At 41.7% G+C, this 144,179-nt stretch overlaps 1 protein-coding gene across 4 annotated transcripts; it reads left to right on the forward strand.

Annotated features, from left to right (window-relative positions):
* The first annotated feature begins 36,306 nt into the window (after positions 1-36,306).
* Positions 36,307-114,863, forward strand: sncb (synuclein, beta). 4 transcript variants are annotated; one of them, XM_060911338.1, is made up of 6 exons: positions 36,307-36,456; positions 64,607-64,741; positions 83,780-83,809; positions 87,029-87,147; positions 102,580-102,669; positions 114,355-114,863. In XM_060911338.1, the coding sequence occupies exons 2-6, from the start codon at positions 64,621-64,623 to the stop codon at positions 114,385-114,387; spliced, it is 393 nt and encodes a 130-aa protein (XP_060767321.1). In that variant the 5' UTR covers positions 36,307-36,456; positions 64,607-64,620; the 3' UTR covers positions 114,388-114,863. The 4 variants fall into 4 exon arrangements, with proteins under 4 accessions (XP_060767321.1, XP_060767311.1, XP_060767303.1 ...); XM_060911328.1 differs by lacking the exon at positions 36,307-36,456 and adding an exon at positions 62,867-62,942; XM_060911320.1 differs by lacking the exon at positions 36,307-36,456 and adding an exon at positions 63,200-63,241 and having other exon boundaries at positions 114,361-114,863.
* The last annotated feature ends 29,316 nt before the right edge of the window (positions 114,864-144,179 follow it).

Below are 144,179 nucleotides of genomic sequence, written 5' to 3' on the forward strand. Positions count from 1 at the left end.
GTTTGGTAAATAATTTATTAAAACCTCAGCAGGCAATGTAAATGAACAACTGAATCTTTTCATATCAAGTCAATAGAATTTTTATTCAAAGCTGAACATTGTGAACATTGAGTTAATACAGAGGTAGGTAGGGAACCAATAAGCTAAAACAAGCAACAGTAAATTGTAAATCAGCCTTACATGTTGTGACCAGCTCTCTAATGAGGCAATGAAGCCTTCAAAACTGCTAGTGTCATTTATTTTAGCCTTCCTGTCTTGAATAACACTTTTTGTTACCTGAAGAATAACAAACAAATGTCCAGGCTGATTAAATTAATGGCCTTATATAAGAAATCAAAGCTAACATGAACCTGAGTAAGCTATCGATTGCTCCAAACTAACATTCATTATGATAGCTGTGTTGTTATCCGCCGCCCACAAATTAGGCTACATATTGGTAACTTTACAGCATGATAGTGGGCTCACAGAAAGTGTGACTGATATTCGTAACTCTTGACTTACCTCCTGAAATGTTTTTTCTTGCGATCTTAAATTAGGTGACCAGATTTCTCGAGTCTAAAACTGGGACACTTTGCACGTGACCATGATACTCATGCACGCACACGCGTTTTGATGTAAACATGCGCCGGCTCAAACCATGGCTCAGACAGGTGCTTTTATCATTTTGTAGAAGCTCACTTTTATCAACATTTCAGAGAATAATCAAGTATTTTCTTGTTATCTACATGTACTTCTATCACAATTCAGTTAAAGTAAGAAAATCAGACAACAGATGTGATGATAGGGAATAGGCCAATAGCCTAAATTTCAACTGATTTATTTCACCTTTGTGAAAACGCCAAGAAAATGCATTGCTTGCATATTAACATCATTTCATGCGACGAACTTTTTTTTTTAAACAATAGGCTATGCATTGTAGAAGGTCCGGGTTCGAGCCCCATGCCCGGCGAGGGCCTTTCTGTGTGGAGTTTGCATGTTCTCCCCGTGTCCACGTGGGTTTCCTCCGGGTGCTCCGGTTTCCCCCACAGTCCAAAGATGTGCAGGTTAGGTTAACTGGTGACTCTAAATTGACCGTAGGTGTGAATGTGAGTGTGAATGGTTGTCTGTGTCTATGTGTCGGCCCTGTGATGACCTGGCGACTTGTCCAGGGTGTACCCTGCCTTTCGCCCGTAGTCAGCTGGGATAGGCTCCAGCTTGCCTGCGACCCTGTAGAAGGATAAAGCGGCCAGAGATAATGAGATGAGATGAGACTAACCATGGTTTTACCATGGTTTATAGTTATTCATGGTTTTCATGGTTTTTTGGGTAACCATGAAAACCACTGTTCATGACTATGGTTTAACCATGACTTAACCATGGTTTCACTATGGTATAATCTTTGCACCCAATCGTTTCAACCCAATTGTTTGGGCTAAGATAACCTAGTGTTGAGTTCATGCAATATTAGCCCAGTGGTTGGGTTAAAGTTGAGTTATTTTTGACCCAGTATTTTTAGAATGTATTATTATTGTTGTTGTTGTTGTTTAGGATGTACTATATGCATTTTACCTCAATGTTCACTTAAATTTTTAGGTTCTAAGTAAATGTTAATGTATCTGGGCTGTTAATCGAGATCCTTCTCTACAGCATTGATTGTTCGACGAAATACTACAGTTAGTGCATCCTTTTAAAAACCATACTATCCCTTTTTAAACTAATTTCATAGTTACTATGACCTATTACACTTACGGTAAACTATGATGCTACCACAGCTACTGCAGTACTATGGATAAACCACAGTAATGCTATGGTTGGTTCATAGTACTTAGAATCACCATGAAATACCATAATAGATCCATGGTTACTACCATGGATAAACCATAGTAATACTATGGCTGGTTCATAGTACTTAGAATAACCATGAGACACCATGGTAGAATCATGGTTACTACATAAAAACCATAGTATAACCATGGTTACTACATAAAAACCATGGTAAAACCATAGTAAACCATGGTAGATTTTCGTAAGGGGATGAGTGAATTTGCTCCAGTAGCGCTTTATTGCCCGAGAGCCTGCTGTGAAACTGCGAGTAAGTATCGTCGAAATTGGCACGGGTAATGAGCAAGGCTTTGAGAGTAGGCACGGTCATGCGATTCCTCTCATCAGTCAGGTGTTACTCATGAGTGAAAACATTCGCTCAACTGGAGCATTGGTGCCAGGTAGGCACATGGCAAACTGGCAAAGCTGGCTGACATTGCTGTAAGGAATCTCCCTACTTTTGAAGTGCGTGAACATCTCCGCCCAGTGCTCATCCGTTCGGCATTGCCACTAGCAAAAAAAAACATTATAACGCGGCCCCTATATTGCAAGATTGTACAAATAGATAGAGTAGAGTGGGGGAAAAAGCCCCCCTTAAGGAAAATTCAGTTTTTCTCCAAGTTGAAATGAACCATGTGTTCAGTTTTAATCATAGTTTTTGACAACAGTGACATGAACAATAATGCCACCTAAAGTTTGCCTAAAGTTAATACTTAATTTTTTTTTTAACAAAAACAAACATTGTGCCAAGGGGGCCTTTTACCCCCCCAGTGGGGTAAAAGGCCCCCTGAGGTGGGGCAATAGGCCCCCTCACTCAAAAAAAGCTGTTTGGATAGCAAAAGTGTTTACTTAAGCCTATAATGTGAAAGAAACAAGAAAATATCCCTGAATTAATGAATAGATGCATTATTTTATTATATTTCGCATTTTAATTTCAATATAATTTTGTGTGGATTGAACATGAATTAACAAAGAACAAGTGCATCAATAAATAATGCTAATTGAATCAATGAATTCATTACATTAACATATTATAAATACAGTAATTATGATAAAAGGAAACGATGCCCCCTGGGGGCCATTTACCCCGCCATTAAGGGTGGCGTTTTACCCCACAGACTACACTTTTACAAAAAAGGGTCTTACTTTCAAAATGTGATTCAACTTTTTATACCTAATGTATTTTTTTTAACATACTGACTTGTCTACTCATACCACATACACAGCTGTGATATCTGACGAAATAGCAGCTATCGAAATACAGTTTTACTGATATCTGAAAATTATATCACTTACCATGAAATTTGATTTCTCTCTGCTGCGTTGCTGATATGCGATCCACAGTGGATATTTGTATATCCCCGTTGTCAAGCCAGTCCATAGCAACAATAGAAATGTAACTTTGCACCATCTGGTGGTTATTTTGGGTAAAACAGGCCGGGGGCGTATTACCCCACGGGGGCGTATTACCCCATTCTACTCTACATTGTAAGGTTGACTGCGCACACACGCACATTGATGCTGAATTGCTAGAAGCTTTATTGACATCTCGTTGGCTATGTATGATTGCTGTAACCGGGACAGTTTGTTAGTGTTTGGTATAAACCAGGACATTTCAGCATCCCGACGGACCTTTGTCGGGACTGGGGACACGCAACTCAAAATCGGGACTGTCCTGGTCAAACCAGGACATCTGGTCACGTTATCTTAAAGCCGAAATTGCTTAGGTCTTGCTGTCCACTCCGCTTGGCTATGATGCTGCAATCCGCTGTTGTCACTGATGCCGAATGAAATAAAAAATAACGGAACCCCAACTGAATGTCACCTCCTCAAACGCTTCGCTTGCGCGTGCCCCCTCTCACGGTAGCTTATTGTATGCTCAGTTTCAGCAAAGCTACGTGGAATGGCATTTCTAATTCCAATGTTAAATAGAAGTAATGTCCACATTTATTGATAAAATTGCTCAAGGGAAGGGAGGGGGGATGCCCGTTTTAGAGGGGGGATGATTTTGACCATTTTTTATTCCGGGGGGATGGCATCCCCCCCCCCATCCCCCCTCAATTCGAGTACAGGATAGGGGCCTTTCTGTGTGGTATTTGTATGTTCTCCCCATGCCTGCATTGGTTTCCTCTGGGTGTTCCAGTTTCCCACACAGTCCAAAGACATGCAGGATAGGTTAATTAGTGGCTCTAAACTGACTGTGAGTGTGAATGGTTGTTTATCTCTATGTGTCAGCCCTGCTATGATCTGGCGACTTGTCCAGGGTGTACCCTGCCTCTCGCCCATAGTCAGCTGGGATAGACTCCAGCTTGCCTGTGACCCTGCACAGGATAAGCAGTTATGGATAATGGGTGGATGGATTATTTAATTCCTGGGCTCCCATCTGTAACAGGGAGTGATGTTGCATCCCATTAATACACTTTATAATAGATTATTAGATTCTAATAGGATAGATGAGCCAAAATAATTGGGGATCTGTTTTTAATGGGTCTTGACTCCTTACAAGTATGAATAGGTGGGCCTTAAAGTAGAAAAGGTTGAGAACCCCTGCAGTAGATGATGAATGCCTTGAACATACTTGGTAATTTATGGCATATATCAGCATGCACACATGAATATAAAGAACATTACCAAAAATATCTGGCAGGTACAGTTTGTCCAATGAAAATGCTTCAAAAGAAGTTTAATACAGAACAGATAATTGAGGTCTAACATTGAGGATTGCTTCTACTTGACAACAGACTGAGTCATCATGGGATTTTTTTAGTAGAAAATGGTGTTTTGAGTTTCTTTGACCTTTATTATCATCTTATCAGACATCACTTCTCCTCCAGGCTTTGGGATTCCTGCCTGGAGTTTTAAATCTAATTACCATCCAATCACAGTGAACTGACACGGTGTGCAAATTGTGTGCAAATAACAGGCTAATTATTGTGGATAGACGAAGCTGCTCACTGACACAGGCAGTTCTTTGCTGAAAGAAAAGTGTTTTCTAAAGCCACTGTCAAAATTAGTGACAAAAAGGCAGGAGAGAAAGAGCAATATGCTTGTTTTCATCCCTGAATGCTTTCTGATCATTGCTCATCCCTTGTCTGTATTCACAAATTACATCCCAGTCCATCCCACTGCTGCCTTTTGCCTTTTGCAATAGGATTTTTAGAATGGATTTTCTCTGCTTTTTTTGTCCTAAAGCAATAACCATAATTCCGTCAAAATGTCCGACACTTCATTGTTCATTGTATTCCAATGCAAATTCTGAGTCCTTCTCACAGCTGGATTTGGAAAGTTCCTGAAGAAAAGAGCAGATATTTATAATAGAAATGTCATTCTAGTACTCTGACACTGAGGACCCTAAAGACCTCAGAAAAAAAGGAATCAAACCAAAGAAGATTGAAGTGCAAACTCATTAAACTCTTGATTTCAGCACATTTGATGAAGAATGTGATGAAGTTCTTCACATTATAGCTCATAGTTGTACTGCTTTATGTTGCTGCTGCTTTGACAAATGAGCCAGAGCTCAAAAATTCCTTCATGAGCAGACACCAAGAAAAGAACTGTCGCTTTTATGCCAAATGCTCATCGCATTGTGTCTCAGGAACTCTCAGTGAATCAAGTGAAGTCCTTGCATCTGCAGGAATAGTAAAAGCTAACCATGACTTGCTCTGGTGACTTTGTTGTGGCTAGTTTTGTTCTGAGAGCTGTATATCTGCATGGATGAAAGGCAAACACTGTATGGTTACTCATCATCATGATTATAAAAGTTCTTAAAAATCATTCATACTGCATGAAATACACACACACCAGTCAGCCATAACATGTAGATCCTCCTTGTGCCACCAAAACAGCTGTGACCCATCAAGGCATGGACTCCATAAGACCTCTGAAGGTGTCCTATAGTACTGTATCTGGCACCAAGATGTTAGTCTTGTGTAAGTTGTAAAGTGGAGCCTCCATGGATCGGACTTGTTTCTTCAGCACATCCCACAGATGCTTGATCAGATTGAGATCTGAGGAACTTGAAGCCCAATCAACACCTTGAACTGTTTATCATATTCCTGAGCAATTTTTCTGGTGTTGCAGGGTGCATTATCCTTCTGAAAGAGGCCACTGACTCCACAATACCTCTGAAGGTGTGCTGTGGTACTGTATCTAGCACCAAGATGTTTGTCGTGTAAGTTCATAGAGAAGAAGCTCTATCGATTGGAAATGTTGATTGAGCCAATCCTGCTTTATGGATCTGAGATGTGGACACTAACTATGCTACAACAGCAGTGGCTAGATGGGACATACACTAATCTACTTCAACATGTCCAAAACATTCATTGGTCAAAGCATACCATACGTGAGCGGATATATGGCAAACTTCCCCTGATCTCCCAGAAGCTGACAAAGCACCGTCTCCAATTTGTTGGTCACTTCCAATGAGCAAAGGGCAAGATCATCTAATTCCTCCTTTTATGGAAACCAAGCGGCCCTCTTCATTCAAGGAAAATGGCATTCCCAGATGTGATTGCAAGAGATTCAGGAATTGACAGGGCGGATCTCACTAATGTGATGATAAACCGGAGAGTGTGGCGTGAGGTCCTTCGGGGCATCTCAACCAGAATGGCCAAATGATAACAATGATAATGATGATGTGTAAGTTGCGAAATGGAGCCTCCATGGATTGAACTTGTTTCTCCAGCCCATCCCACAGATGTCCAACTGGATTGAGATCTGGGGAATCTGGAGACCAATCTACACCTTGGACTCTGTCATATTCCTGAACAATTTTTGCAGTGTTGCAGGGCGCATTATCTTTCTGAAGGAGGCCACTGACATTAGGGAATACTGTTGCCATGAAGGGCTGTATTTGTCACCTGTCAAGGCATGGACTCCGCAAGACCTCTGAAGGTGTGCTGAGGTATCTGGCACCAAGATGTTTGTCTTGTGTAAGTTGTGAGGTGGAGCCTCCATGGATTGGACTTGTTTCTCCAGCACATCCCACAGATGCTCGATCGGATTGAGATCTGGGGAATTTGGAAACCAATCAACACCTTGAACTCTTTGTCATGTTCCTAAACCATTTTTTGTGGTGTTGCAGGGTGCATTATCCTCCTGAAAGAGGCCACTGACATTACGGAATACTGTTGCCATGAAGTGTTGTACTTGGTCTTCAATAAAAGGGGTGTCTTTGGCCTGTACATGTCAAAGTAACATCCTCATGAGCTCCAGCACCCAAGGTTTCCCAGTAGAACATTGTCCAGAGCATCACACTGCCTCCAATGGCTTGTCTTCTTTCCATAGTGCATCCTGGTGCCATCTCTTCCCCAGGTAAATGGTGGACACACACCTGACCATTCACATGACATAAAAGAAAATGTGATCCATCAGACCAGTTCACCTTCTTCCATTGCTCCATGGTTCAGTTCTGATGCTCACATAGTCATTGTAGGTGCTTTTAATGGTGGACAGGGGTTAGCATGGTCAATCTGACCGGTCAGCTCCATACACAACAAGTTGCAATGCATTGTGTGTTTTGACACCTCAGCACTGATATGCCCAGACCCAATCATCTAGCCATCACAATTTGACCCTTGTCAAAGTCGCTCAAATCCTTATGCTTGCCCATTTTTCCTGCTTTCAATACATCAACTTCAAGAACTGGCTGTTCATTTGCTTACCTAATTATATCCCACCCTTTGACAGGTTCCATTGTCATTAGATAATCAATATTCACCTCATTGTTCAGTGATTTTAATGGTTTTTATCACTGATTGGTGACTGATCCCTTTTTTCCATTTTATCAGACAATCACACATGGGGTATGTCTGCACAAATGGAAGAAGGGTTTGCACAATAGAAAGAGGTTTTGCTTAGCAAGAAATACAAATTGAATGAAAATTGAATGAATATTGATCATTTTTTCATTAAATTAATACTAGATAGCTGTCTAGAATTTAGTAGGATCTAATTTGACAAGATTTCTTACAGGATGTAGATGACAATCACAAATGTTCAAAAATATTCAATGCTAGACAGCTAGCTAATCTAACAGGAATTCTGATTGCATATTAGCTACCTAGTTAGCTGTCAAAAATGATCTAACATGACAGGATTTATATGCCTATCACAAATGTATAAAACTTTTTACTGCTAACCTGTATGAATGTAACGATTCACTCAATTTACAATTCAATTTGATTCATGATATTGGGTTCACAACTCAATTTTCCCATGATATTTTTGATAAAAATTTAGGACAAAAAAAATGCTACATTTATTAATTTGCGCTAGCAGTGCTGGCGCAAATTCTTACTCACACTCCAAATCTTTCTACTTTATTATTATTATTATTATTATTATTATTATTATTATCATCTGAATGTTGTTTAGGACACTATTTCTCCCTCAGTTTTCAGCCAATCATCACCAAATTTGACATGAAGAATAACTCTGGGCTGAATTGCTTTGCTATGACTTCTGGTGCTGATCTGGATCATTGAACCAGAATGATTCATGAAAAATTTACTTTTTTTTCAATCACTTATAACTCTGTCAATTTTAATGATTTTTTTCAATCTTTTTTTTTATTATTTTATTCAGGGCAGCAGGATGCAACTTTTCCTTGACCTTCAATTGACACAGGTCAGCTCATGCAAATTACTGTGACTTTAGTAATTTATACTATAAAATAGTGTGCTTCTCTTTTCTTTTATCTTTCAACAGTCTGTAAAAAGAGAGCTCTGATTTCACCTTAAATCTATTTGTACACAATCACACAACAGCTCTTTCACATTTTATATCTGTTGTGTGTGTGTGTGTGTGTGTGTGTGTGTGTGTTTTCACTGCATTAGAGCTGCTTTACTTCCACCTACAGTGAAGTCATGTCTATTTCTACACAATTGCAGCTAGGAACATCTAAGAGATTACACTGACTGACTATGGGCATTTCCGGTTGAGAGTACGTCGTGCGCATTCTGGCTGCCGCTTCTCACCGGAGCTTTTTTATTTTATTTTCTCTTTTTTTTATTCAATTTTTTTCTTTTTTCTGTGTTTGATGTTTGTTTGAGTGTTTTAGTCCGCCGGTTGTGGTGTAGCTCCAGACCCAGTTTTGGGCGTTGGTTCCCTCCAGGCCTTGGTTCACTGTGGGTGATGCCTGTGCTCCCAGCTATGGACTGCAGCGAGCTCGTTGCTCATTTTAACATCGTGGTTATCCAGTGCTCTGTGCTTTAATGCTTGGCGTGATGTTCTGAGCGATGTTGCTCGGTGGCATTATGGCGGCTGTGCAGGCGGTTTGGGACATACCAGCGCTCTGCATGGTGGTGCTTCTGTGCTCAGTTTGTGGATCCATGGCATGGTGTTAGATCAATGTTGCTGGCGGCGTCACGGCGGCTGTGCTGGAGATGTGGGACTTGTTTTCGTGCACCTTTTGGTGGGACTGTGGCTGCTACACCACTGGAATGATATCCTGACCTCTATTTGGTGGACTTTTTTTTTCTTCTGTCAATTATTGTAAAGCAACCTTGGGTTTTGAGAAAGGCACTATATAAATTTAATATATTATTATTATTATTACACATCCTCATAATAACTGAGATTAATTTTTTGTTTCATTGATTTGAATCGTCATAAATTTGTATCGCGATTTATCATTGCACGACATATCGTTACGTACATGTCTACTAACCAGCTAGCTATAACAGGAATTAATCTAACAATATTTCTGACAAAATTTTAGGTAATATTCATGAATGATGATTATTTCACAAATAGATTTCTCATCTCATCTTCTCTAGCCACTTTATCCTGTTCTACAGGGTCGCAGGCAAGCTGGAGCCTATCCCAGCTGACTACGGGCAAAAGGCAGGGTACACCCTGGACAAGTCACCAGGTCATCACAGGCACTTAGACAACCATTCACACCTATGGTCAATTTAGAGTCACCAGTTAACCTAACCTGCATGTCTTTGGAGGAAACCAGAGCAAACCCACGCAGAGAATGTGCAAACTCCACACAGAAAGGCCCTCACCAGCCACTGGGCTCGAACCCGGACCTTCTTGCTGTGAGGTGACAGCACTAACCACTACGCCACCCTACAAATAGATTTTAAAAAAAAACTTTTGGATGCTATCCAGCTAGTTTACAGGTGCAAATATGAATTTCACTCATAATACTAGCTAGCTGTTTAATTAATATGAACTACATTGACAAGATTTCTAACAAAACGTCTTCCAGCTACAAAATTTCCAGCTAACTAACAGGAGCTAATCCTCTCAGCATTTCTGAGAGGATTTTTACATAATCTTTGTAAACATTCATCTTAAACTGCTATCTTTTTTTTTTGCTAACACGAGACCACAAATTGTATCATGAATCCTCTCCAGCTGTATCCTAAATAACCTCTTCTTTATTAAGACTTTGCTCCAAAGAAGATCGTTTAGTTATTTTAAACTTCCTGTTTTGCTGTTGTTGTTGTTGTTGTTGTTGTTGTTTTTGATAAAATGTTTCTATTAATGATTGTTGTATCGGCATTTTGAAGAAACTCATGTCGAGAACCGATCTTTCACTCGAATATCTGAATCAGTAGTAGTAGTAGTGCAAATTATTCTGTTAAACACAAACACCTATTTGACTTATCACATTTGAACACATTGTCCCTTTCCTTCATCCTGCCCGCTCTACATTTCCCAGCCTGAGATTACAACACCATTGTGATCACAGCATGGTGCAAAATGTTTAACATATTTGTGGAAGATATTTAAATAGCAACTTTATATATTCACCTCATTTTCAACCACAGAAATCTCAAATCCCTGCAAAAAGCAACAGAAAGTTTCAGAGCCAATTTAAAATGTTATAATGGTGGCAATATGTCTGTGTGAGAGATTCATCCTTTTCCCACAAATGACCACAAGATTAAACATCACCATTGAGAGCAGCGCAGTGTCTTGCAGGTGTGGAGTCATACTGCCCCCTAATGGCTCAACCAGAGGAATTCAACTGTAAAAAAAAAAAATCCATATAGTAACGGAAGGTTGTTTTTGAATTGTAGTACCATTTTGTTTTTTCCTCCTGAAAAAGAGATTGAGTATGTTATAAGTACACTAATCCCTTTCCAACAAACCAGACGTTTGCAGATCTGTGTCCGTCTACCATCTCAACAGAATAAAATACCCCATTAATATCTTATATCTTTTCACTGAGATCTGACTTGTACTCATTGGAAAACTCAAGATTCAGTCCTTTGATATATTTACACCATAGTGCTGTTGAATTCTCGATTCTGATTGGTCAGAAGGTGTTGATTAATTTTCTGTAACAGCAGCTTTGACAATAAAGGTCAGAGAAGCAGCCTTGGGCCCAAAGGGTTGCTGGTTTGATTCCCGGGACCGGCAGGAAAAATGTGAGGGGAGTTGAGTGAATGAACAGCACTTCCTGTCCCTCTGTATCATGGCTGAAGTCCCCATGAGCAAGGCACCGAATCTCCAACTGCTCCCTGGGTGCTGTAGCATTGCTGCCCACTGTTCTGGGTATGTGTGTGTGCTCATTGCTCACTTACGTGTGCATGTGTTTTTTCATTGCCTCAGATGGGTTAAATGCAGAGGAGGAATTTCACTGTGCTTGAGTGCATGTGTGACAAATAAAGACTTATTCTTCTTCTAATGCAGCTGCACATCACAGTAGAGGGGGAAACCATGGCCTCATGGTAAAAGAAGCAGCTTTGGGAACGTAAGGACCAACATATATGTAAATATAAATCACAAAAGAAAAGTTGTTAAAAACTCTGATGTCCATAATTATAAAGAGGAAAGAACAATATTCATATAGTGAAAATAAATTCAAAATCAGGACACAGGACTTTTGCTTTTCCAGCTGCTATGGTATATAATTCTCTGCCTGATCATGTTAAAAACTCTGAGACAATGAAGAAATTTGTATGTGTGTGATTAATAGTTTTATTGCAAATATGGCACACATCAAACCATGTACATTAAAAAACTGAAGTGTAACGCCCCCCCCCCCCCCCCCCCCCACCCCTCAAAAAAAAAAAAAAAAAACCTAAGTCACCACCTCAAACAAGTTAGCCTTGGCTGGGCTGTACATACATGTAGTCCTCATATCAAATATATAAGTGCATGTCTTGTGCTTACAAGATCTCATCTCATTATCTCTAGCTGCTTTATCCTGTTCTGCAGGGTCACAGGCAAGCTGGAGCCTATCCCAGCTGACTACGGGCGAAAGGCGGGGTACACCCTGGACAAGTCGCCAGGTCATCACAGGGCCGACACATAGACACAGACAACCATTCACACTCACATTCACACCTACGGTCAATTTAGAGTCACCAGTTAACCTAACCTGCATGTCTTTGGACTGTGGGGGAAACCAGAGCACCCGGAGGAAACCCACGCGGACAACATGCAAACTCCGGACAGAAAGGCCCTCGCCGGCCATGGGGCTCGAACCCAGACCTTCTTGCTGTGAGACGACAGCACTAACCACTACACCACCATGCCGTCCTTTGCTTACAAGATCTCATCTCATTATCTCTAGCCACTTTATCCTGTTCTACAGGGTCGCAGGCAAGCTGGAGCCTATCCCAGCTGACTACGGGTGAAAGGCGGGGTATACCCTGGACAAGTCGCCAGGTCATCACAGGGCCGACACATAGACACAGACAACCATTCACACTCACATTCACACCTACGGTCAATTTAGAGTCACCAGTTAACCTAACCTGCATGTCTTTGGACTGTGGGGGAAACCAGAGCACCCGGAGGAAACCCACGCGGACACGGGGAGAACATGCAAACTCCACATAGAAAGGCCCTCGCCGGCCACGGGGCTCGAACCCGGACCTTCTTGCTGTGAGACGACAGCACTAACCACTACACCACCGCGCCGTCCCCTGCTTACAAGATATGAGCAGTAAATATATAAACAATAAGACACAATTAATGTCCATGAATGTGTATTATCTATAGATAAAATAAAAGAAAAAAGAATGTACCAAATACACGTCACAGTAATATTAAAAAAACAGAGCAAACTAGAGCAAGTACAGAATACACTGTTATTGGTCCTGTCTTGCGCTTTAATGTTTGTCTTGTTAATGTCAGTCCTATGTTTGTCTATGTCTTTACATGGGATAGAGAGAAACGTAATTTCAATTTCCTTGTATGACCTGCGCATATGAAGAAACTGACAATAAAGCTGACTTGAAGTTGAACTTGAATAAAGAATGCATCTCTCTACTTATTGATCTGATGTTTTGTCCTCTTCCAAAAACGATAGGTATTTCCCCCATTTTTTATAATAGACCTCTAGTCTACCAAATGACTTCCATGACATCCTTTCCAAAGCTGCCACTCTAGTCAATTCTGCAGTCCACTCCTGCATTGAGGGCACCCCCTCAGTCTTCCATTCCCTGAGAAGTATCTGCCTTCCTATCATGATGCTAGTTTGGATCCAACTTTTAATGTGTTTACTCTCCCCAGTTAAAATGGAATCATCCCCTAAAACAAAGAGTCTGGGGCAGAACTCTATTGGGCTCTCTGCAATCTCACTAAGAAAACTATGAATCCATGACCAGAATTCTTGTACTTTGTCACAGGACCATAATGTATGTAAAAGGTAACCCTCTGTAGATTTGTACCACCAGCAGTTTGGGTTCTCAATCAGACCTAGTCTGAACAGCCTAGAGGGTGTCCAGTAAAAGCAGTGTAGGATTTTGAACTGCATTAGACGCACTCTTGCATCCCTTGTCATGGTTTTTATGTTTTTACAGATCTTTAACCACTCCCCTTCCTCTAGTGTCAAACTAAGGTCCCTCTCCCATGTGTTTTTAAGCGCTAGCAGGGCCCCATCTCCAGTTGTCTGAATCAACATAGAATAATATATAGAGGCCTTAAATCCTTGACTATAGTACCTCAGTATGTCCTCAAGAAGTTCAGCTGTCTTTGGAGCTGGGGTATCCTGTCCAAAAACCCTCATTAACATGTGACGTAGCTGTAAGTATCTATAGAAATGTGACTTGGGGATTCCATATTGATGACCTAACTCATCAAATGATTTCAAAGTATTGTTGAAATACAAATCACCCAGAGTGACAACACCCTTCTCCATCCAATCCTTCCACCATATAGGGGATTTGTTAATACATAATTTGGGATTTAACCAGATACTGGAGGACACATTTAGAAAAGGATCCAGTTCAAATAATCTGGTAACTTTAATCCACATCCCTTTCATGTTAGAGAATATTGGATGAGTTTTGACTTTTCTTGAGAGATTAACTGAGAGATACTGGAGTAGTGGCACAGGGGCAATAGACTGTTCAATACAGAACCAGGGTGACACCCTCTCTGGAGGGAGCGACCAGTGGGCTAGATGTCTCAAATTAAAAGCATAGTAATAAAATAACATATTAGGTAATCCTAAACCACCTCTATCAACTGGTCTTTGAAGTTTTTTAATATGTAAGCAGGGCTTCTTACCATTCCAAATAAACGCTTTTACTATCCTATCAAACCATTTAAAATAAGTCATGGGGATCTCCAGAGGAATAGAATGAATTAAGTAGTTAAGTTTGGGGACACAGTTCATTTTCACCACATTAACCTTTCCAACCATTGATAAATTTAGTGTTGCCCATCTATTGGCATCACAAGCAATCTTATGTAATAATGGATCAAAATTGACCTTAACCAAATCTTTCAACTGTGGTGGGAAGAGTATACCCAAGTATCTTATACCCTGTCTGGGCCACTGAAATGTGCCTGGTTGGAAGGCTGAAGATGGGCAGTAAGCTGTTAAAGGGAGTGCCTCTGATTTTGACCAATTCACCCTATATCCTGAAAATTTTGAAAATGAGCTAATTATTCTTAAAAGAGAAGGCACTGATTGACCTGGTTCAGAGACAAATAATAATATGTCATCTGCAAAAAGCATAAGTTTATGTACTTTACCCCCTGCCATTACGCCTGGGAAATCAGTAGCCTTTCTTATAGCAGCTGCCAATGGCTCTAAGGCCAAGCAAAATAACAAGGGTGATAAGGGTGAGCTTTGTCTGGTTCCCCTCCCCAGGGCAAAATAGTCTGATATGAGTCCATTGGTTTGTACTGCAGCTTCTGGTTGATTGTAAAGTAACTTAATCCATTTAATAAACATACTACCAAACCCATACATATCCAGTATTTTTAACAAATAGCCCCATTCAACCATATCAAAGGCCTTTTCCACATCTAAAGAAATGGCTGCCACCGGGGATTGAACATCTGCCACAGACCACATTATATTAATAAAGTGCCTTATATTATCTGTAGAGCTGCAGCCATTAATAAATCCAGCTTGGTCAGGGTGAATCAGAGATGTTATGACTTTATTCAACCAGTTTGCTAAAAGCTTTGAGAGAATTTTCACATCCAATTGAATTAAAGAAATTGGACGATAATTGTTACATTCTATGGGGTCTCTCCCCTGTTTAGGAACCAAGGTGATCAGTGCCTGTCTCAGGGTTTGAGGTAATATCCCCTTATCCAGTTACTCGACGTATAGATCTAGCAGCAGTGGAGCTAGCTCTGTTGTAAAGCTCTTAAAGAACTCTGCAGTAAAGCCATCGGGGCCTGGCAATTTTCCCACAGGAAGTGCATTTATTACTTCCATCAGCTCTTCCACAGTAATATCTTCATCTAGAATTTGTTTTTGTCTCTCAGACAATTTAGGAAGCTCTAATGGCTCCAGGAAAGCAAGCATTTCTTCCTCTGTTGAGGTAGACGTAGAAGTGTAAAGGCCAATATAAAATTCTCTAAAACATTTATTAATATCTCCAGTTGCTGTTAGTGTACCTCCAGTTAATGTCCTAATCACTGGGATAGTGGAAACCTGTTCTCGCTCTTTGATAAACCTGGCAAGTAGCTTCCCTGTTTTGTCACCCGACTCAAAAAAGGTTTGTCTGGCCTTAAATAAAAGAAGTTCCATTTTTTAGACAAGATGACATTGGACTGATATTTTAATTGTGTTAATTCCTTAAGGATGTTGTTTGACGTGTCTTTTTAGCTCTGCTTCTAAACTTTGAAGTTTTGCTTCCAATTCCAAAAGTTCCTTTGCTTTTGTCTTTTTGATATATGAAGTGATTGAAATAATACGGCCTCTGATGACAGCCTTAAGAGCCTCCCAGGCCACACCCATAGATGTACCTGTGGACCAATTAGTCGCAACATATACAGTGGTGCTTGAAAGTTTGTGAACCTTTTAGAATTTTCTATATTTCTGCATAAATAGGACCTAAAACATCATCAGATTTTCACACAAGTTCTAAAAGTAGATAAAGAGAACCCAGTTAAACAAATGAGACAAAAATATTATACTTGGTCATTTATTTCTTGAGGAAAATGATCCAATATTACATATCTGTGAGTGGCAAAAGTATGTGAACCTTTGCTTTCAGTATCTGGTGTGACCCCCTTGTGCAGCAATAACTGCAACTAAACATTTGCTGTAACTGTTGATCAGTCCTGCACACCGGCTTGGAGGAATTTTAGCCCATTCCTCTGTACAGAACAGCTTCAACTCTGGGATGTTGGTGGGTTTCTTCACATGAACTGCTTGCTTCAGGTCCTTCCACAACATTTCGATTGGATTAAGGTCAGGACATTGACTTGGCCATTCCAAAACATTAACTTTATTCTTCTTTAATCATTCTTTGGTAGAATGACTTGTGTGCTTAGGGTTGTTGTCTTGCTGCATGACCCACCTTCTCTTGAGATTCAGTTCATGGACAGATGTCCTGACATTTTCCTTTAGAATTCGCTGGTATAATTCAGAATTCATTGTTCCATCAATGATGGAAAGCCGTCCTGGCCCAGATGCAGCAAAACAGGCCCAAACCATGATACTACCACCACCATGTTTCACAGATGGGATAAGGTTCTTATGCTGGAATGCAGTGTTTTCTTTTCTCCAAACATAATGCTTCTCATTTAAACCAAAAAGTTCTATTTTGGTCTCATCTGTCCACAAAACATTTTTCCAATAGCCTTCTGGCTTGTCCACATGATCTTTAGTAAACTGCAGATGAGCAGCAATGTTCTTTTTGGAGCAGTGGTTTTCTTCTTGCAACCCTGCCATGCACACCATTGTTGTTCAGTGTTCTCCTAATGGTGGACTCATGAACATTAACATTAGCCAATGTGAGAGAGGCCTTCAGTTGCTTAGAAGTTACCCTGGGGTCCTTTGTGACATCACTGACTATTATACGCCTTGCTCTTGGAGTGATCTTTTTTGGTCGACCACTCCTGGGGAGGGTAACAATGGTCTTGAATTTCCTCCATTCGTACCCAGTCTGTCTGACTGTGGACTGGTGGAGTCCAAACTCTTTAGAGATGGTTTTGTAACCTTTTCCAGCCTGATGAGCATCAACAACGCTTTTTCTGAGGTCCTCAGAAATCTCCTTTGTTCATGCCATGACACACTTCCACAAACATGTGTTGTGAAGATCAGACTTTGATAGATCCCTGTTCTTTAAATAAAACAGGGTGCCCACTCACACCTGATTGTCATCCCATTGATTGAAAACACCTGACTCTAATTTCACCTTCAAATTAACTGCTAATCCTAGAGGTTCACATACTTTTGCCACTCACAGATATGTAATATTGGATCATTTTCCTCAATAAATAAATGACCAAGTATAATATTCTTGTCTCATTTGTTTAACTGGGTTCTCTTTATCTACTTTTAGGACTTGTGTGAAAATCTGATGATGTTTTAGGTCATATTTATGCAGAAATATAGAAAATTCTAAAGGGTTCACAAACTTTCAAGCACCACTGTAAATCTAGCTCCACCTTCATCCATACAATATTGTTAGGATCTTGTAAGATAGAGGAGTTAAGCCGCCATCTAGTAGACCACAGTCTTTCACAATGGGGCTGGAGTTCTAAACATACACAGGCATGATCAGAAATGATTATATTTCCTATTGAGCAGCCAAGCACTGATGGTATAAGAGACTTAGATAATAAAAAGAAATCTATCCTTGAGTATATCTTATGTACTGGAGAAATAAAAAGTGTAGTCCCTTCCTCTGGGATTTAAGGTCCTCCAAATATCCACCAACCCCAAGGCTTTAGACATGCGCTGCAGAATAAGGAGTGCACATGGAGACCTGCCCACCGCACCCCCGCTATGGTCTAAAACTGGATCCATCAATAAGTTGAAGTCCCCACCCAGTACAATGTTATGATTGCCCATAGCATTAAGCTTCCCTTCCAGGTCTACAAAAAATGAAAGATCATCCCCATTAGGTGCATATATATTGGCCAGAATAACTGTCTGACCCTGAATATCTGCCAATACAATTATGATTCTTCCTGAATTATATTTTGTTTGTTGGATACATTTAAATTGTACATTTTTATTAATAAGTATTGCAACTCCCTTACTATTGCTAGCATCTTCACTATAAAAAATATGACCAACCCAACCACTACAGCGTTTAATGGACTCTGTTGGAGAAAGATGTGTTTCCTGCAGGAATACCACATCATATTTATCTTTTTTAATACTGGACATGACTTTTTTCCTCTTAACTGGATTCCCTAGTCCTTTAACATTCCATGTAGAGAGACGCATATAATTACTTTTCTTAGACATATTTGGGACCATCAGAGCATAAGAGTACAGAAGGCTTACAACCAAATCCCTGAAACAAAACACTGCATTGGTGACTTAACACAAAATAACCCCAAAGAACCCTCACACAAAGAGTATGCATTGAAACCAGAACTATGCACATTCTGTTACCCCCCAGTATGACGTTTACAAAAAAAAAAAACAGTGGTCCATGACTCCTCTACGAGTCTCCCTCCCAAGTGCCTGCAGGCTCCACTGCTGTACATTAGCTTAACCAGAACCATAACCCTGACGTCGCTTCATTTTAGGTAGCATTAACTGAAAATCGTCAAAACTCAACACACAAGCATAATGGTAGTCTAAATGAAGAATCTATTTTTCTCGCCTTCAGCCCGGTCAATACTCACATTCATTACATGGTATTAATAAAAGCCATGGCTTTCTTTGGGCAAATAAAAGTCTTCTCACCCTCCTCGCACGTAACTTTCAATGTGGCAGGATACAACAGTCGAAAGCTCACCCCCCAGTGATGCAGCTTTTTCTTGCAGTCTCTAAACTTATCACGTTTCACCATTATAGTCCGGGAAGAGCATGATGTTGTTGTTGTCCCAGCTCAACTTAGCCTTGTTCCTAGCCGCTCGTAGCACCAAATCCCTGTCGGATGATCGTAGAAACTTCGCCAGTATTGGACGGGGCCTGTCTCCTGCCAGTGGGCATTGAGTGGGGACTCTATGTGCTCGTTCGAGCTCCACCTTCCCATCGATGCTAAGCAGCTCCTCCACAAACTTAGTCAGTTCTCTCCCTTCCACCCCTTCAGGAAATCCAATAAACCGAACATTATTACGCCTTGCACAATTTTCCATATCTTCCAACTTCTCCCAAATAGAATCTACATCCTTCGTACTAGCGGGAGGGGTAGCCTGCCAGTCTTTATCCACTGATTCAAGGTATTCCACCCGCCTCTCCATCTCGTTGATTTGTGAGATTAAAGTGGAGACTTTGGCTTCGATTGATGCAGTGGTCCGACGAATTTCTGCCAGTCCCTCTATTTCGCTAGAGATCTTTGTCATAGCCGCATTAATATTGCTAATATCCTGGCTTATCTCCTGAGAGAAGTGGCTTCTGGATGTTTTGGCCCTAGCGTTAGCACCGCCATCTTTATCTCCCACGTCTTGTGCACGTAGATGCTTTTTAATGTCCCCACCGGCCAGTGTCTTCGAGCTTTTTGCCATTTTTTAGATACCCTACCGCTATTCTCGCAAACCAACTATAGATCTCTGGTTTAAAATGAAGTTTAAATGATAATTACAGCAGAGCCTCGTGGAGCACAATTCTAGGCAGCTGTTCCTTGCATTGCACCACGTGACCTCTACACAATGAAGAAATTTAGAATTAACAATTGGAAACAATTTTCTGGTGTTTAGATACATTTTTAGAAAAGGAATATAAAATTTATTTATTCTCATCTCATTATCTCTAGCCGCTTTATCCTTCTACAGGGTCGCAGGCAAGCTGGAGCCTATCCCAGCTGACTACGGGCGAAAGGCAGGGTACACCCTGGACAAGTTGCCAGGTCATCACAGGGCTGACACATAGACACAGACAACCATTCACACTCACACCTACGGTCAATTTAGAGTCACCAGTTAACCTAACCTGCATGTCTTTGGACTGTGGGGGAAACCGGAGCACCCGGAGGAAACCCACGCGGACACGGGGAGAACATGCAAACTCCACACAGAAAGGCCCTCGCCGGCCCCGGGGCTCGAACCCAGGACCTTCTTGCTGTGAGGCGACAGCGCTAACCACTACACCACCGTGCCGCCCAAATTTATTTATTATTAAGCATAATAATATGTTTGTCTCACTATCTTGTATATTACTTATTTTATTAGTTATATATATTTTATGAATTTAATAATGTAGATATAAATTATTATTAGGGGCGGCACAGTGGTGTAGTGGTTAGCGCTGTCGCCTCACAGCAAGAAGGTCCTGGGTTCGAGCCCCGGGGCCGGCGAGGGCCTTTCTGTGTGGAGTTTGCATGTTCTCCCCGTGTCCGCGTGGGTTTCCTCCGGGTGCTCCGGTTTCCCCCACAGTCCAAAGACATGCAGGTTAGGTTAACTGGTGACTCTAAATTGACCGTAGGTGAGAGTGTGAATGGTTGTCTGTGTCTATGTGTCAGCCCTGTGATGACCTGGCAACTTGTCCAGGGTGTACCCCGCCTTTTGCCCATAGTCAGCTGGGATAGGCTCCAGCTTGCCTGCGACCCTGTAGAAGGATAAAGCGGCTAGAGATAATGAGATGAGATGAGATAAATTATTAGCATAAGTTTATAAACGTCTCCAATGGAAACCAGCGACAGCTTAGTGGATCTTATGTTTAATCTATCTATCTATCTATCTACAGTGGTGCTTAAAATTTTGTGAACCCTTTAGAATTTTCGATATTTCTGCAGAAATATGGCCTAAATCATCATCAGATTTTCACACAAGTCCTAAAAGTAGATAAAGAGAACCCAGTTAAACAAATGAGACAAAAATATTATACTTGGTCATTTATTTATTGAAAAAAAAATGATCCAATATTACATATCTGTGAGTGGCAAAAGTATGTGAACCTCTAGGATTAGCAGGTAATTTGAAGGTGAAATTAGAGTCAAGTGTTTTCAATCAATGGGATGACAATCAGGTGTGAGTTTGTGATTTCCAATACAGAAGCATTCCTGTATGTGATGCAGTGTCGTCTAAGGGCCCGAAGATCACGGGCACCCAGTATGGTTTTTCGGCCTTGACCCTTACGCACAGAGATTCTTCCAGATTCTCTGAATCTTTTGATGATATTATGCACTGTAGATGATGATATGTTCAAACTCTTTGCAATTTTACACTGTCGAACTCCTTTCTGATATTGCTCCACTATTTGTCGGCGCAGAATTAGGGGGATTGGTGATCCTCTTCCCATCTTTACTTCTGAGAGCTGCTGCCACTCCAAGATGCTCTTTTTATACCCAGTCTTGTTAATGACCTATTGCCAATTGACCTAATGAGTTGCAATTTGGTCCTCCAGCTGTTCCTTTTTTGTACCTTTAACTTTTCCAGCCTCTTATTGTCCCTGTCCCAACTTTTTTGAGATGTGTTGTTGTCATGAAATTTCAAATGAGCCAATAATTGGCATGAAATTTCAAAATGTCTCACTTTCGACATTTGATATGTTGTCTATGTTCTATTGTGAATACAATATCAGTTTTTGAGATTTGTAGATTATTGCATTCCGTTTTTATTTACAATTTGTACTTTGTCCCAACTTTTTTGGAATCGGGGTTCTATCTGTCTGTCTGTCTGTCTATCTACAGTTGTGCTTGAAAGTTTGTGAACCCTTTAGGATTTTCTATATTTCTGCATAAATATGACCTAAAACATCACACAATTTTCAATGACCTAAAACAATCACACAGATTTTCACACAAGTCCTAAAAGTAGATAAAGAGAACCCAGTTAAACAAATGAGACAAAAATATTATACTTGATCATTTATTTATTGAGGAAAATGATCCAATGTTACATGTCTGTGAGTGGCAAAAGTATGTGAACCTCTAGGATTAGCAGGTAATTTGAAGGTGAAATTAGAGTCAGGTGTTTTCAATCAATGGGATGACAGTCAGGTGTGAGTGGGCACCATGTTTTATTTAAAGAACAGGGAACAGGAGCCTGATCTTCACAACACATGTTTGTGGAGGTGTATCATGGCATGAACAAAGAAGATTTCTGAGGACCTCAGAAAAAGCGTTGTTGATGCTCATCAGGCTGGAAAAGGTTACAAAACCATCTCTAAAGAGTTTGGATTCCACCAATCCACAGTCAGACAGATTGTGTACAAATGGAGGAAATTCAAGACCATTATTACCCTCCCCAGGAGTGGTCGACCAACAAAGATCACTCCAAGAGCAAGGCGTGTGATAGTCGGCAAGGTCACAAAGGATCCCAGGGTAACTTCTCAGCAACTGAAGGCCTCTCTCACATTGGCTAATGTTAATGTTCATGAGTCCACCATCAGGAGAACACTGAACAACAATGGTTTGCATGGCAGGGTTACAAGGAGAAAGCCATTGCTCTACAAAAAGAACATTGTTGCATGTCTGCAGTTTGCTAAAGATCACGTGGACAAGCCAGAAGGCCTCGTCTCGTCTCGTCTTCTTCCGCTTATCCGGGACCGGGTCGCAGAGGCAGCAGTCTAAGCATGGAAGCCCAAACTTCCCTTTCCCCAGACACCTCGGCCAGCTCCTCGGGAAGAACACTGAGGCGTTCCCAGGCCAGCCGAGAGACATAGTCCCTCCAGCATGTCCTGGGTCTTCCCCGGGGCCTCCTCCCAGGGGGACATGCCTGGAACACCTCCCCAGGGAGGCGTCCAGGAGGCATCCGAAAAAGATGCCCGAGCCACCTCAGCTGGTTCCTCTCGATGTGGAGGAGCAGCGGCTCTACTCCAAGCTCCTCCCGAGTGACTGTGCTTCTCACCCTATCTCTAAGGGAGCGCCCAGCCACCCTGCGAAGGAAACTCATTTCAGCCGCTTGTATCCGCGATCTTGTTCTTTCTGTCATTACCCAAAGCTCATGACCATAGGTGAGAGTCGGAACGTAGATCGACCGGTAAATTGAGAGCTTCGCCTTTTGGCTCAGCTCCTTCTTCACCACGACGGACCGGTAAAGCGACCGCATCACTGCGGAGGCTGCACCGATCCGCCACAGCGTGAGATCGACAAGCCAGAAGGCTACTGGAAAAATGTTTTGTGGACAGATGAGAGCAAAATAGAATGTTTTGGTTTAAATGAGAAGCGTTATGTTTGGAGAAAGGAAAACACTGCATTCCAGCATAAAACCTTATCCCATCTCTGAAACATGGTGGGGTAGTATCATGGTTTAAGCCTGTTTTGCTGCATCTGGGCCAGGACGGCTTGCCATCATTGATGGAAGAATGAATTCTGAATTATACCAGCGAATTCTAAAGGAAAATGTCAGGACATCTGTCCATGAACTGAATCTCAAGAGAAGGTGGGTCATGCAGCAAGACAACAACCCTAAGCACACAAGTCGTTCTACCAAAGAATGGTTAAAGAAGAATAAAGTTAATGTTTTGGAATGGCCAAGTCAAAGTCCTGACCTTAATCCAATGGAAATGTTGTGGAAGGACCTGAAGCGAGCAGTTCATGTGAGGAAACCCACCAACATCCCAGAGTTGAAGCTGTTCTGTACGGAGGAATGGGCTAAAATTCCTCCAAGCCAGTGTGCAGGACTGATCAACAGTTACCGCGAACGTCTAGTTGCAGTTATTGCTGCACAAGAGCGTCATGCCAGATACTGAAAACAAAGGTTCACATACCTTTGCCACTCACAGATATGTAATATTTGATCATTTTTTTCAATAAATAAATGACCAAGTATAATATTTTTGTCTCATTTGTTTAACTGGGTTCTCTTTATCTACTTTTAGGACTTGTGTGAAAATCTGATGATGTTGTAGGCCATATTTATGCAGAAACATAGAAAATTCTAAAGGGCTCACAAAATTTCAAGCACCACTGTACCTGTCTATCTATCTATCTATCTATCTATCTATCTATCTATCTATCTATCTATCTATCTATCTATTACCTACACTTTGGCAGTACAGTTTATCTGGACAGGTCAAAGTTAAAAAGAATAAATTATAAACTATTAAATTGCTAAATGCAAATTACACCAGTGAAACATGAAGTAAAAAGTGGTGAATGTGTATTTTAAACTGAGAAAGTACAAGCTATATTACACACTTGCTTTTGTTGTAAATGTTTGTCCATCATGTACTATTTGTAGCTATAAAGGACACAAGAGTCTCCACTCTGCATCATGCTTCTACTTTTTTTTATTTTGGGGGGAAAATGTGAGATATTTTTACTCTGTTGGAAACTGCGATATCCCAATGCACAAAAAAAGTGGAATCTTCAATTTGGGCATTTTTATTTAAAATAAATTGTTTAAAATTTTTTTTTTTATGATTATAGAAGTAGACCTGGCGACTTGTCCAGGGTGTACCCCGCCTTTCGCCCGTAGTCAGCTGGGATGGGCTCCAGCTTGCCTGCGACCATGTGGAACAGGATAAAGCAGCTAGAGATAATGAGATGAGATGAGATTATAAAAGTAGACCTGGCGACTTGTCCAGGGTGTACCCCGCCTTTTGCCCGTAGTCAGCTGGGATGGGCTCCAGCTTGCCTGTGACCATGTGGAACAGGATAAAGCGGCTAGAGATAATGAGATGAGATTCATCTCATCTCATCTCATTATCTCTAGCCGCTTTATCCTTCAACAGGGTCGCAGGCAAGCTGGAGCCTATCCCAGCTGACTACGGGCGAAAGGCGGGGTACACCCTGGACAAGTCGCCAGGTCATCACAGGGCTGACACATAGACACAGACAACCATTCACACTCACGGTCAATTTAGAGTCACCAGTTGACCTAACCTGCATGTCTTTGGACTGTGGGGGAAACCGGAGCACCCGGAGGAAACCCACGCGGACACGGGGAGAACATGCAAACTCCACACAGAAAGGCCCTCGCCAGCCCCGGGGCTCAAACCCAGGACCTTCTTGCTGTGGGGCGACAGCGCTAACCACTACACCACCGTGCCGCCCTGAGATGAGATTATAAAAGTAATTTTACTATAAATTATTTAATTTTATTTTCATCCCTCCACTCATTTTCTTCTGCTTATCTGAAGTTGGGTCGTGGCAGCAGAAGGCTAAGTAGGGTATTCCAGGTGTCCCTCTCCCCAGCAACACTTTCCAGTTCCTTCTGGGGGATCCCAAGGCGCTCCCAGGCCAGATGAGTTATGTAATCTCTCCAGTGTGTTCTGGGTCTACCCCGAGGTCTCCTCCCAATTGGACGTGCCCAGAAAACCTCCAAAGGAAGGCACCCAGGAGGCATCCTAATCAAATGCCCTAACCACCTCAGCTGACTCCTTTCGACATGAAGGAGCAGCAGCTCTACTCCGAGATCCCTCTGGATGTCTGAGCCTTTCACCCTATCTCTAAGGATGAGCCCAGCCACCCTATGGACAAAGCTCATTTTAGCCACCTGTATCTGTGATCTCATCCTTTCGGTCACTACCCAAAGCTCATGACCATAGGTGAGGGTTGGAACGTAGATTGACTGACTAGTAAATCAAAAGCTTTGCCTTCTGGCTCAGCTCCCTCTTCACCACAATGGACCGGTACAACATCCGCATTACTGCTGATACTACCCCAATCTGCCTGTCCATCTCATGCTCCATTTTATCATCACTCATGAACAAGACCCCAAGATATTTTAACTCCTTTTTATTTTATTTTAATAGCAGATAATAGATGGATGGATGGATTTTAATAGCAGACAGAGAAGGCCTGATATCTTTTGGCTAATATCTAGACCTTTAATAGATGCGTTTTCTTGTGATATCATCTAAAAAGTTGGCAGCAAATGAGAGAGAGAGAGAGAGAGAGAGAGAGCAGTTCACCTTCCCTTTATATAAACACATTCATTTTGCCCACAGCAGCTGATGGCATCAGTTCAGTAACAGAGCCTCCAGTCACATCAGAGCTGTACTTATGAGTCATGTGGTTTGCCCAAACAGCTGGATGGAACAAACATGTCCTCACCCCTGTCTGACAGTTAAAAACCTTTTACGTAATACTCCTCAGGAGAAACAGATCTGAGCAGTTTTATTTTTACACTGATTATTTTTCTAGAGCAGCAGCTTTGATAAGAGCCCTTACAAAAAAGTTTATTCAAGTGTGCTTCTAGTATACATCTTTTAAACTAAAAATAACAGTGTATGCTTTTAGTTTACTTTTTATTTACTTATCAGAGATATACTTAATAAAGTTATACATAAGTATACTTGGCTTATACTGAAAAGTATATAGAAAAGTCTAAGAATATTAAAGGAGATACACAGAACCTTTATTTTTAAATACATTTCTGAGTGGATCGTGTCTGCATCCTTGACTCTTGTATGCTGCATAAATGGGAATAAAAAATAGATATTTTTAAGAGTTAAAATTGACCGCAAAGTTGGCATTCGAGCTGCCCTGCTGAGCCAGCCCCGAGTGCGTGATGTCACAGTGGGAACCGGTGCTATAGGCCAAAGCCAGACTCGGCAGGCGAGAGTGGTTGCAATGGCCTCTTTGTTCGGATTTATTGGAGATTCTTCGGATTTCTCAGATAGTAATATATCTGACTGTGATAGTCCTGAAATTGGAGTGTGTGTGTACATGCTACTGCTATACATGTAGAACCATATCAGTTCGAACCATCAGAAAGTGCATCCAATAGTAACATGTCGGCCACAGAGGCCCCCACCTTACAAAATAAAGCCAGAGAACAAAGCCGTCTAGAGAACTGGATGGAATTGAACTGACAGTCTCATGTGACTCTCATTAAAACAGGATAGGTGTTATAACTTATGCAACATACATGTACATGCATGCATTTTCACTGATAAAATGTAAAAGGCTAATTAAATAATCAGATGAACTGAGACAATCACATTCTGAAGCAAATTAAATAATCTTATACCAGTAACTTAAATACACAATACAAGTCACATGCATTAATCTAAATGCAGGTAAACAATGAGTGTTGTTGTTGTTATCGTTTGAGTAGGGTGCGCACATCCAAAAACTCTTTGCAGGTGCCAGACAAAAATGTCAGACAATAAAAGAAAATAGGTCTGCACACTGCTGGATACGTTCATTCATTTCTTCCATATAAGGGCGAGATGTTGCTGCTGAGGCAAGCATATCCAGTGGGGGGGGGGCATATCCAGCAGAGAAATCTGATGACTGGTTCACTCATTCTCCATTTTCTCCATACTGAGTACTCCGCCATTACTGCTCGGCTCACACTGTAGGAGAACTGGTGCAACTGAACTTTCTTTCCTTTTCTTGGAATTTTCTTTTCCTTTAATTGTTGGTACTGCACCCTCTTTCAATATGGGCTTATAGCCAACGCTCCTCAACAGATCAGAGGTTTCATACAAGTCATCAGTAAAATGTGCCCGTGAATTTCTTGCAAAATGCGTCCAAATCTTTGCAGTTTGAACATTCTTGGGCCATGAATGGAACATAAATCCACCTTCTGTCATGTTGCTGCACCCACCAGCAACACATCTACGTGGCATGGTGATAAATTAGTTCAAAATGGAGGATCAGAGTTGCAGTTAGCTCTGTGTTTTAGTATAGTGGAAATGGTGATGAGACCAAGAGCCTTCCCGCTGTGATGTCACAGATGTCAAGGTCATTCACTCAGACCACTACCTATATGAATCATTTTAATCATAAAAATTACTATATTAGATGTATTGTTAATGCTTAAAGCTATTCCCATGCCATTCTTGAGGTCTCAAGGCATTTATAAACAAAAAGCGAGGCCATGGTTTTGCGTATCCCCTTTAAGCTTATACTTAAACTTTTGATCAAGAAATACTTAACAAAAGTGTAAGAAAGTATTAAAATATCTGTGCCTTATGTTTAAGTGGACTTGCCCTGTAGTTGTGCTTCAGCATTGTTGACTCTTATGTATGTCTATGGTTCCATATAAGGTTTTTTTTTCTTTTTTTTCCCTCCTGAGTGGGATAATTATTATTATATATATATATATATATATATATATATATATATATATATATATATTTCTTTTTCTTTAGAGCTTGGATGTCAATTTCAGTTGTCATTGCTATGTTTTTATACTTTGGCATTTAATACAATGTTGCTTTAAATTTTGATTTTTAAAGAAAATGAATATGTTCTTAATCCTAAGTATCTGTTGTTATTTTGTGAATTCTTGCCTTTATAACTTCATTGTAACTTAAAGTACAAAACACTTAAGTTGTCTACTGGTAGTGTGCATGAGGTAAGGGTTAGGGCTAGAAAACTAATAGTACTAGTGCATCTCAACAAATTAGAATATTGTGAAAAAGTTCAATATTTTCCATCAGTTATTTAAGAAAGTGAAAATGTTATTGTGGCAGCGGGGGCGTGGTCAAGCGCCGGTCTGTGACAGGAGGGCGGAGTCAGGGAAGGTAAGTGGCAGAATCACGACACCTGAGAACAATTAACCTGTGTTTGTGTGTGTCTTCCCAGTGACCGCGCCCTATTTAAGGAGGGAGAGTGAGAGCAGAGGAGCTGTTCTCCGGACTAGACGCTGGCTGTGTGTGTGTGTCTGTGTCTAGCCAATAACATTGTTCACTGAAAAGTGTGGCAATAAAGCCGTTTTGCAAACCTGATCTCTGTCCTGCCGTCCTCAGTGCTCCACCCACACGTAGGGAGTTTTACAGTGGTGCCGAAACCCGGGACGTGGAGCACCAAATCAGCAGCCCCATGGAATCCTCCCCGTTCGCCGATCTGGTCCACGCCCTCGCCACGGCTCAGCAAAGCCAGCACCAGGCACTCGTCACGCTCCGAAAGGAGCAGGAGCAGCGCTTCGAAGCCCTGGTGCTGGCCCAGCAGGAAGATCGCGAGGCGTTCCGGCATCTCCTCGCGTCGGCGGGGTCCACCAGCGCTCCGGCCGCGGGCCCGTCTCCCCTCATCGTCACCAAGATGGGCCCGCAGGACGACCCCGAGGCGTTCATCACGTTGTTCGAACAGGTCGCCGAAGCCTCGGGGTGGCCGATGGAGCAGCGCGCGGTGCGCCTCCTCCCCCTGCTCATGGGAGAGGCACAGCTGGCCGCGCTACAGCTCCCCGCCGACCGCCGGCTGGCCTACGCGGACCTCCGCCGGGCCGTCCTCCAGCGCATGGGGCGCACCCCAGAGCAACAGCGCCAGCGCTTCCGCGCGCTGCGACTGGAGGAAGTTGGCCGGCCGTTCGCGTTCGGCCAGCAGCTCCGGGACGCCTGCTGGCGGTGGCTGAGGGCCAACAATCGCGACGCCGAGGGAATCGTCGACCAGGTGGTACTGGAACAGTTCGTCGCCCGCTTACCAGACGGAACCGCGGAGTGGGTCCAGTGCCACCGCCCGGCATCGCTGGATCAGGCAGTCGAGCTGGCGGAGGATCATCTGGCGGCTGTCCCGGCGGCAGGACAGCAGATGGCATCGTCTCTTCTCTCCTCTTCTCTCTCTCTCTCTCCTCCTGTGTCCCGTCCTCGCCCCATTCCCCCACCGCAGAGGCGGGGGCCGGCTCCACCCCAGCCGGCCCGCCGCACCCGCGGTGCCCTCCCGTTTCTCCCTTCTGTGTCTGTCTCTCCCCCACCTCAGGTGAGTGAGCCCCAGATCACCGGTGCAGAGGGAAAGCCCGGGCCGGTTTGCTGGCGCTGCGGGGAGCCAGGCCACCTTCATCAGCAGTGCACAGCAATGGAAGTGGGCGCGGTGGTTCGGATCCCCGACGCGCCAGAGGCCGCCCTCGGTCGGGCCGGAGCGTATCGCATACCGGTGAGTATCCAAGGGGCTACATATCAGGCGTTGGTGGATTCTGGTTGTAATCAGACCTCAATTCGCCAAAGCCTGGTTCAAAATGAGGCATTGGGGGGAGCACAAGGGGTGAAGGTGTTATGTGTGCACGGGGATGTTCACAGCTACCCTTTGATGTCGGTCCACATTATTTTCAGAGGGGAAAAATTTATAGTGAAGGCGGCGGTTAATCCTCGCCTTACCCACTCGTTAATTTTGGGGACTGATTGGCCGGGATTTCGGGGTTTAATGACACGCCTAGTAGAGAGTGGGTCCTGCCATTTGACAGGGGGAGGTCCCGGTGTCGCTTTGGCGGGAGCAGCTGTCACAGAGCCGTCTACGTCATCTCCGCGTCAGAGTGAGGAGCCGCCGGCTCCTCCTCTCTCTATTGGGGAATCCCTCGCGGATTTCCCATTAGAGCAGTCGCGAGACGAGACTCTGCGGCATGCGTTTGACCAAGTGAGAGTAATCGATGGTCAAACGCTCCCGCCGAACGCCACCCCGTCCTTCCCCTACTTCGCGATTATGAAGGATAGATTATACCGAGTGACGCAGGACACTCAAACTAAAGAGCGAGTCACGCAGCTTTTAATTCCGAAAAGCCGCCGGGAATTGGTATTCCAGGCGGCTCACTTTAATCCCATGGCTGGACACTTGGGGCAGGATAAAACACTAGCCCGAATAATGGCCCGATTCTATTGGCCGGGGATTCGCGGCGATGTCCGTAGGTGGTGTACGGCATGCTGCGAATGCCAGTTAGTAAACCCAGCAGCCATTCCAAAAGCGCCTTTGCGCCCTCTACCGTTAATCGAGACCCCGTTTGAGAGAATTGGGATGGATCTCGTCGGGCCATTAGATCGGTCAGCACGAGGGTACCGCTTTATATTAGTTCTGGTGGACTATGCAACGCGATACCCGGAAGCCGTGCCTCTGCGCAATATCTCAGCACGCAGTATTGCAGAGGCACTCTTCCGCGTCATCTCCCGCGTTGGAATCCCGAAAGAGATTCTGACTGATCAAGGCACTACGTTTATGTCACGAACACTGCGCGAACTGTATGGGTTATTGGGGATTAAGCCGATCTGCACCAGCGTGTATCACCCACAAACGGACGGTTTGGTAGAACGATTCAACCGCACCCTCAAAAATATTATTAAAAAATTCGTAAGTGAGGACGCACGTAATTGGGATAAGTGGCTCGAACCCTTGCTGTTCTCAGTGCGAGAGGTCCCCCAAGCCTCCACGGGGTTCTCCCTGTTGGAATTATTATATGGGCGTAAGCCGCGCGGCATCCTGGACGTGCTGCGGGAAAATTGGGAGGAGGGACCTTCACAAAGTAAGAATGAAATTCAGTACGTTATGGACCTGCACGCAAAACTCCACACGCTCACCCACCTAACTCAGGAGAATTTGCGGCAGGCCCAGGAACGGCAAGCCCACCTGTACAACAAGGGTACGCACCTTAGAGAGTTCACTCCGGGAGATAAGGTACTCGTACTGTTGCCCACGTCGAGCTCCAAATTGATCGCCAAGTGGCAAGGACCCTTTGAGGTCACATGGCGAGTCGGGGATGTCGACTATGAGGTGAGGCGAACGGACAGGGGTGGGGCGCTACAGATTTACCACCTCAATCTGCTTAAACTCTGGAACGAGGAGGTCCCTGTGGCGTTGGTGTCGGTAGTTCCGGAGAAGGCGGAGCTGGGGCCGGAGGTTCAAAAAGGAACATTGGCATCACGTACCTCTCCGGTCCCCTGTGGAGACCACCTCTCCCCGACCCAACTCACGGAGGTCGCCCAGTTGCAGACCGAGTTTTCGGATGTGTTCTCGCCCCTGCCCGGTCGCACTAACCTCATAGAGCACCACATAGAGACACCCCCGGGGGTGGTACTGCGTAGCCGCCCTTACAGGCTACCCGAACACAAAAAAAAAGGTGGTTCGGGAAGAACTTCAGACCATGCTCGAAATGGGCATCGTCGAGGAGTCCCACAGTGACTGGAGCAGCCCGGTGGTCTTGGTACCCAAGGCCGACGGGTCGGTCCGGTTCTGTGTGGACTATAGAAAAGTCAACACGGTGTCTAAATTCGACGCGTACCCAATGCCTCGTATTGATGAGCTGCTCGATCGACTCGGCACTGCTCGATTTTATTCGACACTGGATTTGACGAAGGGATATTGGCAGATCCCCTTGACTCCACTATCCTGAGAAAAAACGGCCTTTTCCACACCGTTTGGTTTACACCAATTCGTCACCCTTCCGTTTGGGCTGTTTGGGGCGCCCGCGACGTTTCAGCGGCTGATGGACAGAGTCCTCCGCCCTCACGCCACGTATGCGGCAGCATATTTAGATGACATCATCATCTATAGCAATGACTGGCAGCGGCACCTCGAACATCTGAGGGCCGTCCTTAGGTCGCTGAGGCGAGTGGGGCTCACAGCCAACCCAAAGAAGTGTGCGATTGGGCGGGTGGAAGTACGGTACCTGGGCTTCCACTTGGGCAATGGGCAGGTGCGTCCCCAAATTAATAAGACGGCAGCAATTGCGGCCTGCCCGAGGCCCAAGACCAAAAAGGGGGTGAGACAGTTCCTGGGGCTGGCTGGCTATTATCGTAGGTTTATACCTAATTATTCGGACGTCACCAGCCCGCTGACTGATCTCACTAAAAAGGGGGCACCAGATCCGGTCCAGTGGACGGAGCAGTGCCAGCGGGCTTTCTCAGAGGTAAAGGCTGCACTGTGTGGGGGGCCACTTCTACACTCCCCTGACTTTTCTCTCCCCTTTGTGTTGCAGACCGATGCGTCGGACAGAGGGCTGGGGGCGGTTTTGTCCCAGGAGGTGGAGGGGGAGGACCGCCCTGTCCTGTATATCAGCAGGAAGCTGTCGGTGCATGAGGGGCGCTACAGCACCATCGAGAAAGAGTGTCTGGCCATCAAGTGGGCGGTTCTCGCCCTCCGGTACTACCTACTGGGGCGCCCTTTCACCTTCTGTTCGGACCACGTGCCCCTCCAGTGGCTCCACCGCATGAAAGATGCCAACGCGCGGATCACCCGTTGGTATCTGGCGCTCCAACCCTTTAATTTCAAGGTGGTCCACAGGCCGGGGGCGCAGATGGTCGTGGCGGACTTCCTCTCCCGTCAAGGGGGGGGGGGGGGGAGTCGGCTGCAGGCCGGACGGCCGCCCGGCCTGAGTCGGGTGGTGGGGGTATGTGGCAGCAGGGGCGTGGTCAAGCGCCGGTCTGTGACAGGAGGGCGGAGTCAGGGAAGGTAAGTGGCAGAATCACGACACCTGAGAACAATTAACCTGTGTTTGTGTGTGTCTTCCCAGTGACCGCGCCCTATTTAAGGAGGGAGAGTGAGAGCAGAGGAGCTGTTCTCCGGACTAGACGCTGGCTGTGTGTGTGTGTCTGTGTCTAGCCAATAACATTGTTCACTGAAAAGTGTGGCAATAAAGCTGTTTTGCAAACCTGATCTCTGTCCTGCCGTCCTCAGTGCTCCACCCACACGTAGGGAGTTTTACAGTTATATATTATAGACTCATTACACATAAACTAAAATGTTTCAAGCATTTTTCTATTTTAATTTTGATCAGTATGGTATACAGTACAAAAACATAAAAAAACCCATCTCAAAATATTAGAATATTTCATTTTGAGTTTGAGTAAAACAGTATGAACACAGTGTATCTCTCGGTCTAGTTCAGTACACACAACCACAATCATGGGGAAGACTGCTGACTTGACTGTTGTCCAGAAGATGATCACTGATGCCCTCAACAAGGAGGGTAAGCCACAAAAGGTCATTGCTGAAAAGGGTGGCTGGAAAAGGTGCACAAGCAACAGGGATGGCCGCAGTCTTGAGAGGATTGTCAAGAAAAGTTGATTCAAGAACTTGGGAGAGCTTCACGAGGAGTGGACTGAGGCTGGTGTCAGTGTATCAAGACCCATCATGAACAGACATCTTCAAGAAAGGGGATACAACTTTCACATTCCTAATATCAAGCTACTCCTGAGCCAGAGACAATGTCAGAAGTGTCTTATCTGGGCTAAGGAGAGAAAGAAATGGACTGTTGCTCAGTGGTCCAAAGTCCTCTTTTCAGATGAAAGTACATTTTCCATTTAATTTGGAAATCACGGTTCTAGAGTCTGGAAGAAGAGTGGAGAGGCACAGAATCCAAGGTGTTTGAAGCCCAGTGTGAAGTTTCCACAGTCTGTGATGATTTGAGGTGCCATGTCATCTGCTGGTGTTGGTCCACTGTATTTTTATCAAGTCCAAAGTCAACACAGCCATCTACCAGGAGATTTTAGAGCACTTCATGCTTCCGTCTGCTGACGAGCTTTTTGGAGATACTGATTTCCTTTTCCAGCAGGACTTAGCACCTACCCACAGTGCCAAAATTACTACCAAATGGTTTGCTGACCATGATATTACTGTGTTTGATTGGCCAGCCAATTTGCCTGACCTGAACCCTATAGAGAATCTATGGGGTATTGTCAAGAGGAAGATGAGAAACACCCGACCCAAAAATACAGATACGCTGAAGGCCACTCTCAAAGCAACCTGGGCTTCAATAACACCTCAGCAGTGCCACAGACTGATCACCTCCATGCCACACCGCATTGATACAGTAATTCATGGTAAAGGAGCCCCAACCAAGTATTGAGTGTATAAATGAATATACTTTTCAGAAGTTGGACATTTCTGTATTGTAAATCCTTTTTTTGATTGATCTTAGGGAATATTCTAATCATTTGAGATACTGGATTTCTGATTTTCATGAGCTATAAGCCATAATCATCAAAATTAAAACAAAAAAGGCTTTAAATATTTCACTTTACATGTAATGAATATAGAATATATGAAAGTTTACCTTTTTGAATTAAATTATGAAAAAAAGGAACATTTTAATGGTATTCTAATTTTTTGAGATGCACTAGTATACCTAGAAGGGTAATTGCAGTATACTTCAAAACTAAAAAGTGGACTAGATGTATATAAGATGTATATCAGCAGTTGACTTGCTGACTTTAGGGCTGCAGTTGACTTGCTGACTTTGGGACTACAGTTGTCATGAACGGTTTTGTGCTTGGGTTTCCGTTGGTGGGGGGGTTATAGCATCAACGAAACTGACTTCATGTTAAAACTGTTAATGTTATAATCATGTTGTCTGTTGTTGCCCAAATGAGGATGGGTTCCCTTTTGAGTCTGGTTCCTCTCAAGGTTTATTCCTCATGCCATCTGAGGGAGTTTTTCCTCAACACTGTCGCCACAGGCGTGCTCATTGGGGATAGATTACGGATAAAATTAGCTCATGTTTTAAGTCGTTCAAATTCTGTAAATCTGCTTTGAAACAATGTTTATTGTTAAAAGCACTATACAAATAAACTTGACTTGACTATAACCAGTAACTAATAGTATAATTCCAATATGCTATAAAGTGTACTTTTATAAACTAAAAAGTGGACTAGAAGTGTGTAACGAGTAAACCAATAGTATATTTCCAGTATACTACAAAGTATATTTTAGTAAACTAAAAAGTGGACTAAAAGTATAAAACAAGTAAACTCATAGTATATTTCCAGTATACTATGAAGTATGCTTTTGTAAACTAAAGAGTGGGCTACAAGTGTAGAACTAGTAAACTATTAGTATATAAGTTTACTTGTGGTATACTTGCAGTACAAAATAAAAAAAAATACTAGTTGTATATTCAGAGTTTAATTCTCTTAGACTTAAAGTATACTTTTCATAAACTAAAACTGGGCCAATTTAGTCCCAAGAAGTATTAGATTAGTTTACTTACAAGTATATTGTAAGTACATTGATATCAGTATACTTGGTACGCAAAAGTATAATTAAGGAAATATACTTTAACTTAAGTATACTGAATAAAATGAACTTGAAGTATACTTATTTTTGATAAGGGAGTGCAGCTCTACATCACAGGTTTATATAAATCTGCTCATTCTAAATAGATAGACTTGTGGAATCATTGATATGTTAAACTATTTTCTGTTTATTTAACATTCATGGAAGGAGTCAAAAAGGTAAAGCTTCAAGTTTTCTGACACGTCTTCAAGACAAAGGAGTTTATGATAGATGGAAAAAAGCATGATCCTCCATTCTTAAAAGGTTCTGACTGCAAAGTTGAATTCTGGGCAAAATGTTCTATTTCTATTGCTGTTGGAGTTTCAAGATGTTTCACTGCTCCACACACACACACCGTGTATCCTGTGTGTAAATGTTTTGCCGAGATAAAAAGCGTCCCGCATTTTATGATTCCAGAGATTGCCGAAGCAAGTGAGCAACAATATCACGTGACCACCGTGGGGCGTGTTTGACCTACTTTTAACCAAAACAGGTTGGCGTGGGCAAACATGGCAGACTCGGCTCTCCCTCCAGCTAAAAGCCGGCAGAAAAGAAAAGGCAAATACAAAAGCGAATCAGCTAGAAAGTGCACCAGAAAAGCGATAGAAACCAAAAGGTTGTCTGCAAGAATTTTCGTGAAGGGACGGATCGACCACTGGAATCGACTGAAGGATGAAACGGGTGTGAAATCTGACGAAGAATTTGCATCGCTTGTCTTGGATTGGTGAGTCTGAGTGTGGAGTTATACACCTGATGTTTTGATCTTACAGAGAAAGAAACAATAACACAAAAACAGGAACAGAGTAAAGATATATTCGTCTTTTCTTTCATGGATCTATTCACGAATGTCAACCACAAAATACATCCCTGAGACTCAAAACTCTCAGAGGTCGATACAAAGTCACAATGTTTTCCATGCATCGTCCTCTTGGTGTGACGCAGTTCCATAGTTATGCTACACTGCAAAAAATAGCCTTTCAAAAATAAGAAATAAAAGATTAAAACAAAGCATATTTGCTTGAATCAGGTGAAAAAAATCTGCCAATGGAACTAGTCAAATTTGACTTGGTAAGATTTCTTAAAGTAAGATGAAAAATCTAACCTGTTTTTAGATGAAATAATTCCAAAATAAGATTGGGGAACTTATTATGTGAGATCTGATTAACTCAAAATAATCAAAATAGTTCTTAGAACAAGATCGTACTTCTTACATTTAGCCATTCAAGTCATTTTTATTTATTTCATTTTAAGGGTATTTCACTTAAATTCATGACAAAGTCTTCGCAGTAAAAACTGAATTTAAGATAAATACTAATATTAGGATTGTTAAATTCTACAATTAAGCATTGCTAGCTTAAAAGATTCTCCTTTTGTGACCTGTAATTAGTAAAATACTCTAGATATGAGACCAGAGACTATCATGAATCAAGTTGACGACACGTGTAGCATTGCAACAAGTTTATTTTTTTTCACCATTTCAACATTCAAACATTAAAACATCTCTTAAGATTCCACTTCCCCAGGACCTCAGGCACCAAAAATAATAATAATAATAATAATAATAATAATAATATTATTATTATTATTATTATTATTATTATTGTTATTATTATTAAAAAGTCTACACATTTTGACTTACAGTGCTTACACAACGCCAAAGCAACAGTGCATTTTGGGGGCACTCACTATTCATGTGTACGAGGGGTTTACAAGATCAGGCACAAACAAAAAACCACTGAACTTAACTCACAGCATTCCAAAAAGACCTCACTAAAATGCCCTCCACTCACTCATAGCCTTTTTGAAGGCACTTGTCTGGTCTAGAGTATGTACAGCATCTAGAAGGAGCTCACTCTGAATGACTGAGAAAACAGTCGCAGTAAACTTAGGATCTGTAAGGTGGAGTTGAATTGTAATGAAAGATCCAAAGATTTCAGTAAAGTTCATTTATTCCCAAAACAAGCATACTTTGTTGTTTTTTTTCTTGAAACAAGATGAACCGCATTTGACAAATGTCCAAAATGTACTTACTTGTTTTTTTTTAAAAAAAGTTTTATTTTTAAAGGTGCTCCAAATAAGACTTTTTCAAGACATTTTGTCTATACAAGATGTTCAAGATGGACTGTCTAAAAACTAGCCTTTGTAGCTAAATGAGGTTTTGCTTGTTGGGCAATTATGTCTTATAATAAGGGTGGCTAGATGTTTTGACTTGAAAATAGACAAATACACTTCCTAAGATTTTTATTTTTTGCAGTGTAATTAGTTAAGCTCTTTGCTGTTTCCGTAGGGCCGTACTGTTTTACCTCAAAAGAGATGAAAACGGTCCCAAAATGGAGAAAAGCGACCCTCAGGACATCGAAATGATCACATCTCATCTGCATGATATTGTTCTTGTGAGACAGAGGAAAATGCCATGCGCGATAAAAAATTTCAGATGACGTTGCAGTCAGTACCTTTAAGTAAATAAATGTTCAGTAGTAAAAATAAGAATAAATCATTTCAGGATGTGCTGTGATAGAAAAACAATCCACTTTGGTGTGCTGACATGAACGCCGGTTCATCATGCCACCCTGTCATTGATTAATTTCCTATAACAGTACAAAATGCAGTGTTTTATTCCTTACACAGTGTACATAATCATAACAGTTCTCATGGAAGGGAGGTTTTTTTTTTAGAACATCCTGGACCACACCACCAGGTGGCACTCTCGCCCACATTTTCGTTAGTCCTTGTCATTTCCTTTCTCGAAAAAGCACATTGAGCATACCAAATACATCATACATCAGATAAGATTTAGCAAAATTGCTCTTAAGTTTAACCTCAATCTCATCAATAACACAAAAATAACAGATTATTGAAATATCATGGGCGGCATGGTGGTGTAGTGGTTAGCGCTGTCGCCTCACGGCAAGAAGGTCCGGGTTTGAGCCCCGTGGCCGGCGAGGGCCTTTCTGTGCGGAGTTTGCATGTTCTCCCCGTGTCCACGTGGGTTTCCTCCGGGTGCTCCGGTTTCCCCCACAGTCCAAAGACATGCAGGTTAGGTTAACTGGTGGCTCTAAATTGACCGTAGGTGTGAATGTGAGTGTGAATGGTTGTCTGTGTCTATGTGTCAGCCCTGTGATGACCTGGCGACTTGTCCAGGGTGTACCCCGCCTTTCGCCCGTAGTCAGCTGGGATAGGCTCCAGCTTGCCTGCGACCCTGCAGAACAGGATAAAGCGGCTAGAGATAATGAGATGAGATGAGATGAGATGAGATGAAATATCATTACTGTTGTGTAGCTAACCACCGAATTGTAGTTCCATCCATCCAGCCATTATCTGTAGCCACTTACCCTGTCCTCAGGGTCGCAAGCTGGAGCCTCATCTCATCTCATCTCATTATCTCTAGCCGCTTTATCCTGTTCTACAGGGTCGCAGGCAAGCTGGAGCCTATCCCAGCTAACTATGGGCGAGAGGCGGGGTACACCCTGGACAAGTCGCCAGGTTATCGCAGAGCTGACACACAGACACAGACAACCATTCACACTCACGGTCAATTTAGAGCCACCAATTAGCCTAACCTGCATGCCTTTGGGGGAAACCGGAGCACCTGGCGGAAACCCACACGGACACAGGGAGAACATGCAAACTCCACATCAGAAAGGCCCTCATCAGCTGCTGGGCTCGAACCCAGGACTTTCTTGCTGTGAGGCGGCAGTGCTAACCACTACTACACCACCATACCACCCTGAATTGTAGTTCATTTGTTTAATTTATTTATTTATTTTAATTTAAAAAGCACATGAGGACTAGCTTACAAAGCCTTACAGTTTGTCCTGTCACTCATGTTAGTTCTGAGTATTATATTCTGGAGAGTTTGCCTGTGAATGACTCTGCCTCGCCGACCTCACCACATCGTTGCTTTTGCCTCGCCCTTTGGATTGGTGTTATGTTTGGAGAATATTTCCCCTACCTGCCTTTTTCACCCCATTTGGACCTTCTTTTTTGGAACTATTTTTCATAAAGATGGTTTGAGTATCATGCTGAGGACATTTTTATTATTATTACTGTTATTTTAATTTAATAATGACAAAGAATATGATAGTACTATCGTATAATTTTAACATTGCATATAACATTATTGTTATCAACACTGATCATGTCAAAGGATTCTACTGTACGCCAGCAACACAACCATCACACAAATTACACACTCACTGGCCAGTTTATTAGGAACACCCATCCACCTGCTGTTTTCTGCAGTTCTCTAATCAGCCAATCCCTTGACAGCAGCATGATGCATCAATTCATGCAGATACAAATCAAGAGCTTCAGTTCATGTTCACTTCATTCAAACATCAGAACGGGAAAAAAAAAGTGATCTCAAGTATGACTTTCTTTCACTGTGGCATGGGTGTTGGTTTGAGCCAGATGGACTGGTTTAAGTATTTTAGAAAACTGCTGATCTCCTGAGGTTTTCACATATCGGTACAAGAGTCTCTAGAGTTTACACAAAATGGTGCAAAAAACACTGAGTGAGAGAGTGGGAGACAGTTCTGTTGGTGGAAACAAACGCCTTGTTGATGAGAGGTCAGAGGAAAATGGCCAGAGTGAGCAGTTCAAGATGCCAGGAAGAAAATAGTAACTCATATAATCACTCTTTACAACCATGGTGAGCAGAAAAGCATATCAGCATGCAACAGCAGAAGAACACATTGGGTTCCACTTCTGCAGCCAAGAACAGGAATCTTAGAATCAACAACAAGTTCCTATTGAGTATAGACTCAAGAGTTATAATTTGAGACACAAGATTACTGAAAATTTCAGGGAAATGGCTTGTGACATTGTTTGAACACCAGATGGTGACATTTAACAAGAACTTCAATTGTCTCAGTCGAGCACTTGGATGCTCTGAAAAGGCAACAAATGTGTGTTTGGTATGTACTGTATATTTATGTTCATCCTTTCTACTGTAATAGTTATAATTTATGTTATAATGTAGTAGCAATGGTAATATAGCCCAAGACTAATTGTACAAAAGTAATGGTTGTTCAACCAGAAGCCGATTCATAGCCATACATTTCGATGGAGCAGGATGGCATTAATAATGCTGTTGTTTCAAACAAACTAAAGTTGCGAGGATATCCTGTTTGACTCATGCTATGTGCTACTACTGTATCTCATAGAGTAACCCCAGTAATAATGTGAGCGTCAACAAGGCTTGAATAATTTGAACAATCTAACCGTGTACACCAATTTTCAACAAAAGAAGGATGTGTTCAGTTTGGTATAAACGTCAGAGCCGCCCAGCACAGATGAATGGATAAAGAAAAATGAACATCTCTGACACAACACTGCCACCTCACTAAGAATTTTAATAATTTTCAGTAAGTGTGTTTCCTGGAGCTGCTGTCATAGAAGAGGTAATATCATATCATTAACTGTCGTGTACACTTCCTTTTGCTGACTCATAAACAAAACAAAGACATTTGTAGATACTGAGTATGGAGCAGCGTGATTCTTGTCCCAATGGACCTCTATTAGTGCTTGTTTAGTTCTCAATGTTGACCAAATTGATGGAGCATCTACTCCTATCTGTCAAATCGCTGATCACTCAAAACAGATCCTAAGCATTTCAGTGTAATTTAAAATGTATATGTTGACTTTACAAAGATTAACATTTCTTGAAAAGCTGGTAGATGGTTGGGCTCTGCTCCATCTGTATCTATTTACAAGTTTAGTTGCGGATTTAGGTATGGACTACATGGGCAGCATTGGGGGCAGGGGCGGCACGGGGTGCCGGCACAAAAACAACTCATTCCCACATCACGTCAATGATATCATGTCACCATGTGGGTCGGAGTGGTGCCCTAATTCTAGTTTGTGAGCCAGGCAGCCAGGCTACTTCCTGGTCTCCCACTCCAAAGTACAAGATGGGACGGGGCTAGGTTGAACTATGACCTTCCTCCAGGAAGCCTGAGGTAAGGGGAGTAGGGGAATCTATTAAACAGCACACCAAGTTCTAAGCACACTATGAAATGCTCTCAAAGAAACTGCGATTCATTCATAATACTGTAGTTTCAGAGACATAGTGTTACATTTTTCTGCTTTGTGCGAAATCATTAAGAATAATATAAAAGCAGTCTGCACACTACAGAGGTGAACTGGTTTAGTCTTGACTCTCTGTGGACGGTGTTAGGTGAGGTAATGTAGTGATGCTCAAGTGCCAAATCAACACAAATGGATTAGAAAAGGTCTGGGGTCAGCCATCAAGCACCCAGTTTAAGAAAAAGAGTAAAGAAGAAAAGCACAAGAGACAAAGATATGCAGCAATATATATATATATATATATATATATATATCAGGGCTTTGAACCGGAATTTTTTTCCTATTGGTTCGTTCCGCACAGAAACGGAATTTTAACGTTTCCGGTTTTGGGTTCCACCATTAAATAGACGTTCCTGAACCGGTTAGAACAAAAAAAATTTCGTTCCCGGAACGGTTAATTACGTTCCCTGTCAGCTGTTTAACAAATGGCTATAAAATTATGTCTCTGTCTCATCCAGCTTAAGCCAAATGTAGGCTAATTCTATTACAACCTTCATTAAATAAGACAAGAAATAATTCAAAACAATTATTATTTCAAATGTTGGCGATTTGGATTCTCAGTATGTCTTCCCATCTACACAAACAGAAAAAGTGCCAAAAATGAAAGATAATTCGTTTAGTGTGTTACCAAAGGCTAGTCAGGCCCTATCGAGGGCTACCGCATGACGTCACCGCGCCGCGAGATTTTGTTAGGCGCCATATTGGAAGACCAAGTACACATCTATGCAAGTACATGCATACATAAAACAAACTACACCTGAAATGTAGCAAGAGCCGGTTCTGCCCTTATCTGGACCCGGGTGCAACATCGCGCAACCCCCCAAAAAAAACCCACCAGTCTAAATCAGGACAACCATCACATAACTATAACTATAAACATTTTATATCAACTATTTTAACTAAATGGGCTATAATAAATAAGGCTGCAGGCAGCCACGGCGGGCTGCCTCAGAAAAGTAACCATTCAATGACAACTGAAAGCCTGCAGCCACGGCGGGCTGCCTTAAAAAGTAACCATTTGTCCTACCTTAAAACTCGTTTTGCATTTTCTGCCTCCTTTTTTGTATTTTCGACCCTCCGTTTATTTTCTTTCCTTTTCTGAAAACCCGATTTGTGTCCAGACATTTTGTTCTGCTACCAACGAACTAACTCGTCAGGTCTCGTCTCTCGAGCCCGCGATGATTCCCGTGGGAAGGGCAACAACTGATACATTTTTACAAACAGCCAATAGGGAGGTTGCATCGTTCAGGCTCTTCTTTGCTCAGAGACACTCAGTAATGCACTTACTCACTAGTAGTCCACCTTCCCGCTCTCTCCATTCAATCAGCGAACGTCACACAGGAAGTGAACCCCAGCGGGTCATAGAAACTTGCGCAGGAGAAGAATGATTATTTGTAGGCTACAGAAACTTTGAGGAACGAAATAAAAACCGGTATTAACCGGTTACCATTATTTTTAATAAGCGTTTCTGTTCCAGAACATAAAAAAATAATAAAGTTTCTGGTTTCGTTTCTGTTCCATGTGAAATAGAAAAAGTTCCTGGTTTTCGTTTTCGTTCCTTGAACCGGTTCAAAGCCCTGATATATATATATATATATATATATATATATATATATATATATATATATATATATATATATATATATATATATAACACTTGTTTGTTAGCCTATGTTTCTATGTGGCTAATAATGTGTGTAGCCTGCAGCAAAAACCAAAGTACAGTATTATTCTAATAATTCGATTTGCTCTTTTGTATTTATATACAACAATTTGTTTCTATTTGTCATTATGTCTTATTCTTGATATTTATGAGTCTTATTTTTGTACATACTTTTATATTTATATAGTTTTTGTAAATAAATTTTGATCATTTGTTCATTACAAATGTCTGAATGAAAATTATACCTAGTGCAGAAAGGTGCTTTTTTGGCTCTGGGTGGATGAGGGGGAGGTTGGGGGAAGGAGGGCAAGAGGTTGGGGAAGGAGGGCAAGAGGTTGAGAAAAGGAGGGCAAGAGACTGGGGAAGGAGGGCAAGAGGTTGCGGGAAGGAGGGCAAGAGATTGGGGAAGGAGGGCGAGAGGTTGCGGGAAGGAGAGCGAGTGGTTGGGGAAGGGGGGCGAGAGGTTGTGGGAAGGAGGGCAAGAGGTTGGGGAAGGAGGGCAAGTGGTTGGGGGAAGGAGGGTGAGAGGTTGAGGGAAGGAGGGCAAGAGGTTTAGGAAGGAGGGCAAGTGGTTAGGGGAAGGAGGGCAAGTGGTTGGGGGACCAGGGCAAGAGGTTGGGGAAGGAGGGCAAGAGTTTGGAGGAGGAGGGCAAGAGGTTGGGGGAAGGAGGGAAAGAGGTTGAGAAAAGGAGGGCAAGAGACTGGGGAAGGAGGGCAAGAGGTTGCAGGAAGGAGGGCAAGAGATTGGGGAAGGAGGGCAAGAGGTTGCGGGAAGGAGGGCAAGAGATTGGGGAAGGAGGGCGAGAGGTTGTGGGAAGGAGAGCGAGTGGTTGGGGAAGGGGGGCGAGAGGTTGTGGGAAGGAGGGCAAGAGGTTGGGGGAAGGAGGGCAAGAGGTTGGGGGAAGGAAGGCAAGTGGTTGGGGGAAGGAGGGCGAGAGGTTGAGGGAAGGAGGGCAAGAGGTTTAGGAAGGAGGGCAAGTGGTTAGGGGAAGGAGGGCAAGTGGTTGGGGGACCAGGGCAAGAGGTTGGGGAAGGAGGGCAAGAGTTTGGAGGAGGAGGGCAAGAGGTTGGGGGAAGGAGGGAAAGAGGTTGGGGGACCAGGGCAAGTGGTTGGGGGAGGAGCCAAGTGGTTTGGGGGAGGTTGGGCAAGAACCACCACTGGAAAATCTCCAACTGTGTTCACCTCTTTAATCCATCTAATTTGTCTCTTCTGTTCATTTTTTGCCTGAGTTCTCTGTTAATGTATGTCAGTCCTGCATGCCTTGGTGCTTGCACCTAAAGGCATGCCTCAGGCTGCGTGTGCACTGAGTGGGCTACAGCGTGCGCGCCATGAACAAGGCGCACCTGTTTTCTATCAGTGAACTATGTTGGGCTATTTAAGGACTGTGCCGAGGGTGATGCTATGCGAAGTATTACGCTGCATCTAGTGTGCATGCCGAGCCTTGTTTCCCATTCCAGTTGATTTCCTGGTTTCTCGACTCCTGTTCTCGTCCCTAATTCTTGTCTAGCACTTAATGTTTAAATCACACTGTATGATATTGAACACTTCTGCACTTACATCTGCCTCTCTCACGTACTCTGACAGAATACTTTGCCATACTATGGATGTAGCAGATTTGTTTCAATAGGCGATTCCACGCCACTTCTGGGTTTCCCTGTCCCTGCTGCTAACTGCATATTTCTGCCGACATACCGATGCTCACACTCCTATGCCTTACGAGGGAGATTATCACCTGGTTGGATTCCGAATCCAGTGTGGGGTTCCCTATGATGACTTAGAGCCCAAGCCACCCGAACCCATCTAGATAAGCTTTGTATTGACATTCATTTTTGGAAGAGCACGCAGATGGGTAGACCATCTAATTCGGGTGGAACACCCATGCCTTGGTAACTCTCAGACTTTCTTTGCCATGCTCAAGTTTATATACGAAACTTTAGTAAAGGAGGAACCTCTTGAAAATTTTTGGGGAGGGGCAATCAGGCCAGTGGTTGACGCAGCGGAAGAGGCCGTTGCTCTAGAGCGCCTCCTAAAGACAACCACTCCTGAGGCCGACTCAGCTGAGGAGACTGTTGCCCCAGAGCTCCCCCTAGTGGCTGATATAGAGACAGCAGAAGAGGCTGTCTCATTTGAGCTGGCTCCTCAGCCAGAGCCAGCAGCTGTTCCTGTTCCCGCAGCTGTTCTTGTTCCCGCAGCTGTTCCTGTTTCCGTGCCAGCACCTGTTCCTGTTTCCATGTCAGCACTTGTTCCAGCACCAGCGCCTGCTCCCAAGCCAGAGGCAGAGCCAGAGTCAGCACCAGTGCCTGCTCCTGAGCCAGAGGCAAAGCCTGAGCCCAGTCCAGAGTCCTCTACAAAGCCTGAGCCCAGCCAAGAGCCCTCTACAACACCTGAGCCCAGTCCAGGGCCCTCTACGAAGCCTGTGCCCAGCCAAGAGCCCTCTACGAAGTCTGAACCCAGTCCAGAGCCCTCTATGATGCCTGAGCCCAGCCAAGAGCCCTCTATGAGGCCTGAACCCAGTCCAGAGCCCTCTATGACACCTGAGCCCAGTCCAGAGCCCTCTATGATGCCTGAGCCCAGCCAAGAGCCAGAGCCAGAGCCTGAGCCATCTCCAGAGCCCGAGCCAGAGCTCGAGTCCTCGTTGTCCACAGAGCCCGAGTCCTCATTGTCCACAGAGCCCGAGTCCAGCCCAGAGTCCGCATTGTCTTCGTTGTCCCGAGGTCAAGCCTACTCCCAGCCAAGAACCCAAATTGTGTCCAGAGCCTGAGCCCAAACCCCCACCGGGGCCAAGTATTATGGATTTTCATTCCGGGAGGGAGCTCTTAGAGAGGGGGTTCTGTCAGTCCTGCATGCCTTGATGCATGCACCTGAAGGCATGCCTCAGGATGCGTGCATGCCTAGTGGGCTACAGAGTGCCCACTGTGAATAAGGCACATCTGTTTTCTATCAGTGAACTATGTTGGGCTATTTAAGGACTGCGCCGAGGGTAATGCTACGCGAAGTATTACGCCACATCTACTGTGCATACCGAGCCTTGTTTTCCATTCCAGTTGATTTCCTGGTTTCTCGACTCCTGTTCTCGTTCCTAGTTCTCGTCCTCATTTTGCCTCCGATATCCTGTTCACGCCTCGATCGAACGCTTGCCTGTTATCCTGTTTATGGCCTTGCCTGCTGATTCAGACTGTTTGCTATTGTGTGTGTTTCATGCACTTTATGTTTAAATCGCACTGTATGATATTGAACACTTCTGCACTTACATCCGCCTCTTTCATGCACTCTGACAATATATACATTTCCTTCTCAATCAATTTACATTTACACCAATTTATATCCATTCAATTTATTCTATTTCTACCTTTGTTATTGTTTTTAAAATCTTTTTGACTGGCATATTTTGTTGTCTTTGATTTTCTTTTGTTTTAGATGACCTTTCACCCTGGACACAATCTGCAGTGTGTTGTTTCTATTACAATCTTACAACGCTCACTTTTAGTGAAACGACAACTGACCTTTGTTAAAGCAATAATCTATTAGGACTGAGTCCGTTACGAGTCAGCTGTGCGGCTGTAATTACCCATAATTTAGAATAATTAGCCTTGCGGCGCTCAAAGAACATCTGCAGCAGAACAGCTGTGTGGCTTAATGCGACCTATTGAATTTTTTTCTCTTGAAAAACTGACCCTTTTAACATATTGTCGTGTAGTCATGTCAGCTTAAAGGTTGTTTCAATTATTAATGTTCAGAAAACGTTATCTGCTGATTAAAGTTGAATAACATTCATTTTGTGTTATTTCTTCAGTGAGAACTGCGGGAATGAATAACGTTTACGACACTAAGAGAAAAGGTCGGCGTTAGGAGATATATTTTTATAGTGCCAATGTTTTGTAATAAAAATTAAACTCACATTGAGGCCACCTCAGGTGAATTGGATACGGATTAGTTAACATTTAATCACCTTTTATTCCCCATATTAACACGTTCTGGCTGTGGTAAATTGTTAATTACATTTTGCCCTGTTATTCCGGTGTCATTAATTCAAATCCAATTAACAATGCAGCATTCATTAGCATGTAGCAGGTAAGCAGGATTAGAGGGAGATTAATATCAGTCTCTATACTGTTCATCCAAGCAAAATCGATTAATAACTGATGTGAGAAAATTTGCTCTTGCAGGATTTCACTGTTACCCCTTTTCCACCAAATCAGTTCCAGGGCTGGTTCGGGGCCAGTGTGTGATGCAGAACGATGTGACACTCCTTTATAATATGACAGATTTATTCAGGAACTAAACAATAAACCTACAACTTCTGCTAAATACAAAGAAAAACAAATACAATCAGATCATGAAGTCTTAAATTTAAGATCACAATACACTCACCGGCCACTTTAATAGGAACTTGTTCTTGATTCTCAGATCCCTGTTCTTGGCTGCAGGAGTGGAACCCAATGTGGTCTTCTGTTGTTGCATGCTGAAATGCTTTTCTGCTCACCACGGTTGTAAAGAGTGATTATATGGTGTCAACAAGGCGTTTGTTTCCACCCACAGAACTGTCACTCACTCACTCGATGTTTTTTTTTTTTTTCGCACCATTCTGTGTAAACTCTAGAGACTGTTGTATGTGAAAACCCCAGAAGATCAGCAGTTTCTGAAATATTCAAACCTTCAGGCTCCATCTGGCTCAAACCAACACCCATGCCACAGTGAAAGAAAGTCATATTTTGAGACCACAATTTTCCCCATTCTGATGTTTGAACATTGTGAAAGTTAACTGAAGCTCTTGATTGGTATCTGCATGATTTGATGCATCGTGCTGCTCTTAAGGGATTGGCTTATTAAAGAACTGCATCAAACAACAGATGGATGGGTGTTCCTAATAAAGTGGCTGGTCCATTGAAATTATGAAATAGTCTTTATTTGCATTCATAATCGCTGGCTGTGGTACCAGGAGTATATCTAATGTAATATCAGTGCAGGACAGTCCTGCTCCCCACCAGCCAGGTCAATGGCCCCAGAATTCTGCTCAGTTGCACATGTTCTGTTTCCTGTCTACTTCCTGGCTTGCTCACTACCTCACTACCTGGTTTGCCTGATTTGCACATGGTTACTTGACAAAGTCTTGCCATTCTGTGTATTCCCTGATTGCGATTTTTGTGACTTTTTTATTTTAGGTATTTTTCTACCTACCCTGTGTCCTGATCGTTGTTTTGATGATTGATACCAATGCTGTGTCAACTATGATTTTGGGATTGTTATCCAAGAAACACTGCACATGGATCCAAACTCATCAGCAGAGTCTGGTTTGCTTTGTCCATGTTTTCAAATGTCTCTCTATTTGACTTGTCTTTTTTATTGCACTGTATGTAATAGTAGTTGGCCGATGACTGAAAATAAGAAAAAATCAAGAGACAGTGACAGACAAAGAGAGGATTAATAGTCAGAGAAACAACTATGTAGATGATACTACCACCACCATGTTTCACAGCCAGGATGGGGTTTTCAAGGTGATGCGCAGTACTTCATTTAGTTTCTGCCAAACATAGTGATTTGTGCCAAAGTCCATTTCAGTTCAAGTGGTAATAAAATGCAAAAAGGTAGTAAACGCTGCACTTTTTAGCTCATCTGTCCATAAGGCTGATGAGCTGTTGCCATGGCGTGGCATCCATCATCCACAATTCACTTAAATCGTATCTCCTCCGTCAATTCTGCACGGATATCTGTTCTGATTGTTTTGTTTGAAAGAACTCATCACTCCACACAAAACTTAGTTGTTGTTTTGTCAAATTTTTTGCTAATGAGTTACGAATAAGGCCAAAGAAACAAATTTTCCAGGCCTCTCACTAGAATTGTATCTCCACTCTCATTTCTCACCCAATTTCAGTTCTGATTGATGTTTTGGGTAGATCTTCCGTTGAGGAACAAAACTTGGTCGTTTGTTTGTTGATTTTCTTATTGTAAAAAAAATTGTTTACAACTTTGTTTATTTTCAGTTAAATAATGTCTCCTCCCTCAGTTCTCAATGGATTTCAGTTCTGATTGTTTTATTTGAAAGAACTCGACCTTCTGCACAAAACTTGGTCATTGTATTGTCAATTTCTTGCTAACAAATTAGTCATTAGGTCAACTGAACACATTTCCTCCTGACTAGAACTGTATCTCTTCTCTCACTTATCATGTGAATTCAGTTCTGATTTATGTTTTGGGTCAATCTTTCCTCGGGGAACAAAATTTAGTCCTTTGTTGATTTTCTTGTTGTAAACAGTTTGTCGTGGAGGTTGGTCCTCTCTTACATCGTCACATTTCAGTTCTGTTTGATGTTTTGGTAGTCATGGTTGTTTTGATGGCAGGCCAGATGAGCTACTCTGTCCTTGATGTTCTGGTATAACCCCCCGGTTACACAGGCCCCCTGTAAGGCCCCTAAGGGCCCTGTCATTGAGGATTATTTTTCATGGAGTTACTGAAGAATAAGCTGTGAAATTTGGCTGTGAAAATATAAAGAAAGACAAGAAGTCAAAATAATAAATAGATAAAATGTGATTAAAATAAATACTTTGTCACTATACTAATTGGCTGATGTGTGATGAGTAAATCTGATTTCAACAATTACTGTTTCATCCATTATCATGCAGTCAGATGACCACATTGTAGAACATTGAGAAGGGATTCGACTCAAACAAAGAAAATATCCCTGAGAAACACAATTCACAGTTTTTTTTGATACAGTATGATAATATTGAAGGTACGGAAAGTAGAGAGTGTCTCGCTCATTAATCCACATGTCCACAACAACACATTTCACCATGTGATTGAATTCAGATTCATTTAAAATACTGGCATCGGAGTCAGAATGATCCATGGGTTTGTTTTTATGCATGCAAAATGGTGTACAATAAGTGTTTTATTGATTACACAACAGTCAGTGTGTGCTGGGTAAATCAATGAACTGCTGACATGCTGTCAGGTTGTGGATGAGTGATTGAGTAAATATTATGCCTGGTTTCTTCACTGGTATTATTTCACCCCATAGACTGAGTGATGAAACTAATGAAAGATACTGAGATATAGATGATGTTTCTGTCCTGCAAAACACAGAGCTGAACATTTTCTCTGTAGCAGCCTAACCCTCGTTCAGGTTTTAAATATACTGCTTTGTTGTTATTTTTTAAAGTGGCATGTAATAGCAGAGTTCCATACAGTACTTAACAGAATATGGTAACACAACGACCTGATTTTTGATTGTTTTTTGTGATCAAAAACACTTGAACACAGGGAGGTGTGATCAAGCAGAGTTACCAGTAAGTTGGAAGCTGATTATATTCCTATAAGAGAGTGTCACAATGTGTGATATAATCTTTATACCACAGCAATTTGCTAACAAATATATATATATATTTTTTTTATTAGCTCATCCGGCCGACAGGTGATGAGTTTGTCATCATGTGTTGTCCGTCGTCTGTCCAGCGACGTCCACATTTCACGAAAATCACTTCTCTCTCAATACTTCACGGATTTTTATTCTTTTTGGCAGGAAGATAGGGGTACCTAGGGTGCATATAACTTCTACCCGGATTTGCTTAATTACAATTATTAATGAAGTTATGGACTAATTAAGCTTTAATGTGCAGTTCAACAAAAATCGCTTCTTCTCTGTCAATTCCTTGCCATTTTGTAATCTTTCTGGCAAATAGGTCAGCATTCCTAGGGTGTACAGTGGTGCTTGAAAGTTTGTGAACCCTTTAGAATTTTCTATATTTCTGCATAAATATGACCTAAAACATCATCAGATTTTCACACAAGTCCTAAAAGTAATTAAAGAGAACCCAGTTAAACAAATGAGACAAAAAATATTATACTTGGTCATTTATTTATTGAGGAAAATGATCCAATATTACATATCTGTGAGTAGCAAAAGTATGTGAACCTTTGCTTTCAGTATCTGGTGTGACCCCCTTGTGCACCAATAATTGCAACTAAACATTTCCAGTAACTGTTGATCAGTCCTGCACACTGGCTTGGAGGAATTTTAGCCCATTCCTCCATACAGAACAGCTTCAATTCTGGGATGTTGGTGGGTTTCCTCACATGAACTGCTCGCTTCAGGTCCTTCCACAACATTTCGATTAGATTAAGGTCAGGACTTTGAATTGGCCATTCCAAAACATTGACTTTATTCTTCTTTAACCATTCTTGGGTAAAACAAATTGTGTGCTTAGGGCCATTGTCTTGCTGCATGACCCACCCTCTCTTGAGATTCAGTTCATGGACAGATGTCCTGACATTTTCCTTTAGAATTTGCTGGTATAATTCAGAATTCATTGTTCCATCAATGAAGGCAAGCCGTCCTGGCCAAGATGCAGCAAAACAGGCCCAAACCATGATACTGCCACCACCATGTTTCACAGATGGGAGAAGGTTCTTATGCTGGAATGCAGTGTTTTCCTTTCTCCAAACATAATGCTTCTCATTTAAACCAAAGATTTCTATTTTGGTCTCATCCATCCACAAAACATTTTTTCAATAGCCTTCTGGTTTGTTCACGTGATCTTTAGCAAACTATGGTCAAGCAGCAATGTTCTTTTTGGAGAGCAGTGGCTTTCTCCTTGCAACCATGCCATGAACACAATTGTTGTTCAGTGTTCTCCTGATGGTGGACTCATGAACATGAACATTAGCCAATGTGAGAGAGTCCTTCAGTTGCTTAGAAGTTACCCTGGGGTCCTTTGTGACCTCGCCGACTATTACACGCCTTGCTCTTGGAGTGATCTTTGTTGGTCGACCACTCCTGGGGAGGGTAATAATGGTCTTGAATTTCCTCCATTTGTATACAATCTGTCTGACTGTGGATTGGTGGAGTCCAAACTCTTTAGAGATGGTTTTGCCACCTTTTCCAGCCTGATGAGCATCAACAACGCTTTTTCTGAGGTCCTCAGAAATCTCCTTTGTTCGTGCCTTGATGCACTTCCACAAACATGTTGTGAAGATCAGACTTTGATAGAGCCCTGTTCTTTAAATAAACCAGGGTGCCCACTCACACCTGATTGTCATCCCATTGATTGAAAACACCTAACTCTAATTTCACCTTCAAATTACCTGCTAATCCTAGAGGTTCACATACTTTTGCCACTCACAGATATGTAATATTGGATCAAGCTTGTATATAAATATAAATGCAATATAATGTGCAATACCTCTCCTGCTGGACTTCTTTTTTTTTTCTTCTTTTCCCATATCTTATTCTTTTTTTACATTTGATTATGTAAATACTTAATTTAATTTAATTTATCTAGAAGTTTTCTCTATTTTCTATTCTCTGTTTATCCTGTAATGATGCTGCTGGAATTTTAATTTCCCTGAGGGAACCCTCCCAAAGGGATCAATAAAATTCTATCTAATCTAATCTAATCTAATCTAATCTAATCTAATCTAATCTAATCTAATCTATATAGCTTGCAATATTTGTTGCACAAGGTGTACCACTTTAAATCATTTGTTCTGGACTAGACAAGGCTGGAGTGAGCTACACCATCATTACTGGTCTCATTTAAAGAATGTCATACTTTATATCCCTTTATAATTACATTAATCTTGTATAGCAGTTATAAAATTGATTAGATAAACACCGTACAAGGAGACTCAGTAGAGTTTATATTTCCACCAAGCCACATATTATCAACATCAAAATCAAATTACTTGACCCTAGGATAATGCTAAAGCTGTCCACCAAATTTCATCAAAATCCATTCACTACTTTTTGAGTTATGTTGGGAAAAGATAAACAAACAAAAGAAGGAAGCAAAAACATGACTTCCTCCACCAAAATTGGCAGAGATAAAGAGAAAGAAAAACACATCACAGCAAGGAAGTGAATGGGTTTTGTAAATTTCATAAAAAACAAACCATCTATTATCCAATAAAGCATTAAAGAACCACCTTTAAGAAGAGCGTACATATCTACTGGGTACCGTAGGTCTGTGGTATGAATTATGCATTCCTAAAACCGAAAACTGGATCTGGATTTGCATCAAAAGTGAATCAGTTGTTACTTAGCCCATGAGCCACCTTTTCTCCCAATTTCATCCAAATCTGTTCACTACTTTTTGAGTTACATTGAGAACAATCAAACAAATAAACAGACAAAGGTGAAAACGGTAATAAGAGCTAAGTCAATGGCTGGCTATGTTCCAGGCATTTAACTGATACTCTTATCCAGAGCGACATACAATAGACCCAGAGCAACCTGGGGAGCAGTTGGGAGTTCAGTACCTTGCTCAAGGGCACTTCAGCCATTCCTGCTGATCCAGAGAATTGAACCAACAATCTTTTGGCCCCAAAGCTGCTTCTTTAACTATTAGGCCATGGCTTCCCTCATGGCTAAATCAATCACATCTCACGAAAAGGGCTTGTGATGATCTTTACCCTCCTATAGATGACTTGCAACCACGTGATCAAAATGTGCTACATCATGAGCGTCTGCCATGATGGTGGATATACAAAGCAAGTAGGATGGCAGCCGCTGAAAGTGCGTCTGTAAACAATGCTGAATTTTCTCAGTATTACCACGACTTGAACGATCGAGCGAAGATAGACGTGTGTGTGGTTTTGACCCATACTATTTAAAAACATCAGACTTTTCTGAAGATAAGACGCTTCTACCGACCATTGAGTATGAATACAGGTCATTTCATCCAATGCCTTTTCATCCAGTAGTTAAGATATTTTGTCCAAAGCCTTTTTTATACGCACTATCAATTATTTTATATTTCAGGTATTTGTTTGTCCGATAAAAGGAGGAATTCTCAGTGGAATTTGACCGAAGCAAAACACATTTTTGTAAAGCAAATGAGTGCCATAGTACGTGTGCTTCGACACTAAAGAGCAGACTAAGGGGGGTAACCACATCAGCTCGTGCCACTTGCTGACCCTGGGATGAGTTCACTCCCTTGTCATTGCAGGCTGCTCGCTTGCATGTCTATGTTTCCGGCTGGATCATATTAAATCTTTAGGCGCCAAGCAGCGCTCTCGCGGGAGCTTCATTCGTGAACACCAGGCCGAGGCGCGGTCCTATCGACCCGAGACCATGCTCTTTCGAAGGGGGAGGCTTAGAGGGAGGTGCTTGTAAAATTTGGCTTCGCTGTGAGCTCCATTGGCTGAGTTATTTATTTTTAAAGCCGGCTGGATCATGTTAAGTTTATAGGTGCAGTGCAGCGCTCTCGTGGGGGCTTCATTCGTGAACACCGGAATACCTGAAATATAAAACAATTGATATTGCATATGGAAAAGGCTTTGGATGAAATGCCTTAACTATTGGACAAAATGGTCATTGGACAAAGTGTCCTGATCCCCTTGTTTCCTCTCCGTACTAAGCCTCAGAGTTTCCTCGCCCTCTTTCCAAATCATGGATGGAATTCTAAAAAATCGAAACATGCCACAGTCACAAGTATTGTTGTGACCGTAACCATATACAGCACAAAGATGTGGCATAGCTTAAAGAATGCTTAAAGCAGTGGAAAAACAAAGAGCTTCGCACATGTGTGACTATGTTTTGTATAGAATGTCGCTTGATCCTGCATTCATATAACCACCAACATGACTGACATGCGGGTTTCTATTATGCTTTGACTTCACTTGCAAGTCAAGGATGATAGGGGAGAAGTGACTGGTGAGTGGAGATTGGCCGAGATTAAAGGAGAACTGAAGGTAAATGATTTATTCTCAAAATTCTATTTATCTCATTTTATTAAATATAGGAATGCATTTTTGATAGCTATTTTGTCACTGCTATAGCAAGTTATGAGTGTTTGAAATATGCTATGTAATATATCAGTCCATATGTCAAAAGCAATGGCCGTAAACAAGATTCGTTGAAACCTGTGTGAGACATCATAGGACAGAAGTAAAACGTACAGCGGAAATCAAAGTGACCAACATCTGCCAACGTTGTCAAAAGACGCGCGCGCCCTCTTTCGAATGCTGATGTAATCAAGCCGGAAGTTTTGTTTGTTTTGATAGCAATCAGGAAAGTTTGAAAAAAGTAGGCAGTAATCATCATTTAAAATCGTCATTGTGCAATATTTCGTTTGGAAAACAGTTTTCAAAATGGCGGCACTGACACCCGGCTGACACTTCACGTTTCGAAGTTTCGCACAAGTCTCTTGAAGATCGCGCGGATAAGCGACACCTGCCGTGGACCAAACAAACTAAATTCAACATGGCGAAAAACCGAACAGGCCGATAAGTATAATATTTAATTGCAATTAGTTGCCAATACAAGTCACAATATAAGGTTACTAAAACCGAAAAGGTAATTGAATAGCACATTAAGAAATAAAGCAAGTTTAAAAATGACTTCAGTTCTCCTTTAAATTAGGAAGAAAATCATGGAAAAGAAAAAAGAAAGAAAGATAGGAGAAATGTTGTGTGTGTGTGTGTGTGTGTGAAAATCTGAGGTGATCATTTCTGAAGTAGTCATTTCTCAGACCATCCTCCTGTTTGGCGCCAACAAGTCACTGAGATCACATTTTCCCCATTTTGATCTGAACATTCACGCTTAACAAAGCTCCTGATCTCTATCTGTGTGATTGTGTGTCTATTCATAATGAGATCTCATCTCATTATCTCTAGCCGCTTTATCCTGTTCTACAGGGTCGCAGGCAAGCTGGAGCCTATCCCAGCTGACTACAGGCGAAAGGCGGGGTACACCCTGGACAAGTCGCCAGGTCATCACAGGGCTGACACATAGACACAGACAACCATTCACACTCACATTCACACCTACGGTCAATTTAGAGTCACCAGTTAACCTAACCTGCATGTCTTTGGACTGTGGGGGAAACCGGAGCACCCGGAGGAAACCCACGCGGACACGGGGAGAACATGCAAACTCCACACAGAAAGGCCCTCGCCGGCCCCGGGGCTCGAACCCAGGACCTTCTTGCTGTGAGGCGACAGCGCTAACCACTACACCACCGTGCCGCCTTGGTTCAAGTCATATTTATTAAATCGTAAACAACTTGTCGATCTTTCAGGCGTTAAATCTAATATTGAAAATATCACATGTGGAGTGCCGCAAGGATCAATCCTTGGGCCCTTATTGTTCTTAATGTATGTTAACGATGTGGAAATGGCTGTGAAATGTAAGTTATTGTTGTATGCTGATGATTCTGCGTTGTTAATACCTGGTCACAATCTAGTCACTTTACAAAATCAACTTGGTGAAGAATTATCATCTCTTAGTGATTGGCTAGTGGATAGTAGGTTATCTTTACATCTTGGAAAAACTGAATCTGTATTGTTTGGCTCTAAAAGTAACTTGAAGAAAAATTTGAATTTGGACATTGTGTGCAAAGGTATTGAAATCAAATAATACTCGAAAGTTAAATATTTAGGTGCAGATTTGGACCAATCCTTAGATGGAGAGGCAATGGCCAAAAAGGTACTGAGTAAGGCATATGCCAGATTAACATTTTTATGTTGAAAATCAAAATTTTTAGATTTAAGAACCAAGAAACTGTTAGCATCAACACTGGTAGAAAGTCATTATCATTATGCCTGCTCTACTCTAGTTTGACTAAGAAAACAAAAACAAAACTGCAGATTTCTCAGAATAAATTGGTTCGTTTTACTCTAAATTTACAGCCAAGAACATCAATATTTACTGAACACTTCAAAATCTTAGGGTGACTCCCTATCTGATATAGAGTAGAGCATCCATCCATCCATTATCTGTAGCCACTTATCCTGTTCTACAGGGTCGCAGGCAAGCTGGAGCCTATCCCAGCTGACTATGGGCGAAAGGCGGGGTACACCCTGGACAAGTCGCCAGGTTATCGCAGGGCTGACACAGAGACACAGACAACCATTCACACTCACATTCACACCTACGGTCAATTTAGAGTCACCAGTTAACCTAACCTGCTTGTCTTTGGGGGAAAACCAGAGCACACCCACGCAAACATGGGGAGAACATGCAAACTCCACACAGAAAGGCCCTCGCTGGCCACTGGGCTCAAACCCAAGACCTTCTTGCTGTGAGGCAACAGTGCTAACCACTACACCACCCTGCCACCTAAGAGTAGAGCAATTAAAACTAAATCATATGTACAAAGTGCTTGATGGGACATCTCCTAAGTACCTTTCTGACCAAATCCTTTCCATCTCAAGAAGACATCCTCATAATACTTGTTCTAGTCAACATTCGCTTGTCATTCCTCATTTTGGTGCTTTTGGTAAGTTTTCATTTTGTATCACTGGTGCTCAGTGATGGAATAGTCTTCCTTCTACTTTAATCAATTCTAGTCAATCTTTGTTAAATTTTAAGAAAAAAGGTAAGTCTTATATGTAGAATGTTATGACTTCTATTGAGAACAATGATTTTATTTTTTTATTAATTTTCATATATTTTTTATTAGTATTAGGTTTATACAGTGGTGCTTGAAAGTTTGTGAACCCTTTAGAATTTTCTACAGTGGTGCTTGAAAGTTTGTGAACCCTTTAGAATTTTCTATATTTGTGCATAAATATGACTTAAAACATTGTCAGATTTCCACACAAGTCCTAAAGGTAGATCAAGAGAACCCAATTAAACAAATGCGACAAAAATATTATACTTGGTCATTTATTTATTGAGAAAAATGATCCAATATTACATATCTGTGAGTGTATGTGAACCTCTAGGATTAGCAGTTAATTTGAAGGTGAAATTAGAGTCAGGTGTTTTCAATCAATGGGATGACAATCAGGTGTGAGTGGGCATCCTGTTTTATTTAAAGAACAGGGATCTATCAAAGTCTGATCTTCACAACACATGTTTGTGGAAGTGTATCATGGCATGAACAAAGGAGATTTCTGAGGACCTCAGAAAAAGCGTTGTTGATGCTCATCAGGCTGGAAAAGGTTACAAAACCATCTCTAAAGAGTTTGGACTCCACCAATCCACAGTCAGACAGATTGTGTACAAACGGAGGAAATTCAAGACCATTGTTTACCTCCCCAGGAGTGCTCGACCAACAAAGATCACTCCAAGAGCAAGGCGTGTAATAGTCGGTGAGGTCACAAAGGACCCCAGGGTAACTTCTAAACAACTGAAGGCCTCTCTCACATTGGCTAATGTTAATGTTCATGAGTCCACCATCAGGAGAACACTGAACAACAATGGTGTGCATAGCAGGGTTGCAAAGGGAAAGCCACTGCTCTCCAAAAAGAACATTGTTGCTCATCTGCAGTTTGCTAAAGCTCACATGGAAAAGCCAGAAGGCTATTGAAAAAATATTTTGTGGACGGATGAGACTAAAATAGAAATCTTTGGTTTAAATGAGAAGCATTATGTTTGGAGAAAGGAAAACACTGCATTCCAGCATAAGAACCTTATCCCATCTGTGAAACACGGTGGTGGTAGTATCATGGTTTGGGCCTTTTTTGCTGAATCTGGGCCAGAACGGCTTGCCATCATTGATGGAACAATGAATTCTGAATTATACCAGCAAATTCTAAAGGAAAATGTCAGGACATCTGTCCATGAACTGAATCTCAAGAGAAGGTGGGTCATGCAGCAAGACAATGACCCTAAGCACACAAGTCGTTCTACCAAAGAATGGTTAAAGAAGAATAAAGTTAATGTTTTGGAATGGCCAAGTCAAAGTCTTGACCTTAATCCAATCAAAATGTTGTGGAAGGACCTGAAGCGAGCAGTTCATGTGAGGAAACCCACCAACATCCCAGAGTTGAAGCTGTTCTGTATGGAGGAATGGGCTAAAATTCCTCCAAGCCGGTGTGCGGGACTGATCAACAGTTACAGGAAACATTTAGTTGCAGTTATTGCTGCACAAGGGGGTCACACCAGATACTGAAAGCAAAGGTTCACATACTTTTGCCACTCACAGATATGTAATATTTGGATCATTTTCCTCAATAAATAAATGACCAAGTATAATATTTTTGTCTCATTTGTTTAACTGGGTTCTCTTTATCTACTTTTAGGACTTGTGTGAAAATCTGATGATGTTTTAGGTCATATTTATGCAGAAATATAGAAAATTCTAAAGGGTTCACAAACTTTCAAGCACCACTGTATATTTCTGCATAAATATGACCTAAAGCACCATCAGATTTTCACACAAGTCCTAAAAGTAGATAAAGAGAACCCAGTTAAACAAATGATACAAAAATATTATACTTGGTCATTTATTTATTGAGAAAAATGATCTAATATTACATATTTGTAAGTGGCAAAAGTATGTGAACCTCTAGGATTAGCAGTTAATTTGAAGGTGAAATTAGAGTCAGGTGTTTGCAATCAATGGGATGACAATCAGGTGTGAGTGGGCACCCTGTTTTATTTAAAGAACAGGGATCTATCAAAGTCTGATCTTCACAACACATGTTTGTGAAAGTGTATCATGGCATGAACAAAGGAGGTTTCTGAGGACCTCAGAAAAAGCGTTGTTGATGCTCATCAGGCTGGAAAAGGTTACAAAACCATCTCTAAAGAGTTTGGACTCCACCAATCCACAGTCAGACAGATTGTGTACAAATGAAGGAAATTCAAGACCATTGTTACCCTCCCCAGGAGTGGTCGACCAACAAAGATCACTCCAAGAGCAAGCCGTGTTATAGTCAGTGAGGTCACAAAGGACCCCATGGTAACTTCTAAGCAACTGAAGGCCTCTCTCACATTGGCTAATGTTAATCTTCATGAGTCCACCATCAGGAGAACACTGAACAACAATGGTGTGCATGGCCAGGTTGCAAGGAGAAAGCCACTGCTCTACAAAAAGAACATTGCTGCTCATCTGCAGTTTGCTAAAGATCACGTAGACAAGCTAGAAGTCTATTGGAAAGATGTTTTGTGGATGGATGAGACCAAAATAGAACTTTTTGGTTTAAATGAGAAGCGTTATGTTTGGAGAAAGGAAAACACTGCATTCCAGCAGAAGAATCTTATCAAATCTGTGAAACATGGTGGTGGTAGTATCATGGTTTGGGCCTGTTTTGCTGCATCTGGGCCAGGACGGCTTGCCATCATTGATGGAACAATGAATTCTGAATTATACCAGCAAATTCTAAAGGAAAATGTCGGGACATCTGTCCATGAACTGAATCTCAATTGAAGGTGGGTCAGGCAGCAAGACAACGTCCCTAAGCACACAAGTCGTTCCACCAAAGAATGGTTAAAGAAGAATAAAGTTAATGTTTTGGAATGGTCAAGTCAAAGTCCTGACCTTAATCCAATGGAAACATTGTGGAAGGACCTGAAGCGAGCAGTTCATGTGAGGAAACCCACCAACATCCCAGATTTGAAGCTGCAGGACTGATCAACAGTTACCGGAAATGTTTAGTTGCAGTTATTGCTGCACAAGGGGGTCACACCAGATACTGAAAGCAAAGTTTCACATACTTTTGCCACTCACAGATATGTAATATCGGATCATTTTCCTCAATAAATAAATGACCGAGTATAATATTTTTGTCTGATTTGTTTAACTGGGTTCTCTTTATCTACTTTTAGGACTTGTGTGAAAATCTGATAATGTTTTCGGTCCTATTTATGCAGAAATATAGAAAATTCTAAAGGGCTCACAAACTTTCAAGCACCACTGTATCTCTCTTTCATGTCACATCTTGTATTATTTGTCTCATCTCATCATCTCTCGCCACTTTATCCTGTTCTACAGGGTCGCAGGCAAGCTGGAGCCTATCCCAGCTGACTACGGGTGAAAGGCGGGGTACACCCTGGACAAGTCGCCAGGTCATCACAGGGCTGACACATAAACACAGACAACCATTCACACCTACGGTCAATTTAGAGTCACCAGTTAACCTAACCTGCATGTCTTTGGACTGTGGGGGAAACCAGAGCAAACCCACGCGGACAACATGCAAACTCCGCATAGAAAGGCCCTCACCGGCCACAGGGCTCGAACCCGGACCTTCTTGCTGTGAGGCAACAGCGCTAACCACTACACCACCGTGCCGCCTGTATTATTTGTTTTGGGTTTTTTGTGTTCTCCCTGGCAGTATTTTGTATTTTATATATTTGTTTTATACTCATGTTTTATTTCAGATAATTTTGTTATGTTTATCATTTTTATGTAGAGTAGAGTGGGGGAAAAAGCCCCCGTAGGGTAATACGCCCCCGGCCTGTTTTACCCAAAATAACCACCAGATGGCGCAAAGTTACATTTCTATTGTTGCTATGGACTGGCTTGACAACGGGGATATATAAATATCCACTGTGGATCGCATATCAGCAACGCAGCGGAGAGAAATCAAATTTCATGGTAAGTGATATAATTTTCAGATATCAGTAAAACTGTATTTAGATAGCTGCTATTTCGTCAGATATCACAGCTGTGTATGTGGTATGAGTAGACAAGTCAGTACATTAAGAAAAAATACATTAGGTATAAAAAGTTGAATCACATTTTGAAAGTAAGACCCTTTTTTGTAAAAGTGTAGTCTGTGGGGTAAAACGCCCCCTTAATGGCGGGGTAAATGGCCCCCAGGGGGCATCGTTTCCTTTTATCATAATTACTGTATTTCATACATTTCTGAATAGCAGATACATAGTTTTTAATAACATCCCGCTTACCTAGTTGAGTAAAGCAAGTAATTTGAACTTAATATTAAAAATAATCGAAATAAAAAAAAACTGAAATTAAAATGCGAAATATAATAAAATAATGCATCTATTCATTAATTCAGGGATATTTTCTTGTTTCTTTCACATTATAGGCTTAAGTAAACACTTTTGCTATCCAAACAGCTTTTTTTGAGTGAGGGGGTTTATTGCCCCACCTCAGGGGGCCTTTTACCCCACTGGGGGGGGGGGGCCCTTGGCACAATGTTTGTTTTTGTTAAAAAAAAAATTAAGTATTAACTTTAGGCAAACTTTAGGTGGCATTATTGCTCATGTCACTGTTGTCAAAACTATGATTAAAACTAAACACATGGTTCATTTCAACTTGGAGAAAAACTGAATTTTCCTTAAGGGGGGCTTTTTCCCCCACTCTACTCTACTGTATTATTGCCAAATAAATCAAATCAAATCAAATCAAACTGTATGCCTTGCTCTGCTGACACATGTTTGAAACTGACTGGATAACTGAATGAATGAATTAATGAACAGGTGTGCGGGTGTTTCTAATAAATTGGCCAGTGTGTGTCAGAATAAAGAATCTTGAACGCCTCATCGATCAGCGTTTGATCAAACCGACCAATCACAGGCGCGCTGATGACGTCAGGGCGTCACGGTGGAGAGGAGAGGGGAGGGGAGGGGGAGAAGAAGAGAGGAATTGTTGGCGTGCTGGGTGGGTGTGGGTGTGGGCGTGGCCAGGAAGCCAGCGGGCGGGCGCTATTGGCTGAGCGCAGAGATCTTGAGGCCCACGCGTCCGTCCCACCGGAGCGGAGCGGCTCTTTCCTCGGTGTCAGTGATTCTGCAGGAGCGGTGAGGACACAGGAGGCGCTTGGAAAGGTGAGACAGGCTTTTCTTTAGGATTTAATAATAATAATAATAACAATAATAATAATAATAATAATAATAAATGGTTGTATATTGTATAGGGCATAGAAATAAAGAAAGGCATGCAGGATGCATAGTGACAGTTTATTTATTTGGTATATTTGTATAAATTGCCTGTATAATTAAGAAATCAGTCAGCTGAGGTTGTGTTTGTGTTTTTATTTATGTATTTATTTCAGTCGTGACCTACAGACTGGCTATAGATTCAAGATGGGGGAAAAAAATGATGGAAGATACCATTTTTGCTGCCTGTATGAACAGCATCCAATCCCAATCCCAGTCTCTTTCATCATTAAATGCACTAGTACACTCAGTTAAACAGCTTTCTATTACAGGCTTTTATAACCTACAGGATCATGGAGTATAATGTATTATATGTATTATCTAGTTGCCATTTCCACACCTGACAGGGATCTCAGGTATCCTCAGGTTGTTATAATGCAACCATGAGAAGTTTCCTGAATGCATTTATTCTTTGTAGATGTGTTAGACAGAGTGCCTGAGAGAGAGAGAAATCTTTATATATATATATATATAGGTCTGTCCATTTCTCTAAGGTCCTTTTGTCCTCCATCAGCGAGGATATCATGATCACGTCGAGTAATAATTAATGAGCAGGTGTTAGTTAACCGTTTAAAGGACACCATGTTCCCTTTCGACCTGTGCTTGCTGAGTTTAAAAAGAGAGAGAGAAGGCAAATAATAATAATATCCTGCAGTTTTTAAGAAAACCAGAAATGAAGGTGGTCCTGAAGTGGTCCACAGAAGCTGTGCAGCCATGACACCCGTTGCAGTGAATGCAAAGCCCTGTAATGTATGCTAGTATCGTATTTTACTTTTAAATGCATCCTTTTTGCAATGCAATACCATGTAGCACATTAGAGAGATATCACACACTTCCTTTGCCATTCAGTGTGATTCGCTGATTATGTAATGTAATGTAAAATGTTCAGATGTTAATGTAATGTGAGTCTTGTCATTCTCAAGTGTAATTAAATGCAGTACATATTTAATGCACTGTTGCCTTGTAATCAGCAGGCAGTGTTTTACTGGGCGTTCTGTGCTTAGCACTTCTTCATTCACACTGTCACATTCTGCTATTTCATGCTGTAATCTCAGCTGATCAAGTGTGAGTGAGTGAGAGAGAGAGAGAGAGAGAGAGAGAGAGAGTCCTGAGAGTCCACATACATATATGCTGCTATGCAACTGGCTATAATATGGCACTTTAGATATTCATGCATTACATGCGACTGTTTTATTTTATTTATTTATTTATTTTTATTTTTTTATTTTTTTTTGGGGGGGGGTTAATATGCACCTGTATGCAATAAGCTATAATATTTATGATATCCATGTTTTGCATGCTACAGCTTAATGCAGAGTGATGCATTAGAGGATAGAAAGACTATCTATATCCTATAATATTAATAATAATAATGCATTAGTCATGGCTTAATTCTGACTTAATTCTTCACACATAACACTCCATCATTATTCTGTATGATGCAATGCAATTCAGTGCACGAATACACGTCAGGTATTCTGCCATTCTCTCTCTCTCTCTCTCTCTCTCTCTCTCTCTCTTTCTCTAACCATGCTCTCGTGCTCATTCCACAGACAGAGGGGCCAAAATGGACGTTTTCATGAAGGGGCTTTCTAAAGCTAAAGAAGGCATGGCGGTGGCCGCGGAAAAAACCAAGGAAGGCGTGGCGGTGGCAGCGGAGAAGACCAAGGAAGGCGTCATGTTCGTGGGTAAGAGACGACAACGACGCACGCACACACGCACGCGCACGCTCTCTTTCGTCTCATCTCCACTCACGAGGGTGCGTAGGAGGAGATCTTTGAAAGCTATAGGCTGGGAGAGAGCGCATGCGAGGGTGTGTGTGTGAGGGGGCCTGTGTGTGTGTGTTTGTGTTAGGGGGTGTTTGTGCGTCTGGAGAAGCGTCAGGGCCACAAAGACCAAATTGCAGACTGATTTATTTTGCATAATGGAAATATTCATTCTGTTCACGCACTGTCTCGTGCACACTGCTTTAGGGCGGGGTTTAGTGTGAGTAATGTGTGTGTGTGTGTGTTTAGTATTACAATATACTCTATTAAATAGTACATAATTCCAGCCATTTTGTATTTGTCATGATAGGTTACTACTAGTAATAATATTATACACAGGCTTACAGGGTGACTGTAAGTCCAACATCTTAGGAGGAAACCTCATGATGGTTTGAGGGACTTGGGACGAGTTTTCATCTTCTGTAGATTGTGTGAAATTCTTTACAGGTCACATCACATTCATAATACATTAGAGAGTATTTACTATACCCTCTGACCACAACATTAGTTTCTCAGCTTGGAGCATATTCTGGCCTTCAGACTTCACTTTTTCTGTCATAGGAGATATGAGGCACTGAGGGGAGACATGGGACATTATGTTGGGAGACTTGGGATACAGTGAGGAGACATGGAACAAAAATAAAATACCTAGCTTAATCCTCCATGCTTAATTATTATTATCTTGTAAACTTCTACCATATGAACTGTATGAACACACAGTGCTGGTATAGCAATAGAAAAATGCCAGTTTACCCAAAACCTGACTCAACAAAATGGATCCATTCTCAAGCAGGAATGAAATAAGCTTCATCCTCACACAGGGACATACTTACAGTATCAATCCATCCATTATCTGTAGCTGCTTATCCTGTTCTACAGGGTCGCAGGAGCCTATCCCAACTGACGATGGGTGAGAGGCGGGGTACACCCTGGACAAGTCACCAGATCATCGCAGGGCTGACACAGAGACAAGCAACCATTCACACACCTACGGTTAATTTAGAGCCACCAGTTATCCTAACCTGCATGTCTTTGGACTGTAGGGGAAACTGGAGCACCCAGAGGAAACCCATGCAGACACGGGGAGAACATGCAAACTCCACACAGAAAGGCCTTCGTTGGCCGCTGGGCTCGAACCCAGGACCTTCTTGCTGTGAGGCAACAGTGCTAACCATTACACCACCATGCCGCCCAGGACATACTCATATTTTTAACAATAAAACAAAGCAAAACAATTTTATATTTGTAAACCACAAGAAAAAACAAACTGTAACACGATGAACTGTCCCAACTCTCCCCATCTGGACATTTTTGAAAAAAAAAATTCCTTGAGTCCCCCCCCCGAATTTAAGTTTAATAAATAATACTATATCCGGTCACTCTAGGCGACATACTTTAATTCATAACAAGTCCCCAGTTAACCAGCATACATTACACCACAGAATGGAGGCAGAGGCGAAGTAGAAGATACATACTTTGAAGTTTTAGTTGATAAAATATCTCACTGCACAAACCTTACTGCAGTGTCCAGCTTCATCTCCAAATGAAATAGGTTGCTCTCAGGAGTAACATTGAACTTCTGATGTCATCTAAAACCTGATTGGTTGGAATTAATTTACAGGAATACAAACTGTCCCAAGTCTCCCTGCTCTCCCCTACAAGCCTGGATGTGTTTTCAGAAAAGAGAAGTTAGGCTTATTTCATGACCCCAGTATGTCTAATATACAGTATAACATTTAATATGTTGAGAAAAGCACAAACTAATTTCAAAATGTTTAAAATGTTTATTATTATGTATTGATCTTATTGAAACAGTATAGTGGTGGAGCATAGTGGGTGTGTGGTTAAATCATGTTGGTACAGAGCGTGGCACACAGAGCATTCGAGTGATGCATTGTATGATTGTGACACAATGTTGATTCTGTATTCATCGTACAGAAGGTGCATGTGAACGATGATGGATATAACTCACCACCAGCTACGCTACAATTATAGAGCCAACACAGCTGGCGTTCAGATTTGTTCTATATCCATGCTGAAATGTTTGAGAGTATGATGCCTCCTGGGGACTGGTAGGCTAATAGTTGAATCAATTCATAACAGTTAAACTGAGTATTTTCTGTCATTGTAGCCTACACTTTGAGAATTGTAATGTGTGTGTTTGATTTGAATAATAAGTCATTAACATTCTGATGTAGAAATTTCAATCAAAATGTCTGTCTGGTTTAAACAAATCGCACTCTGGTTACATTTAATATTCTGGAACATCCATGAAACACATTACCTCCAGGTATCTCTTACTATAGTAACAATAATGTGTTTGAATGAGTTATCGTTAGAGCAAGTTAATTTAAAAAGTGTAACCAGTTGGATTCAAGTGTTATGGCATAAAGCATCTTGAACTATTTGTTCTTGAACACAAATTTGCATTTATGCTTACTTTAAAAGTATTTTCGATACAAAGTGTCTCACCTGGATGTAAAAGTTTTAAATTGTCATTATCTAGACTGGTAAAGTGTAACATTAGCAACATTACTGTTCCATATTGCCTTACGACTGTTCACTACGGCATATACTCACACATCGAGTACAGTTATAAGAGAAATCATGTTATATTAGAATATAGTGTGTATTGTGTCTGTTGTGATGTAGTGAGAGCAGGAAAGACACACACACAGAAAGAGAGAGAGAGAGAATGCTCTTTATTTTATCTATAATAATAATAATAATAATAATAATAATAATAATAATAATAATATCATCTTTAAGACAGTATTGTGAAAAATATATTATTATTATTATTATTATTATTATTAGTAGTAGTAGTAGTAGTAGTAGTAGCAGTAGTAGAATATTTTAATTCATTTATCTATTTATTTGTTTATATATTATTATTATTATTATTATTATCAGCTAATCTTTCATTTATTACAGCTTACAATTTGGTTAATAGTAAACTCTTAATTTTAATTGAATATTAAAATTAAAAACCGAGAGAGATAATGCTCTTTATTTTATTTATTTATAATAATAATAATAATAATAATATATTTTATTAAGACAGTATTGTCAAATATTTATGATTATTATTTTTTTTTATTCAGTTATCTATTTGTTTATTATTTTTATTTTATATATATATATATATATATATATATATATATATATATATATATATATATATATATAAGCATTATTATTATTATTATTACAGCTTACAATTTCATTAATAATACACTCTTACTTTTAAATGAATAATACGATTAAAAACTGAGAGAGAGAGAGAGAGAGAGGTGTAGTTTCTTGGACATGCTCCAGCTTCTCTCTGATCTCCTGCCCGAGGGTTGGACAGAAGCCACGCCGGCCACATGTCACACTATTCCATGATCTCACAGCATAGCATTCTTTTTCAGCACACACACAAACACACACACACACTGCGTGTGATGGTCTGATGCAACACAATGCACAGCAACGTGTGTGTGTGTGTGTGTGTGTGTGTGTGTGTGTGTGTGTGTGTGTGTGTGTGTGTGTGTGTACTACCTGAGAATCAACACTGTGCTCTTTAGGACAATAGGAAGCTATTGTATGACTGAATACTGTATGATGACCAGTTATTGACATGTGGTCTGAATCTGCCCCGGTGTGCATGTGTGCATGTGCGTGTGTATAAGACCATGTGTTTACTTGCCCCAATGACACATGGCTCAGCATGCGAAGCAGAGTGTAAATTAGTATAAGCTGACCCACTTCCTGCTTTCTCACAGTTGAGCTGTGTTTGGATGTACAGCTCTGAAAATGCAGACATACAAGGGCAAGAGAACAAAGCTGTACAGAGAAGAAAGAAGCAGGAAAATCAGCCATACTTCAGTGGGTGAAGTCAGAGAGCAAGTGCAGGTGCCCTGAATCCTACACAGCTCAAGAGAAGATACAGTATATTACATGAGACCCTAAATGCCTTGCAAGATGGGATGTAAAGTAATGGATGAAGTCCAACCTTTAAAACTCAACAAATTATTGGTACATGGTACACTCTGAGCAAAAGGGCTTCATCAAGGGTGAATTGGATAATTAAGGATTCTTAGCCTCCTGAATGGGTTCTACTTGGAATGGTCCATCCAGAAAGACAACCAAAGAACCCTGAAAGGAAAACTCCAGGATTTTTAACCTGGGCCCTATTTCTCCATCTCTTTGGGTCCAGATGTTTACTAGAGACAATAACGATTAAACTCGGTCCAGCATTGAGATACAACCCCATAACCAGCAACTGCAAAATGGCTATACAGTGTAATCCTATGGGGCAAAGATCTGCATCAAAAGAGACTACTTGTTTTCATCAATAACAGGCTGATAATGTTATTGTCCAAAAACAGCCCTATGCGATAATCGACTACAGGCACTGAATGGATCATTACATCAGAGACCAGAAGAAGAGAAAGGTAAAACAATGGTTACAACAACCATTGCCATTATTTGGACCCAAAGAGATGGAGAAATAGGGCCCAGGTTAAAAAATCCTGGAGTTTTCCTTTGGTTGTCTTTCCAGGTGGACCATTCCAAGTAGAACCCTTTGACGAAGCTAAGAATCCTTAGATATTCAGTTCACCTGTGAGGAAGCCCTTTTGCCCAAAGTGTACCAAGTACCAATAATTTGTTGAGTTCATACCACACATTCACCCATTAAGTCCAAAGTTTCTGTCAATATTCACATACACTTTCAGAAAATAAAGTACATTGTTGTACCTTTAGTGGTACAATGGCTTGTCACTGGATCAGTACCCTCTAAGGTACTTATTTGTACCCTTTATATACTGCTGGGGAACATACAGTGGCATGCAAAAGTTTGGGCACCCTTACTGAAAATGTCTCTTACTGTGAATAGTTAAGTGAGCAGAAGATGAACTGATCACCAAAAGGCATAAGGGTAAAGACGACACATTTCTTTTCAGCGTTTTCTGCAAGATTTGTGTATTAGTTTTGTTTTGTACAATTGGAGAGTGAAAAAAGAAAAGGAACACCATGCGAAAGTTTGGGCACCCCAATACATTTGAGTTCTCAAGTAACTTTTACCAAGGTTCCAGACCTTAATGAGCTTATTGAGCTGTGGCTTGTTCAAATTCTTCATTAGGAAAGGTCAAATGATGCAGATTTCAAAGCTGTATAAATTCTCTGACTCCTCAAACTTGTCCCTAAAATCAACAGCCATGGGCTCCTCTAAGCAACTCCCTCGCATTCTGAATAATAAAATAATTGATGCTCACGAAGCAGGAGAAGGCTACAAGAACGTAGCAAAGTGTTTTCAGGTAGCTGTTTCCTCAGATCGTAATGTTATTAAGAAATGGCAGTTAACAGAAACAGTAGAGATCAAGGTGAGGTCTGGAAGATGAAGAAAACTTTCTGAAAGAACTGCTCATTGGATTGCTAGAAAGGCAAATAAAAACCCCTGTTTGACTGCAAAAGACCTTCAGTAGGATTTAGCAGACCCTGGAGTGGTGGTGCACTGTTCTACTATGCAGCGACACCTGAACAAATATGACCTTCATGGAAGAGTCATCAGAAGAAAACCTTTCCTGCGTCCTAGCCACAAAATTCAGCGTCTGAAGTTTGCAAATGAACATCTAAATAAGCCTGATGCATTTTGGAAACGGGTCCTGTGGACTGATGAAATCAAAATAGAACTTTTTGGCCACAATGTGCAAAGGTATGTTTGGAGAAAAAAGGTGCCAAATTCCAGGAAAAGAACACCTCTCCAACTCTGAATCATGGGTGTGGATCCATCATGCTTTGAGGTTGTGTTGCAGCCAGTGGCACAGGGCACATTTCATTGGTCGAGGGAAGCATTGATTCGAATAAATACCAGCAAATTCTGGAAGCAAACATCACACCATCTGTGAAAAAGTTGAAGTTAAAAAGAGGATGGGGCCTACAATAAGATGATGACCCAAAACACACCTCAAAATCTACAATGGAACAGCTCAAGAGGCCCAAGCTGAAGGTTTTGCCCTGGCCCTCACAGTCCCCTGACCTAAACATCATTGAAAATCTGTGGATAGATCTCAAAAGAGCAGTGCATGCAAGACAGCCCAAGAAACTTGTAGAACTGGAAGCCTTTTACAAGGACGAATGTGTGAAAATCCTCCAGGTAAGAACTGAAAGATTATTAGCTGGCTACAAAAAGTGTTTACAAGCTGTGATACTTGCCAAAGGGGGTGTTACTTGGTACTAATCATGCAGGGTGCCCAAACTTTTGCTTTGGGCCCTTTTCCTTTTTTGTGATTTTGAAAATGTAAAAGATGAAAATAAAAAGTTGTTTTTGCTTAAAATATAAAGGGAATGAGTCATCTTTAACTTTATGCCTTTTGGAGATCATTTCATCTTCAACTTGTTTAACTGTTCACAGTAACAGCAATTTTGACCAGCGGTGCCCAAACTTTTGCATACCACTGTATATGAATCTTTTTGGCCCTGAAAAGGTACACCTAGTTACCTTGAAGTCCAATAATGAGCCCTGGAAGGTACATTAGTGTAGGTTGTACCTTGAGGGAAAGAAATGGACTCCTACTGTACCCCTGTTTCTGACAGTGTAGGGAAAGTTCCTTATTTTCAGAATCTGCTTACCCACCTAAGTTTTTGGGTGCAGTAAATATGCAAACGAAGCCATGGTAGCTGCAATGGTAGAGATGAAAGACACCAGTAAATCTAATGGTGGCAGCAATGTATAGTGACGTATGGCCTTACGGCAGTGTTTACAGTTTTCACGGCTGCACTACGGCACAGCCACGGCAAGACAAAATAAACCATGCTCCCTAGGGAAACTTTTCATTTTTTCTAGAATGTTGTTTTCTGAACATTTTGAGCTTGATGGTTGCCATGGAATGCAAAGGTAACCCCCGGCATCCTACATAAGCCTCACGTATGCCTCAGGGATGCTCATGGATGCCTTCACAGTTGCAATGGATGAAATCATCATGAATTTCATTGTTTTCAACCTGACAAAACTTTGCGGGGATGGAAGCCATGCCCTCTCGGTTGTCAAGGTAGCTCCCCGGCTCTCACATATTCCGACAGAAGGGCCCAGAAAGTGTGCCAGTTGACCTCCAGAAGGCTCAAACTTGTCTACCATGAAGTGATTCTGGCTGTGTGAGACCTTAGTGTTAAACACAAACACTTCCCTTTAAACCTGAAAAAAATCAGGGCATAGAAAATATGGACTGGAACTCGAACTTTTTTTTTTCAAATGTTGATTTCAAATGATCTATGAAAACAAGAAACAATTTTAAAATGAAAAATAAAAATGCTAATACAATGAGATGTGAATGAGAAGATGGAAAGCATTGAAATAAACCTAAAAGATGTCCAGTATATTAGCAATATATTTCTGCATAATAATGTGGCAACTCTGTGCATGCATTAAGTGTTGGAGTGAGTGCTCGCTCTCAAGAGCGTCATTAACACCGGTCTATTTCCCCCTGTAGTGCGTGACATATGGGTACAGCCCGGTTATCATCAGTGCCAGGTCATGTAGATTGTGTTTTGTTTTAAAAAGATTTTTGTTTCCAGAGTGTACAGGTTTTTTAACAGCAACATCTAGACCTAGACGACCATCCTTAAATACACCCACTTACCTTTAAACCTGAAAAAAAAAAATCAGGGGATAGAAAATGTGGGCTATTAGCAGTCCTTGGAAAGGGCCCCAAGAACCCTGAGTTATCTAATACCCCTTTTTGACCAACAACGAACGGGTTCTTGAACCGGTTCCGTTCAGGATTCCTTGAACCTCGGGGCCAGCTAGTGAACCAGTTTTGATCAGAACCATTGTAATCAAGGATGTGTCCTGAATGGAAGGTGTGGCACAATTCACAACAGGAGTAAACATTCGTAGCAAGACAGTGGCGCTCATTGATTACCTCCGAGCTTTTGTTCTGTTTTTGCAGATATTTGTTTGCGATCCATTTTTTTTCTGAAGTTGTATCCTTTTCCATTGTGCCCTCCATTGCTGTGCTCTGCTTCCTCCCCAAACTAATGACACGCCCTCTAATGTCATCATGGTTCACACCGGAAAAAACAGCTTTATTTTGCTTCTTGCTGGGAACCAACTTTTCATGTTCCAAACCAATTTATTTTTGGTTGAAATGCTCCAAACGGTTCAAAATTTGGTGTGCAAATTTGAACGGGTCCTGGTCCCTGTTGGTGGAAAAGGGGTACAAATTAACCCCTAAAGAACCCTTGAAGAACCTTTTTTCTAAACATGTACCAAGAACCAATACAGTGTAGCTAAACTGGAAATGCCTTAAAGGTTCTAGGTTTTAGGAATATGCAGTTTGTATCATACACCTACCCAGTTAATACGTACACTCTTCTTGAAGGTGGTTCTTTAAGGCTTTATTGGATAATAGAGGGTTTGTTTTTTACGGCATTTTTGAAATCCTTTCATTTCCTTGCCGTGATTTGTTTTTCTTTCTGTTTACCTCCGCCAACTGTGTTGGAGGAGGTTATGTTTTTGCCTCGGTTTCTTAGTTTGTTGCTTTGTGAAAATTGGAGATTTTTGCAAGTATGTTGATCTGTCCATTTGTCCGTTTGTTTGTTGGTGCTCTAGCGTCATCATTTCTTGACCAATCTTCACCAAAATGCACTAGGGTCACACAAAGACATCATTAGTTTTTAGTGGGTCAAAGTCAAAGGTCAAAGTCACCAAGGTCAAATCTTGTAAAAACACCTAATCAGCCATAACTTCCATTTCTTTGTGATTTTCGCAAGTATCGTGCTCTGCACGACTTTTCATTTGTTTGTTTGCCTGTTCCCAATGTAACTCAAAAAGTAGTGAATGGATTTGGATGAAATTTGGTGGAAAGGTGACCCATAGGCCAAGAAACAACTGATTAGATTTTGATGCAAATCCACATATGTATGAGGATCTAGTGGCCAGATATGTATGCAGTTCCAGATTTTTTTTTTAATCTGTTCCCAATGTAACTCAAAAAATAGTGAACAGATTTGGATGAAATTTGGTGGACAGCTTTAGTGTTCTAGGTTCAAGTTATTTGATTTTGATGTTGATAATATGTAGCTATGGTGGAGGTATGCACTCTATTCTCCCGAGTTCCCTTCTCATTTATTTTTTGCTGTCATAAATTATCTGACAACATACAGTATATTATATTCAGAGGTACTATCACAGCATGATATACATTATTCACAATGTGGGGGGAAAAACAGAACAGTGTTTCTAACTATATACGGTAACATTCACATAATGGAGCTAGAAAAGGTCTTCCTTTTTATCCAGGATATCAGATCTACTTTCTATTCCCTGGCCCTAAAAAGAGAATGATTCTCACAAAGCACAATCGAAACTGATTACAGAAAAGGCATATGGCAGACCTTTAAAGTTTTCCCACAGGGACGTCTGGTAGAAATGTGCTGGCAGAGTAAAGCCTTCCTGGTTTTCAAAGATAAAATATGGGTAATAAATTTCATTTTTAGACTTCCACATGAGAGTATCTGCTGTTAATAAATGTCTTCAATTTCTTAAAGAGGATTATTTTTGACTTTACTTTGGAACTGAGCACAACAGCAGCACCACCTAAAGTTGTACATAATGCAAAGAATGGTGTGAAGAAGTGAGAAATGAGGCTGGGGCTGATTTCTTTCCAGCCTAGACTGTAGATTCATGCAGCATGTTTCTGCAGTGACTGTCGTATACAGAGTATAATAGATCTGATCTCCATGTGGGTTAACATGAAATAACATTGCAGGTGTAATGAACATGAATGAGGTGGATTGTTTGCACCTTTAACTTTGGAGGAGAAACTGAAAGTAGATATAATTCGTTTCTCAACACTATTAGTTTTCTTGTCGAGCGACTGACAGGTTAAATTTAATTTCACCGCTGTTCCTTACAAAGGAGCAAACCAAAGAACATTTAAGAGCTTTAGATCTAATATTGTGACAGACTAACCCCAGGATCAGGTAAAAAAAAATGTTCATGGCCTTAAATTTAATTGTGAGAGAAATCAGACAAAATTAGATCAGTTGAACTCTGACATTTTTTCGATTTTTGTGTCGACTGTCGAATCTGATTATGCTGGAAATCTGCAGACAAGGACGGACCAGTACAGACTGAGCATGACTGTGTATCGAGGTTACAATCTGGAGAAAAAACTTGTGTAACCTCATCTTAAGTGAGGATGAGGTTTAAGATCGGGGTTCAGTTTACCATTATAAACAGCAAACTTTTTCATTCTCCTTGGTGTTACAGAGAAAGAAACAATAACACAAAAGCAGGATGAGAGAAAAGGTATATTCGTCTTTTGTATCACTGATCTATTCACGCATGTCAACCACAGATTACATCCCTGTGACTCAAAACTCTCCGAGATCGATGCAGAGTCATGATGTTTTCTGCGCGTCACCATCTTGGTGTGACACAGTTCCATAATTATGCTAATTAGTTAAAGCTCCTCGCTGTTTCCATAGGGCCTTACTGTTTACCTCAAGAGGGAGGAAAGCACTCCCAAAACGGAGGAAAGCAACCAAATCAAAATGATCGCATCTCGTCTGCATGATATTGTTCTTGTGAGACAGAGGAAAATGCCATGCACAATTAAAAAATAAATAAATAAAAATTCAGATGACTTTGCAGTCAGCACCTTTAACCTCTTTGTAGAGGAAACCAGGGTTTAAAATATTTGCGGTATTAAGCAGAACTCCTAATGCTCCGTCTTTTAAAGAGCTATAAAATGCATGAAAGCATCCATTATCCAGTGGGCATCCATTGGGTGTGTTGGGATGATAAAATTATTTTTATTTATGGTTATTTTTGTCATGTAGAGTGGGGGGAAAAGCCCCCCTTAAGGAAAATTCAGTTTTTCTCCAAGTTGAAATGAACCATGTGTTTAGTTTTAATCATAGTTTTTGACAACAGTGACATGAACAATAATGCCACCTAAAGTTTGCCTAAAGTTAATACTTATTTTTTTTTAACAAAAACAAACATTGTGCCAAGGGGGCCTTTTACACCCCCCCCCCCCCCCCCCAGTGGGGTAAAAGGCCCCCAGAGGTGGGGCAATAGGCCCCCTCATTCAAAAAAAGCTGTTTGGATAGCAAAATTGTTTACTTAAGCCTATAATGTGAAAGAAACAAGAAAATATCCCTGAATTAATGAATAGATGCATTATTTTATTATATTTCGCATTTTAATTTAAATTTTTTTTTATTTCAATTATTTTTAATATTAAGTTCAAATTACTTGCTTTACTCAACCAGGTAAGCGAGATGTTATTAAAAACTATGTATCTGCTATTCAGAAATGTATGAAATACAGTAATTATGATAAAAGGAAACGATGCCCCCTGGGGGCCATTTACCCCACCATTAAGGGGGTGTTTTACCCCACAGACTACACTTTTACAAAAAAGGGTCTTACTTTCAAAATGTGATTCAACTTTTTATACCTAATGTATTTTTTTTTAATGTACTGACTTGTCTACTCATACCACATACACAGCTGTGATATCTGACGAAATAGCAGCTATCTAAATACAGTTTTACTGATATCTGAAAATTATATCACTTACCATGAAATTTGATTTCTCTCCGCTGCGTTGCTGATATGCGATCCACAGTGGATATTTATATATCCCCGTTGTCAAGCCAGTCCATAGCAACAATAGAAATGTAACTTTGCGCCATCTGGTGGTTATTTTGGGTAAAACAGGCCGGGGGCGTATTACCCCACGGGGGCGTATTACCCCACTCTACTCTATAGTTTTTGAAAGAATACACCTACAGAAATTCATGTTCTCTTGAAAGGTGCCAATAATTCTGGAAATATTTTTCAGTTTGTGTGTGTGTGTGTGTGTGTGTGTGTGTGTGTGTGTGTGTTTAAAGTGTTGTGTCTGGAATCTTATCGTCGATCAGAAAGTCCCCTGAGGCACATTTAAACAAAGAGCAGAGCAGAAGGTGAAGCTGATTGGATGCAGGCTGTCATATCTGCGGGATGAAAAATAGATTTTTATCGACCTGCTTCTTTCAACGAGCTCCTTAACGCTGTGTATTCATTCGGCTGCTTATATTTCACACACACACACACACACACACACACACACACACACACACACACACACACACACACATCTTCAGGCAAGCTTCACAGAACCGTACAGAACCCAGGGCACATTCATATTCTAGGTTTGTTCACATGCACACACACACGTATGTGCGCACACAGTCTGTGACAGAGAGAGGAAATTAGCCTAGATATCTTTATCCCGCCTCCTGATTGTTAGCAAGTAGCAGCAGTATAGCAGTGTACATGCAGCATCACTCACACACACCGAGAGAATGATGGCCCAGAAAGCTACGCTTCAGTGAGCATGGTGTGTGTGTCTGTCTGTCTGTCTGTCTGTCTGTGTGTGTGTGTGTGTGTGTGTGTGTGTGTGTGTGTGTGTGTGTGTGTGTGTGTGTGTGTGTGTGTGTGTGAGAGAGAGAGAGCGAGATCTTCAGAGAAAAGACCAGGCGACGATATGAAGGATGGGATGCGAGTGTGAGAGAGCTCATTTTCACTGCCCGTATACACACGTGTACATATCACTTGTTTTTTTTTTTATACTTATAATTTTCCTGTCCTTCAGATTTACTGTGTTTCAATGAAATGAAATAAAAGTCACAGATAGATGGATTAATATGCCACTTTTCTTGCATGTATACTGTAGCTCAATACATTTTACAGCATGAACAACAACAAATCAATGCATGACACTGAATGAATGAAAAATCAAATCAAATCAAATGAACGAAGCAAAGAAAGAAAGCAAAAAGAGACAGAGAATAAATTATAAATAACAAGTGTTGCCAGGGGTGGCACGGTGGTGTAGTGGTTAGCGCTGTCGCCTCACAGCAAGAAGGTCCGGGTTCGAGCCCCGTGGCCGGCGAGGGCCTTTCTGTGCGGAGTTTGCATGTTCTCCCCGTGTCCGTGTGGGTTTCCTCCGGGTGCTCCGGTTTCCCCCACAGTCCAAAGACATGCAGGTTAGGTTAACTGGTGACTCTAAATTGACCGTAGGTGTGAATGTGAGTGTGAATGGTTGTCTGTGTCTATGTGTCAGCCCTGTGATGACCTGGCGACTTGTCCAGGGTGTACCCCGCCTTTCGCCCGTAGTCAGCTGGGATAGGCTCCAGCTTGCCTGCGACCCTGTAGAACAGGATAAAGCGACTAGAGATAATGAGATGAGATGAGTGTTGCCAGGCAAAACAAACCTCACCCAGTAGTACTTATGATGAATATGAAGGAAGATATCATGAAAAAAAAAAAAATAGGTACCCTCTGGGTCCATGTGGCTACTGCTTATAAACAAAATAGTTTTCTGATCCCATGTCCAGACAGTAAATATAGCATATATATTTACTCTATGAGGCAGTAGAACAAAAATGAAGCGTAATCCAAAAATGAACATCACAGAAGTAAAATATACCAAGTGTCTGTACTTTATATTATTCTACTCTTATTTCTTACAGTTTTCGAAACTGAAACCTCCGAACCGAGGCTGACATACACACACTGTCGCCATGACTCAAACTCTTATTTCCCGGAAATGGTCCGGCGCTAGAGCTCAGTGGAACACACTTTCCCTCTGTAATAAGCATAACCGTGTCTGAAAGCGATTTCTTTAGTCTAGTCCATTTATTTCGAATGGTGAACCAAATTGTATACACTCACCGGCCATTTTAATCGGAACATGTGTATGCGCATGCACAGTGCACGATTGTTACACTCTTACAGCATGATGACGTAGTGGTTAGTGCCTCTATATGAGGCAGTAGACACAACAAAAATGATTTTGACCTTTTTGGTGACCTTAACCGGATGATCCTAAAATGTTGGAGGTCCTATTTGAGACCAATGCCCATCTATCCTGAAAGTTTCATGAAGATTGATCCAGCCGTTTTCCTGAAAAAAGAGATATTTGTTAGGAAGGAAAATGTTAAATAAATGTTTACGCAAAAAATTCTGTTTAATAGAGTAGTAAAGTAAAAAAAAATAACAAAAATGTAAATAAATGAAGAAAACATAATAAATTGTGTACATTTAGTTATAATAATAATCATCTCATCTCATTATCTCTAGCCGCTTTATCCTTCTACAGGGTCGCAGGCAAGCTGGAGCCTATCCCAGCTGACTACGGGCGAAAGGCGGGGTACACCCTGGACAAGTCGCCAGGTCATCACAGGGCTGACACATAGACACAGACAACCATTCACACTCACATTCACACCTACGGTCAATTTAGAGTCACCAGTTAACCTAACCTGCATGTCTTTGGACTGTGGGGGAAACCGGAGCACCCGGAGGAAACCCACGCGGACACGGGGAGAACATGCAAACTCCGCACAGAAAGGCCCTCGCCGGCCACGGGGCTCGAACCCGGACCTTCTTGCTGTGAGGTGACAGCGCTAACTACTACACCACCGTGCTGCCAGGCTACATGATATTAAACATAAATTAATTCAGCAAAAGTATTTATTAAATGAAAATTGCTTCGTCATCCTACTTTGCTCTATATACATCTATTTATTTTTAACCCGTTTTTACGCATTATGTGATCACGCGTCTTCCATCCGTTGTCCATTTACAATTTATAAAAATCACTACTCCTCCTACAGGAGTGATCAGATTTTGATTAAACTCATCTGGAACGTTCCCCAGGTTGGTGTGTATAAAAGGTGTCAAGATTGTAGCGCCACCTGCCATCTTTAACATTTTATGGGCGTTTGAAATGTTTGGGTGACTTGTCATATTAAATGCTACTCTTCGTAAACTGCTGGGATGTTTTCACTGAAACTTACCCAGAAGACTCTAAAGACATATTCCAACAAGAACTGTTCACCAGGTGGAGCCACCTGCCAAGGATGCAGGTGTACAGGGGTCATATGCAATTTCACAAAAATCGCTACTCCTCCTACAGGATTGATCGGATTTCAAACTCACACGTAACAACAGTGGCCGGTATGAGCTCCAGCCTCATTGAAGCTATTTTTTTAAGCTGTATTTATTTAAATTTTATGTGAACCCCTACACTTCTAGTACACTTCCACCTGCCAGGGTGCTGGCTAAATGAGTGTGTATGTGGCTACACAAACTTTTGGAGATCAGGTGACCTGAGGCTGTTTTCATTAGCGGATTCAAGATTTGGCCTGGGGCGGAGCAAAGTGCACCCTGGACACACCTTCTTTTATTAGCAGCCAGTTGGAATTGCTTTTAAGTTTTTTCTTTCAACATGACTGGACAGTTTTTACTGTCATATTTGCGGCTGTCCCTCACTGCTGCTCGTGAGACCGGAGCTTTCACAAGATGGCAAGGTCAAGTGGACCCGCGGAGAAAGAAAATTCTGTTATTTCTGTAGAGAAACATCCGTTTAAACAGCGGAGACTAGAAGAAAAAAAAGAGAATAAAGGAGTTTGGACCGGACCAGCCCAAATTAAACATTAAGAGGCTGGTGATTGGGGGCGGGCTTACACTCGAGGTCCCTCCCACTCCTGTTATGACAAACGAAGCTGGCAAGCTGGATAGATGATGATGGCGATGATGATGAAGAGGGTGATCATGTAGATTTTGTAAATCATATTTAATGGCATGCATTATTTCATCCTACCTTTTTTGGCTTCTTTAAAAGTAGACAGCCTTTCAATTTCATAAAATCGGTGAAATTTAGTTCCGTCTGAAACGTGCTCATTGTGATATCTGTTTATTTCTGTAATATCTCACAAAATATCAGGCCATTTTGTGACTGGGAAGTTATTTAATTTGAGGGGATTAAAGCAAATAATGTGTATGAAATCAGTCATTTCGCGCAGTCAAGCAGACAGAGGAAGTCTGTGTGCGCATGCGCAGGTTTATTACCTTCTTCTTCTTCTTCTTTTGGGTTTTACGGCAGCTGGCATCCACAGTGTTGCATTACTGCCATCTACAGGTTCAGCTTTGAGCGTGCACTGATAGTTCCATCATTCTGTCACTAAACAAACAGCTGATCACACCGAGGTGCTCGCTGATATTTACCTTTCCTTCGTATATAACATAACATCTTTTCTTCTCGCTTTCCGTTACTGTAGTCGGTCTTTCACATTTCATTCGCACACTCACATCCTCCATTTTTCTTTCCTGTTTCAAATTTGTATCCCACAATGCCTTGCGCAAATGGGGAAAGCCCACCACGTGATGTGATGCATGACGTCGTATCTTGAATTGGGTCATGGTGAAGCAAGAAAAAATAGTGGAGAGTTTAGGGCCACGTGGCCCTAAATTCATTAATTGTTCTATTAAAAAAAACTAATCAAATTGGAAGTCTGTGATTTGAAATCAGTAGCTTTCAGTCCATTAAACAAAAATAATTGGGTGTCAGGAAAATTCTTTTTATGACTTAAACCAGAAAAATCTGCACGTTAGTCTACCTTTAAATCATGAATATCTCTTAACAAATAAAAACTCAACTAAAACTAGCTTTTAATTCCTCAAAAATAAAAACCAAACCAAAACTACTTGTCACTCCTAAAATTAGACTGAAATGAAAAGCCAAATTGAAAGACAGTAATAAAAACTAATGAAAATTTTAAAAGTACAATAACTCTGCCCCTGATTTTTTAGCACCATCTGCCACTGATAATAGAGCCAAAGGAGTAAAATTCACTCACTCACTCACTCACTCACTCACTCACTCACTCTCACTCTCTCTGTCAATCACAGCGCCACTATCCAATCATGGGCATCTGTGAGCTCATGTATGTGGAAGAGGGTAGATAGCACTTTCCTGCTAATGTGTTGGAAGAAAAGTGGGAGGAGACAATAAGAGAAACTATTCTCTTTGTATCTTTTCCAGATAAAATTATTATCTCGCAAGTGTACATATATGTTCCAAAAGTTTTGGCATCCATACATAATATTTAAAACACACACACACAAACGAATTCTTTCTGGTACATATTAATTCATTTCCTGTTTCGGTGGAGTATAAATATGAGATTGCAGACATTTAAAATCCTCCGTTGCTATCAGGAAAAAAACATGAATGAGATGATTATTGCTCTGTACAAATTACAGTGGTGCTTGAAAGTTTGTGAACCCTTTAGAATTTTCTATATTTCTGCATAAATATGACCTAAAACATCATCAGATTTTCACCCAGGTCCTAAAAGTAGATAAAGAGAACGCAGTTAAACAAATGAGACAAAAATATTATACTTAGTCATTTATTCAGAAAAATTATCCAATATTACATATCTGTGAGTGGCAAAAGTATGTGAACCTTTGCTTTCAGTATCTGGTGTGACCCCCTTGTGCAGCAATAACTGCAACTAAACATTTCCGGTGACTGTTGATCAGTCCTGCACACCGGCTTGGAGGAATTTTAGCCCATTCCTCCACATAGAACAGCTTCAGCTCTGGGATGTTGGTGGGTTTCCTCACATGAACTGCTCGTTTCAGGTCCTTCCACAACATTTCGATTGGATTAAGGTCAGGACTTTGACTTGGCCATTCCAAAACATTAACTTTATTCTTCTTTAACCATTCTTTGGTAGAACGACTTGTGTGCTTAGGGTCATTGTCTTGCTGCATGACCCACCTTTTCTTGAGATTCAATTCATGGACAGATGTCCTGACATTTTCCTTTAGAATTTGCTGGTATAATTCAGAATTCATTGTTCCATCAATGATGGCAAGCCACCCTGGCCCAGATATAGCAAAGCAGGCCCAAACCATGATACTACCACCACCATGTTGCATAACTAGGATAAGGTTCTTATGCTGGAATACAGTGTTTTCCTTTCTCCAAACATAACGTGTCTCATTTAAACCAAAAAGTTCTATTTTGGTCTCATCCATCCACAAAACATTTTTCCAATAGCCTTCTGGCTTGTCCACATGATCTTTAGCAAACTGCAGACAAGCAGCAATGTTCTTTTTGGAGAGCAGTGGCTTTATCCTTGCAACCCTGCCATGCAAACCATTGTTATTCAGTGTTCTCCTGATGGTGGACTCATGAACATTAGCCAATGTGAGAAAGGCCTCCAGTTGCTTAGAAGTTACCCTGGGGTCCTTCGTGACCTCGCCGACTATTACACGCCTTGCTCTTGGAGTGATCTTTGTTGGCCGACCACTCCTGGGGAGGGTAACAATGGTCTTGAATTTCCTCCATTTGTACACAGTCTGTCTGACTGTGGATTGGTGGAGTCCAAACTCTTTAGAGATGGTTTTGTAACCTTTTCCAGCCTGATGAGCATCAACAACGCTTTTGCTGAAGTCCTCAGAAATCTCCTTTGTTCATGCCATGATACACTTCCACAAACATGTATTGTGAAGATCGGACTTTGATAGATCCCTGTTCTTTAAATAAAACAGTGTACCCACTCACACCTGATTATCATCCCACTGATTGAAAACACCTGACTCTAATTTCACCTTCAAATTAACTGCTAATCCTAGAGGTTCACATACTTTTGCCACTCACAGATATGTAATATTGGATCATTTTCCTCAATAAATAAATGACCAAGTATAATATTCTTGTCTCATTTGTTTAACTGGGTTCTCTTTATCTACTTTTAGGACTTGTGTGAAAATCTGATGATGTTTTAGGTCATATTTATGCAGAAATATAGAAAATTCTAAAGGGTTCACAAACTTTCAAACACCACTATAGCTATAATATTCATCGCACTATAATCATGTCACTGTGAGTTCCTAGTGTCAGTAATTACATACTTTTGTTCATTTCCCTGCATGTGACAACGCTCTGTAGCGAAACGTCAGCTCTTTTATGACGATCGTCTCCCATCTGAGCCGCGGGTTTCATCCACAGCTCTCACGTTCTCTGCTTTCTGTCAATGACAAAGTGTGAAAACAGACTTTCGCACAAAGAAACTCATCTCGACTCATGTGTCTCCTTTTTTGTTGTTTTTTTCTGTTTCCAGGCAGCAAGACCAAAGACAGTGTGGCTACGGGTGAGCTCATTCTCTTCACTTCCTAAATAATAAACACTTTCACGCTGGATTAAATTGCTTTGGCATCCAGCCACCATCGAAACAACGTCAGGGGTAAAAGTCTTTAAGTGTAAAACGTGGGTGCTGTTCGAGGAGGATTAAATTACAAGCACTATCGCACTGTTACACACCGAACCTGCTGCGTATCTCAGTGCGCTCGTTCAGCACAGCTCATTACCTCTGTATTTAGAGATTCGTTTATAGATCTAGTTACTTAGTTTTTTGTTTGTTTGTTATTTTTATTACTAATTAATGCATGTATTAATTTGATGATTTGGTTGGTTGTTTCTGTTTGTGTTTTTGTATTTACTATAGTTTATTGTTTTTATTTTATTATTAGTTTATTCATTTAGTTTGTTGTTTTTATTAGTAGTTTTATTTATATATTGTTTGTTCATATATTTATTTTTGCTAATTTGTTTTTTTATTAAAAACATTATTTAACTTTTATTATTTATCAGAATAATTAGCAATAATAATTGCAACAAATTTATTACCTTACATATTAATTAACTTTTAAAACTTAACTTTTATAATTTACATTTAACTTTTTTTATTTTAAATGTTATTTTTACATTTTAAATATTTTACATTTTTATTTTATTTTGTTTAACATATTCATTTATTTCTGCTGATTTGGGTTTTTTAAAAATCATTTATATAATTATTTATTTTGATTTGTTGTTTTTTATTATTAGTTTTTTTTTGTTTGATCATATATCCATTTACTTTGTGAATGTTTTTTTTTTAATTTATTTGTTTGTTTTTCCCAACTTTACTATCAAATAATGTACAGTGCCCTCCGGAATTATTGGCACGCCTTGTAATTTTTAGTAAGAACATTTAGAAAAAAATCCACTTTTTGGTGAAGCCGCTTCATCTCACACTGAAAAAAATGAGAAAAATCCAATCTTTAATTGAAATAAATTTATTCAGAGTAAAACAAATCCCTCATCAAGAAAATGATTTTCAGCAACAAAAACATGTGTCACTATTATTGCCTCCCTGCATTTAGTACTTTGTACACCCTCCCTTTGTCAGTAAAACAGCCCTGAGTCTCTCCTGTAACATTTTATAAGGTTGGAGATCCAGAGCAGGGCATCTGAGCCCGTTCCTCTTTACACACTCTCCAGATCATCCAGGGTCCTCGACCCTCTCTTGCGCTCTCTCCTCTTCAGCCCAGCCCACAGGGGTTCAGCTCAGGGGACTGAGATGTTCAGGGCAGAAGCTCGATTCTGTGATTCTCAGTGAACCATTTGTGTTGATTTGGACATCGGCTCATTGTCCTGCTGGAAGATCCAATGACGACCCAGTTTTAGTTTCCTAAAATGCAGAAGCAGCCGGATTCTGATTTAAAATGTCCTGATGTCCCATGATGCCATGAACCCTAACAAGGTTTCCAGGGTCTTTGGAGGAAAAATAGCACCAAAACATCACATTCCATCAGTTGGGATCGGGTTCTTTTCATTATAGCCATCCTTCTGTTTACGCCAAACCCACCACGAGTGTTTATTGAAAAAAAAAAGCTCTGTTTTTGTTCCATCAGACTGGAGAACACGGTCAAAGTTGTCATAGCGTTTCAGAAACTTCAGGTGTTTACTTTTGTGGTTAACTGACAGAAAAGGCTTTTTCCTCTCAGACCTTCTAAATAATCTGTTTGCATGGAGGTGGAGTCTGATGGTGGTTTTGGAGACTCGGAAACCCGAATATTTAACTTTTTCTTGTGATTCACTAACAGTGGTCCTTGGGGATTTGTTTCCCTCTCTTACCCTCCTCCTTACTGTACATGGGGGCAAAATAAACTCAGCTCCTCTTCCAGGTGAGTCTGTACCAGTTCCAGTTGGTGTCCACTTTTTTATCATTGCCCAAACAGGACACTGGAAATGGGCATTTTCAGGCGAGGAGCTATTTTTTATACCCGTTCCCTGACTTATGAAGGTCAACACACTTCTTCTCCCTCATTTGGTTTGTGTCTCTCATCTTTCCCATGTTGATGTTGAAGGAATTTGGCCTCTGTGTCACCTCATATTTGTTCCCCAGTTAATCAGGAAGTCATGGATTACAGTTTGAAAGTTCCTACACACTCCAGTCAACTCAAACACACTACAGTTTAAATGGAAACATTGTGTTCACTATAATTTCCAGGGGTGACAATAATAGTGACGTGTTTTTCTCATCTCATCTCATTATCTCTAGCCGCTTTATCCTTCTACAGGGTCGCAGGCAAGCTGGAGCCTATCCCAGCTGACTACGGGTGAAAGGCGGGGTACACCCTGGACAAGTCGCCAGGTCATCACAGGGCTGACACATAGACACAGACAACCATTCACACTCACATTCACACCTACGGTCAATTTAGAGTCACCAGTTAACCTAACCTGCATGTCTTTGGACTGTGGGGGAAACCGGAGCACCTGGAGGAAACCCACGCGGACACGGGGAGAACATGCAAACTCCACACAGAAAGGCCCTCGCCGGCCACGGGGCTCGAACCCGGACCTTCTTGCTGTGAGGTGACAGCGCTAACCACTACACCACCGTGCCGCCCTGACGTGTTTTTGTTGAAAATAATTATTTCTTGATTAGGAATTTGTGAATACATTTTTCAATTAAAGGTTGGATTTTTCTCATTTTTTCAGTGTGAGATGAAGCAACTTCACCAACAGTTGGATTTTTTTCTAAATGTTTTTGCTAATCTTTACAAGGGGTGCCAATAATTGTGGAGGGCGCTATATATATATTCATATGTTTGTTTGGTTTATTTTTTTTATTCATTGTTAGCTTGTTTGTTTGTTTATTATTTCTCATGTATTTTATTTTATTGTTAATTAATTAACAATAAAAGCAAATCATTAGTGTTTTGTCAGAAATATGAAGCAGCAGTAATTTCAGTACAAATGTAGTTTCCAGTTTTCGTAAAAAATAAAAATGAGGTGGTTTTTTTTTTTGTTTTTTTAAATAACTCAATAACTGATGTAACGATGGGTTAAAATGGTACTGTGAAAGTTTTTGGTTTTGGTTATGAGAGCGGATGAAAAAGCTGGAGAGTGTAGCTGTAGCCAGAGAATGAATAACGACGCTTCAGGTAAACTCGAGCTGTATTTGGAGGTTTTCGCTCCATCACTAGTCTTAATCCAGGTGATTTGTTTCACTACTGAAGCTGAGTGTTTTCTCCTGCAGTGGCTGAGAAGACGAAGGAGCAGGCATCTCAGCTCGGGGGCGTGGTCCTGTCCGGAGCCGGAAACATCGCCGCTGCCACCGGCCTCATGAAGAAGGACGAGTTTCCCTCTGACATGAACGTATGTTTTACCGACCTCTGCTTCATTCCTGTCCTGTGGGTTCCATGGGTTAGCGTCATCTCAGTGCAATGTGTTCATGGATTTCTGTCATAACGATCTCCGTCATGAAGTCACCAGTGTGGGAAATAAGGAATTTTAAGCAGACAAGTCTGAAATGTTTCTGTCCATCCAAATTTCAGCCTGTCCGAATGATGGGCCAAAGACCCAGAACAGTGTGGCCGGGGGTCCAGGGCCTGCCTTAGGACCCCTGAAGCTGAAGGGCTTTAGATGCCTGGAGATGACGTCTCAGCTATTTCCAGGCACATTTTTGTGTTCTTCAAAGGCCAAATTACACTCGACATTAGTTGCTAATTACACTACAAATTAAATATAATTTACAAGAAAATGTCAGAAGATTGAAGAAAAACATTTTTAAAGTTCTACCCAAGTAGCACTTTACACAGGTCAGTTCCATGTCTAGAAAAAAGTATTGGGGGGGGGGGGGGGGGCAAGGATGTTCCAGTTGGTTACAACTTACTGGGACTCATATATTGGTGCTATAATAACACTCATTGTCCAGCGTTGTCCAGTGGCCTAATATCATCCACAGGCTCACCGCAGGGTTGTGTCCTCTCCCCTTTGTTGTACATATTGTACACCAATGATTGTCGTAGTCAGCATGACAATAGGCATATTTTAAAATTTTCAGATGATTCTGTAATTGTTAGTCTCCTGAATTCCCTTGAGGATGAACATGGGCCGGTTATTGACAACTTTGTGTCCTGGTGCAATGATGCTTTTTTGCACCTGAATATTAGTAAAACTAAAGATATGTCTATAGACTTTAGACGTCATACCCCTGTTTTTAAGCACAGTGTCATAAATGGCCAAGCCGTTGAAGTTGTGTCATCTTACAAGTATCTAGGTACCTTGATTGATGACCGACTTAAGTTTGATCTGAATACCACTGCCCTGTGCAAGAAAGGGCAGCAGAGACTTTCTGCACTTCGAAAGCTAGCTAAGTTTCAGGTTGACAAAACACTGATGACGCTGTTTTATAAAGCTTTTATTGAGTCAATTCTTACATTCTCTATTATCTGTTGGTATGGAAATGTTACCATCAGAGAGAAAAATGCACTTTTAAAAATTGTGAATGTAGCTAGTAAGATAGTGGGTGTGAAGTTTGATAGTCTATCTGAGTATTTTAATAAGCAGGTGTTTAACAAAGCCATTCAATGAAGACCCAGGCCATCCATTGTACAATGAATACATTTTTTTGCCATCTGGCTTACGCCTTAAAATTCCAATGGCCTTCAAGCAGAGGTATAAAAATTCCTTTATTCCCTTGTCTATTCAAATATTGAATACACAAATCAGGAAAAGATAGCTTTTTCATTGTAGCCTTTGTCCTCATCTGTATTCTGTATGTTTTTTATATATTCTCATTTATTTATTGAATATTTTATTTTTTACTGATTTTATTTTTATAGTGTTATGTGTTATGTGGTGGTGGTGGTGTGTGTGTGTGATGTGTGTGACCCTGTTTGCAACCAAATTGCCCATTTGGGACAAAGAAATAAATTGAACTGAACTGAACTGAACTCATGAAACATTATGTCAACAATGACTATTTCTATACTCTGTTTATAAAAAGTCTATAAGAAATTAACAGTACAACATTAGTTATGGCTGGGTTCTTGCACAAACTGATAACCACATCATCAGTTTTTCCTCTGGCTAATCAGACACAACATACGCCACCATTCTTACCAAAGCGGTTGGGGGTTAGGCACCTTGCTCAGGTGCACTTGAGACAGTCCTGCTGGTCCAGGGAATCAAACCAGCAACTTTTTGTCCCAAAGCTGTTTCTCTAACCATTGGGTCATGGCTTCCCATGGCTTCTTACATAATAGAGTTAAAATTTTGAGTACGAGATTCCAAGCAACTTTGTAACAAAATGACTTTTAAAATGACTCAAAACTAGATATGGTAACATCATTTGGCATTCAGACTCAAATCTGCTGGACTAGAACTTAGAAAATAGAAGCAAACACCACAAAAGAGAAACCAATCCAAACCGAAAGAGTGAAAGTGATTATCATGCCATTACCACGTGAACAGTCTTTTATGAATGTGTAAGTGTGTGCTCAGTGCTCAGACTCTGGTGTGACTGAGTAAGGTGACAAGTTTTACGTTTCATGGAGTTTAGGTAATTTAAAAAATATCATATTATTTGGCAGTGGGCACATAGGAAAGTGTAACATAAAGTTTGTCGATATGTTTATCATGCTTGTATGATAAAAACTCGCAAAGATATTTATCGAAATACATGACCTACTCATTCTAAACCTGTCGAGCTTTGCCGGAGAAGCTCTCGACCCCAGAGTGTTAAAATATGATGGAAAAAATCTTTTGTCAGGGTCCAAAACCTGTAGTAGTCTATTTCCTTTAACATTAGAAGAAGAAGCCTTTATTTTTGTCACATGTACACTCAAGCACAGCAAAATTCCTCCTCTGCATTTAACCCATCTGAAGCAGTGAATACATGCGCACACACACCCAGAGCAGGGGGCAGCTATACTACAGCACCCAGGGAGCAAGTGGGGGTTAGGTGCCTTGCTCAAGGGCACTTCAGCCATTTCTGTTGGTCCAGGGAATCAAACCGGCAACCTTTTAGTCCCAAAGCTGCTTCTTGAACCTTTAGGCCACGGCTTCCCCCTTTTTTCTTTCTTCTTTTTCTTCTTTTTTTCCCTTCTTCTTCTTCTTAGTGGTAAACCTACCCAGCTGATAACAGCGTCGCGTGGTGTGGTGTCAGGCCAGAATGGACTCCTACTCGCTGATGAGAGGCGACTTGTCATTCATTGAGAATGTCCGTGATAGGCCAATCACAGGCTGTGTTACAACATCTTCACCCAGTGTAACATTTGGAAGGAAATTAGAAGTAGATGAGACCCATATCTTTACAATTTTTCATAAGCTATCTGGTCCAATACTTTAGAAATACAGACGGACACATTTGAATAATTTTTTATCAGCCATCTGGTTTGATGCTTTTGAAATACAGACGAACAAATGTGAAAATTACCGGTCAATGTCCGTCAGTCCGGCCTTATTTCCCACACTGGGTCACGGTTGACACAGACATAGATCTCTCTTTAAAAAATGGTTAAGGTTTTTTTTTTCCCTCAAGGTCCTCTACCTCCTTCTGTCTTTCATCTGTCTGTCTGTCTGTCTTCCTCTTGCCCTATATCCATCCCTCCTTTCTTTATATCTCTCTTTATGTCTCCTCTGTTTCACTCTCACCTTTCCCCAGTCCCTTCCTTTATTTTCACCCTCATCCCTGTCATTAAATCTTTCTCTCTCACTTTGTCTCATTCTTTCTTCTTGATCCCTGCCTTCACTTTCTTTCCTTCTATCTCTTCCTCTGTCCTTTTCTCCATCTCTTTTTCCATTCTTTTCCCCTCCACCCCTCTTTCTTTCATTCTTCCCACCTTCCGTCTCTTGATCATATCTTTCTCCCTCCTTCATTTCCGTTCTCCCTCTCTTTCCAAATGTATGTCTCTCTTTTTGTATCTCTCTCCTTCTTTGTCACCCTCCCTCATCTCTCTCTCTCTCTCCACCCCTCCCGCTGGTCACATGACCTTGCTGAAGGTCATGAAGCTCTGTCAGTGTGTTTGCTCATTACTCAGGTGTCTCTTCTCCATGACGGCAGTGCAATATCAACACAAATCATTTCCTCTTTAACACGTGTGTGTGTGTGTGTGTGTGTGTGTGTGTGTGTGTGTGTGTGTGTGTGTGTGTGTGTGTGTGTGAATGCTGATGTAAGGAGGTGTGTAGGATTTACAGTTTTCCTCTGGGACTTTCCCCTCCACACACCCCAACAGGCCTGATCCTCGTTTAGTAATCCCATAACTCACAGAGGAAACGAGTGTAAAGAGAAGCTATCACACACACACACACTGGCAGCATTTATAGCAATCATAGCAGCTGAAACACACCTGATGCACACTCGCTATGTGCACAACAGTGGACAGACAGTAATCTGGTTAATGTACACTGTCAAGACACATTACTCTCGCTCGTAATGCTCATATAACTATGACTATAATCAAAGCTGCGATCTGCGAGGTCCAAGCACGCTTTGTGAACAGCACACACAGTACCCAGGTCTAGCCACGTTACATAAAAAACATCGATTAACATACTGTTCACTCAGTGCAAACCTTACCAAATGGCTGCTGAAAGCTGATTAGCTGATGGCTATGTTTGAACATAACCCCACCCCCTATAAATGACCACACCACAACCTTTGCACATGTCTTCATAATCTTAACCTTGAAGATGTCTTTTAACATTTTGTCCAAATCCATACAATCAATCAAACAGTCCATGGAAAGTTGGTTTCACATATTATTCAAATTAGCCCAAAATATAAGTGGGTGGAGCTTAATGGTTCTTGAGGCTTTTTTTGTTTGGCCAGATGGGAAGAAAAGAACTTCAATGAACCAACGACTAATGAGGCAAAATATAATACACTGCACTGTAGCTCCACCATCAGGCTGATCAGGTCCATCTCGCTTGTTGAGTATCAAGAGGCAGTTTCACCAAGTTTCACAGCTCCATGACTTACAGTTTGGGTTGCACAGTTTGTTTTATTATAGAAGAAGAAGATCCTGAGTGAAACAGTCAGAATTAAGCAAACTCCATGTCTGAACCCCTAATAATCAAAACAAATTACTTTTGTGGTTTTGATCAAATATTAGACCTTTATAGTTAAAATACAATTGATTAAAATGTAGTGCATAAGTATTCACCCCCTCAAACATTGCCACATTTTGTAGTGTTACCACATATCGGTCGTCATTATCGCGGCTGACCGGTATTCCGGTCTCACTGTAATACAGAAACCACTGTGTATTGTAGATGTCGATTGGTTGAGAAGTCAGATTCCCTGGGATTTCCTACAATGTAATTTAGATACACACAATGTTATTTTTTGTTGGGTTTTTTTGATGTTAATTAGGGTTATGCATCGTTCTTTTGGTCAATATTGTTGGATAAAATGCAACTTTCCTGATGAATGTTAATCACGGTTATATATTATGTTATAATATTATATTTTATAATAGACATTTCTAAAAAACTAGAATAATCACTGGCGTAACGCAAGTACTTGGGGGCCCCCTGCAGCTACTAAAAGTGTGGGCCCCCCTCCCCCCCCAAGGCCACCCTGCCACGGCCTCCTCTCTCTCTCTCTCTCTCCCTCTCACTCTCTCTCTGTATAGACCCTTTTCAGTCACGTGACCTTCGTAAACGCGACCACCATTTTGGACATGTAGTGGACTTCGGCTCGAATCGGTTTGAATGCGAGGAAGGCGACAAATGGAGAACATACAAGAAAAAGGAGCGAGATGCAGAAAACACCTTCACTATCCAGTGACGTAGGGCATTTACAGGGCGAGCAGAGGGAGAGGTATTTGCAAAAATTGAGGTTAGCAGGCTTAGAGAACGACGTTTACCTGCTTCCACCAGGATTGCTCACCGACGTACGGAAGTACACGAAGCCCTCGTCTTTACCTGACTTCGGCCCACATGATCTGTATACCTATGTCGTTAAAAACCCATCGCCATACACATACACGCCAACGTCCGAGGTTCCGGAGCGCGCTCCGGCTTGCTCCCGGAGTGCTCCGGCCGAGGTTCCCCTCAAATTAAGCAGCGCGCGCCGGCTTGCTCCCGGAGTGCTCCGGCCGAGGTTCCCCTCAAATTAAGCAGCGCGTGCCGGCTTGCTCCAGGAGTGCTCCGGCCGAGGTTCCCCTCAAATTAAGCAGCGCGCACCGGCTTGCTCCAGGAGTGCTCCGGCCGAGGTTACGGAGCGCGCTCCGGCTTGCCCGGCTTGCTTAATTTGAGGGGAACTTTGGCTGGAGTGTGCTCCGGAACCTCGGCCGGAGCACTCCGGGAGCAAGCCGGCGTGCGCTGCTTAATTTGAGGGGAACCTCGACCGGAGCACTCCGGGAGCAAGCCGGAGCGCGCTCCGGAACCTCGGACGTTGGCTCCGGCAGCTATTTATACTGGATCCGGTGTAAATAGCTGCCGGATCATAATTACAGTAAACTAGTAAATACAGTAAAGGAAAAACTTGAGACTGAAAGGTTTTAACAGTCATCCAAATGACTGAACGTAAACATTGCTACAGTAACATACCAGCTACTTGTTGACATTAGCTAGTCAACAATAGCTACTACAGAAGAACAAAGAGGTTACAATGGGTTATTTTAGCCTATTTGGTTACACACTCGCCGCCACAGAATGTTAACAGCAATGTAATGCCTTTTCTGGCTAATTTTATTCGTCTTACCTCCAACAAAGTGGTCACTACACAAGCGCTGGTATGCCGCTATCCATCTTCTCCGTCGGTCAGCATCTACCGGGATCCAATAAAATGATAAACCTTGCCTTGTTTGTTGATGGTTACTACATCCAGGTGCACAACAATATAGTGGCATGATGGCAGTCTTGCTGAAAGTAAAAACTTTCTTTGCTGCCGTTCCTCAATGTTGGCTGTGGTAAACTACTGGTAGTACACGTCCAAAATGGCGGCCGCGTTTGTCGTGACGTCACATGAAAAGGGTCTATATCTCTCTTTTGATTGCTGAAAAGTGTGAAAAAAGTGCCAGGGCTCAGCCCCTGACAGCCCAGGCCCATTTAAACACGTATAGGACTGCCTAACCCATAGGCCTAGATGTTTTGTTAATTCATTCATATTCAGTACGCCAGCAGAGTAGGCTATCCATTTATTACAAATAAATCCAACAATAAAAATGGTGTATGACGTGACAAAGCTCACAGTTCATACAGCTCAGTAAGCAGTAACGATAACAGTAACATTAATAATGATAATTACATAAGGTTCAATAAGGTTTAGGAAAATAAAAATGAAACTGTTTTAAAAGCCAGAGTATGGTTAAATAAAATACATCATAAGTTTAAGTAAAAGTTTGCATAAAGAATAAATCTGTCAAACACAGGGGTGCAAGCAACTAACATTTACTCACATGAGAAGTTTTATGAGTAATATAAAAATGAGTAATTTTAATTTTACTCAAGTAAATTTTGACCTAAGTATCTTATTCAATTACAATGGAACCAGGCCTGAAAAGGCCTACTGAGTAAAAATGAAATGCAGCACAATAATAAAACAATCTGGCGGAAATTAAAGAAAAATACGCTACCTTGTGTGCAGTTTTTTTTTTTTAAACTATTTTACATAACCAACCTATCTTGGATCAATGTGTTGGATGATGGCTGGTGGTCATGGAGAACAATATTCAAGAAAAAGAAACATTGAATTATTGAGAAGAAAGATAATAAAAAGTAACTTTTATTCAAATCCCATTTTAAATCAGGTACTTTTTCACTCATTAGCCTAGAATTTTTCTGTACGCCTACTTTTTCCACCTCTGACCAAACAGAGCATTTACAACTTTGGATGTGCATACCGGTATATATGGGCACTCCTTCTAGCGCACCTATGAGCGAAATCCCTAACCACACCATTTAAATCCAACTTGCGAGCATGCCTGTTCTCTATGGAAAGGATGGCTAGACCCCGCAGTCTATCTTGCAACATAGTGCTTCGCAAGTATGTTTTAATTAATTTCAATTTGGAAAATGACCTCTCTGCGGTTGCAACGGTTACGGGTATAGTCAAGAACAATTTGATGGCTGTGGCAACGTCAGGCAAACTGGACAATACGGAACTGTGTTTCACAGAGTGTGCGCTAAATCTCGGACCCCACCATGTTCAATTTCTTTTAAAGCGGGTCGTAATGCACTTCTAAATGACAGTATCTGATCAGGGAAATCAGCAGATAAGTCGTCATTGTATTGCTCAGCCAGAGTACTTGCCGATGCATATAATTCACCATCGGATTTCGAGACGAGTTCCTCGGGACGTAAAAACCTAAACATTCGCACCACTTCCCGCATGCCTTCAAACCTGCGACCCACCTGCGCAACGACAATGTAAATTCTTCTTTTTTCTTTTTGATTTGCTGCTTTTGAGCACCACTTTTTTTCTCTGGTACGCTTCATTGTTGTGTTGTGTTTATTATTTTCATGTTTCATCGGACTTTTTCGTGCATTGAATCACATCGGGCGACGGGCCCCCCCTAGCGGTCGGCCCCCCCGCCTGTCGGGGGCTGCGGGGGTATACTTTATGCAAGTGAGAATAATTTGTTTTATTCTATCCACATTCACTGGATATGAGCTATTGTGTTGTGATTGGCTACTCTACTACTAGGATATCAGCTCATATACCGTGAGTAGAGAAAAACAAAATGGCGGAGTGTTTTGCTGAACCAACCGAGGACGAAATAAAAACTCTCCTCGAAAACAAAACTCCAAAAAATACAAAAAAAGCAACAAAATATAGAATAAAAGTATTTGATGGTAAGAACGTATCTTTTTTTATTTTTTAAGAATTATTATTATTATCGCATTTTTCACAAATTGCTCCTGTCATTTCGCCAGTTTGTTTACATTCTAAGTGGAAATGATTTTGTCGGATGCTTTGTATCAAGTTTTTATTTATAAAATTTGCAAAAAATAAAAATGCTCTGTTTCTCAAAATCCAGTGAACATAGAGAGAATAAAACAGTTATTCCACTCAATCTCGTCATACATGGATTATAGCCGACTCAGTGCTCCACGCCTCGTCAGCTATCAGCTCATGTACAACTCGATTTCAGGGAACAACTGTTAATTATTCACATAGTACTATTTTGATTTCATACACACCTGTGTCAAAGTTCATTAGTTCACACACCTGTGTGTCGCAAGTGAAAAGAAATTGATGAAATGATGCCTCACGGACACAAATCGTTATTACGGTTGTTGTTGTTTTAGCAATATTTAGACCAGATTATGTTATTTTAAATATAACAGATAAGAAGTTGACCTGTAAATTATATTTGTACACCTGTGTATTTACCTGAGTTTAGTTTATTGTCATAAATCTTACAGATTCTCAAAGAATAATTCCTCTAGTTTCCAACGATACCAAATATGTCACTCTGGCACACAAGCTACACTCACCAGCCACTTTAATAGGAACCCTGTATTTAATAGGATCCCTGTTCTTGGCTGCAGGAGTGGAACCCAATGTGGTCTTCTGTTGTTGCATGCTGAGATGCTTTTCTGCTCGCCATGATTGAGATCACAATTTTTCCCGTTCTGATGTTTGAACATTGTGAACATTAATTGAAGCTCTTGATTTGTATCTGTGTGATTTGATGCATTGTGCTGCTGTCAAGGGATCGGCTGATTAGAGAAGTGCATCAAACAGCAGGTGGATGTGGGGTGTTCCTAATAAAGTGGCAAGTGGGTGTATAGGTCTATATATTTTTTCTTTTAAATTGTGTACTGGGTTTATATTGAATTTATCACACTATGTTATTTAGTTTTAATGGTATTTCTTATGTAAAGTTATATAGTGTGTAAAGCAGCCTGTATGTGAAGTTATGCAGCGGTGAAATAGTTAGGAATTTAATATCATGACTCTAAACAAGGGGGCACGGTGGTGTAGTGGTTAGCGCTGTCGCCTCACAGCAAGAAGGTCCGGGTTCAAGCCCCGTGGCCGGCGAGGGCCTTTCTGTGCGGAGTTTGCATGTTCTCCCCGTGTCCGCGTGGGTTTCTTCTGGGTGCTCCGGTTTCCCCCACAGTCCAAAGACATGCAGGTTAGGTTAACTGGTGACTCTAAATTGACCGTAGGTGTGAAGGTGAGTGTGAATGGTTGTCTTTGTCTATGTGTCAGCCCTGTGATGACCTGGCGACTTGTCTAGGGTGTACCCCGCCTTTCGCCCGTAGTCAGCTGGGATAGGCTCCAGCTTGCCTGCGACCCTGTAGAACAGGATAAAGCGGCTAGAGATAATGAGATGAGATTAAAAGTTACACAATTAGTTGATTATGTGTAAAGTAGAAAAGTTCAAACAGGGACAAATGCTTATGAAAAAGACTCTTTAAGTGATGATGTTCATCCTTCAGGGTCAAAAATGATCATGATTTCATTTTGGTGCGTGGCGGTTCTGGGTCTAGAGGTAACTGATGAGGCCAATCTGGGCTTTGAAGGTACGCCCATATGTTTTTGACTGATGAGTGGGATCCCTGCCAGCCCCTGTGTGTGTGAAGCAGGCTATGTTTGGGGCACCTTTTCTAGCCCCTTCCTCCATGGAGGTGAGCAGAGAGGATCCTAAACAGGGCTGCTCAGACACCCAGGGGGCTGCCGAACTCCGCTGCTGCTTCATTCCAGCAGAGAGTGATCCTATGCCCTGGGTCGCCTGTGTGCAGGTTGGTGACTACAGCTTCCAGTGTTTCCACACCTGCTGCTTCACCACTTGCCCATCACCACAGGACTTGACTTTGAATTTGAAGCTCACCTGTCAGCCTCACTCTCTCGTCCTAGCCTAACTGGGTCCAGGGGCAAGACAGAATCAAGACAGCTGGAGCTAGGTAGGGATGCAGTGGATGGCCAACAGTGTTCTACATGTTCACTGTGTCCTGATTGCGCTCCACAAATGCTTTGCTGGGTCCACATTCTTTCCTGCCCATTGAACCATCAGCTGGTGGTCTCCTCTGTACAGTCTGCAGAATCCAGTCTTTGGTTGTAACCCTGACCAGGGTTGGAGGAAGCCATGGCCAAATGGTTAGAGAAACAGCTTTGGGACCAAAAGGTCACTGGTTTGATTCCCTGAACCAGCAGGACTGGCTCAAGTGCCCTTGAGCAAGGCACCTAACCCCCAACTGCTCCAGCAAGAGTGGTGCCGTACCTTGTGTCTGATTAGCCAGAGAAAAACTGATGATGTGATTATCAGTTTGGGCAAGAACCCAGCCATAACCAACTAACTGACCAGGGGGAACAAGGGGTTGCTAGTGCTTGCTCAAGGCACCACCCCAGGCTAGTAGAGGGAAGGAGATGCCTTACTACTCCATTGCATGGCGGTCAAAGACGGCACATGCCCACTGCCCTGGACCGAATTGTAGCAGTGCACTGAGTTGTGTGTATTTGTGGACAGTATAAAGGCAGTTTGTGCTGATTCAGAGTGTGGAAGTGTGTTACATTGGATGTTTAGTCTGTGAGGTGTGTATAATGAAGCTGTAATATGGTGGAGTTGGAGTGTGTGACTGAACATGCCGTGTTGGGATTTTGGGACTGCACGCTGTCGAAACTTGGCCTAGTTGGCTGGGATTAGCACAATTTAAAAATATCCCACCTGCCCAGAGAGACACGACAACATCACAATTTATGATCACAGTATATTTTAATGAAATGTGATCGACACAAAGGGAATTGGTTTTAACTTGATTGAAAAGATAGTTTATAATATTAAAGAAATTTAATTATTGTAAACATATGAAATGATTCAGCACTCAAACAGAGTCCTACTGTAGTATGTTTGCATTCGCACCATTAACACAATCTTCTAAACTTCTCCACTGCAGCAAAGACGCTGTGTTCCATCATTTCGAATTGATCGTCACTTAGCCACGCCAATGTTACTCATGGTATCTGGGTCATATATCTGGACTTCATTTCGTTTTGTTTGTGCTCAATTGTTCAAAATAAAACACCACACACTTTCAGATTATGCTTATACCGTAAATTATTCACGATCCCAAGTCTCAGAACCTGGGATCTCGCAGGAATTCTGAAGACCAAACGTGTCTTTAGATCAAAACAAAAACAAACACAACCACACCACCGAAGTTCAGCTCGGCTCTTTCTTGTTGGATATCAGTCTATCTGGCATAACGTCAAAATTGCGTCAAGACATTCCCCCGAGACATTATAGGATGTTAATGAAGTACATGTTTAATATTTAATATTTTACAATATAGTGGTTAGGAGATCATCAGGGAAAGTATCGAGAAGCAAGCAAAAACTGGGACATGTTTTGTGATAGCCAGGATACAGAAGCAGTGAATCCACCTCATAATTGCCCAGATTATCCTCTAGTGTAGTCCGGGGATACATTGCAACCCCATTATAATTAACTCCTTGCTTGGGGAACATCCAAATAGTTCGTTATACTGAAAAGTTCATCATACTGAAATGGATTCACTTGTCACACCAAACGCTCATGTGATATGTGAGATTTTAGGCACATTCTCCTGATCACAGTTCATTGACTGAGTTAAAGGATCACAAATGGAGGTGAGGATTGATTTCTTTGTCCGTTATGGAAATGATGGAGGTTACCGGTGTATCATTGTCAGTGTCCATCTACTGACTCGCTCTGTTTACTAAATCTTCACCATTCAGTTCATTCATGTGTTGCAAATCACCAGTGATGTCATTTATGTCGCACCGTGGGGCTGGGTGTGGCGGGGGTATAAAAACACCACTGGTGCACTTTAACTAGGTGTTAAGTTTAGCGGTATCAGTGGTCATTTCGTCCTTTTATTGATCCTTTGATCACTGTTCTCGATAATTGTTAGTCATCAAGACCTAAGTGAGGGTCGTTAAGCCTTTGTTTTATGGTGTTAACACGTATTGTTAACTTGACTGCGGACTTGATTACTTAAGGCCTCTGCATGCTCTTGCGACAAGGCTTTTGCAGATAGCTTTTCACAGACAGTTGTAATTTATCGTTGAGTGGGGAGTAATAGGCGTGCACGATGTTATTCACTGCCACAACGCAAGGGGGCACAAAGTCGCGAAATCGCTAGGAGTAGTTGGTGGGTGTGGTTAGTGGAGTGTTTATCCTCCAGTTACTTATAATGACTAGAACTGGAGTTGTATAGATTTACGTACTTCCTCACTTCCTCGATCAACCGCTCTTCGTGCTGCTCCATCTTCACTCGTGTTTTTAAAAATGGCGGTTGTGAAAACAAACCAAACCAGGAAAGTAGGGAAGCGGAAGTGCGTGTACAGCGGATGTAGAGTGGACCAATCAGAGCCCTCTTGTCTGCGACGCTGTCTGCGAGGCTTCTGCGGTGGTCACAATTTTGGGGAGGTACGCGCAGAGCGTCTGCGAAGGTGGGGGGGCTACGCAGACGCTGTCTGCGACGCCATCTGCGAGGACTGGGTTGTCAGCATAAATTGGCCTTTAGGCTACATCCACACGACAACGGCAATGAAATTTTTTTTTTTTAATATCGCGTCCACATGGGCAACGGATCAGTAAAATATCAGGTTCATATGGCAATGCAACGCTTGCTGAAAACGATGCAATACACATGCCACACCTCTACGTGCGCTGTAAGACGGTCCCATTGGAGACACCAGAACAATAGAAGTAGACGCATGCGCATAACTGTGCATGCGCACAGTGACTGTCACTGTCACACGCACACACTTTCTCACTCCCTATCCTATGGATATAGTCCCTTTAAATTACGTGCTCGTTGTTTGAATGGAGACACGGAAAGAGGAATGAACGGGGGTAGATGGAAGCCGGTACGCCAACATTCTGATATCTTCCAGAATTCTTTAATGGTCCGGAATAAACATCTGAAGCGGTGAGAGCGCTCCTTTTTTTTTCCCTATTTTTGCTGGCGGGATTGACTCTGCCCTAAGGGCTATTCTCTCTCTCTCTCTCTCTCTCTCTCTCACTTTGCACCATTACACAATAAATATTCACAGTGAAAATATTTTGTAAGCGCGTTTCATGAACCAAGTTATAGGATTTGTTGACAACTCGCATCGAGTTCGTTACACTTCTACCCGGCGTGAAGCACATGTGGTTGTGACGTCATCGTAAACAAATCCGTTCTACTCATCCAGACGACTTCGCAACGGCTCCGTTGCCAGATTTTTTCACTCTGGAACCCGTTCTCAAAAGATTTCGTTTTGGGGCACCCAAAACACCGGTGCCGTGTGGACGCCAGACCGAAATGATAAACAATTTTATCAGATTCACCTGAATCCGTTGCTGTGTGGACAGGGCCTTACTGTTTGTCTCTGGGGTAAGAGGAGCACATGGCTCAGTATGTCATGTAAGCAGGCGAATGATGGATATAATTACAGGAAGAGTGTTAATTTATTTACAAACAGGCCAAAAATGTATGACAAAGGCAGCAGGGTTGTGAAACGGGTCATGGTCACAGACAGAATGGTGGAAGCAAAGATGAAAGGCAGAGCCCAAATACACAAAACAAAGTCAAAATCAGAAAGGTAATACACAGATAATAAGGCTTGGTAATGTGAGACACTCGGTACAGTGCGTATACTTCACCAAGTCTGTGTGTTTATGGAGTGCTTATAAGCACGCGCTGTGATTGCGCTCTAATCCAGAACAAGTGCATGGTACTGTAATTAGTGCTAATGGCACTGCAAACACCAATGCGCATGAACATGACACAGTGATGGTTCCTTTTGAAGACTCTGACTCATTGTCACTAAAGACGGGGGACATGAACTTAGTTCGTTATATGCGTAAAGTTTGTAGCAAAAAAAAGGTCATTATAGTGAGGTTGCAGTGTACTTGGCTACAACAAGATTTAATAAACCAGTAAATGTTTACATATTTGTTGGTAATAATAATCTCATCTCATTATCTCTAGCCGCTTTATCCTGTTCTACAGGGTCACAGGCAAGCTGGAGCCTATCCCAGCTGACTACGGGCGAAAGGCGGGGTACACCCTGGACAAGTCGCCAGGTCATCACAGGGCTGACACATAGACACAGACAACCATTCACACTCACATTCACACCTACGGTCAATTTAGAGCCACCAGTTAACCTAACCTGCATGTCTTTGGACTGTGGGGGAAACCGGAGCACCCGGAGGAAACCCACGCGGACACGGGGAGAACATGCAAACTCCACACAGAAAGGCCCTCGCCAGCCACGGGGCTCGAACCCGGACCTTCTTGCTGTGAGGCGACAGCACTAACCACTACACCACCGTGCCGCCCCTGGTAATAATAATATGGTACATAAATAACATTAACTTACTTCAAAAAAGAGCATGGAGCTGAGACACTTAATCAGCTTTCTGAGGCCTATAAAGTTCACAGGTAGGTAAAAGTGTTAAACTCCTCTTGAACTAAAAACATAAGGTTTAAATAATTAACTCTAATTCAGATTATACAGTAGCTTGGAATTTGGGTTAAATTTCAATACCTAGTATGTTTGGATCAAATTGTAACAGGAGTCCACGTGCTAAACTAGCATGTTAGCTAACCTCACTATTGATTGTGATAAACAGAGTTTTAGTTGTAATGTCATATTTTGAAAGGGGTTTTAATGAATATATCACTGAGGAAATGATGCTGAGTGAGATGCAGTACACAAATCCCAATTCCTAGAAAGTACAAAACTGTGTTTGTGCCTTTTTTAAAGTACAAATCCAATGCTTTGTTCCACTTTCTCTCTAATTGCTTCTCTGTTTCCTGTGTGTGTGTGTGTGTGTGTGTGTGTGTGTGTGTGTGTGTGTGTGTGTGTGTGTGCAGACTGAGGAGTTTGGTCAGGAGGCCACTGAGGAGCAGATGGGGGAGGCGATGGTGGATCCAGAAGGAGAAGCATACGAGGCTAATCAGCAGGTGGAGCATAATACACACACACACACACACACTTCCTATCCTACTGAGGACCTTCCACTGACATCATTAATTCATTAATGCAGTCAATGAATGCTATGTCTGTACCTGAACCTAATTCTAACCTCAGCCTTAGTAATGAAAAGGAAGCTTTTTGGCTCTTTTGTGAAAACAACAACAACAACAATTTCATTGTGGGGACCATCCAAATGTCCCCACAAGGTCAAAATTGTCAGATTTTATGATCCTTGTGGGGACCTTTCCTTTGGTCCTCAGTAGTATATAAACACACACACACTTCCTATCCTACTGAGGGCCTTCCACTGACATCATTATTAATGCATGCATGAATGCTATGCCTGTACCTGAACCTAATTCTAACCTCAGACTCAGTAATCAGAAGGAAGCTTTTTGGTTCTTTTGTTACAACAACAACAAGAACAACAATGCTGCTTTACAATAATGTCTATTGTTAAAAGCGCTATAAAAATAAACTTGACTTGAACTTGACTTGACAACAACAATTTCGTTGTGGGGACCATCCAAGTGTCCCCACAAGGTCAAAATTGTCAGATTTAACGATCCTTGTGGGGACCTTTCCTTCGGTCCTCAGTAGTATATAAACACACACACACACACACACACACACACCACGACAAACATAAAAAAGGGGAAAAGGTTCGTCTTTTAATTAATTTAACCAACACAATATGAAGTGTCGTGACTTCAGGACCTAGCTTAGAAAACGATGTGTAAAAATTACATAGACTGTGATAACACTGCTAATTAAAAATGGTAGTTCAGAAGCCAAAGGGATAATAAAATCAGCAGGCAACCTCTTTTTTCTTTTTTTAAAGAGAGCTGGTGTTTAATGTAATGAACTGAAGTGATGAGGTTAATTACGCAAAGTTGGCGAGGCATGAAACATGACCTTTCATATATATATATATATATATATATATATATATATATATATATGTATATGTGTATGTGTGTGTGTGTGAGAGAGAGAGAGAATTTAATAGACTGAGTAGGGAATTTTTCTTTTTATTATTATTATTATTATTATTATAATCTATAATGTTACTGTTCCTGCCTTTCTTTCTTTCTTTCTTTCTTTCTTTCTTTCTTTCTTTCTTTCTTTCTCCTACTTCATTTCTTCACTCCATCTGTATCTCTCTCTCTCTCTCTCTCTCTCTCTCTCTCTCTCCCTGCCCCCACATCGCTTTCTCTCCATCATTACCTCATTGTCATTTTGCCTGGGTGGGTGTGGCTGTGACGCTGAACAGCCAGATGGATTATGGGTCTTTGTAGACAGACCCCACCACTTCTTCCCCACTCCACCTCCAATAAAATGGATTTTCCCTCTAGCCTGTGATCATGTGATGGCTGACATGTTTGCTGTCAGACGAGGCCACGGTCACATGATGCTCTCTTTTGCCCTTTTTTTTTTCTTTTTCCATTCTGTAACATTGCAAGGAGAGCATGGAAATGGCGTCCTGGTTCATCCGAAGTCTCATCCTGCCCCCTGCTGGAGGAACAGAGTACAATCCACTCAGACATAATGTGTAACAAAACCATTAGAGTGGAACAGAATGATAATTATATTGTCTGATATTCATGCAGTGCAGTACATTACAGTCTTCAGTGCATCATTGTGTCTGCACATGTACGGTACATCTTCACATTAGATATGACTTATAGGGCACTGTGTGAGACGGCTGCCTCTCCAGTAGCTCTGTAGTTTTTAGCTCTTTAAACCTCTTTTTTTCCACCTTTTTACTTTTCTGCTCTTCTTACAAAGACATAGTGTGTTTTACTTATATCACATGGATATTTTTAACTTTAACATGCAACCAGGAGACAGTTTTCTCTCTTATTCAAGAGAGGAGCTGCTGGCCCTGAAAACAATGGGACGAGCCAGAATACGACACCCTATCAGCGGAGCTGAGGAGGAAACCCAGGCGCTGCAAAGCCAGGGCTAAGCTAAAGGCTAGGCTAGCGAACAACCGGCTGCGCTCCAAACCATCCATTCCATCCGTTATCATGGGGAATGTGAACTCCCTACCGAATAAGGTCGGCAAGCAATCCGCTCTGAACAACCAGCGGATTTATCGGGAGAGCAGCTTATTTATCTTTACAGAGTCATGGTTAACACACCTTGTACCAGATGCTAACGTGGACCTGCGGGGATTCACTGCTGTGAGAGCTGACAGAGACACTAAAGCATGCCGGAAAGGCAAAGGTGGGGGACTCATCATTTACATGAATAGCCGCTGGTGTAACCTTGGACATATCTCCGTAAAGACAGTTTTATGCTGCCCGGACTTGGAGCTGCTAGCTGTTAGCCTGCGGGCATATTATCTGCTGAGGGAGTTCAGTCACGTGATCACCATCTGTGTTTATATCCCTCTGAGGGCAGACGCAGCCGCTGCATGTGAGAGGATTCACTCTGTTACAGCAAGGCTGCAGACACAGCACCCTGAGGCATTTATCATCATTTCTGAGGACTTTAATCACGCTACTTTGGACTCTACTTTGGCTGCTTTTTACCAGGTTGTGGACTGTCCAACAAGGAACAACAGGACAATTGACTTGCTGTATGCTAATGTGAGGGATGCATACAGTCACACCCCTCCCTCCACTAGGGAAGTCTGACCATAACCTGGTTTGTTTACAGCCAAAGTAAACCCCCCTGGTTCAAAGGCAGTTTGCGACAACTAGCTCCATCAGGAGGTGGTCCCCTTTAATGCAAGATGCCCTCAGAGACTGCTATGACATCACGGACTGGGATGTGTTGCTTAGCCCACACTGTGAGGACATAGAGAGGCTGACACACTGTCTGACAGATTATCTCAACTTCTGTGCAGACATGGTTTTCCCCGCTAAGACTGTACGGTGTTACCCTAATAACAAGCACAGGAAGTAACACAGGAAGTCAAAGCTGTCCTTAACAGGAAGAAGGCCGCCTTCAGGAGCAGGGACAGGGAGGTGATGAAAGCAGCACAGCAGGAGGTGAAACGCTGTGTGAGGGAAGCTAAGGATAGCTACAGGAGAAAGGTGGAGCAGAAGCTGAAGGAGAACAGCATGAGGGAGGTCTGGGAAGGTGTGAAAACCATCACAGGCCACAATACAAAAGACCAGAGTCATTGAGGGGACAGTGGAGAGGGCGAACGAGTTGAATGACTTCTTCAACCGATTCAACCAGCCCACGTTTCTCCCACTCTCCCCCTCACTGCAGCCATCTCTCCTTCTTCCCTCAACACACCTCCCCCCAGTCATTGCAGCAGCCCCCTCCTCCCCCACCTCAACACAGACTCCTCCATGCATTACTGCAGACCAGGTCAGAGGTCAACTGAGGAAGCTTCACCCCAGGAAAGCAGCAGGCCCGGACAAGGTGTGTCCCCGATTACTGAAGACCTGCGCTGCTGAACTGGGTGAACCACCTCAACGTATCTTCAACCTCAGCTTGCAGCTGGGGAGAGTGCCCACCCTTGGAAGATATCATGCATCATTCCAGTTCCCAAAAAGAATCGGCCCAGCGAGCTGAACGACTTCTGACTGGTGGCACTCACTTCACATCTGATGAAGACATTGGAGCGGCTCTTCCTCAGCCTCCTTAGACCCCAGGTACAACATGCCCAGGACTGTCTGCAGTTTGCGTACCGGGCAGGTGTTGGTTTGGAAGACGCCATCCTCTACCTGCTACACCGAGCCCACTCGCATCTGGATAAAGAAAATGGCACAGTGAGGATCCTCTTCTTGGACTTCTCAAGTGCCTTCAACACCATTCAGCCCCTTTTGCTTCAGGACAAACTGAGCAGGATGCAAGTGGACCCCTGCCTGGTCACCTGGATCTCCAGCTACCTCACCGACAGGCCGCAGTACATCAGGCTGAAGGACATCACGTCTGACACTGTAATTAGCAGCACTGGAGCACCCCAGGGCACGGTGCTGGCCCCTCTTCTCTTCACCCTGTACACCACGGACTTCTGCTACAACTCGGAGCTGTGTCACATTCAGAAGTTTGCCGATGACACAGCCATTGTTAGGTGTATCAGTGACAACAGAGAGGAGGAGTATAGGAGCCTGGTGAGGGACTTTGCTGTGTGGTGCAATAGGAACCATTTGCAGCTCAACACCTCCAAGACCAAGGAGCTGGTCATTGACTTTGGGAGGTCCAGACCAAGGTCACGACCAGTTCTGATCGAGGGAGTTGAGGTGGAGGCTGTGGATTCCTACAAGTACCTTGGGCTGTGGCTGGACAGCAAGATGGACTGGACTTGCAACACCAATCACTTATACAGGAATGGACAGAGCAGGCTATACTTCCTTAGGAGGCTGCAGTCCTTTAACATTTGCAGGAAATTCCTGTGGATGTTCTATCAGTCTGTGGTTGCCAGTGTCCTGTTTTACACCATGGTGTGCTGGGGGGGCAGCACATCCAAGAAGGACACATCCAGGCTGGACAAACTGATCAGGCGGGCCGGCTCTGTGGTCGGCATGAAGCTGGACTCTCTGGTGATGGTGGCAGAGAAGAGGACTGTGGACAAACTACTGAGCATCATGGACGATGCCAGTCACCCTCTGCACACTGTCATCAACAACCAGAGGAGCCTGTTCAGTGACAGAATGCTCCTTCCCAAGTGCAGGACGAACAGACTTAAAAACTCCTTTGTCCCTCATGCCATCAGACTGTACAACTCCTCTCTGGGGGGGAGGAGGGGTAACAGGAGGACAGAGGATGGGAAGGAGCAGTAGCCTAGCCTAACAATATGCAAATACTTTAATTTAATTTTTCTAGAAGGTTTTTTTTCTCTATTTCTATTCTCTATTTATCCTGTAATGATGCTGCTGGAATCTTAATTTCCCTGAGGGAACCCTCCCAAAGGGATCAATAAAGTTTAATCTAATCTAATTTAATCTAATCTCTCAGAATGGCAGCAATGTAAGGCTAGTATTCATGGACGACAACTGCGAACATATTTATTGAAGTAAATTTGTGAAGATGGTCGTTCTTCATCTTTATGATTGCTATTTTTTTCTGCCTCATAAACATAACATTTTTATGATATCAGTATTTAACCAGATTTCCTTTACACCACAGTGCTGTTGAATTCTCAATCCTGATTGATCAGAAGGTGTTGATTTATTTTCTCTAACTGAAGTGCAGCTTCAAAAATGCTCGTTCAAATTCATTATCATTCCTGTTTCTCGCACAGGGACTTGTAGAGCAAACACTAACATAGTTCCATCTAACAATGAACCAAGTACTCTGAGTGTTGTTATTTAACAATGAAACGTATAAACTAGAAGGGCACACATTAGAGTGTATACCTCCGTCAAGCCACATATCAAAATCAGAATCATGTTTATTGGCCAAATATGTCTGTGAAGGTTCTCAGTCATCCAGGCCATCATAATCCTCTGCTAAAGAAGGCAACTGGACTTGCTTGAAATCCTTGAAGATGTTTCACTTCTCATCCAAAAGGCTTCTTCAGTTCTGTCTGACTAGTGGGGAGTTCCAGGTATTTATCCTCTAGTGGACCAGAAGCAACTCTAAGGAGAGTCGTTGAGGTCACATGGGTCATTGACGCTCTCAGGCCCTGTCCGCACGGCAATGGATTCAGGTGACTCCGATACAATTGCTTATCGTTTAGGCCTGGCGTCCACACGGCACCAGCGTTTTGGGTGCCCAAAACGCAATCTTTTTGAGAACGGGTTCCAGAGTGGAAAGATCTGGCAACGTTGCCATTGTGAAGTCGTCTGGATGAGTAGAACGGATTTGTTTACGATGACGTCACAACCACATGACTGTGAGTGCTTCATACCGGGTAGAAGTGTAACGAACTCGATGCGAGTTGTCAACAAATCCTATAACTTGGTTCATGAAACGCGCTTACAAAATATTTTCACTGTGAATATTTATTGTGTAATGGTGCAAAGTGAGAGAGAGAGAGAGAGAGAGAGAGAGAGACTCTGCCCTTAGGGCAGAGTCAATCCTGCCAGCAAAAATAGGGAAAAAAAGGAGCGATCTCACCTCTTCAGATGTTGGTTTAAGTCTGACAATACATTCCTCAAAAAGGGCGTAGAAGAGCAAATTAATCCATCAACGTGTAGCATTCAATTTATTCCGGACCATTAAAGACGCTGCCTTTCGCGTAGAATCATACGTCATCCTCGCCGCCATATTGGATAGGTCAAAGCGGAGAATAAAGATTAGCTGCGTTTAACTGTACCAACAGGTTTGCCGTCCAAACGAGATCACATGGGATTACCTTTCACAGGTGAGACTGGAAAAATACTTTTCATTGTATTTGGTCATTATAATGTACTTTTACGAACAGATTTTCCTGACTTTGTGGCTAATATGAAGTCTCGCGCATAATAGTTTATGCGCATGCATCCTTACTTCTTCTATTGTTCTGGTGTCTCCGAAGGGACCGTCTTACAGCGCACGTAAAGGTGTGGCATGTGTATTGCATCGTTTTCAGCAAGCGTTGCGTTGCCATATGGACCTGATATTTTACTGATCGTTGCCCATTTGGACGCGATATATTTTTAAATAACATCTCGTTGCCGTTGTCGTGTGGATGTAGCCTCAGTCATCCTGTAGGTATTTGGGTCACTGGAGGCCGAATGTGAACGGTGTTAGCAGCCTAGAGGGTCGTTAGGGTGATCTGTGGCTCTCTCTGCCATCATGTGAGTCATTGAAGTCAGGTGAGTCTTGGTGTGGATGTGTATTCAGTTTTCTGGGAAGTGTGCCAAGGACTGTATTGTATGTGGCTGATAAGTGGTGTCTCAGACCACCTCCTCGGTTCAGTGATGGTCGTTCCAGGTTGACGAAAATGGCTTCTTTTACTCCTCTTTCAAACCACCAGTCTTCTCTGGCTAGAATGCGAACACTGCAGTCCTGAAACAAGTGTCCTTTGTTATTGAGATGAAGATAGACTGCAGAGTCCTGGCCTGAGGAACTGGCTCTCCTGTGTTGAGCCATGCACCTGTGAAGCAGTTGTTTCGTTTCCCCAATATTCAGGTCTGTGCATTCCTCACTGCATTGAATTGTGTACACTACATTGTCCTGTTTGTGTCTGGGTATTCTGTCCTTAGGGTGGACCAATTTCTGCCTCAGAGTGTTACTGCATCTGAAGTGTACAGGGATGTTGGGTTTGTAGAAGATCTTCCTGAGATTCTCAGATAGTCCAGAAATGTAGGGAATGACAATATTCTTGCATTTGTTGCTGTTTTCTTCACTGTCCATTATGTTTCTTGTTCTGGTCTTGACAAAAGGCTAATTGGGATACCTGCACTTTTGAAGTGCTTCCTTAATGTGTTTTTGCTCTTTCTCGTTTCCCTCTACCATTGTAGGAATGTTCTGAGCCCTGTGATGTAAGATGTTAATGACCCCCAATTTGTGTTCCAGTGGGTGGTGAGAGTCAAACAATAGGTACTGGTCTGTGTGTGTGGGTTTCTGGTAGACCTCGATGCGAAGGCTTCTGTCTTGTTTGATGTGCATGCTGCAGTCCAAAAAGGCTAGGTTGTTTCCACTGACGTTCTCCTGAGTGAACTTGATGTTGATATCCACTGCATTGATGTGCTCTGTGAAGGCTTCCACCTCATGGGTTTTGATTTTTACCCCGGTGTCATCCACATACCTGAACTTCGTCTAGCTTTAGGTCTGCAAATTTAGTGGCAAATTCTAGGGAGTTACTGACACAATGTGGTCACGTCAATAGTCCTTTGTTGATTTCCCTGTTGGAAAAAAATTTTAATGGAGGTTGGTCCTCTCTCACATTGTCACATTTCAGTTCTGTTTGATGTTTTGGTCATCGTGGCAGGCCAGATGAGTTACTACGCCCTTGACGTTCTGATGTTTTATGCCTTACAGGTCATATTATACTGTAGCTCTACAGACACTGTGTCTATACATCATACAGACCTAATTTATAGTCAGTCTGTTTTTCTTAACTGTAATTTTTAATGTTTATTCAATTACAGTGGTGCTTGAAAGTTTGTGAACCCTTTAGAATTTTCTATATTTCTGCATAAATATGACCTAAAACATCATCAGATTTTCACACAAGTCCTAAAAGTAGATAAAGAGAACCCAGTTAAACAAATGAGACAAAAATATTATACTTGGTCATTTATTTATTGAGGAAAATGATCCAATATTACGTCTGTAAGTGGCAAAAGTATGTGAACCTCTAGGATTAGAAGTTAATTTGAAGCTGAAATTAGAGTCAGGTGTTTTCAATCAATGGGATGACAATCAGGTGTGAGTGGGCACCATGTTTTATTTAAAGAACAGGGATCTATCAAAGTCTGATCTTCACAACACATGTTTGTGGAGGTGTATAGTGGCACAAATAAAGGAGATTTCTGAGGACCTCAGAAAAAGCGTTGTTGATGCTCATCAGGCTGGAAAAGGTTACAAAATCATATCTAAAGAGTTTGGACTCCACCAATCTACAGTCAGACAGATTGTGTACAAATGGAGGAAATTCAAGACCATTGTTACCCTCCCCAGGAGTGGTCGACCAACAAAGATCACTCCCAGAGCAAGGCGTGTAATAGTCGGCGAGGTCACAAAGGACCCCAGAGTAACTTCTAAGCAACTGAAGGCCTCTCTCACATTGGCTAATGTTAATGTTCATGAGTTCACCATCAGGAGAACACTGAACAACAATGGTGAGCATGGCAGGGTTGCAAGGAGAAAGCCACTGCTCTCCAAAAAGAACATTGCTGCTCATCTGCAGTTTGCTAAAGATCATGTGGACAAGCCAGAAGGCTATTGGAAAAATGTTTTGTGGACGGATGAGACCAAAATAGAACTTTTTGGTTTAAAAATTTTTATGCTGGGCGGCACGGTGGTGTAATGGTTAGCGCTGTCACCTCACAGCAAGAAGGTCCTGGGTTCGAGCCCCAGGGCCGGCGAGGGCCTTTCTGTGTGGAGTTTGCATGTTCTCCCCGTGTCCGCGTGGGTTTCCTCCGGGTGCTCCGGTTTCCCCCACAGTCCAAAGACATGCAGGTTAGGTTAACTGGTGACTCTAAATTGACCGTAGATGTGAGTGTGAATGGTTGTCTGTGTCTATGTGTCAGCCCTGTGATGACCTGGCGACTTGTCCAGGGTGTACCCTGCCTTTCGCCCGTAGTCAGCTGGGATAGGCTCCAGCTTGCCTGCGACCCTGTAGAAGGATAAAGCAGCTAGAGATAATGAGATGAGATGAGATTTTTATGTTTGGAGAAAGGAAAACACTGCATTCCAGCATAAGAACCTTATCCCATCTATGAAACATGGTGCTGGTAGTATCATGGTTTGGGCCTGTTTTGCTGCATCTGGGCCAGGATGGCTTGCCATCATTGATGGAACAATGAATTCTGAATTATACCAGTGAATTCTAAAGGAAAATGTCAGGACATCTGTCCATGAACTGAATCTCAAGAGAAGGTGGGTCATGCAGCAAGACAACAACCCTAAGCACACAAGTCATTCTACCAAAGAATGGTTAAAGAAGAATAAAGTTAATGTTTTGGAATGGCCAAGTCAAAGTCCTGACCTTAATCCAATGGAAATGTTGTGGAAGGACCTGAACGAGCAGTTCATGTGAGGAAACCCACCAACATCCCAGAGTTGAAGCTGTTCTGTACGGAGGAATGGGCTAAAATTCCTCCAAGCCGGTGTGCAGGACTGATCAACAGTTACCGGAAACGTTTAGTTGCAGGTCACACCACAAGGGGGTCACACCAGATACTGAAAGCAAATGTTCACATACTTTTGCCATTCACAGATATGTAATATTGGATCATTTTCCTCAATAAATAAATCACCAAGTATAATATTTTTGTCTCATTTGTTTAACTGGGTTCTCTTTATCTACTTTTAGGACTTGTGTGAAAATCTGATGATGTTTTAGGTCATATTTATGCAGAAATATAGAAAATTCTAAAGGTTTCAGAAACTTTCAAGCACCATTGTATATAAACTGTGATTAATCACCAGCGTATGCAGTAAAGTATATTCTTTAATGCTGCTATCTGATATCTTAGTGTCGACACTGATGAATGGTATTAAGGCATACAGGAAAACCTCTGGGAAAACAAAGTTTAAAGAGCAAATCTTCTGAAACACAGCTTCATGGAAAAGAAATAAACTCAGCAGTACGCAATAGTTGTGTTTTAGTAAATCACTGAATCAGTAATTCAGCACTGTAGGTGTTTAAGTCATGTTCAAGCACCTGGTGATATTTTCATTCAGTTTCTGTGGGAAGCTATAAAATGTTCGGTGAGGTCATCTGAAATCAATTTGATGTGAACACCTCCTTCTTTGCCACAGTGGATAATCTCCCTACATCTCCTCTTGTCCTCATGTCCTCCTTCACCACATCCATAAATCTCTTCTTTGCTCTTCCTCTTTTCTTTCTGCCTGCCAACTCCATCTCCAGCATTCTTTTCCCAGTATACCCTGGATCTTTTCTCAGAACGTCTCCAAACTGTCTCAATCTCGTCTCTGTCACTTTGTCTCCAAGCTGTTCTACATGTCCCGTCCCTCTAATACATTCATTTGTACTGAAAGCAAAGGTTCACATACTTTTGCCACTCATAGATATGTAATATTGGATCATTTTCCTCAATAAATAAATGACCAAGTATAATATTTTTGCCTCATTTGTTTAACTGGGTTTTCTTTATCTACTTTTAGGACTTGTGTGAAAATCTGATGTTTTAGGTCATATTTATGCAGAAATATAGAAAATTCTAAAGGGTTCACAAACTTTCAAGCACCACTGTATTTATGTCGTCGCTGATGGTGTGGTTATGTAATGTTCTAAGTCTCTTTCGTCCATCCAGAGAACCAATAAACACAGAGAAGCTTTGAAGGCCCTTGCCTTGTCTCTCTTTCTGTTTCTCTCAGTCTGTTAGTCACATCTAGTGACATCTTTTTTTATCTTATTTATGTTTTATTGATTAGTTGATGTTTTTTGGACCATCACACCCATATGTGCTTGTTGAACATCCCATTCCAAAACCACAGTATGTAGTGGCTCCACCCTTCTGTTAAAATATCCTCCAGTCTTCTCTTCTGGGAAGGTTTTCCACTAGATTTTGGGGTGTGGCTGTGGGGATTTGTGTTCATTCAGTTACAAGAGCGTTCGTGAGAACAGGAACTGATGTTGAGATGTTGAGGAGGCCTCATCAGTTCCAGGTCATCCCAAAGGTGTTCAGTTCTTGATTTTGAGTTCATTCAGGGCTCTGTAAAGGACAATCGAGTTCTTTACATCATGAATACACCATGTCTTCATGGAGCCCTGTGCTTTGTGCACAGGGGCACTGTCGTATCATCACGCTGGAACAGGTTTTGGGTTTCTTAGTTCTTGGGATGTTTTTGTTTTTTGTTGTTTTTTTTTGTTTGGTTGTTTTTTTTTTTCCCAGATAGCATACATCATCACTGGTCTAATTTTACGTGAACACAGCTGTCGGATTTGTAGATTTATTGTATGGCACATTTCAGCTTGGAAAATAGTCACTAATTAGCGAAAGACTTTTAAATTCAAAATATCTAAAGATTTACAGATCTGTTCAGTGTGTCACGAGTCATGGCTACTACATGCATTCGTATTTTGTATTTAATTATTATTTTGCACAAATAATAATTTCTTGATCAGGATTTCTTCTCTTTGCTGTCAGGAGCAGAACCAGGACTACGAACCTGAAGCATAGAGTGACCGTTCCAACTTCAGCGTCAACCAGCAGCACAATAATGTTTCTATCAATACGAAGGGCAAATGCTGAACTCATCCCAATAAACAAAACAAAAAAAGATAGTTATTCCTGCAGAAACATGTTCTTCCTATCAGATCTCTCTATAAATATATAAATATAAATAAATATAAATATACTTTTATGATGATCTATTGTAAATGTCCTGTAGCGTGGTGAGTACAGTTTTCTTTATTGACTGCAGGGCAGAGCCTCGTCTCGTTTCCTTGATTCCCTCCCAATGAAACGCGGCCCACTCGCCCTTTGTGGCTCTTTGTGCCTGTGGATATGTGTTTCTATTTGTGTAATAGATGTTTATGATCTTCCAATGCCATATTGGGGGTGAATGGAAATACATACATACATATATATATATTTGGGTATACATATAAATATATAAATATATATATTATGTAGAGCTATGTATGATGCCTGTATGTGGGTATTTATTTATTTATTTATCTATCTATTTTTCCTTCTTTCTTTTAATATCAAATCAAGTTGTTATTTTAAAGTTTTTCAAGTACAAGTTTTATACATTGTAACTTTATAGTTGCTTGTGATTCCAGTGTTTGAAAAAAACGGGCAGTTTGTATTTGTTTGTGCGTTTGTGAGCGTGCGTTTGTGTACCGAAGATTTTAAAGTCAGTGTAAAAGTGTCTTGAAAACATTTATGGATGTCGGAGTAGTGCTTGATAATGCTGGAAATGTTGATCTACAGGTTTCTGTGTCACGCAAGACAAACAAATCCTCTGTAAATAAATAAATAAATGAATAAATTAAAAAAAAAACGTTGTAAGGTTATCCTGAGACTATTTTGGACAGTACACCACAAACTCCCCTTATCAAAAAGAAGTATACTTCAAGTTCATTTTATTACGTAAGTATACTTAAGTAAAGTTAAAGTATATTTCCTTAAGTATACTTTTTTTGTACCAAGTATATTGATATCAATGTACTTACAGTATACTTGTAAGTAAACTAATCTAATACTTCTTGGGACTAAATTAGCCCACTTTTAGTTTATAAAAAGTCTACTTTAAGTCTAAGAGAAGTAAACTCTGAGTATACAACTAGTATTTTTTTATTTTGTACTGCAAGTATACTACAAGTAAACTTATATACTAATAGTTTACTAGTTCTATACTTGTAGTCCATTCTTTAGTTTACAAAAGCATACTTCATAGTATACTGGAAATATACAAGAGTTTACTTGTTTTATACTTCTCGTCCACTTTTTAGTTTACTAAAGTATACTTTGTAGTATACTGGAAACATACTATTGGTTTACTTGTTACACACTTCTAGTCCACTTTTTAGTTTATAAAAGTATACTTTATAGTATATTGGAAAAATTTTATTAGTTACTGGTTATATACATCTAGTCCACTTTTTAGTTTTGAAGTATACTGCAATTACCCTTCTAGGTATACTATTAGTTTTCTAGCCCGAACCCTTACCTCATGCGCACTACCAGTAGACAACTTAAGTGTTTTGTACCTTAAGTTACAATGAAGTTATAAAGGTAAGAATTCACAAAATAACAACAGATACTCAGGATTAAGAACATATTAATTTTCTTTAAAAATCAAAATTTAAAGCAACATTGTATTAAATGACAAAGTACAGTATAAAAACATGGCAATGACAACTGAAATTGACATCCAAGCTCTAAAGAAAAATAAATACATTTAAAAATGTAATTATCTCACTCAGGAGAAATTAAAAAAAAAAAACTTACATGGAACCACAGACACACCTAAGAGTCAACAATGTTGAAGCACAACTACAGGGCAAGTACACTTAAACATAAGGCACAGATATTTTAATACTTTATTAAACTTTTGTTAAGTATTTCTTGATCAAAAGTTTAAGTATAAGATTAATATACTTCGACTTTTCTATATACTTTTCAGTAAAAGCCAAGTATACTTATGTGTAACTTTATTAAGTATATCTCTGATAAGTAAATAAAAAGTAAACTGAAAGCATACTCTCTTATCTCTAGCCGCTTTATCCTGTTCTACAGGGTCGCAGGCAAGCTGGAGCCTATCCCAGCTGACTACGGGCGAAAGGTGGGGTACACCCTGGACAAGTCGCCAGGTCATCACAGGGCTGACACATAGACACAGACAACCATTCACACTCACATTCGTACCTACGGTCAATTTAGAGTCACCAGTTAACCTAACCTGCATGTCTTTGGACTGTGGGGGAAACCGGAGCACCCGGAGGAAACCCACGCGGACACAGGGAGAACATGCAAACTCTACACAGAAAGGCCCTCGCCGGCCATGGGGCTCGAACCCGGACCTTGTTGCTGTGAGGCGACAGCGCTAACCACTACACCACCGTGCCGCCCTACTCTCTTATTTTTAGTTTAAAAGAAGTATAATAGAAGCACACTTGAATAAACTTCTTTTTTGTAAGGGCTAGCATTCTGCACACAGGCTGTTTTCTGGGTACGAACTTCCAGATGCAATGGATAAAATTAAGTATATCAGGTGAAAATTCAAATTCAATCCAGAATTGAATGCAGAACAACAGACTTCTTACAGAATTAAAATATGTTTATCTGTTCTTGAGATATTACAAATCAAAGATTGAAGGAACGGCTTAATTTTTAGAAAACTTCCATAATATTCTGTATGATGATCACATGGTCCAAAATTGGCCTCATTAACCAATGAGATCAAATGTTTTTTCTTAATAACTTTTCTATTTTTCAAGATATTTACATGGAAATTGGCAGCATGTAGATGGTTGTATACTGAATACAAAGTTGAAAAAAATGAGTAAAAACAAATTATGCAAAATAGTATTTAATTAGTACTAATTATGCTAATTTGGTTTAAAAATGTTACATTAGTACACTCAATAAAAAAGTAATACGATTATTTCTAATACCCTCTTTGTGCTCTGTAGGCCTTTGTATTTCTCAAAAGTAGGGCCTACTAGTGTTTATCTCATCTCATCTCATTATCTCTAGCCACTTTATCCTGTTCTACAGGGTCGCAGGCAAGCTGGAGCCTATCCCAGCTGACTACGGGCGATTATTTCAATTAATGTTCACAGCTTTCAAGTCTAAGTTCGAAAAAACTGTCTGATCCACATCCAATAAACAATTCACATTAACTGAACTGAGGGCCCGTTTACACGAGGACGCTGTCGGGTAAAAACGACTAAATATTTTATCAGAAGTGCCTTTCGTTTACACAAGGACGGCGTTTCCGAGGCTGAAAAACGGATAAAATTGAAAACGCCTTCCAAAGTGGATAAGTTTAAAAACGGCCCCCATTGCGTATCCGTCTAAACTACCCAATACGCGAAACTCTGCTCGGATCTGCTCACGTCGGGTACGCGTTTACGTCATACATGTGTCATATACTGTACATGCCAGCCCGGGAAGTAAGAAAGTAAGTGGGGGTGTCGTGGCTCAGATGGCTAAGGCACCATACCATAAAATCCGGGGACCCAGGTTCGGTTCCGACCCGAGGTCATTTCCCGATCCCTCCCCGTCTCTTTCTCCCACTCATTTCCTGTCTCTCTACACTGTCCTATCCAAAAAAAAAAGTAAGAGCATGTCTGATTACATCGATCCAACAGACCTTCAAGCTGCTCTGTGTTTTAATGCAGTAGATGTGTTTTCCTGCTCACCCGCCCGGCTGGAGCTCCTCAGTTTGGTGTCGCCAAGTTACACGCGTGTGCGTGCACGCGCGCGCCGCCTATTCAAGCCGCTCGTGAAACCATAAACCCGAGACTGAAAACAAAACTAGCAGCCGAACGGGTTTATTTTGCTGAGATGGACACTGCCTTTTCTCTTCTTCACCGAAACAAGAGTGAGTGTTACTTAATAAAGGCAGATTAAAAGAGTTTCGGTTTGCTCCTGCTCCTCCCTCGAGCACTACAGTACCTCAGCCGGACCGGTGTTCTGTAAAGTTATCCTAGCAAGTTCTCATACAGACCGTTTTATTATTCAAAACAAGTCATTACAAATTATTTGACTCGGCCAAAGACTCGACCAATACGCACAAAACATAAAAATCGGCAAATGCGTGAAATTCTCACCGATTTTCTATCAGCCCAGCTGATCGGTGGGACAAAACTACTGTTGAATTTTCCTACCCTCCTGGATTTCGCGCATGCGTAGTAGGCTTGGTAGGATAACTTGACAGAACAGCGGCGCAGATGTGCAGATCAGACAAGACAGAAGACGTTGCGCATGCGTGCAGACATAGCGGAGACATTTATGCGTCACCGTATAGACGCAGATTTCCTCCTTGAAAACGGTCGTGTAGACGCGGAAAAAAGTGAGAACAAAAACGGACTTTTGCATTTTTGTTTTATACCGTCCCCGTGTAAAGTGGGCCTGAAATTGACACTCGCATTTCTGACTTCCGTTTTTGTTTTTTTGTTTTTAAATCTCATTCCGAGCACTAAGATCTCAGTATTTTTCATCAAAACAACTCCAGTTATATTCTAAAATAGTTATTTATTTACATGAATCAATTCAATTTGAAAAAAAAAAGTAGGTAAAGCTATGAAAACTCACTTCAAAGTCTCCCGTGGATCACAACATCAAAACTAGCAGATGGAAAATTTTGCTGAATCCTTTATCAGAAACCATGAGAGCGAGAGAACATCCCTATAAAAATGATCTGATTGATATTCACGAGTAACCCAGTGGGAAACCGATCAGGAGAGAGAGAGAGAGAGAGAGCACCTGACTGCTTTCCCGTGACTCAAAAAGAAAAGCACCTGCAGTTTCCCGACGTCACGCAAGCAAAGTTTTTACTCTGTTGTACCGACTTCAACCTGCCGTTACTCCCAAAGTACTGAACAGATCTAAACTATGAGAGATACTCATCATATAGCATATCAATGGAAGCAGAATTGAAAAATGAACATTTTGGAATTTGTTTGAAGTAAATATCATGAATATAAAGGAAGATATCGTGAAAAAAATGATTTTGACCTGTTTGGTGACCTTGACCTTGACAGGATGACCCTCAAAATGGAGGTTCTATTTGAGATCAATGCCCATCTATCCTGAAAATTTCATGAAGATTGGTCCAGCCATTGTCCCATAATCTCATCTCATCTCATTATCTCTAGCCGCTTTATCCTTCTACAGGGTCGCAGGCAAGCTGGAGCCTATCCCAGCTGACTACGGGCGAAAGGCGGGGTACACCCTGGACAAGTCGCCAGGTCATCACAGGGCTGACACATAGACACAGACAACCATTCACACTCACATTCACACCTACGGTCAATTTAGAGTCACCATTTAACCTAACCTGCATGTCTTTGGACTGTGGGGGAAACCGGAGTACCCGGAGGAAACCCACGCAGACACAGGGAGAACATGCAAACTCCACACAGAAAGGCCCTCGCCGGCCCCGGGGCTCGAACCCAGGACCTTCTTGCTGTGAGGCGACAGCGCTAACCACTACACCACCGTGCCGCCCCTTGTCCCATAATGTTGCAAACAAAAAAAAAAAAACAAAGAAACCCCACCGAGAACAATACCTCGCCCCCTGGTGGACTCCATCCTGGGTGAGGTAAAAAACAAAGACAGTAGTGCATAGACAATAAATACAGGATGTGTAATGAACAAAGGGAAGAGGTTGATTTTTAAAGTGCAAATTAAATCCTTCAGTGATTTATACAGTATCAGTGACTTGTACTATCTACACTGTACCAGTCAAAAGTTTGTACACCCCTTCTCATTCATAGGTTTTTCTGTATTGACTACTTTCACATACCCATAATGCTTTGCACCTTGGGGGTAACCAGATGCTATATTTGTTTACTAAGTCAGATAACCTCAGTCATTTCTTTAAGTTCACACAGGGAAAAATAACTTTTCCTGATTTAAAGTTTTATAGAATACCTAAAGAAGCTAAGGGTCGAAAAGCATGGTTAGACAGAATTCACCGTCAAAGTTTTACACCGAAAGACAGCATGCGACTGTGTTCTGCACACTTCAGTGGTGGAGTAAGTTTGATGATCCAAGTCATGAAGCTTACAACCCCTCTGTCTTTGTGTTTAGTCATAAAAAGTGCCGGAAGCAAAAAAACAAAGACGAATTGAAAAGAACAAGGAAAAGAATTGAAAAGGAAAACTTTATTGAAGGATCAACTCCCAAAACAAAGTGTAAACAATGCAGTGTCAGTAAGCTTACATGTCCTTCACCTTTTAGTGTTTACATAGGCAGATCAAATGTAGTATTTGACCCTGTAGTCCTAACAGATTCTTCTAACTGACCAAAGATTGTCGTCATCCAGTAGTGTATGAGCTTCCATATTGTTGCTGTTGGCACGAACATTTTATATGCTAATAAAAATATTAAAATGCTTGTATCTACTGTAAATGATCAAATGCAACTTCTTCAAGAATGGCTTGCAACTAACAAAGTTACTTTAAATTTAAGAAAAAAAATTGATTTTATTTTTCACCATTATCAGATGAAACTGCCCACAGATGTAAACATAAAAATGTTTGATGATACACTGGTGCTTGAAAGTTTGTGAACCCTTTAGAATTTTCTATATTTCTGCATAAATATGACCTAAAACATCATCAGATTTTCACACAAGTCCTAAAAGTAGATAAAAAGAACCCAGTTAAACAAATGAAAAAAAAAATATTTTACTTGATCATTTATTTATTCAGGAAAATTATCCAATATTACATATCTGTGAGTGGCAAAAGTATGTGAACCTCTAGGATTAGCAGTTAATTTGAAGGTGAAATTAGAGTTAGGTGTTTTCAATCAATGGGAAGACAATCAGGTGTGAGTGGGCACCCTGTTTTATTTAAAGAACAGGGATCTATCAAAGTCTGATCTTCACAACACATGTTTGTGGAAGTGTATCATGGCATGAACAAAGGAGATTTCTGAGGACCTCAGAAAAATTGTTGTTGATGCTCATCAGGCTGGAAAAGGTTACAAAACCATCTCTAAAGAGTTTGGACTCCATCAATCCACAGTCAGACAGATTGTGTACAAATGGAGGAGATTCAAGACCATTGTTACCCTCCCCAGGAGTAATCGACCAACAAAGATCACTCCCAGAGCAAGGCGTGTAATAGTCAGCAAGGTCACAAAGGACCCCAGGGTAACTTCTAAGCAACTGAAGGCCTTTCTGACATTGGCTAATGTTAATGTTCATGAGTCCACCATCAGGAGAACACTGAACAACAATGGTGTGCATGGCAGGGTTGCAAGGAGAAAGCCACTGCTCTACAAAAAGAACATTGCTGCTTGTCCACAGTTTGCTAAAGATCACGTGGACAAGCCAGAAGGCTATTGGAAAAAAGTTTTGTGGACAGATGAGACCAAAATAGGACTTTTTGGTTTAAATGAGAAGTGTGATGTTTGGAGAAAGGAAAACACTGCATTCCAGCATAAGAACCTTATCTCATCTGTGAAACATGGTGGTGGTAGTATCATGGGTTGGGCCTGTTTTGCTGCATTGGGGCCAGGATGGCTTGCCATCATTGTTGGAGCAATGAATTCTGAATTATACCAGCGAATTCTAAAGCAAAATGTCAGGACATCTGTCCATGAACTGAATCTCAAGAGAAGGTGGGTCATGCAGCAAGACAACGACCCTAAGTACACAAGTCATTCTACCAAAGAATGGTTAAAGAAGAATAAAGTTGATGTTTTGGAATGGCCAAGTCAAAGTCCTGACCTTAATCCAATCGAAATGTTGTGGAAAGACCTAAAGCAAGCAGTTCATGTGAGGAAACCCACCAACATCCCAGAGTTGAAGATGTTCTGTATGGAGGAATAGGCTAAAATTCCTCCAAGCCAGTGTGCAGGACTGATCAACAGTTACCGGAAATATTTAGTTGCAGTTATTGCTGCATAAGGAGGTAATACCAGATACTGAAAGCAAAGGTTCACATACTTTTGCCATTCACAGATATGTAATATTGGATCATTTTCCTCAATAAATAAATGACCAAGTGTAATATTTTTGTCATATTTGTTTAACTGGGTTCTCTTTATCTACTTTTAGGACTTGTGTGAAAATCTGATGATGTTTTAGGTCATATTTATGCAGAAATATAGAAAATTCTAAAGGGTTCACAAGCTTTCAAGCACCACTGTAGCTAGCGATAACTTTCAGCTCACTATATTAACAAAAACCACCGCTAGTTAGCTAAATCCATCCATCCATCTTCTACTGCTTATCTGGATCTGGGTTGCGGGGGTAGCAGCCTAAACAGAGCAGCCCAGACTTCCCTCTCCCTGGCCAGCTCCACCAGCTCTTCCGGGGAAATACCAAGCCATTCCCAGGCCAGCCGAAAGATGTAATCTCTTCAGCATGTCCTGGGTCTGCCCCAGGGTCTCCTCCTGGTGGGGCATGCCCAGAAAACCTCCCTTGGGAGGCGTCCTGGGAGCATCCTAACAAGGTGCCTGAACCACCTCAACTGACTCCTTTTGATGTGGAGGAGCAGCGGTTCTACTCTGAGTCTCTCCCGAATGACCAAGCTTCTCACCCTGTCTCTAAGGGAGAGCCCAGCTGCCCTGCAGAGAAAACTCATTTCTACCACTTGTATCCGTGATCTCATTCTTTCGCTCATTACCCATAGCTCGTGATCATAGGTGAGAGTGGGAACGTAGATGGACCAGTAAATTGAGAGCTTTGCCTTTTGGCTCAGCTCTCTCTTTACCACAGCAGACCAGTTTAGTGTCCACATCACTGCTGACGCTGCCCCAATCCGTCTGTCCAACTCCCGCTCTCCCTTACCCTCACTTGTAAACAAAACCCCAAGATACTTAAATTCCTCCACTTTAGGTAGCAAGTCCCCCCTGACCCGGAGTAGGCACTCCACCCATTTCTGGCTGAGCGCCATGGCCATGGACTTGGTTGGAGGTGCTGATCCTCATCTCAGCCGCTTCGCACTCAGCTGCAAACCATCCCAGTGCATGTTGTAAGTCACAGATTGATTAAGCCAACAGGACCACATTATCTGCAAAAAGCAGAAACGTGATCCTGCTGCCACCAAACCGGACACCCTCCGTCCCTTGGCTGTGCCTAGAAATTCTGTCCATGAAAGTTATGAACAGATCCAGTGACAAAGGGCAGCCCTGGTGGAGTCCCACATGCATCGGGAACGAGTCCAACTTACTGCTGGCAATGCAAACCAAACTCCTGCTCCGGTCATACAGGGTCCAAATGGCCCACAGTAGTGGACCCTGAACTCCATACTCCCGAAGCACCCCCCACAGGGCACCACGAGGGACATAGTTGTAAGCCTTCTCCAGGTCCACAAAACACATGTAGACCAGTTGGGCAAACTCCCATGCACCCTCCAGTACTCTTGCAAGGGTAAAGAGCTGGTCCAGTGTTCCACAATAAGGACAAAAACTGCATTGTTCCTCCTGAATCTGAGGTTCGACTATCGACCAGACTCTCCTCTCCAGCACCCCAGCATAGACTTTCCCAGGGAGGCTGAGAAGTGTGATCCCCCTATAGTTGGGACACACTCTCCGGTCCCCCTTTGTAAAAAGGGGGACCACCACCCCAGTCTGCCAATCCAGAGGCACTGTCCCCAACCTCCACACAATGATGAAGAGGCATGTCAGCCAAGACAGCCCAACAACATCCAGTGCTTTCAGGAACTCAGGACAAATCTCATCCACCCCCAGAGCCCAGCCACTGAGGAGCTTTTTAACCACCTCAGCAACCTCAGCCCCTGTGATGGGCGAGTCCTCCCAAGCACCCTCAGACTCTGCGTCCTCTTCGGACAAGGTGGGATTGAGGAGATCCTCAAAGTATTCCTTCCACCGTCTGACAATGTCCCCAGTTGAGGTCAACAGCACTCCATCCTTGCTGTAAACAGTAGGGACAGAGCACTGCTTCCCCTTCCTGAGCCGCTGGATGGTTTGCCAGAATCTCTTCGAGGCTGACCGAAAGTCACTTTCCATGGCCTCACCGAACTCCTCCCACACCCGAGTTTTTGCTTCAGTGACCACCAGAGCCACATTCTGCTTGGCTTGTCGGTATCTGTCAGCTGCCTCTGGTGACCTACAGGCTAACCAAGCCCAATAGGACTCCTTCTTCCGCTTGACGGCTCCCCTCACCGCAGGTGTCCACCACCGGGTTTGGGGATTACCGCTACGACAGGCACCAACAACCTTGCAGCCGCAGCTCTGCACAGCCACCTCAGCAATGGAGGTGCAGAACATGGTCCACTTGGGCTCAATGTCCCCATCCTCCCCTGGTATGCAGTTGAAGCTCTGCCAAATGTGGCAGATGAAGATCGACGGATGGGAACCTCCGCCAGACGTTCCCAGCATATACTCACTACACGTTTGGGCCTACCAGGTCTGTCCAGCCTCTTCCCCCACCATCTGATCCAGCTCACCACCAGGTAGTGATCAGTTGACAGCTCTGCTCCTCTCTTCACCCGAGTGTCCAAGACATACGGTCGTAGATCAGATGAAACAACTACAAAGTCAATCATCGATCTACGGCCTAGGGTATCCTTGTGCCACGTGCACTTATGGACACCCTTATGCTCAAACATGGTGTTCATTATGGCCAAACCGTGCATGGCACAGAAGTCCAACAACTGAACACCATTCGGGTTCAGATCAGGCAGGACGTTCCTCCCAATCACACCCCTCCAGGTCTCACCTTCATTGCCCACATTAGTGTTGAAGTCCCCCAGTAAAACAATGGAGTCCCTTCGTGGTGCACTGTCTAGCACCCCACTCAAAGACTCCAAGAAGGCCGGGTACTCTGAACTACCATTTGGCGCATAAGTGCAAATGACAGTCAGAGACCGTTCCCTGAACCGAAGGTGCAGGGAAATGACCCTCTCATTCACTGGGGAGAACTCCAATGTTAGCGCGCTGAACTGGGGAGCTACCAATAGCCCCACCCCTGCCCGGCGCTGCTCACCCTTGGCAACTCCAGCATAAAAGAGAGTCCAACCCTTCTCCAGGAAATTGGTTCCAGAGCCCAAGCTATGTGTTGAGGTGAGCCCAACTATATCTAGTCAGTACCACTCAACTTCATGCACAAGCTCAGACTCCTTTCTCACCAGAGAGGTGACATTCCATGTCCCAAAAGCCAGTTTTGTCAGCCGGAGATCAGTATGCCAGGGCCTCCGCCTTTGGCTGCCACCCAATCCACAGTGCACTAGACCCTTATGGTACCTCCTGCAGGTGGGGAGTCCACAGGAGAGTGGTTCCACATTGCTCATTTGGGCTGGGCCTGGCCGGGCCCCACAGATATAGGCCCGGCCACCAAGCATTCAAAGACGAGCCCCTCCCCCAGGCCTGGCTCCAGGCTGGGGCCCCAGTATCCCTAATCCAGGTGAGGGTACTCAGATACCTGATAACTTTCAGCTAACTATATTAGCAAAAACCACCATTAGTTAGCTAAATCCCATTTAATATCTATGGAGCGGTGGTTAGCTAATGGTAGTTTACACTCAGCTGAAAAAAATAAATCGATGTCTTAATTCCAACCTGAACATAAAAATAGATATCTGTTGGTTTTCTAAGCATTTGATGAGGTAAATTCACCACTTTGGGTTTACACTTAACAACTTACCAGCATAAAAAGATAAGTTATGTCTTTTTCTTCACTCCACTGTCGGAGATGCTGCCATCTTTGTTGAAAATTTCAGAAGCTCTCAGGTGGTCATGTGATTCACTGCTAGCACTCTGATCAGATGATCTTAAAAAGTTGCCCAAAGTGATCAAAATCGTTCAGATAGAAATTACATTGCCGAATCTCAATGGGAAAGTGTCGAAGCACAATTGCCTGGCAACATTGCACAAAAAATTGCCCATCTATCATCATCTTAAGACCATATTTAGGGTGTTTTCACACCTGCACTTCTTTTTCATCAGGTTAAATCAGACTCTGGTTGGTTTCCCCCTTGGGGCAGGTCTGAACATAGTAATCACAGTCAGGTGCAAACCAAAACAACTGCACTGAGACTCTTTAGAGGAGGTGGTGGCCTTGGTCCAGTCCCAAACAAACTCTGGAGCGGTATATTTGTGGTGAGAACGTGAGCCAACCTTGGATGGATTCAACTATGAGGTGTACAGGTGTAAGTTTGAGCTAAAGGGCTCAGGTAGATTCAAACAGATGGCAAGAAAAGACCATTAAAGGTGCCCTTCCACCAAAAACATTTAATACTGGCTCTTTTTGAAATACCATAGTTCACTCCGAGTTGCATATGCATGCTCCATGTGAAAATATAATTCTACTCCCATTCCCTGTATTAGCTTATGAAAGAAAATAGTCAGAAAAATGAGCAGATCTGAAAAAGCCATACGATCTTACGTCACTTCGTAAATTAGTATTCATGGCCTCACCCACCTTGGCTTGCAACTGCCCACGGAAAGGAAGTTCAGATTTAAGCGCGAGGAGAGCTGGCAGAGCCAGTGTTGCCAGATTGGGCGGTTTTAGGTGCATTTTGGCAGATTTGAACATATTTTGGGCTGGAAAACCTCAGCAGTATCTGGCAACACTGAGCAGAGCCCATCTCGTCAGTAGCTAACGAAGAGGACCTAACAGCAATTTGAAAACATGTCTGAATAAGTTCGTGCCTGCATTATTTGTGGCAGTAAGACATCAACGTTGCATTTCTTGCCCAAGATAGAAGAGGTGAAGAATAAATTATTGGAATTTATGTTTGGAACACCACCAGCGAAGTATAATGCAGCGTTAATACTGTGTTCTGATCATTTCAACCACAGTGACTTTTCAAACTTCGGTGCCTTCAGTAGTGGTTTTGCTTCGAGGTTGCATTTAATCCCTGGATCTGTGCCGTCAAGACGATCGACCACCAGCTCACAAGCTGTAAGAAAAACATGAACTTTTTGTTCGAAGGTTTTTGTTACAAAATAGCATTTTCATATTCTCCACATTAGCCTGCATGACATGGTCACAAGCTAGCCAGGGATGGGAGTTTTCTGCTTTTTCTGAGTAAAAAACAACCTTTTTATATTATGCTAAATCCGTTGAGAATTTTTTAAAAATTAATTTCGGGGGGTTGGGGTATGTTCCTTCATGCTGTTCAAACTTTATTAACTCCAACGATGTTTACACATTATTTGTAAGTCGCCATCTTTAGTCTCGTTTAAATCTCGTTGAATGTGATGTAAAATTCGTGTTATCTACATTGTTATTGGTCAAAACATCGATGTCGAGACCATAATAGCCAATCAAAACAGTTTTTGCAAAGACACCCACATTCTTTTTTTAAGTCACTCGTTCATTTTATTTGTTTGTTTGTTCAGTAAAAACCCAAACATTTGTTGAATTTTTCTTATTTCCTCACGTCGCACCTCAATGACGTCAGCGCGCGGTATTTTTCTCTTCACAGTTTGTTCCTTCTCTCTCGCCGTAGTAAGACACCCACATCCGCTTGTTCTGACTCGCTGGAGGTAGCGTCACAGTGCTTTTAGCCAATCAGAGGTAATGCGTTTACATGTCATGAATATTAATGAGTAAGAGCTGAAATCCTGTCGTTCTCCCGCCACCCACTCCTCCACCAAACCAGAACAGCCTGAAACAGGAGAACCACAGCATTTTTTTTTCACCAAAACCGGCTCACAGGGCATTCATTCATACTAGAGACCACCGCACAGTTAATGAAAAAACGAAGCAAGGAGACCTTTAACATCACGCTTACTAAACACAGCTTTGGTTTAACATGTTGACAGTTAGCATGTCTTTGTACATGTTCAATATTAGCTTCCTTGCTCTGCTCAGTCATCTCAAGGTAGCACGCCATCTGTTAAAAGTGTGAAGCAGTATAGTATTTTCACAATGTTTCTTTGAAGTGCATTCAACATTCTGCTGCTATATTTTAGCTTGGTATAGTGGGTATATTGCCCAGATAATGTAATTACCAAGTTATAAGCAAATGCCAACTCTGCCATTGCTCCATGCTCTCTTTTTCTTTGTTCCACTGTCGGAGATGCCGCCATCTTTGTTGAAAATTTCTCAGGTGGTCATGTGATTCGCTGCTAGCACTTTGATTGGATGATCTTAAAAAGTTGCCCAAAATGATCAAAATCGTTCAGATATAAATTACGTTGCTGAATCTCAATGAGAAAGTGTCGAAGCACAATTGCCCAGCAACACTGCCCAAAAATTTGCCCTATCATCACCTTAACATTACAAAATATCAAAAAAGTTCATGGGGTGAATACTTATGCAAAACATTTGTGTGTGTGTGTGTGGGGGGGGGGGGGGGGGGGGGTTGGGTTTTTTTTAAGGTGATAGATGTTAATTCAGAATTCTGCATTCAGAATGTATCAATGAACACACTGAAGAAGACAAACTTGATATGTTTTTACATCATTAACCTTTTTTTTTTCCAGCCCACTTCACCACTGTACTAAGTATCATGGCTCAATACCTAAAACAAGTTTAAACCCCTGATCTAACCCATTGGGGGGGGATTACCAACCATATCTCTAATGATCTTATTTAGAAATGAAATGTTTGGAAAATGAAATGGGCATTACTCAGACCAAATGGCATCACCAAGTATTCAGAGTGCTCCAGATTATTGTTAAATTCCTGTTCTTGAATTTAAATAGGGATATAACTTCAGTGTAAACTGCAGTAGTGTGGATTTGGTTTGTGGTGTGTGACATTGATGGACAGAACACACAAACTGCCTGAGGTTCTGTAGTCTAAACATAGACATCGTTCTTCTGACATAGATGAAACTAGACACTGCGTTAAAGGGTTAAAATTATTCTCAGCTTTGAGGCTTTCTCTGAGGATTGAACTGACACTTTCTCTCTGCGAATACAGTCACCAGGAAGGACATGTTTTAGTTTCATTTCACTTGATTTTGTTGAAACCAGGTGGGTTTAAAGAAAAAGCACAATCTAGGGACACTGTAGAGGAAAGTTTGATTTTGGTAGAAAGAAATGTAAGTGAAGTGCAAGATCAGAGCTTATATACATATGCACCAATCGGCCATAACCTTAAAACCACAGACAGGTGAAGAAGTGAATAAGATTATCTCACTTCATTGACACCTGTTAAGGGGTGGGATATATTACACAGCAAAAGAACAGTCAGTTCTTGAAGTTGATGTGTTGGAAGCAAGAAAAATGGAAAAGCGTAAGTGAGCGACTTTGACAAGGCCCAAATTGTGATGGCGAGATAACTGGGTCTGAGGATCTCCAAAATGGCACATCTTGTGGGGTGTTCCCAGTATGCAGTGGTTAGTACCAACCAAAAGTGGTCCAAGGATCTGAAGGACAACCGGTGAACCAGTAACAGGGTCATGGGTGTCAAAGGCTCATTGATTCACATGGAGCACACAAGCTAGCCCATATGGTCCAACCCAGAAGAACAGAAGAGTCCCCATGACCCTGTCTCTGGTTCACTGATTGTCTTTCCTGTGGGACTTCCAAATACAGACAGACAAACTGGTAATGGCTAACCAACCAGACATGGTAGTGGTGGACAAATGGGAGAAGAAGGCTGTGGTGATAGTTGTGGCAATACCAAATGACAATAACATCAGGAGGGAGGAACTTGAGAAGCTCAAGAAGAGCTAGAAAAGATGTGGAAGATGAAGACATGGTGAACAGTGATCCCTGTGGTGATAGGAGCCCTTGGTGCAGTGACCCCCAAACTGGGAGAATGTCTCAAACAAACCCCAAGAACAACATCAGAGATCTCAGTCCAGAAAAGTGCAGTCCTAAGAACAGCTAAGATACTGCACAGGACCCTCAAACTCCCAGGCCTCTGGTAGAGGACCCAAGCTTGAGGGAAAAAAGACCTCCTGAAGGAGGGGCAAGTAGTGCTGCCACTAATGACTAATTTTCTCATGACTAATCTTTCGACTAATTTTTCGATTAGTCGACTAATCTTAACAACTAATTTCCAAAAAAATCAAGCTATTGCTATTTCATAGATGTGTCACGTTCATTATGTCTTCTCATTAAATCAAGTCATTAGTTTTCTTTTGTTACAGACATGTAAAAGTTTTTTCCTTTACCTGACATGTTTCGACGGTGTAACTTCCGTTAGTTTTTTCTTTTTTATCAGACATCTAATTTTTTAGGTTTGTTTACCTGACATGTTTCGACGTAACCGGAGCATGCACACATCAACGACAAATGGATTCATAACATATCAAGGTACAAACTCTCACAAGCAGAACGCAGTATATTAGCAAAAGGACTCAACTATGCTGTCACACCGAACAACATACCACACGAGGAATTCATTCTGGCAACTGAATTAGCATGCGAAAAAATACAGGATCAGGGACAAAAAGCAGCACTAAGAAATGCAATAGCTGGTATATTGAAAATGGCCAAACCACCACCCAGTAACATCACAAAACAGGAAGCCAAAGCTATGAAAACATTAGCAAAAAATAAAGACATCACAATCCTCCCAGCAGATAAAGGCAGGACAACAGTTATTAGGGACACTGATGAATATGAACGGAAAATGATTGAATTACTCAGTGACAACGCATTTGAGATATTAAGAAAAGACCCAACAGAATACAAGAAAAAGAAACTTAAAGCACTACTCAAACCACTACTAGATGAAAATAAAATAGATAAGCAGGCATACAATCATTTAGTACCCACAGCCAACGTCATCCCCAGGATTTACGGTACACCAAAGATACACAAACCAGGAACACCATTACGCCCCATAGTAGATAGCATTGGTTCAGTGACATACAACGTATCAAAAGCACTCACCGAAATAATTAAACCATTACTAGGACTCACAGACCAACACTGCAAAAACTCAAAACAACTGGCAGAAGAACTAAAAAACATCAAAATGCAGCAAGACGAAGTTTTCATATCACACGACATCATATCTCTTTTCACCAGAACACCCATGGAAGCCACCATACAGGTAGTACAAGAAAAATTAAAAACAGACAGGATGCTCAAGAAACGCACAAACCTCACTGTACAAGACATCACTCAGCTCCTTCAATTCATCACCACATCCACATACTTTCAGTTCAGGAATACAATTTACAGACAGAAGGAAGGTTTTGCCATGGGAGACCCACTATCAGCCATCATGTGCGGCTTTTTCATGGAAGATCTGGAGCAGAAAGCACTCACTACAATACCAGCAGAATACAGGCCAACACTCTGGAAACATTACGTGGATGACATACTAGAAAAAGTGAAGAGGGGACACACTCAACAACTCACCGACCATCTCAACACCATAGACAATACCGGTAATATAAAATTCACACATGAAGAAGAAACGGAGCAGTCAATAGCATTTTTGGACTTAAAAATACATCACACAGAAGATGGGGACATCAAAATAAAAGTACACAGAAAACCCACACACACCGACCAATATTTAAACTGGACTTCCGAACACCCCATAATGCACAAAATATCAGTAGTCAGAACATTACATGAACGCACAGCAATAATTACAGATCCACAGGACAAAGAACAGGAGGAACAACATATACAACACGCACTGAAGGCATGTCAATATCCACAATGGGCAATATCCAAAGGTGTGGAACAGGTTAAGAACAACAAAACACAGAAGAAAGAGAAAAAACAAACCAACAAACAAGAACACAGGGGAGTAGTGACATTACCATACATTAGGGGAATAACTGAACGCATTCAAAGAGCAATGAGGAAACACAACATTAACACACCTGTCAAACCATACACAACACTCCATCAGATCCTGGTTCATCCCAAAGACAGAATACATCCGGACAACAGATGCAACACCATATATGAGATTCCATGTCAATTATGCAATAAAACTTACATCGGGGAGACAGGAAGGAGTTTCAACACAAGAAAAAATGAACATAAGAAAGAGTGCGAAAAGGAGACAGCTACAAGACAAACCCGAACAATAAAAGAAAAGGCACAACAGGAAAATTATAAGTCAGCCATAACAGATCATTGCAAAAGGGAAAATCATATTATGGACTGGGGGAATGCCAGAGTCATCCGCACAGAAGATAACAAACATCAGCGCTGGATCAGGGAGGCCATGGAGATCCGTAAGCGAAGCCCGAGGACCATCAACCGAGATGAGGGAGCATACATGCTCTCCCATACCTGGAGTGCCATCTTGCAGGGGACGAACAGACAGTAGAAGGCGTGACCGACCTGTCAAACCAGACAGGAAGGCCACGCCTTCGGAAACATCAGCTGATAAAAGATGCATCACCAATAACATCCGGTGACACTCTGAGGAAGACGACAGTCGTACATCGAAACATGTCAGGTAAACAAACCTAAAAAATTAGATGTCTGATAAAAAAGAAAAAACTAACAATATTCAATATAAGACATAATGAACATAATCGAAAGGTGTAACTTCCGTCTTCATCCGAGGGTCACCCAGATGTTGGTGTGTGACGTGCTTTTGTAATCAGCTGATGTTACGGAGGTGTGGCCTCCCTGTCAACATTGACAGGTCAGCCACACCTCCCGCTGTCAGTGTTGCCCCCTCAGGACGGTGCTCCAGGTGTGGGAGAGCATGTATGCTCCCTCCTCCCTGTTTATTGTTCTTGGGCTACGCTTTCTGATTTCTATTGACTCCTTAATCCAACGGTGGTATCTGTTGTTCTCTTGTTGTATGATTTGAGCATTGTCCCAGTCCATTATATGATTTTCCCTTCTGCAGTGGTCTGTTATTGCTGATTTGAGGTTCTCTTGCGTGGCTTTATCTTTTTTTGCTCGTTTGTCTCTGTTCTGTTTCTTTTTCACATTCCTTTTTATTTTCCTTTTTTCGTATGCTAAAACTCCTTCCTGTCTCCCCAATGTAGGTTTTATTGCATGACTGGCATGGTATTTCATATATGACATTGCATTTATTGTGTTGGTCGATTTTTTCCTTAGGGTGAGCTAGTAGCTGTCGTAGTTTGGTGTGTGGTTTCATGGGTGTTTGTATATTGTGTTTTTTCATGGCTCTTTGGATTCGTTCTGTAACTCCTCTGACATATGGTAGAGTTACTACTGCTTTGCTTTCTTGTTTTTGGATTGTCTGTTTTCTTCCTTTTTTCGTCTGTGTCTTTTCTTTTGTTTTCACTTGTTGTGCGCCTTTGTGTATGGCCCATGGTGGATATTGACATGTGATCAAAGCTTGCCATATGTGTTGTTCTTCTGTTGCACATTCTGTGGGATCGGTTATGATTGCTGCACGTTCGTAGAGTGTTCTGACAACTGACAGTTTGTGTGCGATGGGGTGTTCAGACATCCAGAGCAGATATTGATCAGTATGCGTCGGTTTTCTGTAGATTGTTATTTTGATGTCTCCGTCGTCTGTGTGGTGAATTTTGATGTCCAAAAACGCTATTGATTTTTCTGTTTCCTCTTCATGCGTAAATTTTATGTTGCCGGTGTGATCTATGGAGTTGAGGTGATCAGTCAATTGTTAAGTGCGTCCGACTTTTACTTTCTCCAGGATGTCATCTACATACCTCCTCCATAACATCAGCTGATTACAAAAGCACGTCACACACCAACATCCGGGTGACCCTCTGATGAAGACAGAAGTTACACCGTCGAAACATGTCAGGTAAAGGAAAAAACTTTTACATGTCTGTAACAAAAGAAAACTAATGACTTGATTGCTATTTCATTTGAGTTCTTTTTATTTTGAATGCAACTCAAGGGCCAAAACATAAAATGTCACTTGTACCAAAGTAAAAAGTAAACATAACATAAACATAACATAAATTAAATATTGAATAAATAAAATAAAATTTAATAAATAAAATAAGGTGCAATAAAATGGGAGAATGTCTTCCACTATAAAACTACTATTCTCCAAAAGTATAATCCTATCAATATAAAAGAAAATACGCCACGAATTCTAGAACACAAACAAGTTTTTATTTTCTTGCCATCATGGAACTGTATGGGCACCGTAATTCTTCAATTAGCGCGACCACAGAATATTTGGCCGGATGATGAGATGCTGGTACGTCAGGGGCATCGCCAAAACATTCAAAATAGACTAGGCTACACACAAAACTGTTAAAATACTACAAGCACACAGCACTTCTACCCATAATATCCGATATGTCTGAATGCCTGAACTGTTGGGTCAGCCGCTACACAGCCTGATGAACTATGTTTGGCTGTTGCGCTGCGCCTCTCGTCGGAAAATGTAAAGCCAGCCTCTTGTGGCACTGCTGGGGGTTGGTAGAGTAGCCGGGGGATGGTGACGCCAAGTTAAAAAAGTTACATTCGTCCTGCGTGTGTGTGTTTGTTGTGTGAGAGTTGCATAAGTTATGGCTTTTATCTATGTTGTGTGCTTATTCAATAAGCCCGATAAATCCTCTGTCTCGAGTCTGGTGCTCATGCATCGTGGATGTGCTCCCGTGATAAGCCAACGAAGTCTTACAGAGTGCACAAACCACTCTATCACCAGCTGCCCTAAAGTATTCCCATACTTTCGATGCTTTTGGTCTTTTCGTAACGTTAGAAGTCGCCGTCCTTGATTCATCAGAGTCACTTGCCGCTGCCATTTTCATGTCAAGGCATGCTCAAAACCAGAACCGACAGTAAAGGAAGATCATAATGGGAGAGGGAAAGAGAGCCAATTTGACCGGTGGGGTGCGCACATCAAAACTAGTGGTGTGGAGCGGAATTACCTGAACTCGGATGAGCTGTTTGAGACTGAAGACCAAAAATAAATAGGCGATTGACAGGCCGACAAAAAAAAAAGTCATCGACTAAAAAAATTCCAGTCGACCATTTTTTATGGTCGATTACATTGACTAAGTCGACTAATCGCGGCAGCACTGGGGCAAGTGGGGAATTTGATATAGTCACTACCTAAAAGTGGAGCTCCTGATGAGTTTTTAAGCAAAATATTAAAAAATTCACAAGGGCACAAAATCACCCTGAATAGAATAATAATATTACAGCACCATTGAATTGTGTCATGTTGTGTATTTCAGATCAATAAATTGCTGCACTGTCTTGTGACTGTGAGACCAATCATGAGATACATATCGCAGTGACGATACATATTTATTCCTTTCTTTGACACCACATGCCATGCGCCAGAAACAGCACCACCACATTTATTATGGTGTGACTCTGCTAGGTGCCTGGGGGACAGCAGTGAACCAGCACTTCCACTTTAAGGCCCGGTCCCACTGCACTTACGGATGCAAAGAGGATGTAAAACGTAAAAAAATCTTTGCCATCCGTTGGAAAACGCTATGCATCCGTTGTGTACTCATTGCATACGTGCTTCATACGCTCTATCCATCGAGCATCCGTCCACTGTGATTTCATCCGCGCAAAAAGTTTTGAGCTGCACAAAACTTTTAGAACGGATGAACTTTCCGCCGTGTACGATGTAAATCCGCGACATATACGAGCAACAAACGTTCTATGTCCGTTATCATCCGTTAAACGTCTGCTGTATCCTCTCTGCATCCTCTGGGCATCCTCGCAACTCACATCCGCTGCAGCTGAAAACGGAAAGAGGGAGGAAAGATAAGGTACATGAAACGTCTATTCATCGTTAGTAGCACGGAAATAGAAAGGATGTAAGTGTATGCATCTCGTATATAAAGTATTCAAAACGGACAAAGCGTTTATATCTGGGATGTATCTCGTATATTTAGGATGTCTGGAGTATGTCTAGAGTATGTAGAATGACACCTAGCGGACAATCGATATTTTGTATAAAAAGGGGGAGAAAATCATCTAGTAGTAGAGATGTATCGATGTAGCCGCCAGCACGTCTTTCCGCTTTATGCTGACGGCGTGCGTGCTGCATCCCTTTATATCCGCGGAGCAGACGCAATTCATACCCCCCGCATGCGCAGTGAACGGTCTGCATCCGATATACATCCGCGCAACATCCCCTTTGTTTCCGTTAGGCGTACGTGATGCATCCTCTTCATCCGCTATGCATCCGCTCTTTCTGCTATGCGTCCGCTTCTCAGTTATCACCGGTAGCCCCTTCGGAGCTGTCATCCACTTCCATCCGCTTTCATCCGCTAGGCTTCCTATGAACATGCGTTTAACATCCCCGCTATATACTACCCACGTCCGTTCTTTTCCGTTCTGTTTTCGCAAATTTTCGCCATTTGTGTCCATTTCTGGAGCGGATGAAAACGGATAGAGCCACCCCCGAAATTTTGCTCGTCCGCTGTGTCCTTTTTGCATACGTTTTGTGTCCATCGGCCAGTGGGACCGAGCCTTTACATCACTACTGTAGAGTTACCATCCAGTATCACACTCAATATGTCAAACAGGTGTCTGGTTACATCTGTCATGTCCACATGTGCTGGAGCACCATTAGGACTAATGACCATGTACCTGTTCCCAATTAGAGCTCAATCACAGCCCAGACATTTATATAAGGACTCTGAGTAACACATAGACTTTGCGAAAGCCTTGTATTTTGTGTCACTTTTCTGGTTTTGGCCCTGTTTGTGTTTTTGGACTGTGAGTATTTTATTCCCTCTGACATCTTGTCTGTGCTTCACTCCACCACTGCCTAGTTTTCAACTCCGTTTTGGATCTGTTTGCTCGCGTGTTTTCAATAAAACTCTGCCTGTGATTACATCCATCTATCACCCTTACATGACAGAAACTCAACCGTCCAACAAGTGAGTGGACTTATAAACCTGTTTTAACTCGTTTTATATGAAACTGTCGTGAATCTTTTCCGTAAAATGTGTTAATAAATACTAATCCCACATTATTTTTTAAAAGCAAGTTAAAAATAAGCACTGGATAAAAACCCATCTATCTTATGGAAATAAAGATACAAATTTTGTTGTCTGGTGGTCAAGTATTTATGAGATACATTGCCTACTTTATTGGTAAGTAGGTGTTATGTTGAGGTGCCGTGGAATGATGTGTATGGTTTCTGATAAATGAGTGCTTGCATTTCTAGCTTATAGACGTCTGTTTCTGCTTTATAATGAGTGGAAGTCATCAAGGACATTAGAGTTAGAGTCCTACTGAACAACCCAGAGGTGACATTGGTGAGATGCATTGTGTTAAAAAGCTGGTGGTTTATCCAGCAGTGTGTGTTTATCCCAGCGTGTATTCTATTGCCTTTCCTTCTCTCTCTCTCTCCATCATAAACAGGATGTGTATCTGCTGAGAGAGGCACATTGTGTTCATTCCTCCTGTAAGCCTCTCCTCATTGTCACTGTGTGTGTAATCAGACAGGAGAGGAAGGGGTTTAACTGCTCCCCTCCCTCCCTCTTCACCACACTGGGGTATTAAAGAGGGCACCCCTGCCCCAAACTCTGCTCTCCCCTTCACACTCAGGCCATGTGGGCTGATTTAATGAAAGCCTCCTGTGAGGAACATGGCCTCCTTTAAGAAGTCTCTGGAGGAGCTGAAGAGCACCACGCAGTCAGCTACTAAACACGTCGCTGACTCTGCAGGTACTGCAACATCTCTCTCTATCTCTCTCTCTCTCACACACACACACACACACACACACTGAAACTATGTGATATCTGAAAACTTATAAAGCACATATAAAAGGTTTATTATTATAATTGTAATAGAGAACAAATTAAACCGTGTGGCATATATTAAAGAATAAAAATTCATATTTTTCTATAAACTCTATTTTCATAATTTCTCCTCTTTTTACTCTTATTCTTTTTTCCTGGACAAATTCTGTCATGTACAGTGATTTATTGTTTTAATTTACTCTTATTTGTTCCTTTTCCCATTTCTTTTACAAAATGTATATACAGCTTATTCTGTTTCTATTTACTCTCCATTTTCCATTTCTTTACTCACGACTTTATATAATTTTCTTCTGTTTTTGTTTTACAAACTCTACTGCGTCTAATTTATTGCCTTAATTGGCTCTTATTGGTTTTAATTTAACAAACTATTTTACATAATGCCATCATGTTTTTCTTATTTGGTTTATTATTATTATTATTATTATTATTATTATTATTATTATTATTATTATTATTATGTGGAAAGAAAAATATCTGACTTCTCACAGGGTTGTTTTTTGTAGCTAATTTTCCCTGTGTGTATATTTCAACATATTTTAGTCATTTTGGGGAAAGTGTTTAAACTGAGCCCTCTGTATTTAAAGTGGAGCTCAGCAGATCAACACCATTCACCTGGTTCATGTGATTTCAGTGCAAACAGCTCAAGACACTGTACAGCAGGTGGCAGAGTCGTCCAAGGAAACCACCAAAATCGGTGAGAGAGAGAGAGAGAGAGAGAGAGAGAGAGAGAGAGAGAGAATGAATGGGGAGAGAGACAAAATGATAGAGACTGAGAGAGAGAGACAGAGAGAGAGCGTGAATGAGGGGGGAGAGAGAGAATAAGAGAGAGTGAATGAGAGGGTTGGAGAGACAGAATGATAGAGAGAGAGAGAGAGAGAGAGAGAGAGAGAGAGAGAGAGAGAGAGAGAGAGAATGATAGAGTGAATAAATAAGGGGGAGAGAAAGAGAATGATTGAGAGTGAGAGAAAGAGAATGAGAGGGGGAGACAGAATGAGAGAGACAGACAGAATGAGAGAGAGACAGAAAGAGAGAATGAGAAAGAGGAATAATAATGAAAGAGAGAGGGGGACAGACAGAATGAGAAAGAGAGAATAAGGGGAAGAGAAACAGAATGATAGAGAATGAGAGAGAGAGAGAGAGAGAGAGAGAGAGAGAGAGAGAGAGAGAATAATAATGAGAGAGAGCGAGAGAGAGAATGAGTGCCTTGGAGCATGCACAGCGTTTTATACACTACCGTTCAAAAGTTTGGGGTCACCCAGACAATTTTGTGTTTTCCATGAAAAGTCACACTTTTATTTCCCACCATAAGTTGTAAAATGAATAGAAAATATAGTCGAGACATTTTTCTGGCCATTTTGAGCATTTAATCGACCCCACAAATGTGATGCTCCAGAAACTCAGGCTACGTTTACATTACGTCGAATCAGCGGATCATCAGATTAACGTTCTTAAAATGATTCGCGTTTACACTAAAACCGTTAGCCGTGCACACAGCAACACCAATACGCGGATACGCTCGGCTCCGCAGGCATCCTGCGCTCCAAATCACTCCACCCTGAACAGCGAGTGCCCTCTGGAGGGTGCGCACTCCGGCCCTGCGCAGCTCACAGAGTGCGCGAGTGAAGTGAACAAGCCACGATTCGGGACTGAGCCGCTGTGTGTGAGATCCCAGCGCATATCACTTATTACTTGCAAGTGGAAGGATGGCAAGCCTAAAGACAATCATAACTACACAGTGGGCAGTATTTGCATCAGTATTTGCAGTATTTTCATACTTTTATACTCTTTAATGAAAGGTGATACAAGGCGGAAGTCCGCGCCGTTTTTCAGCAGTCGCGTCACATGACCAACGCCAGCGAATCAGGAAGGTGGATGTCACAGTGACGTTGTCCAATGAGACGCCAGCTAGAGCTCAGCACAGCGTATTCGCGTATTCTGAATGTTTACACAGCACCGGAGCTGATACGATCTAGATTGAATACGTGGACGCTGGCGGATTCCCGTTTCCCCGCTTTTCCAGGGGGGTTAATGTAAACGGACAGTGCATCCGCGAAGAAAACGAGATAGATACGGTCTAGTGTAAACGTAGCCTCAATCTGCTCAAAGGAAGGTCAGTTTTATAGCTTCTCTAAAGAGCTCAACTGTTTTCAGCTGTGCTAACATGATTGTACAAGGGTTTTCTAATCATCCATTAGCCTTCTGAGGCAATGAGCAAACACATTGTACCATTAGAACACTGGAGTGATAGTTGCTGGAAATGGGCCTCTATACACCTATGGAGATATTGCACCAAAAACCACACATTTGCAGCTAGAAGAGTCATTTACCACATTAGCAATGTATAGAGTGGATTTCTGATTAGTTTAAAGTGATCTTCATTGAAAAGAACAGTGCTTTTCTTTCAAAAATAAGGACATTTCAAAGTGACCCCAAACTTTTGAACGGTAGTGTATGTATTTTCATTACATGCAAGCAGTCATACTTTTACTTCAGCATGCATATCTGTGTGTGTGTGTAGCCGCTGAGGAGGTGTCCAAACAAACACAGTCTGCTATCAGCACAGCCGCAGATAAAACCTCAGAGACCATAAAGGAATTCGGACACAAACTGGGGGCCAAATAACACCACGGGAACGCTGATATTTATTTCTCACCTGATTTTTTTTCTCATCAGTACAAATGATCAAAGAAGAAACAACCATTTTCTTTAAATGTTCTGTCTGAAATTAGCATGTTCATCTGAAACAATAAAAGATGTGATGACTGTGTGTGTGAACGGCTGATGGACCTATAAACCCGGGGTGTAATGTCAAGCTCTGATCGCTCTGTTAAATGTTCAGAGAGAATCTGCTCAAGAAACATGCATCCGGGGAGACATTCAGAGGCTCAGGATGAAAATTTATGAGTTAAGAATGTCACTAAAGCCTACGCTGGTGTGTTTTACACACACTCTGAGCTCTCTCTCTCTCAGAGATGTCATTCATTTTAATGTCTGTAATCCAAGTAATTATCTTTCCATGGTCAATGAATTAGTATTAAAAAGAGAAGTGGTGATGGCAACCATGGCAGCATAAGAGCTTTCAGTTCACATGCCTCAGTGCCTCAGGTCCTGTCCAAACATACATGATTTATTATTTTTTTTTTACCTTTGTTTTTTTTAATGAAAACACCATTAACCAAAAATGAAGATTTCTGCAAAATGCCCTCTAATTTAACTCTTTAGATAAATCAGTACCAGACAAGCAAATTGTATGTTAGATGTTATTATTATTATTATTATTATTATTATTATTGTTTTTGTTTGTTTTAATTAATTAATTTTTGCCTGGAAGACAAAGAAATTCAACAACCATTAAAAAAATACTCATTATTAGCCAGGTTTCCATTAAACTTACTTAATACGCAATTTGAAAGCGCGAACGAAAAACAAGTAATGGAAACTCGTGGATTTAAAAAACAACAACTTTCAAACATTGCAAAAAAGTGTATCTGCTCACGTAAGGTGGATTTACAGGCAATTCTACGAAGCAAGATTTCACAAAACTGAAATGGAAAAACATTTTTTCACTACAATTTAACACTACAACGGCAATGATGGTGGATACGATCGAAGTCCCGTGGCGAATACGAGGTGATCCAAATGACTGTCCGAGAGGAGAAAACCCAGCTTTAATTACAAAACCTCCTTCAGTCGTTTCCTCACAGACCCTTCACAATCGTGTTTTGTTGACTTCATGGTGGTGTGATGACATATAACCTTTACAGGAAGCAGGAACACACAGGTTTGTGGAATCACTGATGAACCCAAGCCAAATAAAGTCCAGCATAGTCACACTACAGTTAAAGACATGGAGAGAAAATAATCTCAAATGATCTATCACAGGGGTTCTCAACCTTTTCTACTTTAAGGCACATCTATTCATACTTGTAATGAGCCGAGGCCCATTAAAAAAGATCCCCAATTATTTTGGCTCATCTAGTCTATTAGAATCTAATAATCTATTGTAAAGTTTATGAATGGGATGCGAGCTCACTCCCTGTTACAGATCTGAACCCAGGAATTAAATAAATACAATAAAAACAAACTTTGTAATTGTAGGTATTGTATTTAAAACTGTATGGATGTGCTCAAAGTCAAACCATGCACACAGGACATTCTCAGTCCAAAAGAGATTAATGATCCAAAAGTGGAGTCTGGTCCATTAACACAAGAACTTATTGCCATGTTTGTGTACAGAAAACAAGCAAGTTATTAAAACCAAGATGTACACTCAAAAGAAGTGGATATAGAAACCACTCAATGGGATTAGATCCTTACACATGAAAAGAGAACTGAAGGCAATTTTTTTTATTATCAAAATTCCATTTCTCTCATTTTATTAAATCTAGGAATGCATTTTTGATAGCTATTTTGTCACTGCTATGCTTGAAATATGCTATGTAATATATCAGTCCGGGCGGCACGGTGGTGTAGTGGTTAGCGCTGTCGCCTCACAGCAAGAAGGTCCTGGGTTCGAGCCCCGGGGCCGGCGAGGGCCTTTCTGTGTGGAGTTTGCATGTTCTCCCCGTGTCCGCGTGGGTTTCCTCCAGGTGCTCCGGTTTCCCCCACAGTCCAAAGACATGCAGGTTAGGTTAACTGGTGACTCTAAATTGAGCGTAGGTGTGAATGTGAGTGTGAATGGTTGTCTGTGTCTATGTGTCAGCCCTGTGATGACCTGGCGACTTGTCCAGGGTGTACCCCGCCTTTCGCCCATAGTCAGCTGGGATAGGCTCCAGCTTGCCTGCGACCCTGTAGAAGGATAAAGCGGCTAGAGATAATGAGATGAGATGAGAATATATCAGTCCATATGTCAAAGCAATGGCCGTAAACGAGATTCGTTGAGACCTGTGCGAGACATCGTAGGACGTAAGTAAAACGTACAGTAGAAATCAAAGTGACCAACATCTGGCAACATTGTCAAAAGACGCACGCGCCCTCTTTCGAATGCTGACGTAATCAAGCCGGAAGTCTTGTTTGTTTTGATAGCCATCAGGAAAGTTTGAAAAAAATAGGCAGTAATCGTTGTTTAAACTCGTTTTGTGTAATATTTCGTTTGGAAAACAGTTTTCAAAATGGCGGCACTGACACCTGGCTGACACTTCACGTTTCGAAGTCTCACACAAGTCTCATAAAGATCGCATGGATAAGTGACGCCTGCCGGCCGTGGACCAAACTAACTAAATTCAACATGGCTAAAAAAACGAATAGGCCGATAAGTCTCATCTCATCTCATTATCTCTAGCCGCTTTATCCTTCTACAGGGTCGCAGGCAAGCTGGAGCCTATCCCAGCTGACTACGGGTGAAAGGCGGGGTACACCCTGGACAAGTCGCCAGGTCATCACAGGGCTGACACATAGACACAGACAACCATTCACACTCATATTCACAGCTACGGTCAATTTAGAGTCACCAGTTAACCTAACCTGCATGTCTTTGGACTGTGGGGGAAACCGGAGCACCCGGAGGAAACCCACGCAGACACGGGGAGAACATGCAAACTCCACACAGAAAGGCCCTCGCCGGCCACAGGGCTCGAACCCGGACCTTCTTGCTGTGAGGCGATAGCGCTAACCAGTACACCACCGTGCCGCCCTAGGCCGATAAGTATAATATTTAATTGCAATTAGCTGCCAATACGAGTCACGATATAAGGTGACTAAAACCGAAAACGTAACTGAATAACACGTTAATTAAGAAATAAAGCAAGTTTAAAAATGACTTCAGTTCCCCTTTAAACACATGGAGAGAAAATAATCTCAAACGATCTATCACAGGGGTTCTCAACCTTTTCTACTTTAAGGCACATCTATTCATACATGTAACGAATCAAGGCCCATTAAAAAAGAGCCCCAATTATTTTGGCTGATCTATTCTATTAGAATCTAATAATCTACTGTAAAGTGTATGAATGGGATGGAACATCACTCCCTGTTACAGATGGGAGCCCAGGAATTAAATAAATGCAATAAAAAACAAACTGTTTTTAATTGTAGGTATTGTATTTAAAACTGTATGGATGTGCCCGAAGCCAAACCCATGCATGCAGGTCATTCTCAGCCAAAAGGGATTAATGATAACAAAGTGGAGTCTGGTCCATTAACACAAGAACTTATTGCCATGTTTGTGTTCAGCAAACAAGCAAGTTATTAAAACCAAGAAGTACACTCAAAAGAAGTGGATATAGAAACCACTCA

Source organism: Neoarius graeffei, chromosome 2 (assembly GCF_027579695.1).
Source record: "Neoarius graeffei isolate fNeoGra1 chromosome 2, fNeoGra1.pri, whole genome shotgun sequence".
NCBI lineage: Eukaryota > Metazoa > Chordata > Actinopteri > Siluriformes > Ariidae > Neoarius > Neoarius graeffei.

Bases quoted from the DNA above. Each gene is read 5' to 3' on its own strand.
- sncb (XM_060911311.1), top strand. From the start codon at position 63,214: ATGATGGAAGATACCATTTTTGCTGCCT. The intron at 63,242-64,606 runs GTATGAACAGCA...CTCATTCCACAG, and splicing joins AGATACCATTTTTGCTGCCT to ACAGAGGGGCCAAAATGGAC. The intron at 64,742-83,779 runs GTAAGAGACGAC...TTCTGTTTCCAG, and splicing joins GGAAGGCGTCATGTTCGTGG to GCAGCAAGACCAAAGACAGT.